Source organism: Ictalurus furcatus, chromosome 12 (genome assembly GCF_023375685.1).
Source record: "Ictalurus furcatus strain D&B chromosome 12, Billie_1.0, whole genome shotgun sequence".
Lineage (NCBI taxonomy): Eukaryota > Metazoa > Chordata > Actinopteri > Siluriformes > Ictaluridae > Ictalurus > Ictalurus furcatus.
The window spans coordinates 26311097-26453439 of NC_071266.1; the positions used below are offsets into that span (position 1 = coordinate 26311097).

General features: G+C 44.3%; 9 protein-coding genes across 19 annotated transcripts in view; 3 read left to right on the top strand and 6 right to left on the bottom strand.

Annotated features, from left to right (window-relative positions):
- Positions 1 to 2094: 2094 nt before the first annotated feature.
- Positions 2095 to 24336, top strand: LOC128615294 (phosphomannomutase 1). Its single transcript, XM_053637243.1, has 8 exons — positions 2095 to 2650; positions 6449 to 6566; positions 8640 to 8716; positions 12776 to 12867; positions 16349 to 16448; positions 17228 to 17303; positions 20645 to 20760; positions 21016 to 24336. Exons 1-8 carry the CDS (start codon positions 2573 to 2575, stop codon positions 21136 to 21138), a joined length of 780 nt encoding a protein of 259 aa, XP_053493218.1. The 5' UTR covers positions 2095 to 2572; the 3' UTR covers positions 21139 to 24336.
- Positions 24337 to 26789: 2453 nt separating this feature from the next.
- On the bottom strand, positions 26790 to 35394 carry csdc2b (cold shock domain containing C2, RNA binding b). Its single transcript, XM_053637248.1, has 4 exons — positions 35233 to 35394; positions 31077 to 31381; positions 30065 to 30187; positions 26790 to 28129 (listed from the first exon to the last, which is right to left on the bottom strand). Exons 2-4 carry the CDS (start codon positions 31232 to 31234, stop codon positions 27967 to 27969), a joined length of 444 nt encoding a protein of 147 aa, XP_053493223.1. The 5' UTR covers positions 31235 to 31381; positions 35233 to 35394; the 3' UTR covers positions 26790 to 27966.
- Positions 35395 to 36298: 904 nt separating this feature from the next.
- On the bottom strand, positions 36299 to 47350 carry polr3h (polymerase (RNA) III (DNA directed) polypeptide H). Of its 3 annotated transcripts, XM_053637246.1 has the most exons (8): positions 43538 to 47350; positions 42974 to 43335; positions 41448 to 41567; positions 40859 to 40955; positions 40411 to 40497; positions 39240 to 39303; positions 38820 to 39054; positions 36299 to 37271 (listed from the first exon to the last, which is right to left on the bottom strand). In XM_053637246.1, exons 3-8 carry the CDS (start codon positions 41556 to 41558, stop codon positions 37221 to 37223), a joined length of 645 nt encoding a protein of 214 aa, XP_053493221.1. In that variant the 5' UTR covers positions 41559 to 41567; positions 42974 to 43335; positions 43538 to 47350; the 3' UTR covers positions 36299 to 37220. The 3 variants fall into 3 exon arrangements, with proteins under 3 accessions (XP_053493221.1, XP_053493220.1, XP_053493219.1); XM_053637245.1 differs by having other exon boundaries at positions 42974 to 47350; XM_053637244.1 differs by lacking the exons at positions 42974 to 43335; positions 43538 to 47350 and adding an exon at positions 42155 to 42321 and having other exon boundaries at positions 36300 to 37271.
- Positions 47351 to 51379: 4029 nt separating this feature from the next.
- On the bottom strand, positions 51380 to 55668 carry LOC128615297 (aconitate hydratase, mitochondrial-like). Its single transcript, XM_053637249.1, has 4 exons — positions 55469 to 55668; positions 54322 to 54768; positions 52058 to 52150; positions 51380 to 51733 (listed from the first exon to the last, which is right to left on the bottom strand). The coding sequence occupies exons 2-4, from the start codon at positions 54460 to 54462 to the stop codon at positions 51728 to 51730; spliced, it is 240 nt and encodes a 79-aa protein (XP_053493224.1). The 5' UTR covers positions 54463 to 54768; positions 55469 to 55668; the 3' UTR covers positions 51380 to 51727.
- A 2478-nt stretch (positions 55669 to 58146) lies between these two features.
- On the top strand, positions 58147 to 64397 carry LOC128616164 (protein Tob2). Of its 3 annotated transcripts, XM_053638704.1 has the most exons (3): positions 58147 to 59010; positions 59819 to 59974; positions 62259 to 64397. In XM_053638704.1, the coding sequence occupies exon 3, from the start codon at positions 62540 to 62542 to the stop codon at positions 63722 to 63724; it is 1185 nt and encodes a 394-aa protein (XP_053494679.1). In that variant the 5' UTR covers positions 58147 to 59010; positions 59819 to 59974; positions 62259 to 62539; the 3' UTR covers positions 63725 to 64397. The 3 variants fall into 3 exon arrangements, with proteins under 3 accessions (XP_053494679.1, XP_053494678.1, XP_053494677.1); XM_053638703.1 differs by lacking the exon at positions 59819 to 59974; XM_053638702.1 differs by lacking the exon at positions 58147 to 59010 and having other exon boundaries at positions 59720 to 59974.
- Positions 64398 to 70745: 6348 nt separating this feature from the next.
- Positions 70746 to 85980, bottom strand: tefb (TEF transcription factor, PAR bZIP family member b). Of its 2 annotated transcripts, none has more exons than XM_053637261.1 (4): positions 85741 to 85980; positions 77867 to 78250; positions 77486 to 77706; positions 70746 to 76190 (listed from the first exon to the last, which is right to left on the bottom strand). In XM_053637261.1, the coding sequence occupies exons 1-4, from the start codon at positions 85814 to 85816 to the stop codon at positions 75975 to 75977; spliced, it is 897 nt and encodes a 298-aa protein (XP_053493236.1). In that variant the 5' UTR covers positions 85817 to 85980; the 3' UTR covers positions 70746 to 75974. The 2 variants fall into 2 exon arrangements, with proteins under 2 accessions (XP_053493236.1, XP_053493235.1); XM_053637260.1 differs by lacking the exon at positions 85741 to 85980 and adding an exon at positions 80529 to 81016.
- An 869-nt stretch (positions 85981 to 86849) lies between these two features.
- zc3h7ba (zinc finger CCCH-type containing 7Ba) lies at positions 86850 to 112198 on the bottom strand. 4 transcript variants are annotated; one of them, XM_053637255.1, is made up of 22 exons: positions 112031 to 112198; positions 111388 to 111462; positions 110844 to 110880; positions 109741 to 109938; positions 104127 to 104285; positions 103048 to 103128; positions 102754 to 102922; positions 102478 to 102659; positions 99964 to 100267; positions 99306 to 99382; positions 98888 to 98987; positions 97676 to 97837; positions 97355 to 97560; positions 96993 to 97093; positions 96376 to 96560; positions 95740 to 95795; positions 95060 to 95304; positions 94850 to 94955; positions 94480 to 94588; positions 93420 to 93553; positions 92584 to 92753; positions 86850 to 91509 (listed from the first exon to the last, which is right to left on the bottom strand). In XM_053637255.1, exons 2-22 carry the CDS (start codon positions 111444 to 111446, stop codon positions 91329 to 91331), a joined length of 3021 nt encoding a protein of 1006 aa, XP_053493230.1. In that variant the 5' UTR covers positions 111447 to 111462; positions 112031 to 112198; the 3' UTR covers positions 86850 to 91328. The 4 variants fall into 4 exon arrangements, with proteins under 4 accessions (XP_053493230.1, XP_053493231.1, XP_053493232.1 ...); XM_053637256.1 differs by lacking the exon at positions 112031 to 112198 and having other exon boundaries at positions 111388 to 112019; XM_053637257.1 differs by lacking the exons at positions 110844 to 110880; positions 111388 to 111462; positions 112031 to 112198 and having other exon boundaries at positions 102754 to 102790; positions 102875 to 102922; positions 109741 to 110629.
- A 1617-nt stretch (positions 112199 to 113815) lies between these two features.
- Positions 113816 to 126513, top strand: rangap1a (RAN GTPase activating protein 1a). Its single transcript, XM_053637258.1, has 16 exons — positions 113816 to 114050; positions 114483 to 114602; positions 117627 to 117754; positions 118594 to 118653; positions 119202 to 119381; positions 120521 to 120655; positions 120764 to 120922; positions 123735 to 123848; positions 124040 to 124139; positions 124223 to 124307; positions 124406 to 124598; positions 125092 to 125208; positions 125332 to 125437; positions 125543 to 125631; positions 125832 to 125953; positions 126162 to 126513. The coding sequence occupies exons 2-16, from the start codon at positions 114491 to 114493 to the stop codon at positions 126241 to 126243; spliced, it is 1782 nt and encodes a 593-aa protein (XP_053493233.1). The 5' UTR covers positions 113816 to 114050; positions 114483 to 114490; the 3' UTR covers positions 126244 to 126513.
- A 9509-nt stretch (positions 126514 to 136022) lies between these two features.
- slc25a38a (solute carrier family 25 member 38a) overlaps positions 136023 to 142343 on the bottom strand; it is a 6722-nt gene continuing 401 nt past the window's right edge. For 2 of the 3 annotated variants that reach the window (XM_053638764.1, XM_053638765.1), the window contains 7 exons: positions 141174 to 141244; positions 140153 to 140277; positions 139639 to 139723; positions 138731 to 138910; positions 138399 to 138567; positions 138062 to 138228; positions 136023 to 136851 (listed from right to left, as the gene is read on the bottom strand). In XM_053638764.1, the coding sequence (XP_053494739.1) occupies positions 136729 to 136851; positions 138062 to 138228; positions 138399 to 138567; positions 138731 to 138910; positions 139639 to 139723; positions 140153 to 140277; positions 141174 to 141188 (864 nt within the window). In that variant the 5' untranslated portion in view covers positions 141189 to 141244 and the 3' untranslated portion in view covers positions 136023 to 136728. Of the gene's footprint in view, positions 136852 to 138061; positions 138229 to 138398; positions 138568 to 138730; positions 138911 to 139638; positions 139724 to 140152; positions 140278 to 141173; positions 141245 to 142055 lie in introns of all 3 variants that reach the window. The other variant, XM_053638763.1, reaches the window with a different exon arrangement.

Genomic DNA, 142343 nt, shown 5'->3' on the forward strand with positions numbered 1-142343 from the left:
TGTATTGTCAGTTAAGTGTGCTCACTATGCAATCACAGCCGCATTTCCTTCAGCTATGTCAGGAGTAAAACACTTGGGGGCGTGCTGTTTAAAGAAAATTATCAACGACTTTTTCTCTCTCTTGAAGTTAATAATATGAAAAAGAATGTAGCTTGTCTAGTTACCTGTCGTGAAAATTATAGCATTTCATCTGACTGTGACAGCGATCTGACACTGGAGACTCCTTCCATAACACAAGTTGTTAAAATGTTTTTAAAAAACAAAAAACACACCTTCTTACAGAAAACATCATCATATTAACGTGTAACATATTACCATAGAAACGATAATGTCTTAGAATAAACAGATTTATATCAACTTTGCTGTCTACGGAAACTATTGCCAGGGCTGCTGTTGTAGAAAATTAATCAACACCTTCTGACCAATCAGAATGGAGAATTCAGCAACGCAGTTAACTGGGATTATTAGATCTACTGCAAGAATTTAAAAGACACGTAAGGTCATATAGAATAACCAAATTCGCTATTTGGCAGTTAAATACACGTTAATAAAAAATCAACGTGATTATGTTATCCATACCGTAATTCACTGTAAATCACAAGCGCAGGATTATCGTAAACATATTACATAATCCGGGTGATAATGTGATTATCCGGTACTCTGATATTACCCAACGAAAGGTATGTTGTGTTCTAGGTGAAATGTCAGACCCATGAACACTCACTCCACGTGAAACTGGCTGTGTTCCAGCTGTGATCTAAATAAGGCAGTTAGCTCATACAGTGGATATAAAAAGTATACACACCCCTGTTTACACGGCAGGTCTTTGCGATGTGAAAAAAGAGAAGAAACTAAGTTAAATCAGGTCAGAGCACTACTAAGAACAGGACGTCCCTCTGATATTGATTACGAGGCATGAGGCCAACAGCAACATTAAAAGGAATTGCAGCCATTTTTGGCAAGTACTGGTTTCTCCCTACATGTGACAACAATCTCCTGGGTGACTGATGAGAACGTGGCCTGGGCTGATGAATCACGTTTTCTTTTACATCATGTGGACGTATGTTTCTTATCTGGGGAAGAGATGGTACCAGGATGCACTATAGGAAGAAGGCAAGCTGGTGGAGGCAGTGTGATGCTCTGGGCAATGTTCTGCTGGGAAACCTCGGATCCTGCATTCATGTGGGTGTTAATTTGACACGTATCACCTACCTAAACATTGTTGCAGACCGAGTACACTCCTTCACGGTGACGGTATTCCCTAATGGCAGTGTTCTCTTTCAGCAGGATAATGCTCCCTGATACACTGAAAAAACTGTTCAGGAACGGTTTGAGGAACATGACAAAGAGTTCAAGGTGTTGACTCGGCCTCTGAATTCCCCAGATCACAATCCGATCGAGCGTCTAATCAAGTCTAATCCATGGTGGCCTTAACTTGCAACTTACCGGACTTAAAGGATCTGCTGCTAACGTCTTGGTGCCAGATACCACAGCACACCTCCAGAGGTCTTGTGGAGTCCATGCCTCGACGAGTCAGAGCTGATCTGGCAGCACAAGGCGGACCTACACAATATTGGGCAGGTGGTTTTAATGTTATGGCTATATACAGTACTGTGCAATAGTTGTAGGCACATGCAAAGAAATGCTGGACAGCAAAGATGCCTTCAAAACATCCGCAAAAAGCACTTATCCTTACTGGGTCACGGCAAACCTGGAGCCTATCACAAGGCGGGGGACACCCTGGATGGGGTGCCAATCTATCACAGGGCACAATCACACCCACATTCACACACCCATTCATACACTACAGACACAGGGGTTTATTTTGGACGTGCCAATCAGCCTACCATGCAGGTCTTTGGACTGGGGGAGGAAACCGGAGTACCCAGAGGAAACCCCTGCAGCACGGGGAGAACATGTGCCATATATATATGCATTTATTTATTTTAATTTTTTTACACACACACACAAATATATATATATATATATATATATATATATATATATATATATATATATATATATATAAAAATTTTTTTTACATATATATGAGTGTATATATATATATATATATATATATACACTCCCTCTGGCCCAGTGAGAGATCTCTCCAAGGTGTAATATCATTGATCCCAGCCACATCCAAAAGAGCGCTGTGACGTCACACAAGGTTTTGGAATTTCAACACACGCTAACGCCCCCTTTCCCACGTGACCCGTTCGTCGCTTTCTTATTGGCTGGCAACGACCCAGGCGTAAAAAAACAAAAAAACAAAAAAAAAAACACAGAGACTCAAGTGTTGACACGCCACCGGAGAGCTGGACAGCTGCGGGGCGGTTTCTCTCCTCCTCTGGGAGAATCACGATTATTTTGAAAAAATAAAATCAATTTTAAAACATTTACACTCACTGTTTTACACTTTTTTTTTATCTTTCGATTTAAAGAAACACGTGTTAATCTGCTTCCGAGTCCCACTCTGACCTCGTTATTCTTCTGATTGGTGCGGTTTATTTGATTGATTGAGTTGTTTGGATTGACTTGAACTCCGACTTGATTCCTGAAGATCTGTGCCATGGAGAGGAGAAATCTCCCGGACAGAGATGTGCTGTGTTTATTCGATGTGGACGGAACACTGACTCTACCGAGAGAGGTAACACACCATGATGGCTCTGTTTATTTTTATTCTAACACTCTTCTCTGCTTTATTGGGGGGAGTGCGCGTGCGTTTGTCATTTAAAAAAAATGTGCACATAATCTTTACTTTTGCTTTCGATTTTTTATTTTTAGCCGCGAAATTCCTGGTGTTTATAAAATATGCAGCTGAAAAACCAGTCTGTCCAAACCTGTGTGTTAGTACTGAGCGGAGAACAGAACAGACCTGTCTGTGGGGTATGAAGTCAGCTCGATGTTGCCTGATGCAGGATAATTAGGCTTTTATCTTCTAGGTGAAAGGTCAAACCCTTTCATACTCACTGACTTCTTCTAGGCTGTTAGTGCTGGTACAAGTCCCACTATATAACCTTTACTTCATGCAGTATAGTGACTACACACAGTGTTATAACCCTTACTTCATGCAGTATAGTGACTACACACAGTGTTATAACCCTTACTTCATGCAGTATAGTGACTACACACAGTGTTATAACCCTTACTTCATGCAGTATAGTGACTACACACAGTGTTATAACCCTTACTTCATGCAGTATAGTGTCTACACACAGTGTTATAACCCTTACTTCATGCAGTATAGTGTCTACACACAGTGTTATAACCTTTACTTCATGCAGTATAGTGACTACACACAGTGTTATAACCCTTACTTCATGCAGTATAGTGACTACACACAGTGTTATAACCCTTACTTCATGCAGTATAGTGACTACACACAGTGTTATAACCCTTACTTCATGCAGTATAGTGACTACACACAGTGTTATAACCCTTACTTCATGCAGTATAGTGTCTACACACAGTGTTATAACCCTTACTTCATGCAGTATAGTGACTACACACAGTGTTATAACCCTTACTTCATGCAGTATAGTGTCTACACACAGTGTTATAACCCTTACTTCATGCAGTATAGTGTCTACACACAGTGTTATAACCCTTACTTCATGCAGTATAGTGACTACACACAGTGTTATAACCCTTACTTCATGCAGTATAGTGTCTACACACAGTGTTATAACCCTTACTTCATGCAGTATAGTGACTACACACAGTGTTATAACCCTTACTTCATGCAGTATAGTGACTACACACAGTGTTATAACCCTTACTTCATGCAGTATAGTGACTACACACAGTGTTATAACCCTTACTTCATGCAGTATAGTGACTACACACAGTGTTATAACCCTTACTTCATGCAGTATAGTGTCTACACACAGTGTTATAACCCTTACTTCATGCAGTATAGTGTCTACACACAGTGTTATAACCCTTACTTCATGCAGTATAGTGACTACACACAGTGTTATAACCCTTACTTCATGCAGTATAGTGACTACACACAGTGTTATAACCCTTACTTCATGCAGTATAGTGACTACACACAGTGTTATAACCCTTACTTCATGCAGTATAGTGACTACACACAGTGTTATAACCCTTACTTCATGCAGTATAGTGACTACACACAGTGTTATAACCCTTACTTCATGCAGTATAGTGACTACACACAGTGTTATAACCCTTACTTCATGCAGTATAGTGACTACACACAGTGTTATAACCCTTACTTCATGCAGTATAGTGACTACACACAGTGTTATAACCCTTACTTCATGCAGTATAGTGTCTACACACAGTGTTATAACCCTTACTTCATGCAGTATAGTGACTACACACAGTGTTATAACCCTTACTTCATGCAGTATAGTGACTACACACAGTGTTATAACCCTTACTTCATGCAATATAGTGACTACATTGAGTGTTTTGACCCTTTATTCCATGCAGTATAGTGACTATATTGAGTGTTATAACCCTTTATTCCATGCAGTGTAGGGACGGAGTCATTTGGGATTCATCCTACATTTAAAAGACTGTTATAACCCGTTATTCCATGCAGTATAGGGGACTATATAGTGTTATAACCCCTTATATCATGCAATATAGTGGGCTTATATAGGGAACAGGAAGCCATTTGTGATTCAGTCTACATTTAAGGACTGTGCTCCACGTAGAATGTTATAAGCCCTTATTTCCTGCAGTATAGTGTGCTTATATAGGAAGCATTAAGTCATTTGTGAGTATACATTTAAAAACTATGTCACTCTAAGTAGACCATTATAACCCCTTATTCCATGCGATACAGGGAGAAGGAAATCATTTGGGATTCAGTCTACATTTAAGGACTGTGTTCCACAACATGGAGTGTTATAACTTATTATTCGATGCAATACAGTGACTGCATAGAACCCCTCATTATAACCCCTCATTTCCTACAATATTGTGATTACACAGAGAGTTATCATGAGCTCATGTAGTCCACATTTAAGGTCAATATTCTACTACATAGAAAGTTATAACCCCTAATTTCCTGTTATAACCCCATTTTAATGCAGTATAGTGTGCTTATATAGGGAGCAGGGAGTGAATTGGGATTTAGTCTACATGTAAAGACTGTGTCACACTACATAAGGTGTTATAACCCCTTATTTCATACAGTATAGTAAGCTTATATAAGGAGCGGGAAGTCATTTGGGATTCAGGCAGTATTTAAAGATGTAATGTCCAACTGAATAGCGTGTTATAACCCCTTATTTCATGTTATATAGAGACTACGTAGAGTGTTATAACCCCTACCTTATAGCAGCATAGAGACTACACGGAGTATTATCACCCCTAACTTACAGCAATGTAGTGGACTTAATAGCGAAGTGCTTTTATTTGGTTGTCTTGTGTTGATCTTGTTGACATGATCGTATTTGCAGCCAAAAAGACACAATTAATTAACTCACAATCGTTTTCTAAAACTCCACTGCTCACTGCTACATACAGCATTCACATAGGTTCTTCAGTGTTCATTACTTTACAGCATGTCGGGGGTGATCGTGACGAGCGTTGTGTTGATGTCGGCTGGGTGTGGTGACCTGCTGCGCTATTTGCGGCTACACGGCAAACACAATGCACAGTAATTATCTCGCAGTCTAACATTAGTGGCTCGTTATCGCAGTATTAACGACTTTTGTGATTTTGTGATACTGAAAAAGCGGACGGATGCAGTATGCAGATGAGCTCTCTGACATCATCACCGGATAATGTGTTGTTGTTATTGTGTGCTGTGCTTAATCACCTGAGCAGTCATCAGAGTGTTATCTGTGTGTGTTTGGATGAATCACTGCTGTTCAAATAAATCAATAGACAAGCTACTACAAAAATCCTTGGTGCAAATTCGGTGCAGAAGTCCCCCCTCTCTCCCTGGCTGGAGAAAGAGAGAGAGGGGGGGGATTGGTTTGGGTGATGTTACATCACTGTCTTATTTTTTTAACTAAAGTGAATGAACTGCCGGGATATGTGGCCTCTCCGTTCACACACACACACACACACACACACACACACCACATGGCCATCTCCCAAAATTAGTTTTCATTTTCAAACCACTGGTATAACCACATCTGGGTTACTGATCATAAGGTCAGGGTTCAAGCCCCAGCACTACCAAGCTGCCACTGTTGGGCCCTTGAGCAAGGCCCTTAACCCTCTCTGCTCCAGGGGGCGCTGTATCACGACTGACCCTGCACTCTGACCCCAACTTCCTAACATGCTGGGGTATGTGAAGAAAAGAATTTAATTGTGCTGTAATGTACACGTGATTAATAAAGGCTTCTCCTTCTAATAACACAGTTCAGACGACTTAAAACTCACTGATTGCCTTCACATTGACACAGGTGATTTATTGTATGTGTGTGTGTGTGTGTGTGTGTGTGTGTGTGTGCAGAAGATCGACCCTCAACTGGATGCATTTTTTCAGTCGCTGCGTTCTAAAGTGAAGATCGGCATAGTGGGCGGGTCTGACTACTCCAAAATCGCAGAGCAGCTCGGAGAAGGAGACGACGGTGAGAAACTTCACCGCTCTATCACTTTAATCACTCTACTGTCTTATCTTACTCTCTTTACAGTCGAATCCCTCTCTCTTTTCTAACGAGCCATCTAACGCAGTAGCTGAACCACGTATGAGAGAGACGACATTATTGTAAAAGGTTATTAACGGAAAACAAAAACGAGTCTGCCTTTTATCGAGGGCATTTTTTTACGTCGCGCTCTGCCAGACGTTTATCTCCTTATCCGATGTTGTATTTAGCGACAGTCAGTCAGTGTGTTTATTATCAGTCAGTCATACGTGTTCTCGATGTACATACAGATGAAATCCGTGACAGTAGAGCTTAAAAAATGTCTTAAAAAATGATGCTCTGATTGGCCGTGATTTTGGGATCCTTCAGAGATTCCAGGGTGGATGGCGTAGATTTTACAGAGACTAGGACACAGCAGCCATGATCACATGATTCACAGTGCAGCGTCCCTTCGAGCCATTTCCGAGCTATTAGGCTTCTTCACACGACTGGCTGTGGCTGTGATGGTGTGTTTGTATGTGCTGGGAATAAGCGTAAACCAACAGCAATAATAATAATAATAATAATAATAATAATAATAATTTCACTTTGCTGATAACATAACTTGGTCGGTGTAATCTGCTTTTATTAGTATTAAAATTTAAAAAACAATTAAAATAAAATTGCCAAGGAAAAATATTAATTAACTAAACAATCAATCAGCCAGCCAATCAATCAATCAATCAATTAATTAGTTACTTAATTAATCAATTGAAGATTTAATTTTCTCTGTGGTAATAAAATGGTAAACGCCCCTGACATTATTTCCTTACACACACACACACACACAAATTATTATTATTATTATTATTATTATTATAGTTGAAGCCTGTATCTTGAATGCGTTTATACCTGCACTCAGAGGGTTAAATCTGGAACCGTTAATTGTCCCTTTGAAAGAACCCTTGATGAAATCTATGCAGAACCCTCACAGTGTTATTTATTTATTTATTTATTTATTTATTTATTTATCAGAAAGCATTTCAAACTAGAACCCTTATATGAAGCTAAGAACCCTTAAACATGTAATGAACCCAGTGCAGTTTGGACAGGAGCAGTCCCTGTCCTGATATAATCCTGATACACAAAGCGTGAAACGGCTCTAGTACCGGGATTGCTTAGTTTCACAGGCTTCGTCGTGCTGAGTCCGTGTGGTTTGACGGAGAGCTGGAGCTGGAGCTGTAGCGGGTCGTGTTCAGCCACATCACTGGCCCGCTAATGGGACACGCTACTGATCTTACAAGTCTGTTAATAGTCCAGCACTCAGCAGCACACGCAGATCGCATGCTTTAAACGCTGTGAAACTCGACTCTTATTACCACATGGAGTTCCTGTCAGGGGGAAGATGCTGTTTACTCTGTACTCTGAAGGAGCGTGGTGTGTGGGGACGGAGGACGAGAACACACAGAGTGCGTTAGGAAAGTCTCCTGGGGTTAACCAGGCTTCAGTCGAGAACGTAGTCTCGTACATGTGTGCCGAACATACGACGAACAGCCCTGATTGTTCAATTACACGTCATTTACAAAGACACGTCATTCCGTTTAAAACCCCAGTGTTGTGCAGCGTAACTAAAAAACTGTTCATCCGATACGAACGGTAGAAAAGTGTGTACGCGGCGTTAACTGTTGCTTTCTTTGAAACACACTGGACAGGAAGGATAGAAGGGATGATTGGAGCAATAAGAGAGGAAAACAAAGAACAAGAGAAAAACCAAACAGAAAGAACAAGCCATGAAAGAAAGGAAGAAAGAAGAAAATGAAATCGATAGGGGAGAAGGACAGACAAACATGATCTCTGAAATAAGAGAGAGAAAGAAAGAAAGAAAATTAAATAGGTAAGGCAGAAAGACAGATAAACAGAGTTATTGAAATAAGAAAATGAAGAAGGGGAGTGAAGGAAATTCGCTTCATTGGAAGAATTAAGGAAAAAGGAAAGAAATTAAGAAGAAGAAAAAATAAAGAAGGAAAGAAATAATCTCTCTTTCTCTCTCTCTCTCTCTCTCTCTCTCTCTCTCTGCAGTTATACACAAGTTTGACTACGTGTTTGCTGAAAACGGCACGGTGCAATACAAAGATGGCCGACTGCTGTCCAAACAGGTGTGTGTGTGTGTGTGTGTGTGAGAGAGAGAGAGATTAACCTTGTTTTTGCGAGTTGTGTATGTGTGTAAGGGTGGGACGTGTGTCTGGAAACACTGCAGGCATGAGCACACATGCGCACACACGCACACACACACACATATGCACACACATACACACACACAATGTTTTGTCTGTATAATCTAATGGCCTGAAGAAGGTGTGTGTGTGCGCGTGTGTGTGCGCGTGTGATAAATGAATTATTTTTCTACCAGGTCAATATTTTCTAGAGTTTCTGTTTTCCTGAAAAAAAAAAATCATGTATCACTTCCTGGAATGTTTCTTTGAAAGCAAGCTGTATGGGGTCTGTATGGGGTCTGTACGGGGTCTTGTACGGGGTCTGTACGGGGTCTTGTACGGGGTCTGTACGGGATCTTGTACGGGATCTTGTACGGGATCTTGTTCGGGGTCTGTACGGGGTCCTGTACGGGATCTGTACGGGATCTGTACGGGGTCTGTACGGGGTCTTGTACGGGGTCTTGTACGGGGTCTGTACGGGGTCTTGTATGGGGTCTGTACGGGGTCTGTACGGGATCTGTACGGGGTCTTGTACGGGGTCTTGTACGGGGTCTGTACGGGATCTTGTTCGGGGTCTGTATGGGGTCCTGTACGGGATCTGTACGAGGTCTTGTACGGGGTCTTGTACGGGGTCTGTACGGGGTCTGTACGGGATCTTGTTCGGGGTCTGTACGGGGTCTTGTACGGGGTCTGTACGGGATCTGTACGGGGTCTTGTACGGGGTCTGTACCGGATCTGTGCGGGGGGTCTGTACGGGATCCTGTACGGGGTCTGTACGGGGTCTTGCACGGGATCTGTACGGGATCCTGTACGGGGTCTGTACGGGGTCTTGCACGGGATCTGTACGGGGTCTTGTACGGGGTCTGTACGGGGTCTGTACGGGGTCTGTACGGGGTCTTGTACGGGGTCTGTACGGGGTCTGTACGGGATCTTGTACGGGGTCTGTACGGGGTCTGTACGGGGTCTTGTACGGGATCTGTACGGGGTCTGTACGGGGTCTGTACGGGGTCTGTACGGGATCTGTACGGGGTCTTGTACGGGATCTGTACGGGATCTGTACGGGATCTGTACGGGATCTGTACGGGGTCTGTACGGGGTCTGTACGGGGTCTTGTACGGGGTCTTGTACGGGATCTGTACGGGGTCTGTACGGGGTCTGTACGGGATCTGTACGGGGTCTTGTACGGGGTCTTGTACGGGGTCTGTACGGGGTCTGTACGGGATCCGTACGGGATCCGTACGGGATCTGTACGGGGTCTGTACGGGGTCTGTACCGGATCTGTGCGGGGGGTCTGTACGGGATGTTGTACGGGGTCTTGTACGGGGTCTTGTACGGGATCTGTACGGGGTCTGTACGGGGTCTTGTACGGGATCTGTACAGGGTCTTGTACGGGGTCTTGTACGGAGTCTTGTACGGGATCTGTACGTGGTCTTGTACGGGGTCTTGTACGGGATCTGTACGGGATCTGTACGGGGTCTGTACGGCGTCTGTATGGGGTCTTGTACGCGGTCTGTACGCGGTCTGTACGGGACCTTGTACGGGATCTTGTACGGTGTCCGTACGGGGTCTGTACGGGGTCTGTACGGGATCTTGTTCGGGGTCTGTACGGGGTCTTGTACGGGGTCTGTACGGGATCTGTACGGGGTCTTGTACGGGGTCTGTACCGGATCTGTGCGGGGGGTCTGTACGGGATCCTGTACGGGATCCTGTACGGGGTCTTTACGGGGTCTTGCACAGGGTCTTGCACGGGATCTGTACGGGGTCTTGTACGGGGTCTTGTACGGGGTCTTGTACGGGGTCTGTACGGGGTCTTGTACGGGGTCTGTACGGGATCTGTACGGGGTCTTGTACGGGGTCTGTACCGGATCTGTGCGGGGGGTCTGTACGGGATCCTGTACGGGGTCTGTACGGGGTCTTGCACGGGGTCTTGCACGGGATCTGTACGGGGTCTTGTACAGGGTCTTGTACGGGGTCTTGTACGGGGTCTGTACGGGGTCTGTACGGGATCTGTACGGGATCTTGTACGGGATCTGTATGGGGTCTGTACGGGGTCTTGTACGGGATCTGTACGGGGTCTGTACGGGGTCTGTACGGGGTCTTGTACGGGATCTGTACAGGGTCTTGTACGGGGTCTGTACGGGGTCTGTACGGGATCTGTACGGGATCTGTACGGGGTCTGTACGGGGTCTGTACCGGATCTGTGCGGGGGGTCTGTACGGGATCCTGTATGGGGTCTTGTACGGGGTCTTGTACGGGATCTGTACGGGGTCTGTACGGGGTCTTGTACGGGATCTGTACGGGATCTGTACAGGGTCTTGTACGGGGTCTTGTACGGGGTCTTGTACGGGATCTGTACGTGGTCTTGTACGGGGTCTTGTACGGGATCTGTACGGGATCTGTACGGGGTCTGTACGGCGTCTGTATGGGGTCTTGTACGCGGTCTGTACGCGGTCTGTACGGGATCTTGTACGGGATCTTGTACGGCGTCCGTACGGGGTCTATACGGGATCTTGTACGCGGTCTGTACGGGGTCTGTACCGGATCTGTACGGGATCTGCTGTAAGTGAGTGGAAAATTGAAATGTGAACTGTGCTCACAAAAAAAAACCCTCAAATGAATTCTCTTATTAATAATAGTTTGAATTCTCATCTCCCCAGTCACTGCCTGTTACTCATCAAATATAAATTACAACTGTACACCATTCCGGTTTTTATCATCGCTGAACTGTCTTACATTAGACACGTTTCTATTGTCATGAATTTCTAAAAATCATTGCAGAATATGCTGGAAAAAAGTGTTGTTTTTTTAACACAGTGGAGGAAAATTAGCAGAAGGAATAAAATTTTGATCGCGTAACAGTTACTTTTAATGTCGTGGAAGATCCGTGAAACAAGTTAGTTCCTGTTCTCGCTTACACTATAGCAGCTACAAACACTCGTTTTCTCTCTCTTCTGAAGGTAATAAGACAAATTCACAGCTTGTCGTGTTACTGAGAAACCAGAAAGCGTAATCTCCTCTGTCCCGAAGATGTCGGAAAACTTAAAGCGCACCTATTATGGTTTTCAGATGTGCCTAATTTTGTTTTAAAAGTCTCATACGATAGATTTACGTGCATCCGAGGTCAAAAAACACTTTAACATGCTCATAATTTATATTACAGCATTACCTTTTCCCCCAGTGTCACAAACGACTCGTTAAAGGATTCGTTCTAAAGGATTCGCTCTAAACTCCTCCTTTCAGAGAGCATACTCTGCTCTGATTGGTCAGATGTCCCAGTCTGTCGTGATTGGTCTACCGCTGTCAGCGTGCCACCGATGAAGACCAGAGGCGGGGCTTTTTGTTACGAACCTACGTAGGTTAGTACAGGAAGTAAAGTCTGGAATCACTAACGACTCGATTCAGCTGTTCAGAATCGATTCCTTCTTTTAGGAGTCGATAACTCCGTTTATCGTGCGCTTTGATATTTGAAACTTTGCAGACGTTTTACATTCACAAACCGCTACGTATATAACACACTACATGGAAGGGAATATTTGAAAAACCGTAACAGGTGCACTTTAAACGCTTGCAGCTTCACCTCTGACACACTTTACAAAGCGCTGACACTGGAGACTCCTTCTGTAAATGTTTAATAAACACCTCCTTACAGGAAACTTCAGCGGTTACCCACGTTTCATTTATCAGACAGTAGCACGCTTTTACGCCGGTTAGGTCGTTACTATAGGAACGATAATGTATTAGAACGAGCGCGTTAATATAAACGTGTGATTTTTCAGCTGCGCCACTGTCAGAGGAAATTAATCAGCGTTTGTTTTCTGACCAATCAGAATCGAGAATTCACAGTGCTGTGGTGTGAAGCTCGATAAAGAAAAGGTATATGTGGAGAGTGTATTAAAAACGTGGAAAGTATAAGGCAGTGAAATGTAATAATTAGGGTTTTCCCGACAAAATGGCATTTTCAGAAATATTACTGACATGTGTGTGTGTGTGTGTGTGTTGCAGGCCATTCAAAACCAGCTTGGTGAAGAGCTGCTACAGGATCTGATTAACTTCTGTCTCAGATACATGGGTCTGATCAAACTCCCTAAGAAACGGTGAGACGTCTGCTTTCTCTCCTCACGTTCACGCTGGTGTTCTGTACTGTTCAGCCGAAGGCCTGTGTGCCATCTCGGAGTAAACGTTACCTCCGTAACAGCGCACCCGCTTCAGACCATTACATCCGTGTGAATTATCGGTTCTGGATCAGTGTCGGTGTTTCTGTGCCATATCCTAGCAGATTAAACTCTAAACTCTACACTGCGTCTCCTGTATAATCGTTACTGTATACAGTGACCTTACAGTGGCCTTATTAATGATAATCTTTGGTACGGCGAAGTTTTCTGCGAAGAGACGTTTACGGAAGGAGTCTCCAGTGTCAGCGGTGTGTAACAGTCAGAGGTAACACTGTAACACGGCAAGCTGAACTTCGAGAGAGTAAACAGAGACGCGGGTGAGGGAACGACTGTTTGTAGCTGCTATAACGTAAGTGAGAACAGGGACCTGTCTCACGGACGTTCCACAACATTAAACGAATACAAAGTACAAAAAAATACAAAAAAATTGCAACAATTGGCAAACCGCTGCGGTGTTTGTGGAATAAAACACTTCAGGGCGTGCTGTTATTGGAACCTTCGAGGTGGTGACAGTAACTCTGTTGTTGATTATCTTGCTTTAACGACGTGTCCTGCCGCGGTTTATGTCGAGATTACGTAATTACTACATGGCAACCCGGACGTTCCACTCGGGGCTGTTCACGTCCTCAGACTTGTTCCTATGCACTTCTACACACCAAAATGAATCCGTGTGCGATGATGTTGTTGGCAACTGCAAAATACATCATTACAACATTAAACTCGCTAACTTGCCATCGGGAGCTACTTGGGGTTCAGTGTCTTGCCCACGGACACTTCGACACGTGGAGTCACGTGGGCCGAGAATCGAACCGCCAACACTACGATTAGTGACCAACCCGCTCTACCACCTGATCCACAGCCGCTCCAATAGCAGTCGTTATTAATAAACGTTAGACATTAGATGTTTATCCAACTCTGCGCTAGCTACATGAGTCTGTATTGTATGTCTTGTCGTTTATTTTCAGATTAATCGTGCATTATTAAGACATTGATAATACTCAATTATATGAAATACTACACTGAAATATTACGAGATAACCGCTTAACTGCTCTGTACTGCTGACGCCACCACCGCTGCCGCCATTCTGAGTGTCTCCGCGTGACGACGCTGCTACAAACAGGACATCAGGACCCCCTGTTGTTCGTAGCAGCGTTGATGATAGTGTGACGTTGGCTCTAATAGACTCATTTGCATGTCAGGAACGTTCAGGATCACACCAGCACGCGTCTGTGAAACATGTGTGTCGTGAATATTCATGGCTTCCTCAAGCCGCTACTCTGCAGACGACCGCTTTTAAACACGACGCGACGCTCGGAGCACAAACTGGACGAGCTGCAGACGAGTGACCTGAACGTGAACCTGGGTGTCTGCTCACTATAACACCCCTCCCCGCTGCTGAACTTCTCCTGGGCTAAAGGAGGAATCGAACGTGCAGCCATAAACCTTGACCCTTGAAGTGTAACACGGACATCGTTAACATTTTGTTTTGTCGTGTTAAATTAGCGCGTACAATGTCAAATTATCTTGAACTTTTATACCGGCTTTAATCGTTGCAGTGTTTCATTACCTGCCGTTAAACAAACTGAACATGAAAGAACTCTTAGTTAATTAGTGTAACATTAAAATCTGTGGTTTTCAATTACAATTTATTTACTAAATTATTTAACGTTATAGAGCGGTTAGTTCCTGTTCTGGCTTACGTTATAGCAGCCGTAACAAGTCGTTCCCTCTCTTGACGTCAATAAGACGAAAGAAACGCAGCTTGTCACGTCACTGGGAAACCGCAACGTGTAAACTCCTTTGTCCTGGAGACGAGACGAGAAGGCTTCACGTCTGACCGTGACAAAGCGCTGAGCCTGGAGACTCCGGCCCTAAATGTTAAATACGTTTGTGCTCATAAATTTACACACCCCTTGCAGGATCTGCAATCTGTTCATTTTTTTTAAAACGAGAGAGATCATAAAATTTGCATGTTGTTGTTTCTTTTTATTTTTTATTTAGTCCCGCCCTGATTAAGCTATTTCACATAACAGATGTTTACATATAATCTACACACAATAATAAGACACAATAATAACTGAATTTATACACATGAACCAGTTCAAAAGTTTAAACACCCTTGATTATTAATACTGCGTGTCGTTACCTGGATGATCCGCGACTGTGTTTATGTTTTGTGAGAGTTGTTGACGAGTCCCTTGTTTGTCCTGAGCAGTTAATCTGCCCACTGTTCTTCAGAAAAATCCTCCAGGTCCTGCACATTCTTTACTTTTCCAGCATCTTCTGCATATTTGAGCCCTTTCCAACAGCGACTATATGACGTTCAGACCCATCTTTTCAGACTGAGGACGACTGAGGGACTCGTACACGACTATTACACAAGGTGTAAACATTCACTGATGCTCGAGAAGGCAACACGATACATTAAGAGCCAGGGGGGTGTAAACTTTTGAACAGGATGATCAGTGTAAATTGTTATCTTGTTTAAATATCTTTTTTTATTTCATTTAGTACCGCCCTTCAGACGCTAATAAGACGTTTCCCAGAAAGTTAAATAATAACAGTTTACACAAAAGTTTACCCCCCCCCCCACTAAATAAACAACATGCACATTTTAACGATCCCTCTTATTTATTCATTTTGCACGTTCTGCAAGGCGCGTGTAAACTTCTGACCTCAACTGTAAACGTCTCCTTGCAGAAAGAAGAGTCCGTTTATGTGGAGCGTCCGCCCTGCGAACGAGCCGTTGCTATGGAAACAATAGCGCATTAGAACGTGCGCATTAATATAAACCTGTGACTCGCAGCTGCACCGCTGTCAGAGCTGCTGTTATAGACACTTAAACGACACCTTCTGACCAATCGATGCACTTTCAACATGGATGTTGAAATTATTATCCACTGAAAAAATTCAGTGGATAATTAGCTTGTGTTTAATTAGCATCTACGTTACAGACTGAACTGTGACAGTGTTGAGTCCGTAAAGCGTTGGATAAATAAACATATCCAGATGAAGATCATTACAGGTTCCTATAACCAGGAATAATTTAGATCCATGGCTATAGGTGTTTATTCCATCAGTGTATTTCGTCTTGTTGTCGCATAGCAGCTCCCAACAGCAGCTACGGTCCCACAGCAGTTTCTTTCCTTTAGCTTTTCTGTCACGCAACATGCTAAGAGGTGGAAGTCCAAAATGCTGAGTTGTTATTTTCCAAATGGGAGCAGGACACGCGCAAACAGTTCTCAGTAGTGCTCGTAATGTAAGGTGGAAAATCCACAGGGACTCGTCATGGAGAAGGAAACACGGTTAGCGCGTGTGTTTATGGAAACATGTAACCCTGCAACAATACCCTACTTTCCTGAATTAAAGGCACATGATGTTAACTCTCCTGTCTCACCGCAGAGGCACCTTCATCGAGTTTCGTAACGGGATGCTGAACATCTCGCCTGTCGGACGGAGCTGCACGCTGGAGGAGCGAATCGAATTTGCAGAAATCGATAAGGTACACACGAAAGAAGAAAAATGTTCGGACCCATCTATATGAGCTAGCGAGCTAGCTATATTTATGGTTATATGAGCTAGCGAGCTAGCTAAACACGGCACTGTGCCGAGTAATTCAATGCCAATGTTACCCCTCCTGCACCAACAGTCTGATTCCCTAGTAGCAATCCATACTAGCTTTATTTCAGAAACTAAATTCAAACACTAGAAAGCTAGCTAGCATGACGCTAACTATTATACTGAGGAAACAATCGACCAAGTTTGAAAGTAAGCTAGCTAACGTTAGGCTGTTATACTGTGTAAACCAGTAGCCAAGGGAGCTTGTGATGTCACCGAGAAAACGTCAACTCCTGTGTCTTGGACACTTTACCGTGTGGGAAAGTTTCAGAGCACTGACACTGGAGACTCCTTCCCTAAATGTTAAACGAACATTTCACTGTTGAAATCCGTTTATTATCCGATAATGATAAATGTAGTGTATCCCTGTGTAAGTTAATCAACACCTTCTGACCAATCATTTCCATTCCGTTTACATGTACGGCATTTGGCAGACGCGCTTATCCATACATTTATCCAAGCAATACGTTATACGTCAATTGAGGGTCGAGGGCCTTGCTCGAGGACCCAACAGTGGCAGCTTCGACAGTGCTAGGGTTAGAACTCACGACCTTTCGAGCAGTCTTAACCACTGAGCTACCGCTGCCCCAATCAGAAGCGAGAATGAAACAGCGCTGTAGTGTGTGAAGGGATTTATACGCTTCTATTCTGCCTCTACTTCAGAAAGAGAAGATCAGGGAGAAGTTTGTTGCTGCTCTGCAGAAGGAGTTTGCTGGAAAAGGGCTCAGGTTCACCCGAGGTGAGCACACGACATGCCACAGAACACACACAAACACACTACACTGGGCTCTCACAGTCGTGATGATACACTGTTCTGTGTGTGTATATATATATATGTGTGTGTGTGTGTGTGTGTTCATGCCAACGAGCATCTTGGAGAATATTACAGTATGGTGCACTTATGAGTTGGTATCTAAACGAGATACACTGGAGGTGTGTTAAGTATCATGGTGTGTTATCATCTCTGCTGTGTTCAGTCAACTGCAACACTCTGTTTTCTTTACTTATATGACGGATGATGAAATCTTGTCAGAGAATGTAATCAGTTCATGGTGGTGGACGTCGACCTCCGGACCTGATATTGTCTTCATTCAGATTAAACAGTGTTCATGGGAGAACTGTTGTAATTATATCTGTAGAGTGGACTAACATTAATGAGGGGGGGGGGGAGTGGTTAGCACTGTTGCCTCGCACCTCCGGGGTTGGGGGTCGGTCGAATCCATCCTCCGCCCCGTGTGCGTGGAGTTTGCACGTTCTCCTTGTGGGTTTCCTCCATGTACTCTGGTTTCCTCCGTCCAAGTCCGAAGATGTGCGTTGTAGTTGTAGGGTGATTGACATTTTCCAAAACGTGTGTGAGATTGTACCCTCTGACGAGTTTGGACCCCGTCCAGGACTTGCCCCGAGCTCCCTGGGATACTCCCCAGGATGTCCGAGCGCAGGCTGTAGCTTCAGTGTCAATGCGGGACAGTAATTCCAGTCTCATCACTTGGACTGCGACTTGGACTTCCTGCTGTCTACCGCAGAAAGAGATCGATAAAAGAAACGGATTAAAACGTTGTATTTTGGTGCTGGTTTGGAAATATGCTCTGGCGAGTGAACTGGAAATAGTATACCGTGCCAGTAACACATAATGCTGTCGTAGTGGTTATTGATGTTCAGACTCTTCTGAGTGTTCTGTCAACTCGGCTTGTAAGACGTTTTTTTTTATATATAATGCAAACTATATCCAAAGTAGATGATTAGTAGATGATAGCATTTCTTTCTCTGGCCAGGAGATATTTCAAACACCGCTACTACAGCACGACTTATCTGATTAGCATGTGCCGTACTCCAGCAATCTGACAAATTTGGTAGAATCGGAATAATCCTAGCTGAAAATCAGTACTTTTCCCAGCAACACGTGCTTGGACCCCTGACAGTGATAATACCAGGGTTATTGAAGTGTACACTATTGCCATGGTGATGAAGAGATCTGAAAAGGTCCTGCTGTGAGTTGTTTCCATGATAACTGCTGGACTGTGATAACTACTGAAGGTTAAGGTGTACTGAAATCTGTCCCTCACGCTGTCTGTTCGTGAAATGTCTGACCTATCTGTACACGGCCGGGTATGAAACGCCTTGGATCGAGGTCTGCGGGGTTGTTTTTCTCTCGTCGAGGTGTAGATCGTTTGTTAGAGTCTTTGTTGAGGGTTCGGGGTTAAAGTTCTCACCGTGTGCTGAGTGTTTATCGTCACTCGCCTGTCTTTCAGCTGTTTTTCTGCTCACTCTGCATTTAGATAGTTAATGATCTGTGAAGAGTTACGCTCCTCACTGAACTCCCTCGGTACCTGGACGAGATAAAACACGCGCACACACACACACACACACACACACACACACACGGAGGTATAAAAACATGTGCACACACAAACACACACTACTGAATGTGTGTTGTAGTCACAGATGCCTTATAACTTGTAAAGCATCACTTAGATCCTGCAGCAGTAAAGATCTCTCTCTCACTGTCTCTCTCTCTCTCTCTCTCTCTCTCTCTCTCTCACTCACTCACTCACTCACTCACTCACTCACTCTCTCTCTCTCTCTCTCTCTCTCTCTCTCTCTCACTCACTCTCTCACTGTCTCTCTCTCTCTCACGCTCTCTCTCTCTCACTCTCTTTCACTCTCTCTCACTCTCTCTCTCACACTCTCTCTCTCTCTTTCACTCTCTCACTCTAACTCTCTCTTTCACTCTCTCACTCTCTCTCAGTCTCTCTTTCTCTCTCTTTCACTCTCACTCTCTCTCTTTCACTCTTTCACTCTCGCTGTCTCTCTCTGTCATTCACTCATCATGTCTCTCACTCTCTCTCTTTCACTCTCACTGTCTCTCTCTCTCTTTCACTCTCGCTGTCTCTCTCACTCACTCATGCTGTCTCCCTCTCACTCTTTCACTCTTTGTCTCACTCTCTCTTTCACTTTTGCCGTCTCTCTCTCACTCTCTCTTTCACTCTCGCTGTCTCACTCTCTCTTTCACTCTCGCTGTCTCTCTCACTCTCACTGTCTCACTCTCGCTGTCTCTCTCTCACTCTCTCACTCTCGTTGTCTCTTGCTCTCTCTGCCTCTCTCTCTCCCTCACACACACATACACAAGCACATTCTTGTGAGGATTTATATTAAAACCTGTAACAATGATTATGAAATGTTTCTTAAACCCAACACTGATATTTACCGTGTGTGTGTGTGTGTGCATGTGTGTGTGTTTATTTATTAGTTACACATATGCACGGTTTAGTGAAATGGATCACCTGAATATTTTTGCTGCCTAAACATTTTATTCATGCACGAGTGTACACACACACACACAGTTTAGTGGGTTTTGGCTCTTCTGGTTCTGTAGACAGGGGTGTGTGCAGAGGCAGAGCGATCTGATTGGCTAAAGCTTTACCAGCTGTCGGCTCCGCACTACAGCACTGATGCAATCAGGTTATTTAATGTGAGACAATTTGTAAGACAGACTGTGTGTGTGTGTGTGTGTGTGTGTGTGTACACTAGGTGGGGTCAGGGTGTGGGGGTTTGTCCTATCTCCATAATGCAGTTCATCTTTAACTAGCACAATGGAGCAACCATATGGAGTGAGGAATGTGTCACGTAGTACACGCACCAGAACGCGAGGGAGGAAGTGTGTGTGTGAGAGAGAGGGGTGGGGGGTGGGGGGAGAGAGAAAGCACATAAAAACTGGAAACAGAGAGAGAGAGAGAGGGGTGGGTGGCAACAGGAACCTCATTCTCTCTCTCTCTCTAAGTGTGTGTGTGAAGGTGAAGAGAAGGTCGCTGCTTTTACATTAAGAACATAAAATAAGAGAGGGAAGCTGGAGGGGAGAAAGACAGAGAAAAGTGGCTTCCTGCTGTTCTGTTGCATGCACAGAATGATGCCAAAACACGTACACACACACACACACACACACACTGAGTTCCTCCAAGTTCAAGAAAGAGCAGAGAGTTCATAAACTAATTAACTCTCAAATGTCCTTATTATTGCGTGTGGTTCTTGTGATTGGAATGTGATAGTAAAAGTGTGTGTGTGTGTGTGTGTGTGTGTGTATAGGGGGACTGATCAGCTTCGACATATTCCCCGAGGGCTGGGATAAGCGTTTGTGTCTGGATGTTCTGGAGCAAGAGGGACTCAGCACCATCTACTTCTTTGGAAATGAAACTTCACTAGTGAGTGTGTGTGTGTGTGTGTGTGTGTGTGTGTGTGTGTGTGTGTGTGTGTGCGCTAAGTGGAGCAGAAAGAGACATGTGGACCCTGTTTGTACTACTAAAGGCTGGTTTAAATTTCTGCGTTGAAACATGTTAGTCTATGTGTGCCATGACACAGACAGACAGGTAGACTGACAGCTAGACAGACAGCTAGACAGACAGACAGATCTCAGTGTGTAACAGTTTTGTGTTTTTTATATCTGTCTCTGTGCACAGGGTGGAAACGATTATGAGATCTTTGAGGATCCTCGCACCATCGGGTTCACCGTGTACTCACCGAAGGATACAGTGAGGCTCTGCCAAGAACTGTTCTTTACCACACCGCCTAATGAAGCTTGATACACTCACACACACACTCACACACACTCACACACACTCACTCGCTCACAGCCTGACTGTGTGTCACTGCCCCCTCTGCTGTTCAGCCTGGGTAACTGCAGTGAGCGCAGGGCCGTGTGGTGTTGAACTGGACCACAGACTCTAATGATTTGGGTGAAAGCTCCTACAGGTACTACTGATAACTCTCTACAGTGTAGCTACATGGACTGTTTAACAATGTGCAATGTGCCAGACGACAGAGCGTCCTAATCTTCAGACTGATCAAACCTTCTAATCTTCACCCTCACTCTTCAAGCTGATCAAACGTCGTGACAGACGACCTTTTTGTGTTTTATGATTTTTTTCGGTGAACTTTCTGCTGCTTGTATTTTTTTTTTCTAGTGCACTTTGACACTCAGTCAGTGCTCTCGCAGTTCCCCCTATACTACAGTACAGACCATATCGCCCCCTACTGGGTAAACGAAGACTCCGCAGTCAGTCTGTTAAACTGTCCGGACGCACGCTGCGCTCTCAGAAGAAGGGTGTGGTCTCTTGGGTGGTCTGTTTATCTTCCGTATCGTTAACACGCATCTTCCACCTAGAATCATGGATGCAGTGTATTTTTAAACAAGGGTTTAAGGAACACTAAACCCAACGTCCTGGGTCAGTGGTGTCCGATCTTATCCGCAGAGGGCCAGTGTGGGCGCGGGTTTTCGTTCTAGTCTAGCAGCACCTGATTCCACTTGTTTAAATCAGTTGATCTTGACTTTCACTTGACTTTCCGGATATGTCTAGACACCCCTGTCTGAGGTGTCCTAGGTGCTGATGGTATGGTTGATCAGAACACCCTAGCAACAAGAAAAGTTTCAGATTGACCCCCTTTTTTTCTGGGAGTGTACTCCGTTTGCACCCTGATTTGATCCTTTTCAAGCAAGCGCATGGATGATCTTTAATATCAGTGGTCACCAACCCGGTTCCTGGAGATCCACCTTCCTGAAGACTTCAGCTCCAACCGTAATGGTGCCCACCTGACAGTTCTTAATCAGCTAAATCAGGCGAGTTAGATTTTGGTTGGGACGAAACCTGCAGGAACGGAGATCTCCAGGAAAGGAAGAGCGTTGGTGACCACTGCTCTTCAGCCTTCTGATCTCGCTTCAGACTAATAGGAGGCCTTGTGATCTTAGACGTTGGATTGGATTTTTAGGACTGAAAACATACACAGGTCATACACGTACGAGATGCGTGTCGGTGTGATAGGAATGGACCGATCACAGGAAACGGTCAGTGACGGCTCCGAGAAGGAACGAGGCAAACGAAGGAACGTCTAAACATTCTGTGGACCATAGAGACAGTGGACGAGGTCCGTGGAGGCACGGAAACATTCACTGAGGCGCTGTTCGTCTTGCACCGTCTTTAATTGCGTCCCGTGATGACCGCGTCGTATTGCTTTCCCAGAGATTCAGGATCCGGAGGATTTTTGCTGTCTTTATGTTGTGAAGAACGTCAGATATTTGCCTGATCAGGACTCGTTACAAGTCGTGTAGAGTACGGTTAGGTTAAAGCGTCTGAGTCTCAGGACTGATTTGGGATCAGATCAAGAGCCAGTAAGCTAAACTGGTCCAGAAAAAGCACTTTAACAGTCATCTCACTGTAAAAAAACACACCCGGACAGTGACTTTCAGGACGAGACGAGTCTTATTTTACCTGCAAGACCGACCCAAAGTGTTCAACGTTCTCCCAGACCATGACACGTCTGACTGAAAAGCAGAACCAACCAGAATGTATTACGTGTTTGTTTGGTTGTAATGTATTTTATTTTCAAAGAGAATCTGGGTATGGCTTCCCGCAGTCTTAAAGCCAGTGAAGGGACTAATATGAAAACAAACAAACAAAAAAAAGACTAATATTTGGTCCACGGTGTATATAATAAGATTTACAATGAATGTATGACTGGAATGAATCCTATTGTAGATTATGAAACTAATTTTAGCGTTCGGAATGAAGCGCACGTAACACGATGACCCTCGTTCAGCAAAGTTTTGACGTACGGACAAATCCAGGTACGATTCGTCACGCCGCTGTAACAGTAACAGCGATTTGAGCGAACGATGGACGGTGACAAGCCCCGCCCACCAGTTCTTTATTTACCCGTCATATTCATAACACACACCCTAAATTACACACGCTTATTATCCATCTAATTGACATGAAACACCATGCAGGTTAAACGACCGAGTCGTGACGGTGCGCCAATAAAAGGAAAGCGTTAAGCATTATATCCAAGATCCCAGGAAAGCAGTGTACGGAACAGAGGGGGGTGGGGGATACATTTCAGTTAAACTGAAACGCTGATAAAGCGTTCGATCATACAGATAGACCAACAGTGAACCTGACGAATAAGGACACAAATCCGTGTGTGTTATTTGTTTTAACACGGTTTGACGATACACAACTTTTGTTGAATAATGGCTGAGGGGTTTAAAGGAGCAGTCTGGGAAAAAGAAATAAGAAAAAAGAAATGTATATACTGTTTATCCTCACCTCAGATGTAGTCGACCAATCAAGGCTAATCATGCTAACAAGTAATGGAAGTTTGTGTTATTTGTTGGAACTTTCCCGTTTAGCTATGTCTACGTTATTATGTCTAGGTATGAGGTAAAGGAAATGATGTCATGTTTCATTTAAGGTGCGTTTTACACATCTGTATAAGACGACATATCGGTGTATGATCTCCCAGAACGGAACTGTTCTCTGTAATAGCTGTGTCGGTTTATGTATGTGGTCAAGCTTTGAGAATAATTTTTTTTTAAACTTTTAATTCTTGTTATTTAAGAAGACTGTAAAGAAATAACGGAGTGCGTGTCGGATACGCGAAAGAGAAAAGAAAATCAGATCTGCATGTGTAGTAGCCTTGCTTTAATGCGTTTTATGTGGGGATTGAGAACGAAGAGATTCTGTACCGTACTGTAATGGAATTCATATCTTTTATCCCAGCAGTCTTAACACTCCTATAGGAGGATGCATGAGGTCAAGCACCTACACCCACTGAGCTGTGATCCGTGTGTGTTTGGAGCTGTACATAGGAAATGAACTGATCTCAGGTCAGCAGTCCAATCCTGAGATAACTATGGGGTAGTGCTTTTGATTTTCATGGTACGTGTTCATTTTTAACATTACTGCAATGCGCCATTGTTGTAATAAATCTTTCAAGTAAATCTGTGTTTTGTATGTGTGTGTGTGTCTGAGTGAGTGAGTCGGGGGGGAGGGGGGGATAGAAAGTGGTGTAAGGCATACCTGTGGGAGGTATTTTGTGGTGAAAGGATAAAATTGAAATTAAAATGCGTAAAACCTCCAGTTGCCCTTTTCTTTTCTCACGTGTGCACAAAGATGGGGACAAAATGAAACAAAAAATAATAATAATAACGTTATTTAAATGTTCTATGTAAGCATCAGTGTCGAAGATGAAAATAAACTCTCATCATTTTTCCATTTCATTTTCTTCAGCATTTCGGGGCTATGATTAAAGTGTAACGTGTGAAGCTTCTTACCGGTCTGCAAAACGAAGACCAAAATGTACATGAAAAGGTGACGTGTACCTTGTCTTTCCCGTACATTAGGCTACATCCCTGACAAAAATCAGACAGCGTGGACGCACTGTTCGTGCCGGGATGAAAAGGAAAATGCAAACGATCACCGTCAATTATTAGTTTTGACTCGTATGAAACAGTGTTTATTTCCTGACAGAACTGCTTTTGGGAAAGGAAAATGCAAACGATCCACTGGCGCCAACTCACGGCCATTTACTTTCCATTTCCCGCTCTGTAGCGATGGGCGTGGCCACGCCCACTCGCATTTCTACTGAGAACGACGTGGAGGACAGGAGTGCAGCTCAGAGCAGCATGCAAGACACGGCTAGCGAATTCATGCATTTAGCAGATTTTATTTTACTGACTATATACATAAACCGATTAAAAAAAAAAAAAAAAAGTTAAAGTCTGTATAAGGCTAACGTTAATGCTACCAAAAACAAACATGCATCTTTCACTCAGCAAATTTTATTTATGTTTGGTTCGATGGCTATTTTAATCTTATTGTGTGTGTGTGCGCGCGCTAACTCACATTTGGGGATTTCCCCCCCTATTTTTCTCCACCAATACATTTTAAACTATTGTGAGGAGTTGTTTTGTTGTTGTTGTTGTTTTAGGTGTTTGAATGCATGTAGGAGTAAAAGCCCACCGGCCTTGGTTGTTGAACTTTCAGGTCTCTCTGGCTGAAACTTAAGGAGAAACATCACAAGACCTTGGAGTCCATTGCTAAGTCTGAGGTGCAACCTGAAGTATCTGGTGTAAACACTGCAAGACAGAGTGCAGAACATGGGCCGTCATCTCTGTGGGACTCGCAGGAAGTGTGATGAGCTAACGAACGTAAGCATGAAAAAGCTTGCGTTAAGCAGTTCCTTAAGAAATAACAGGAGGAAATCATGTGAGGACTGCGATGGGTTGGCCCCTGGTACAGGGTGTCCCCCGCCTCGTGCCCAGAGTCCCCTGGGATAGGCTGCAGGCTTCCCACGACCCTGTGTAGGATAAACAGTACACAAAATGGATGGATGGATAATGCGAGGACTTTTCACGAAGTTCGAGACCTATTTAGTTTATGTTTTGTGAAACGTTGGCCGAGGTGTTCATGAAGCTGAACGGTAGTTTGTGTATAAGTTTTGCTTGGTGCGCTACAACTACAGTTGCAGTAGAACTGCAGTACAACAACAAAATGCCTTTTTAACAGGTGGGCGGGGTCACACACCTGAAAAGACTGAAACCACAGTGGAAAATATGGAAATAAACAGGTTTTTTTTATCATTTTGAAATATTTAAAACAAAGGCAAGTAAACATTCTATATCTTGGATACTTAATATTCAAGATTCTGCACTACAGGGTGTCTCAAAAGTCTCCATGCAGAGGGGAAATGAACACGTTTTAGCAAAAATGTTTTATACTTAGTTTATATATTTTTCAGATAGCCTTTAAGAACGCCTTTGACAAAAGAAGAACGTATTGAAATCATTCTCATGGCCGGATCAGGAAGCCGTCACAAGGTTGCGATGGACTTTAACGGGACACATGGTGAGCACATCACACACACACACACACACAACACTGCTGCCAAACTTATTAACAAATTCAAAAGGACTGGAAGTGTCGCGGACCGACCGAGAAGTGGACGTCCACCAACATCCACTGACGAAGGCACGACCGCCGTGGTGCTGGCGTACGTAGTCCTCTACTGTATGCATGGAGACACCCTGCATTTCTGTGATATTGACCATGTTAGGTCAGATTTTCCTCATGCCTAATCTCTTCTACCGAAGCACGTGTTCAGACGACACTCCCAAGGATTCGATCTAAAATGGATCATGAAATTGTGAAAAACGTTCACCATCAAAGTCAAACGTAAATCGTATGCATTTTCCTTTTCCAAAAACAGTACTGTCGGGAAATAAACTCCGTTTTATATGATTCCAAAGTGATATTACAAAGCAAACCGACACGGGACTCGAACACCTTCGGACCGATCAGACTGTCGCGTAAGAAGCCGAAGTCAGGAAGTTCTCGTTGATGTTAACGTAAAAACGATGAATAAAGCTGGAAAGAGAAAGCACGCGGCGTCACAGGAGGGTGACTAATCAAATGTTTTATTTTTATTAACTCTCGTTTCACACGTAAATGACGCCTACACCAGCCACAGTGATCTGACCGGAGGGGAAAAAAAAAGTGCTCTAAAATTAACAACTTTTTTTTTTATTTTTAATCTTAACTAACCAAGTCGTCAGTTAAGTACAAAAACATGATCGAATCAAATAAATACAAAACAATGAAGCATAGAAAAGATGCATAGAAATTGTGTTGGAGAAACTGACTACACGCAGCAGTAGACTTAATTATAGAGTTTCTAACGTGAGCTACTTTCACCATCGAGGTTCTACCACATGATGAATTCACTACAGTCAGAACGACAGTACCAGACGTTTCAGGACTTTCTGTTGAAGTGTGATGCGAGACCGACTGACTGGTTTTTTTTGTTGTTTTTTTTGTCAAAATAGGACTAGAAAATCCTGAAGGTTCACCCTGAATCGCTCCCGGTGGAATTCTGGGAGTTGTACACTGTTTGGCAGTATGTTATTTTTGGGGTTTCAAGTTTTTGAGTGCAATATGAGTCTCAAATTCCAGCGTAACCTGCAACTGAATTCAGAATGGAAGCTCCTCCCCTACGGACAAAAAAAAAAAAAAATACATATATATATCCAGCTAAGAAATAAATAAATGAAGAAACATTAAAGAAATAAAGGCCAACGCTTATGAGAAGGGGTTCAATCAGAAGACTTTCAGGAAGTCCAGAGTCATTACTTTGTCTTTCACAGTCCGGTAAGTTTTTTTAGTTTGAACATGGTTCCCTTCTCTTCAAGAATTTTATTTTTTTTTTTTATGTCAGGAAGAAATCGAGTTACTTTTCTATTTCCGTAATCTCTGAAAAGCCGTCTGTTCTGCTCTCTCGCGTTCTTTCTGCTTCCTGTTGTTCCCCAGTAACACTTTTAAATAATGACATCACATGACACGCCTTTTTATTTCCGTAATCTCTCTCGCTCTCTGAGCCTGACTTTCCCCGTCGCTTCCTGTTCTCTGACACTCGTTACTGAAGCTCAACTACTTTCTTTCTCCTTCATCACCTCCATCCTTCGTTCACCTGCGGTGTTCCTACTCCGAAAAAAAAATGTAAAAAAAGAAAAAAGGAAAAGAAAGAAACCCCCGATTCCGCCCCAGGCCGGGCCAGACAACAGCAGGCCGAGGTGGAGCCTACGAGCTGATGATCTTGCCGGACCAGGTCTCGTGCTTCGTTCCAGGGTTCAGATGTGTGATGATCACCTCCACTGCCTGCACCTTCTGGTTCTTGGGTGGGATGGGACACACTTTATACGTCACCTCGTCGCCCTCCACAGGAACGTACTCGCCCTCGATGCTGCGTGAAAGAGAAACCGATAGGTTATGCTCTAAGGCGAGCTGCTACAGAGACAGCGACATTCAGCTGCTGATCTTCAGCGGCCGGAAGCGCAGACGTCCTTAGCGACGCAAAGTGGGCGGGGCTAGAAACGCAAATAGGAGCAACGAGATGTTGCGAGTAGGAATGCTTGGGTTTAGAAATCTGTTCGTACTCGTAGCTCCTGAGCCGATCACAAAGAGCTGCTCTCCTACAAGCCTGAAGTGTTTCATTTACCCAAAATAAATCAGAACATTCCCGTCGTTCTATTTAGCTAACCCGAATTCCACATGCGCATGGAATTACATTTGTGCCAAAAGTATTGAACGTCACTTTTCTAGAAACGAACAAAAGTATACGACGAGAAAGAAGAAAAACATTCTGAAACCGCAAACGGTGAACTGGAGTTCTCGTACGTTCGCCATTCTGGAGCAAACCTGTCGTGTGGGCGGGGCTCAACAGCGATTTACTCTCATCAGCTAGTGAGATTTGGAGCGACAATTACGAACTAATATACTGACTAGGTAAGTAAGTGATTTCCACTACAAAGTACAAACACTAGCACTATACAGAGAAGCGCATCCAGAACGCTCTCCGAAATTCACGCCGCCGAAGTCTGTACTTCCTTGTGAGAGAGTCGACGATCCAATGACAGTAAATCGCTGTTAAGCCCCGCCCACACGACTAGTTTGTTCCAGAATGTCGAACGTAAACTTGCGGCGCGTAAACGAAAACTCCGATTGAACCACGATCGGCGGAAAGGAAGCTTAGAAAACAAAGAATCCTGTTTATTTAAAAAGCTGTGTTCCGTTTCAGAGTGTTTTACTCATTTCTTATTGCATCGTTTCTTCGTTTCTTCAAAAGTTACGCTCAATGCTTTACACACAAATTTAATTCCATAGACTCGGCTCGTTATTATGCAGCAGAAATCGTAAAAGCAAAATGTTTTGGGTTTTTTTTTTTTTTTACACAAGTGATTTCCCTCAGGAATTTCTTTTCAGTGTGAAGACACCTGATTTGCGGTCAGGTGGACGGTCTTGGATCTCTCATTAGCCAGGCACTATGGGTGAAACCATGCCAACTGGAGCAAAGCAAGTCATCAGTGCCAGTGTGAGCGCAGCATGAGAAGTACAACATAGAATAGATATAAGAAATACAACCAGTCGCTCTTTGGAATCCATTACGAATATGTTGTACTGGTTCCATACGTGTTGCTGGCCAAGATCAGTGTTTTATTATCCTCCCAAGACCTTCTCCAGCTGCCTAATGCATGACAACACACTGTAATTTCCATGCAATGCCATGCCGTGCTTAGTATTCAGAGTGTAACGGCAGCGAGTCTCTTCCTGTCGAACGAGGTTGGAGACACTTGTAGAGGATCTTGCGGAGTACTCTCTTCATATTCTTAGGTTTGTAAATACAGACATTCTCTTTAATTCAGTTTCACAATGGGATTTTTGTATGAGGGTTTTCTGTGCGTGTGAGTCACTGCGATTTCTGTGTGAATTCAAATGTATGTTCGGGGTCATTATCGCGTCTTAGTTTTTAGTTAAAATTAGTTTAACCCCCTGGCAGAGGCAACCAGGTTTTGGGCTGAAATGATCCCCACAAGAGCTCCTGAGCCACCGGCCACAAACCAGCCCTGAAACATCAATGTTTTGTTTTTTTTTGTCAAGCACGCCAATGGTGATCTTATTTCATCTGAACATAATATCTGATTCCAGTTTTAGTTCAGAACGAAACACCTTTCGAAAACACCTCAGGAACCAACAACAAGAAAAATCTCATGAACGTGATTTTTTTTTTTTGTTAGAAGAAAGGTTTGAAACATTACATCTTTTTTACTGCTTTTTTTTTTTTTAATGAACACTAGCGATAATTCTGACCACATTAATCCCTGGATGATTATCGACTCACTCGGAGATGTGGACGAAGATGTCTTCTCCACCGTTAGCGGGTTTGATGTATCCGTGACCCTGAGACCTCGAGAAGTTCTTACACACGCCCTTAAACACGGGACCCGAGTTCGCCCGCACCGTGCTGGACACAGAGGACAAGAAAACAGAGTTAAAACAGTGTGTACACTGTACACACACACACAGTATTGACACATGCACACAATACTGCACACAAACCACCTAGATCAGATAATATATATATATATATATATATATATATATATATATATATATATATATAGAGAGAGAGAGAGAGAGAGAGAGAGAGAGAGAGAGAGAGAGAGACACATAGAAAGAGGACACGCCCCTTTGTAGTATTGTTTCAAGCTGAACTGGGTCCCTTATAAAAACTGTTTTCAAAACAAACATTAGGGGGATAATTTAATCTTGAATCCTAAGTGCTAAAAGTAACCTTCTGGTAAATGAGCTCTTTGATATAGATTGATAGATGTTTTTTTTTATTATTTAAATCACTACCTCATGCAACAGCCCAGAGTTTGTTCATTTGTATTTATTTGCTTCCATAAATGTAGAAAACCAGCAGCTTCTGAATCAAACTGCTGGCCGCATGGAGTAGATAAAAAGTTTAAATACACCAGAAACATGTTTTACACTCGTCTAAGGTGCAAATTTGGTTCCAGCGCTATACTGAGATATTATCTACGCGTAAACATGCTAAAGAATAAAAAGAAGTTTTTTCTCAGTTTAATTAACAACAGCCAAACTGAAGAGGAACGAGTGCATGAACATCAAATGTTAAATCTCTCCGTTAGGATGCTGTTTTGTGTATTTGGAGGCACTTTGGGTCTTTTCTTTTCTGCGTCGGCTTCAGGATTTGGCCGCAGCTCTGGATAAGAGCATCTGCCAAATACTGTAAAGCTCATGGAAGGACGGATTCGTTCGCAAATTCTTTTGAGGGTGTGTGTGTGTGTGTGTGTGTGTGTGTGTGTGTGTGTGCGCGTGCTCCTTACGCAGAGTAAGTGCGTGTGCGCTTGGTGGGAAGAGGGCTGGGCAGCTCCCCTGCTTTCTCCCACACGTGGCTGCCTTCCCTCATGAAGGGGAACGAGATGGAGTGAGACGCCGAGCGCGGAGAGCGCAGGGACGACTCGTTCAGCTCCGGTTCCGCCATGCTTCAAGTGTGAGTGTGTGTGTGTGTGTGTCCACTGCTTGGCTGGTTAGACCTGGATGAAGCTGAAGACTCTGAGGTTTCTTTTACAACTGGCCAGGTGCGTAGTGATAGCTGAGTTTTAGGCGGAGTTACACACACACATAAATCCTGCAGCAGAGAGAGAGAGAGAAAAAGAGAGAGAGGCACACAAATAGACAGAGATGAGATCCATCCACCCATTCCTCTTCTATACCGCTTATACTTCACGGTCACGGGGAACCTGGAGCCTCTCCCAGGGAGCATGGGGTACAAGGCGGGGTACACCCTGGACAGGGTGCCAATCACATACACATTCACACACCCATTCATACACTATAGACACTTTGTGTCACGCGTGTAGTTTGTCTCCGATACTGTTGTCGTGTGTGGGTGTGGCCTGTCCAGCGTTTTTCCGATCAGAAACAGTAGTAGCTATATACATATATACAGTTCAGCAAAGCAAGCTAACTGTACTCGCTACGTGCAACCATCTCTGCTACGCCCTTTCAAGCTTCGTTTTTCTCCGTATAAAAATGTAACGAGAGGTCGTGTATGATGGGGTAAGTTTTGCACTAAACAGTAAATGGGGACTAATTACAGGTAGGAACTAAAAGACGTGTGTGTGGGGAACTGAAGAAACGTCAAACCGCACGCGCCGTAGGATTCGTCCGAGGAATCACCCGAGACGATCGTTTGGATTTGTCGCTTTATCCCATCGTACCTAATTTGCATAGGATTCTGAAAACCTGAATTTAACTGCCGCTTGACGTGCCATCGCTCTGTTCTCTGTCCGTGTCGTACACGTACAAAGAAAACGAATATTCGTGCAGGGTTCTGGCAAGCGACTAGCGGCAGTTAACGTTGGGCGATGATGAGCGCCGTGTGTGCACCTGCTTCATGAGGTACTGTGTGAATTTTTCTCATGGAGTTTTCATAGTCACGTCCAGACATCGTGTCGTGCGAGGTGAAGAAAGTTCTCTTGCGGGACAGCGTACGCAGCTGAAGCCTGTTGAGCCTCCTTGTCAAACCGCCTGTTCAGTCCATGCAGGCAGCTTGCTTTTGTGCCCAACCGGGAGGGGGGACGGGGAAACGTCGCTGTCGGGAGCATAAACAAAGCGGCAGTGTGTGGCACAGAACGGTGGAGTGTTTACATGCAGGCCGCCTTGCCCCCACGTCAACACATGGGACAGCGCACAACGGTGGCCATTGTGTCCGGGACACAGCGGGCAGCGCTTTCAGCAGCGTGGCAATGAACAACACTGCGGCACTGAGGGATTTCTCCCTCCCTTTATTTTTAGAATTCTCTCAGGAAGGATTAGACATGAGTAAAGGCAGTAAAAACCTGAGAGAGTGGTATGCTAGGCTAGGCTGCATCCCAAACACTAGTCAGTCACATCCAGAACTTTTAAAAGAACATGTGGTTCGGGATAGCGAAACCCATGCTTTCCTAGAAGCCTAACTGCTAATTAGTGGTTAGCATGTGGGCAGTGGCTAACCAGCGGTTGTCTTTGGAGTCAAGAACGCCAACTTCGGCCAGGTGATTCTTATAACGTCGGGGGCGGGACACTTTAAATTCTAGAGCGCGTTTGATTGGACGGAAAATCTGTGGAGAAGCTGAAGTGCAGAATGACGTTATAAGAGCAACACTTATCTCATAGATAACCTTATGGCTGACATATTCATATGAAAAGCCACAAAACTTCCATTTTGATTTCATGGGGAACAAGCGAACAAGTCTGTATGTTGATTGGTCTAAAGCAAACACTTGTGTACGTGGTACACGACTCACTTGAAGGTAAGAAGTGTTGGTAAGAAGGTAAGAAGAATCCCTTATTCGTCACATATGCATTACAGCACAATGAAATCCTTCTCTTCACATTTCCCAGCTTGTTAGGAGGTTGGGGTCAGAGCGCAGGATCAGACATGATACAGCGCCCCTGGAGCAGAGGGAGTTAAAGGACTTGCTCAAGGGCCCAACAGTGGCAGCTTGGCGGTGCTGGGGCTTGAACTCCTGACCTTCTGATCAGTCACCATTGAGCCACCACTTCCCTAGTGCTCCACAAGGTGCTCTCCATGGTGTATTCCCACCTCACGCTCAACGTTCCTGCGATAGACTCCTCCGAATCCACCGTGAGCCTGACAAATCGCTTACTTCAGACGGCTGGATAAATGGATGAAGAACAAAGCAATGTGTGTGTAATTCAGCAGGAGATGCAACCGGCACTCTGACTGGATTTCGCCTCACTCGCAGGTCTCTTCTGATAAGAGCACCCGGAAAAAAACGCTTCCTAGAATGGCGTCAATATCCCCCTTTCCTGCTCTTCTAATCCTTTCATTTTAGTGCACTTCATGCTCGGACACACAAGATCCAAGTCGTCAGCACAACAGCAAAGCAAACAGTCCCCGAGCGCGTGTTTGTTTGAGCAGGAACACGGGTGCAATGTGCAAAGGATCAGGACAGACAGGACGTTTACACGGACGACAATATTCCGATATTAACCTGATTAAGACGATACTCTGATTAAGAAACTAGCATGTAAACAGCGATTTCTGATGACCTTAATCCGATTAAAGTCACACTCGAAGTAAACACAAATCGAATCAAGACACGTGGAGTATTCCTGTTTTAGTCGCATTATCCAAGTGCACTATAGACACGGACAGCAGTGATCTAATTATTGACCTTTTTCTGAATAAGACAATATTGTGATTAAGGTGTTTACATGAGTCGCTTTTAGAATACTCCTTTCATGTTCCCATTTTACGTGTTATAGAACATAGATGGATTAACGTCACACGTCATTACGTCACCACGCCACGCCGTCCCTCCAGATTTTCACGTATCGACATACAGTTGGTCTTCGTTATGGAACCGTATACAGTTTTGGCTGTTTTTATTTTTTTATTTTACGAAAGCTTCGAGTGCAGTTAATTATTTGTCATGCTGTACGTGCAAATAGACGACTGCTTGAACTGTAAAACTTTATACGGTACCATAACGAAGACGAACTCTATGTTAATACGTGGAATTCTGGAGGGAACGTCGGACGGCGCGACGTGGGGGACGTAATGACGTGTGCCGTTAATCCATCTTAATCAGAATATTATACATCCTATTCAGAATAAGGTCAATACTTAGATCGCTTCTGTCCGTGTAAAACCATTAAAGTCCTGTCCAAGGTTACAGCACGCCGGGGTCTGACGTCATTACCAGCTGGTGAAATACTGGCAGCGTTCTGACGTCACTGCAGTGAGGAAAGGCGGAAGTCACGACTTGGCTTGCTGTAGTAAACCCTAATGACCAGAACCACATCATCAGACTGTACGAGTTTCATGATATATAGCGGTGTGTGAATCCACCCTGAGTGAATTATTAAACTGCACCAAACACAAACGTGACGCGAATTTAATCCATAAAACATGGAGTCATGACGTCACCTCAGACAATTATACAGCACAAAAATACATGATAACAAGGGATACATGCGAAATACAAAACAAAACAAAACAAACAAGGATGACGCGGATGTTCAAACACGACAAAACCGCCACACTTTCGCTTCGTTAAAATAACATTAAATAAATAAATAAACATTTTAAGGTGTAGGTTTTCCACACCGTTCAATTTGTTGCTTTATAATGCGAATTAAAAAGCCTATATATATTTTTTATTATTATTATTATTTGTTTTTTGATAAAGGTGTGTGTGTATAAAGTGATATTTGTAGTTTGTAGAAATCCGATGAACGCGTAGCTTAGCAACATCAGCCCTTTCTCGAATGTTCGGACGCGCGTGAGACAAAAAGAAGGAAAAAAAGAGACGACATTTATGTGAATTCGCAAGCTAAAAAACATTTATTTGAGCTTTTAGTCTTCTTCGAGCTCTCCCATCTCTTCAATTCAACCCGAGAAAAGAGAGAAACCGTAAAGGAATATGTTTAAAAACAAGAAAACAAACGAATAAGCATCCCATTACTTACGGTTTATTGTTATTATTGTTTATTATTTTAAAGATGTCCGCTCACTGAGGCGTGAACCGAGCTCCTGGGTTCATACGTCTTCTTACACACACCGTTATGTAACATTAACCCAACTCTGTGTGTGTGTGTGTGTGTATGTGTGTGTGTGTGTGTGTGTGTGTTTGGGTGCGTTCCAAATCGCATACTCGGGCTGGGAGTCGATTCCAAAAAAAAAAAAAAGAAGAAGAAGAAGCAAAAAAGAGTCGATTCTTCCATTTCTTATGTTGGAGCTTGGGAGTCGATTCCACACAGAGATTCTGATTCGGTTCTGATACACAGTATGGCTAAAACTATGTGGACACCTGACCATCACGCCCATATGCGGTTCTTCCCCAAACTGTTGCCACAAAGTTTGAAGCACACAGATGTATAGAATCTCTCAGCATGCCATGGCTTTGCGATTTCCCTTGTAGGCCCAAACCGGTTCCATCTGTTGCACAAAGTGAGCTCCATGAAGACCTGGTGTGCCAAGGTTGGCATGGAAGAAACCCACCTTCTCAGAAGGTGTTATTTATTATAACAGCAAAAGGGCGATGGGATTTTCAGCAAGCACATGTGGGTGTGATGGTCAGGCGTCCACATACATTTGGTAGTATAGTGTATATGGATTAAAGCACAATTATATTAAAGTAAAATGCAATCAAGGATGTACAATTCTGGAAAACCTGGAGGGAATTCATTTATATAGATAACTGATCTAAAATGGAGTGGAGTTTGCATGTTCACACAGCGCTTCGGGGGTTTCCTCCGGGTACTCTGGTTTCCTCCGTTGTACGCTGACTGGCATTTCCAAATTGTCCGTAGTGTGTGAACGTGTGTGTGATTGTGCCCTGCGATGGGTTGGCTCAACATCCAGGGTTTCCCCCAACTTGTGCCCCAAGTCCCCTGGTGTAGGCTCCGGGCTTCCCGAGACCCTGTGTAGGATCAGCAGTATGCAAAATGGATGGATGGATGGAATTCCCAAATAAATTTTATTATTATTATTATTATTATTATTACAAACATAAAAGCATTATTTGAGGCCCAAAAACAGCATCATATCAACATCGGACCAGTCTGTTGGATTGACCAAATTCTGGACAAGTGTGCCCCACTCCACACCAAAGAAAGTTTGCATGATGCTAAACTGGAGGCTATAAGCGTCCATTACTTGTTAGCTACTTTAATTAACCTCGTAGCTCTAGCGCAAAACTAAAGAATCAAACATGAGAAACTGAACATATCTTAGCTGATTATGTCCAAACTATTATAATTCAACACCACTGCCTTTAGCATTATCTCATCCTTTAGCAACAGTAATGTAACTGGCAGTGTGTGGGACGCTAACTGGTGGTCATTGGCATCCGTTCCGAAATCTGGAGCAAAAGTAAAGCAGTGAAATATTTATGAAACGCTAAACATATCTCTCAGACACAGGAATGAACATTCAGAACGTTTAAATACATTTTTGCTTTATTTTATATGATCAGCAACTCGTTGACGCACAGCAACCAATGGACCAAAATGGTCCTGCAACTGAGATAATGTGCATTTTAAATCAGAATAAACGTCTTCTTTCCCTCCCCACACAGTAAGATTAGCACTCGCACCAGGTGAGTGACCGTGACTGAAACAGAATGAGATCGCTGCACTGTTTTGAAGAAGAAGGTCATCTATTTCTGAGACGGAGCAGAAGGACATGCAATTTTGATGAGCGGCGGCTCAGTTCGACACGGTCACTTCTCTCCGATTGGTTCGGCGAGCTTTCGGTCAAAATCCAATACAGGCGTCAAACGTCGATACGAAACGAGGTCGCGGTAGAGGAGCACCAGAGAGACGCCGTGAGGTCGGTCGGTCTACAGCACCAGAAAGGAGTAAATCCCTCTCTCTGGTTCCCGAGGTCAAATGATGCAGAGTTACTGATAACCGGATCGCCACCACGGAGCACGGGCCGTCGTTTCGTGCCGTCGTTAGCCGCTCCACCATGACAGCAAGCCCAGTCCTGGCTCACTGATGGAAGCCTGCGCAAGTGAAGAACAATTATTTACTGTGTGCTTGATTAGAATGCTGTAGTAGGAATCGTACATGATACTGAAAACAAATAAAATCTGCTCTGTGCAACCTCTCGGATCACGAACTTAACTATGATCGTTACGGCACCGTACTTTATGGAGAAAAATACGAGGCGAGACACAGATGGCAGCTTGTTCCACATATACCTTGGGAGGAGGGATCTCAGGAAGTTCAGGAACACTGTGTGTGAGGTGGGAATGCGAGGCCTGGACGAGACGCCTCACATACTCACGCTCGTTCACAACTAGTGGCAATTTAGAGCAGCCAATCCACCTAGTGGCATGTTTTTGGGAGGAAGGAGGAAACCAGAGAACCCAGAGGAAACCCAACAGGGCAGAGCATTCAAATCCCTGTGAATGATCCGTTACTATAGAAACGATAAGGTATTAGAACGAGCATGTTAAAAATAAACCCGTGATTTGTAGCTGCACTATGGTCTGTCTGAATACTCGATTCTGATTGGCTGGAAGGTGTGCATTAAAAGCGTATAATGCACAGGTAGTTCCAGTCAGTTAAAATCAGCGTTCTGAATTAATGCGCTGCCTATAAACAACTGTAACCATAGTAACCATAGTAACATACCGTTACAGTTCACACACTCTCTCACTCACTAACTAATAACTATTTATTATAATTCATCCAAATAAACGTAATCTTATCGCACTACTTTATCTCTGTGTATGATTTAGAGCGGGAGGAATTCGACCCGTTTATAAAATAACCAACGAAAACGAACCGTTATTTTTATCCTTTCACGCAAATTTTGCGCCACAAACATTACAGACAGCTTTAACTCGTCCGTGCTGGCGAGAGACCGTGGTATAAGCGGGATAGACAATCCACGGCGAGGTGTGCGTTACACCTTTTCAACGCACTCCGCTCCACGTCGGGTTTTTCTCTTCCTCCACGTCGTGCAGTAAGATCACGTGACGCGCACCTAGCCGTGGGTTCTCCCTTACTAAATCAGCGCTGTGGCACAAACCCCTTAAATGTAACAACGCAGTGTGTTTTCAAGAAAAATAACATGACACACGCACAAAAGCAATTCAGATCAATATCAGTCTCATGATGAAGATGCTCTTCAGCAGTCTCGGATTGTTTACCTCCGCTTTAACGATCGGCGCGGGAACGACACTGACTGAGAGCTGTACTTTACCCCGAGATGCTGACCTTGCCAATAACAAGTGGAAGCTTAGACGGTAAAATAAGGTGCTTAATTCCCCCAGCGAGCTTATATGCTGTGTGATAGAACGAAGCAGCTCGAGAACACGGCTCCACCACAAGGGAGAAAACTTCAAACCGGACATTTTTACTAACGCAGTTATTTCTTTGAAGGCTGTTCTGGCAACTGAGTGACATTCGATTTCTGATTAGAGATCCTACAAACAGCCAGATGCACTTCAAGTACAGTGTGGAGTGTAAGAATACAGTCTAGTGTGCAGCATCACTCAAATTTGAACCCGTGTGTGTGTGTGTGTGTGTGTGGTTTCTCTCACCACCAGTGTGTAAGGAGACTCTTTCTTCTGCGTCCCGTCGTCCGTAGCGGTCGCAGACGCCGCGCTGGCGGTTTGAGCGGGTGCCTCGGGCTCTTTGGTGGGCCCGGTGGGAGACGTATCCAAGAAGAACTCGTCCACGACCCGGAAGCGGATGTCCTCACCCTGGTCCATGTAGAGGTCGTGAGCGCCTTCGTCCGTCTCGTATTCCCACACCCACACCTGCTCGGCTTCGTCACTACGGCCAGGTGTCAAGGAGCAAACACCATTCGGCCATCGATAACAGCGACACAGTCATCGCTGATTATTTATTCTTTACCCATAATGCACCACACACTAGTATTGCGTTAACATTCATTCATTCATTCCCACCACACACTACTCATTATGCCAGGCATCGTCAGCGTTACTCATGCAGGATACAACTTAGCAGGCTGCTGTAGGGACTCGGGTGGGATAAGGATGTCATCGAAGAATCCGAGGCTGACTGTCAAACACACACACACACACACACACACTGTTAATTTTTATATCCCTGAGGAATAACAGCTTCACAGAAATCCAGAATACCCACAGTAAGCCGCCTACAAATGATCAGCAGCAGGATCGAGGACACAGGGTGCCAAAACTTTATTCGCATGCACTTTCCAAAAAAAAAAAAGCCACACTAATCAGATGAACCGCTGTATGAGATGCAGCATCAAGTCCCTCACCTTGTACAAGCATGAGAGAGAAACTACATTAAAAAGTGGTGAGGATTAGATTTTAAAATACGATACAGACTTATTACAGGTTTAGTTTGTGGAGTGTGGGGGGGGGGTTGTTTTTTTTCTTGAATAACAACAGAAACCGAAAGCGGGAAACATGCAAGAAAACCAACACAAGCCAGACCACATTTCAAATGACATGAACGCCTACAGAACACAACAAATCTGCTGCCATGTAACTGTTGGAGGAAGGGGACGCAAACTTCGGACCGTTGTGCTTATTTATTTATTTTACGAGGACTTCACTTCATTAAAACATTTCTTTTTCTTCTCAAGCTGTCAGACTGACACCATACCAGCAAGCCATCTCTGAAAACACGGGGAAGCAGTAGCTTTCCAATCCCCCGATATGACGACATCTAGCAAAACTCCAGTCACGAGATCTCAACCTTGTGCCTGCCTGATCTACAGCGTTAAACGAAGCGTGAAAACATCCAGGCGGTCTTGGTGTAAGTCTGGAACTTTCTAATCGCTCAGAATGTCCACGTGAGTTATTGAATTCAAGCATATAGTTGATGCGTGTCTCACTGAGACTCTTGAAACCAAGTTCTTCCTTTTTTTTTTTTACGATTTCCTGAAGGGACTGAAATCTGTACAAAACAAAATAACGCCACTAAAGGACCAGCGCGCTCCCATCGGCGTCATCCACTAACAAAGGAGAAGTGAAACTTATTACGGTGTCACCCAATCAGAGGGGAGCAACTGCTTGAGGCAACGTGGGAAAGACATGTATAACACAAGCAAAGGCACAAAAATCACTCCTAAGTAAAGAGAAAAGGAAGAGACTGTGGTGGTTATATATATATATATATAAAATAAAATCTTACCATACACTCCTTCCTGACTGCAGTATTTGATCTTCCCGACCATCACCTCGTCCAGAAACGGGTGAAACACTACATACCTGAAGTGCACTGTGGGGGGAAAGACGTATATTTACGTTATTTAACGGCAAAACAAAGGCCTTGAGGATGAATCAACATTAAAATGCCAGATGCACACTGGGTTGTGTGTGTTTAATGACTAAACGTTATGAGCTCCCTTTGTTCATCACCGTTTCTCCAGTTCCTGTCTGTGCCTGTAGATAGCAGAGAGGGGAAAGAAAAAAAAGCCAACGCCAACACTTCCCTTTCTGCAAAAACCGAGAGCCCTAATACCTAAAACAGTGGTTTCTTTGAGCTTCCTTCTCACATCCAAACTCGGAGACCTGGAATAGTGTTCGTTACGGTTCATATAAGCTCACGTCAACCAAAAACAGCTGTGACGTGGGAGTACCTTTAGTATGAGAGGCTCCGTCCCCGGGAAATATGTACGAGTCCTCCAGTTTAGTGATGTCATACAGGCAGATACACAAGCCTACGTTATACACGACCTGGTTAAAGAGGAGACACGTTAATTACGAAACAGCAGAAAAGCAACAGCTGGAGTGATAGTAATAATAATAACGCCTCAGACAGAGGCTGCTTCTGAGCGCTTGTTCTACTTCCACTAATCTGCATTGTTGAATTCTCGATTCTGATTGGTCCGAAGGTGTGGATTAGTCTTCTATAACAGCAGCTCTGAGAGTAGCGCAGTAGTCCAAATCACAGGGTTCGTATTTATCCAATCGTCCTATCATGTAAGAACCAGCATTGATCTGCATAATCTAAGGCTGATCAAATAAACAGTTTAAAAGGGTGTGTTATTTAGTAACGAAACGGTGTGAAATCTCTGATTACGGTCAGAGGTAAAGAACAGAGATCTCTGCGGTTTGAATCAGCCATCTCAGAGCAGAGGAATGGCCGAATTCCCGAGCCGTGCAGGAGCCTTCTGTGCGACCGTTCTGGATTAGACTAGCGTTGTTCTGATGATAAGCAGGACTTGCCTTGTTGGCCAGTTTCTTGTTGAGCTCCTCAGCGATGGCATCGTTCAGCTGCCGGTGGAAATTCCACGGAGGAATCCGTACGGTGTCGATCATCTCAACCACCACAAACATCCTGCGGGGCTGCACACACATTCACACACATTCGATAGATTAGACAGATTAGACAGATCTTTACTGTCATTACACAGTACATGTGTTCAGCAATGAAATGTAGTTTAGCATCAACCAGAAGTGCAAATAGTGCACTATGAATGGTATATACACTATGTTATAATAGAAAACCTCTAATATGTATTTTAAAAATAAAGATATATGCATACACACACACACACACACACACACACATACATACATACATACATATATAGATTAATAAATTCCCAGCTGATGTACTTAAAATCAGCCTTCAGAAGAAGAAATCGTTAATAAAATCACATTTATTTATAAATAAAAATGACATTGTGATTCACAAACCGCTTCATAATCCCTCCAGGAGTTACCCAAACATTTCTACACCCTGTGTACAGCACTAGATATCAAATAGGAAACCTTTTCGACTTCTCAAACGATGTTACAAACTCAAAGCTACTTTAAATAATAATAATAATAACATCATTACTTAGAGAGAACAGGTGGCATGTCATGTTAAGACGGCTAACGGCTAACGGCTAACAAAGTTAGCTAACAAGTTAAACACTTTCTCCCACCTTTTATCTCCTTATGTAGAAGACAGCTATCACTCTAGTCGAAACTGCATTTGATCTACATTGCGTTGTAATTGTGTGTTTATTGTGTTAAACTGAAATCACATTACAACGCTTCCATAAAGAGCTGTTTAAAAAGATATATCAATCCCCGGAAAGCCGCACGTGTCGTGTGTTGTAGTGGAGGTACGACAGTAATCCGCGCTTTACGGCAATACGTGGGCCAATCACACGCATGGTTGTTTTACGATGGGGTGGATACAAAGACCGGGGTCGTTATGGCAACTGCAATGATCAATATGTTTGAATGATCCTTAAAACAAGAATTAGCAATGAGTATTATTTTAATGAAAATGTCACGTTTACACTCTTTATGAGGAATTGAGAGATAAAAATAGTCGTTTATATTATTAATAGGTCTGTAATTGTGTAATTGTGTATTTAACTTCACATGAACCATTAAAAAAAAAAAACTTTTATAAATATATATGTGTACATATAGAATACTTATTGAATATTGATCTTTTTTTCCCCCTTCAGCATGTCTCCAGTGATGTATTCCTTATTTATGGTACATAATTTTGACCTTAAAGATAATTCTTGTATCTTTGATAAAATGTACTTTATCATTTCAGACAATGTGCTGACTGCTTTGCCTTTTTACATTCTCAGTGCTATGAGCTTTAATTTCAGCGCTCCAGGCTATAAAATAAGGCTAATTATTTATTTAAGTATCGACCTACATGCTCTATTTCACATTTATCTGATCAGATGGAACCTAATGATGTGAGAAAGACTGTGAGACCAACATCACACACGTACGTGCTTGTTGAACGTCCCGTTCCAGATTGATTCCGTCTTTACTGTTATAATGCGCTCCACTCTCTCTTCTGGGAAGGCTTTCCACTAGATTTGGGGGCATGGCTGTGGGGATTTGGGGGGGTGGTTGTGGGGATTTGTGATCATTCAGCTACAAGAGCGTTAGTGAGGATGAGGACAGGTGCTGATGTTGGGATGTCGAGGAGGCTCCAGTTCCAGTTCATCCCAAAGGTGTTCAGTGGGGTTGAGGTCAGGGCTTCATGCAGGACCGTGTCTTCATGGAGATGGCTTTGTGTACAGGTGCATCGTCATGCTGGAGCAGTGTTTGGGTCTCTTCTTTGTTCCAGTGAAGGGAAACTGTAACGCTACAGCACACAGAGACTTTCTATATAAATCTGGGCTTCAAATTTCACATCGACAGGAACACATACAGGTGCGACAGTCAGGTGTCCACATACTTTTGGTCACACTATCTATATTAAAATACCGCCTGTATATAACTGATTCGTCGTTATTTACCATAAACCCACATATAACTATGTTAGTGCTTTAATAAATGTCCCTTACCTTGTGTATAGACACGTCAGTTACACACACACATCACGTATGAAACGTAAACCCCTTCTGCGTGTGTTTGTGTTTCTACATGAAACAATCACATCACAACTTACGTGAGATTTTATTTAGCATTCATGAAGGATATTAAAACACTTTTTAATCCACATCTGTACCTGTGATAAATCCCATCTTACAAACAAACAAATAAACAAGTGTTAAAAATACATCATCAAGGTTATAATCAGAACAGAAAGACAGATGTTCACAGATGAAACCAGCGTGATGTATAATTAACACGCCCGTGCAGAACCGTGGAGTCATATGCACTTGAACATTTCAGTCACGATTACAGCTACTGCGCCCCGTCGCTGGCAAATCGTTCACACCGCAGAGACGCTAAGCGGTTTCCACAGGTACTGAAACGCGTACGATCAGGGCACAGGAGGTTCGGTACCGGTAACACGCTTTAAAACAAGCTTCCTACGAGGACCCGAGAGAAAAGATCACAACGTCAGACACGGGAACGGTGACGTAACGACGACGTTCGACCAGAACGACTGTAACACTTTGCAGAACGTCTCAAAATGTAGACAATAGTGGAAATTAATGCCGAAAGCTTAGAGGAGAAGCAGTATTCAACGATGCAACCTCTCTACGAGTCTACTCAAAGATCTGGGTGCAAACGTCGACGCCGCCAATGACTCAAAGCAGCGTAGACTTCGTATTCGGACACATTTCGCAAGTAAAAGTCCTCGGTTTCGATCTCCGTCTTCCGTCCGAGAGAATCCACGTACGCTTGGTAGTTAGTGGAGAAATAGTTCTGTATTTTTGAAACAGGAAGTCAAGGAGCGAGTGATTTCCACGACAAGCCACTGGAGATACAGTACACATACTGCGTTGTGGATTTCACGTGGATTTGAAGATCTTTTTTTTGGAGTGTCTGTGGTAAATCCCACGTACTGTACACTACAGACCACGGACACGGTGGAGAGACGCTAAGGAGCACGTATTCCTTTAACATGGGAGTTTAATATCCTGAGCTCAGCTCCAGGAAGCTACACCACCCAGAAACCAATTCACAGAAGCCAAGTCGGAACTACTTTAAGTGCGCAGGCCGTTACAATCCGGCAGCGTCGGATCGATCGATCGATCAGCTCGAGACTATTCGATAAGCACAATGCTCTCGGGGCTTTAGACCAGGGTAACAACCCTGTCTTTCAGTTTAAAAAAAGACACGGCGAGCGCTGAACTTTAACCGAGCCGTGAGAAAGGAGTGACGTGTCGAAGAGGTACACTCTAAGAGCGTGTTTGTGCGTGTGTGTGTGTGGGTGGGTGTTCAGACACCGCTCTCAAACCCATATCACGTGTTCGGTTTTTCCATGAGGAAGGAAGCGGGTCACACAGAGCGAGTGATTGATATGAGGGAAGATTTAGGAAGGCAAAAACACACACACACACACACACACACACACACACACGTTGGTCTTGTTATTCTTGTCAGGACCTTCCATTGACATATTAACGAATGCGGGTAATTGATGCAACGCTAAACCTAAACCTGACCCTAACCGTAACCTTAGTAACCAGAATGGGGGGACCCAAACATTTTGGATCTTTAAGTTTTGTTTTTTTTTTTTTAAATAAAAGCTACAGTTTTCCTCTTAAGAACCAGATAAATGTCCCCACAAGGTCAACACTGCACTGTGAGATCTTCCAATCCCTGTGAGGAGATTTGGTCCCCACTAAGATATTAAACACACACTTCTGACACACACTGTGAAGAGACTGGGAGCGTTCACATGGCAGTGAGCAGGAGAGGAAACACGACCGATCATCGCAGGCTATGGGACTCGATCGGCGGTGTTTATTATGTTTATTATTATTATTATTGAATTCCTCCTCGGAACAGTTCGTCCACACTCAGAACTCAAAAGCGTATCAGAGACGAAACCCTTTAAAGCGTCTTCATGGAGCGGGAGTGATCTACAGGGCTTCTGATTTAAAACAAAACAAAACAAAAAAACACACACAACTGACTTATACATGAGGCAATCCAATCAAATCCCAGGTTTAGATTAACGCACTCGTTCAAACACGTTACCGTTTCCATAGTAACGCCTTACACAGGGACGATCCACACTGGGACACGACACGACAGCACTGGGATGTGACCCCACAGAATCTTTCCTGTGAAGCCATGACTACAGCAGATCATATAACTGAGTCCTATAGGAGAGAGCACGTGTGTGTGTGTGTGTGTGTGGAGCAACACAATGGCTACAGTAACACAATGGCGACAGTGTTTTCACTACGGAGTGCTGAACACAGGGTTTGGATGAGGTACAATATGTTAATGCAAGGTCTGTGTGTGTGTGTGTGTGTGTGACAGAGAGACTGCTTACTTGTTTCTCCTATTTGGAGATGATGTTATGATAAATTTCTGAGGATTGTCTGTGTCTAGTGTGCGTGTTCAATTGTACAGCGACATGTTATATGCGCGCGTGTGTGTGTGTGTGTGTGTGTCACGATTCCCCCTTTAAGCAGCGTGCTCTAAGCGCGAATGCGTGAGCACCTGCTTTTCCGTTGTTGACCGTAATGACATCTGGACACGTGTGTTTTGTTTATGTTTCTGTCAGGTCTCCTCCCTGTTCTGTCATTGGCTGGGATTTCACGTGGGTCTGTATTGCTCTCAGCTGCTAGCAGTTTAGACGCTGATTATGTCCGCATATATACCGCACGCCTCCCAGCACACAGCGCGGAAGATTAATACTTTAGAGTTAGTTAAGTTCGTAGCGTATTCATAGTCACGGTCCATGTTTAGAGTTAGTTTAGTTTGGGTCATAGTCATAGTCATAGTCATAGTCATAGTCCATGTTTAGAGTTAGTTTAGTTTGGGTCATAGTCATAGTCATAGTCACGGTCACGGTCCATGTTTAGAGATAGTTTAGTTTGGATCATAGTCATAGTCACGGTCCATGTTTAGAGTTAGTTTAGTTTGGATCATAGTCATAGTCACGGTCCATGTTTAGAGTTAGTTCGCGCTGGATTATCCGCTTCCAGTCCCTCGTCATAGTTCGTTTCTTGTTTTGTTTATCGACCTAGATTCCTGCCTTGCCCCGTGTATGCCTGTTTGCCAATCGCCTGACCTCTTGCATGTTTGTGGATTACGTTTTGGATCACGTTTTGGATTTGTCTCCCTGTCTCTCTTTCTAATAAACAACTGTTCATCCGGCACTTGCATCCGTCCTATCTCTGCACCGTCACGATTCGTGACAGAATCTTCCGCCCAAACATGGATGCAGCAGGAGAACGGAGGAGACGCAGAACCCGGAAGTCGACGCCAACCGTCCCCGCTATGGACTCCGTCCACTTCCCACAATGGACATTTATGGAGCTTCCTGATCCATTTGACGGATTTTTCGGTGCCCCTGAATATTTTCTGGTAGACTGTCAATACTATTTCGCCAGCCTGTTAGACCCTAAGCCAGAGGAGAAGCAATGGCTCCGATTCATGTGGTCCCGGTTCTTTGGACCGGCCCGTCAATGGGTGCAGCTCAAACTGGATAAGCACTGTAGGAACCTGGACGGTGTAGAACAGTTTGTGGGGGAATTCATGGTGCGATTCGGGAGTCCGGAGGCGAAGGACGAGCTAGAACAACTTCTCAGGGGGGTAAGTCTGGCAGGCGAACCTGCCCTGCCGTTTACCTACTACTACAGGCAACTTCATGCAGAGCTCAACTCTGAAATCCAAGTCAAGTCTCAAGTCCCTGAGATCCAAGTCAAGTCTCAAGTCCCTGAGATCCAGGTCAAGCCTCCAGTCCCTGAGATCCAGGTCATGCCTCCAGTCCCTGAGATCCAGGTCAAGCCTCCAGTCCCTGAGATCCAGGTCAAGCCTCCAGTCCCTGAGATCCAGGTCAAGCCTCCAGTCCCTGAGATCCAGGTCAAGTCTCAAGTCCCTGAGATCCAGGTCAAGCCTCCAGTCCCTGAGATCCAGGTCATGCCTCCAGTCCCTGAGATCCAGGTCAAGCCTCCAGTCCCTGAGATCCAGGTCAAGCCTCCAGTCCCTGAGGTCCAAGTCACGCCCCCAGGCTCTGAAGTCCAAGTCACGCCCCCAGGCTCTGAAGTCCAAGTCAAGTCTCAAGTCCCTGAGGTCCAAGTCAAATCTCCAGTCCTTGAAATCCAAGTCAAGCCTCACGTCCCTGAGGTCCAAGTCAAGCCTCACGTCCCTGAGGTCCAAGTCAAGCCTCACGTCCCTGAGGTCCAAGTCAAGCCTCACGTCCCTGAGGTCCAAGTCAAGCCTCACGTCCCTGAGGTCCAAGTCAAGCCTCACGTCCCTGAGGTCCAAGTCAAGTCTCACGTCCCTGAGCTCACGTTCAAGCCTGCTGATCCAGTTGACCAAGCTCTGCTAATATCTCAGCCTAATGACCAAATGCTGCTCACGCCCAAGTCTACCAACCCGGTCGCCCAAGTTCAGCCCACGCCCAAGACTACTGACACGCACAGCCAAGTTCTGCTCACGCCCCAGTCTGCTGACACGCACAGCCAAGTTCTGCTCGCGCCCCAGTCTGCTGACATGCACAGCCAAGTTCCGCTCGCGCCCCAGTCTGCTGACATGCACAGCCAAGTTCCGCTCGCGCCCCAGTCTGCTGACACGGCCAGCCAAGCTCCGCCCGCGCCCCAGTCTGCTGACACGGCCAGCCAAGCTCCGCCCGCGCCCGAGTCTGCTGACACGGCCAGCCAAGCTCCGCCTGTGCCTGAGTCTGCTGACACGGCCAGCCAAGCTCCGCCGAGGACGTCGCTCCGCTTCCCTGCGCCGCCAAGAACACCGTGCAGTTTCCTGGCTCTGCCAGGAAACTGGACATTCAGTCCAGGGGGCCGGGTCCGCCAATGAAAGGGGATGACTCATGGCACTCCGGGAGGAGTGCCTTTGGGGGGGGGGTTCTGTCACGATTCCCCCTTTAAGCAGCGTGCTCTAAGCGCGAATGCACGAGCACCTGCTTTTCCGTTGTTGACCGTAATGACATCTGGACACGTGTGTTTTGTTTATGTTTCTGTCATGTCTCCTCCCTGTTCTGTCACTGGCTGGGATTTCACGTGGGTCTGTATTGCTCTCAGCTGCTAGCAGTTTAGACGCTGATTATGTCCGCATATATACTGCACGCCTCCCAGCACACAGCGCGGAAGATTAATACTTTAGAGTTAGTTAAGTTCGTAGCGTATTCATAGTCACGGTCCATGTTTAGAGTTAGTTTAGTTTGGATCATAGTCATAGTCACGGTCACGGTCCATGTTTAGAGTTAGTTTAGTTTGGATCATAGTCATAGTCACGGTCCATGTTTAGAGTTAGTTCGCGCTGGATTATCCGCTTCCAGTCCCTCGTCATAGTTCGTTTCTTGTTTTGTTTATCGACCTAGATTCCTGCCTTGCCCCGTGTATGCCTGTTTGCCAATCGCCTGACCTCTTGCATGTTTGTGGATTACGTTTTGGATCACGTTTTGGATTTGTCTGCCTGTCTCTCTTTCTAATAAACAACTGTTCATCCGGCACTTGCATCCGTCCTATCTCTGCACCGTCACGATTCGTGACAGTGTGTATCTACTGGTGTGCTTGAAATGATCTTTCTTCCCTTTAAACTCCTCCACATTATTAAAGTGGAACTTCAGCCAAAAAAAAAAATATATATATATATATATATACATATATATATATATTATTTTTCCAGTTTTCACTGTTACCTGGCTAGGTGTAGCGAACAGCGCACCCTGGCTGTGTGAACTGTGTGTGGCCAAATCTACATCATTTCCCTATTTACCCAAAATATTCCTATAATACCTTGCCCTTTGCACCCCCCCCAACCACCCCCGTTTTGTAGACTCCGCCTCCTGTTCAGCGCTGTAGCTCCTTCATTCGGTTAAGGGCGGAGCCAGCCTGGAACCACTCGATCTGTGTCTCGTTGAAGGTGTGGTTCAGCTGGATGCTCTCTGAACGGCCGTCCGAGTGCTTCAACATGCCGGTCAGAGGCTACAGAGAGAGAGAGAGAGAGAGAGAGAGAGAGAACATTTTATTAAGTGACATTTTACACATAAATCATGTCAAATATGCAAATGAGCACTTGTTCTAGATATACAGTGTGTTTAACTGATTATGTACATTAATTAAAATACATAAATACTATTCTTTGGACATGGTACACTACAGAAGAGTTATATAAAGGTCTGACAGGTCACCGAACGCTTATTTAACATAACATGTCACACCTGATATACAAGCGTGTTTAAAACACCTGTAACGGGACGTAACAACGTGGCGTTTTCATCCCAACACACACCATCAGAACATCTGTAACAGCTGTTACACAGTCAGAGGAGCAGATGTGGAGAGGAAGAAGGTGACTGACCTTGCCGGGGGCGAAAGACTGCAGTCCGACGATGGAGATCTGATCATCAGGGCGGATCTTGTCATAGTCCCGAGGGTCAGAGAACATCAGGGGCAATAAGCCCTGCTTCTTCAGATTAGTCTCTAAAGAGAGAGAGAGAGAGAGAGAGAGAGCATGAGTGAGAGGGAGTGAGAGAGAGAGAGAGAGAGCATGAGTGAGAGAGAGAGAGAGAGAGAGAGAGAGAGAGAGAGCATGAGTGAGAGAGAGAGAGAGAGAGAGAGAGCATGAGTGAGAGAGAGAGAGAGAGCACATGAGTGAGAGGGAGTGAGAAAGAGAGAGAAAGAGAGAGAGAAAGACAGTTACACTCAAAGAGAGACAAAGAAAAAGGAGTTTGTTGTGTACTGACAGCATCTGATATCTCTTGTACACTTTTCTGGCCACGAGCTTCAGGATCTTGTTGGTTTTCTTTCACTCTCTCTCACTCTCGCTGTTTCTTTCTCTCCCTCTCTCTCTCCCTCTCTCTCTCTCTCTCTCTCTCTCTCTCTCTCCCTCTCTCTCTCCCTCACCCTCTCTCCATCTCCCTCTCTCTCTCTCTGCCTGTATTCAGGTGAAGGGTAAATGTACTACGGACCACATCAGCGCCGCAGGTCCGTGGCTGAAGTTCCGCGGCCACCTCGACAACATCAACAACCTCCTGATCGGAGCGGTGAACATCGAGAACGACGCCATCAATAAGATCAAAAACCAGCTGAGTTGCGAGTACGGGTCCGTGCCTGACGTCGGTCCACATGTACAACTGATCACACTGCCCGGGTTTACTCTGCTAGCAGGCTAAAGGATCGGTTGCATCTACCTTGGTCAGTTCATTGTGTGTGTGTGTGTGTGTGTGTGCGCGTGCAGGCGAACGGCGTGCAGTGGGTGGTTGTGGGAGATGAGAATTACGGTGAAGGCTCCAGCAGAGAGCATGCGGCTCTGGAACCCCGACACCTCGGAGGACGAGCCATCATCGTCAAGAGCTTCGCCAGGATCCACAGTGTGTAGTTATGAGTGTGTGTGTGTACATTATCGTTTCTATAGTAACAGCCCACTTGTATAGCGGACACTTCCCATAATCTAAGACTAACAACGAATGGGTTAAAGCCCGTGTTGTTAAAAGGAATCGTTGATGTGGTGAAGTTTCCTGTAAGGAGACGTTTATGTAACAGTTATGCTCACTCATGCTCTCTCTCTCTGGTAGGTGTCCTCACCCTGGTCAAAGTCTCGCACTGGCAGCTCGTCTCCTGTAGGGGGCAGCAGCTTAAACTTCTCTCCATTAGCAGCAGTTAGGTAGTCTGTCTCAGGGTTGAAGTTTAGAGTGCCAGCTATCGCCAGAGCTGGGGGGGGGTTTTACCATGTAACCATGGTAACTAGCAGCAAACACACTAGCGACCAAAAAACTGCAACCTGAGCAACAAAATGAGGAAAATTTGTATTGATGTCTGATTAACTGACTGATTAAATGAGTTAGTTTTACTCATAAAACAGGATTGTGTGTGTGTGTGTATGTGTGTGTGTGTGTGTGAATACAAGATGTGATCCTTACGTAATGAAAGCAGGTGTATGTCTGTGTTCCAGCTGTGGGAGCACACCTTAAGTGAAGTAAAAGGTGTGCTTATGTGCGTCATTTGTGTGTGTGTGTGTGTGTGTATACGCGTGTGGTCGTTTTGCATGGGAGTACCTCAGGTGACGTGACGAAGGCGTGTGTGGCCGGGTCTGCGTCGTTTCTAGCTGTGAAGTTTCTGTTGAAGGACGTAACGATGGTGTTCTTCTCCCCTTTCTTCACATCACGCCTGACACACACACACACACACACACGTTTTTCCATGTAGACCACAGATCAAACATGATTTTAAAGAAACAGTCCTGTGAAAAAATTCACCTAAAGAAGATTCATTTGCTGTCAAAGAAGAAAGTCTGTAACTGTTATTATTGAATAGAACTGCTTCTTTAATCGTTCGTCCATTTTAATGAGCGAGTTATTGAAGCTCATTAAAACGGTCCCACTGCCCAATACACGGCCCACACGCGTTAGCCAGAACCACACCCCCTGTGTCTGAATCTGAACGTGTAGTCAAACAGGTTAAAGTGTGAGCTCCAGTTAAAGCTCCGTGTACCTGATGAATGATTCCTGATCCTGGTTTCCAGAAGCCGACACCGTACTTGGCTGCAGCTGTAGACAGGAAGGTATAGACTTCCTGATTCACTTCCTGCATCCACAAAGAAAACATTTCACTTTTAACCTATGCTCTAAATAATACTGCAAACGTGCTGAATAAAATGACCTCCAAAATGGCCTTTCAACCTAATCGGTGTCTACGGCATCTAGAGAGTGTGTGTGTGTGTGTGTGTGTGTGTGTGTGTGTGTGAGTACTACACACAGGAATGATGCCACATTTCTTTGTACTGACAGAAAAGGCCAGAAAATGTTCTCCCTTCAAATTCACTTATTATGGATGTGTAATGACAGTTGTTGAATGTTACGCAATTGACTCCAATTATACCAAAGTGCAATGTAAATGGTAAATGGTGCACCTATATAGCGCTTTTATCCAAAGCGCTTTACACTGTCTCTCATTCACCCATTCACACACACACACTCACACACCAATGGTAGCAGAGCTGCCATGCAAGGCGCTAACTTGCCATCGGGAGCAACTTGGGGTTCAGTGTCTTGCCCAAGGACACTTCAGTACGTGGAGTCACGTGAGCCGGCAATCGAACCTCCAACCCTACGATTAGCGGACAACCCGCGCCACCACCTGAGCCCCAGCCGCCCCTACTCAGAATTCTTGATTCTGACTAGTACCTATAGTTCACATTTAATATTATCTACATACAGCATTACCTACAGTATTACATATTATTTCTATCAGCTGCCATCAGGCTCTACATCATCTCTTCCCAGCAGGACACACAAATGACTTCTCACAATGACTGAACAACTGGACAAAATCGATTCATATACACACTTACACTGCATACATGGATCACCACCACTTGGTTGTTGTGAATGAATGAATGAATGAATGAATGAATGAATGTCTGCTACACCTTGTGCACTTTATTAAATGACACGGTGTTCTTGCATATAATTACAATTATGTTGAATGTTATACATGTGTCATTAGTACTTCAATGTCCTTTGCTGCTGTAGCACCCAAATTTCCCCTTGGGGATCAGTAAAGTACTTCCAACCATCCATCCATCCATCTATCCATCATTACTGTACAGATTTAAAGCCTAAGACTGTCTCAGACGGAAGAACTGGCATTAATAGGAATGTTACGGGTTACACGCGTTGCTATAAAATCTGAACAAACAGCGTGGATTAACAGAATGGAAAATAAATCAAGGGTTGAGTATTGAGAGGAGCTAGACCTTAAATCCCAGCTCCAGTTTGTAAAAACTAAAAAAGAGTTACTGTTACCATGCTGAACTTTGGTCCTGAAGTGTTTCGCTCCTCACTAACAATTTTAACTAACAATATTAATGAATTACAGTTTAACAAACAGACATTCACACACTCAACTGTATTTCCGGAACATTCTCATCTTATCAGAGGAGTGTATTACGTGTCCTGAGACGTCACTATCTCTGCTCTGAGTGTGTCAGCTTTACTGATCAGTAAACTCTGTTCTTTAATCCCTGTTCATCCCCCTGCCGTTTCTGTTCTTGCGTCCTCAGCAGCTCTGTACTGTTAACTTTACTTCTCGGTGCTTTGTTGTTTTATCGAGCAGGTCTTACATCTCATTGCATCAGTGGAGTTAAAGCTCCGCCCCTCCCTCCTCTGTAAAAAAAAAAAAAAAACACTGAATATTCCCTCGGAGACTCCTGAACCGCTTCGGATTCAGCAGCTGAAACCCTAATGCACTCCGTGACCCCAGAGAAACTCCAGGCACTCATCTGCATCGCCATAATGACGAATTATACTGCTATCAAATGAAACTGAATTCCACATGACAGCTACATACAGAAAAAAAACAGTGAAGGTGGAGCGTGAGCTGAATCTTAGACAGATGAAAATAAATGGGAAGTTATCACGTGTCAGCTCTGTAATCGTGGCTCGCTGTGAACTGTGGAAATGGTGGTCATGTGGCGTAAGGGCTACCTGACACGGGATGGTAATATAGCGCACCTGAAAACAAAGGTTTTTTACAAAAAGGTTGTGATCGCATTCAAGTGTGCGACCTGTGAAGGGGGTGAATACTTATGCAAAAGATCTTTCTGGCGAGTAATTTTCCTCCAGAAGGTTAACGTTTAGCAGTATCTGGGAACACAGTAAGGAACTCCGCGATGTGAGAGACATAAAGAGGAATAAAGTAATAAGTGCTGTGTAAATATAAATGTGCTGCAGGAGTACAACACTACACCAGCACACCTTGGCCCTCTGCAGGTCCTGGGCTCCGCCGATCTGTGCCTCGATCAGGTGGTCGCAGCGGATGGTGGAGGGCACGGCCACTCTGGGCAGGCCGCTGCTGATGAACTGCAGTATGGCCATCTGCGCCGTGGCGTCCTGCATGACCACGCGGTCCGGACGCAAACGCAGGTATGTACGGCCTCTCGCGATCTCCTGACCCGCCGGAGGAGGACCACAAGGCGTAGGACACGATGTGAGAGTGTGTGTGTGTGTGTGTGTGTGTGTGTGTGAGTGTGCAGTGTTGCTGTATCTCTGGGGTTCTTCACCTCTTCCGGACGATGGTGATGTTACTCAGCAGCGTGTCGTAGCTGACGGAGGAGCCGGGCTCCAATCGGCTCGTCACACTTTTGATTTGGAGCCGAGGGCCGAGGAGACATGAAGCTGCCTGGCCGTGTCACCCAGGACAAGCTACACACACACACACACACACACAAAAAGAGGGGTTTTTGTTTGTTTGGTTTTTTTTACGCATTTATAACCCGACTCTCCAGAAATTAGTCAATTAGGGCAATTTTCTCTACATGCAATAAACTATACAACTATTTGAATGTCATTTGAGATTTTATTCAAAGAAGGACATCTGATTATGTAATTAACAGGTAATACGTATTTCCTCACATCACTTTCACAACAAAGACATGTAGAGATTCTTACAATTTAATAATCACTCATAAGCGTTTAAACTTCTACATAACCCTGAACCTGTTTCAGAGAAACACTCAGACATGTTGTACGCCATCACATTCAGCAACTGACTTCACCGCTACACTGTTGCTAACGGCAACGGACTAAAAATCCCGCCTCCTGCGCTGAGATTGGCTCTCTGCTTTCCGGTCAAGACTGTTAGCCAATCACTAGATAGAAATGTAATATAACTAGCCAATCCTAGCGCGGAAAAAAAGGATTTACAGGAATACGGGTGGAAAGAGTATACAACAGAGTGACCCGAGAAAATTAGCAGGCAGTCTCTGAGGAAAAAAAAAAATTCCTACTCCCTTAAATCTTTTAAGTGAATTCCAACAGCAGCTGTTAGAAACACAGATTCTGCTTTGCGCTGCTAGTTCACGTCAAAGTGTGAGACGGAGTTATTAAACAGTACTTAACTTACCCGTAATCGACTAACAGTCATACAGTAGGACGCCATTTTGTTTTCTGATAAATATGTCGCTGAATTATGGCGTCATTCCTGCGACTTTTTTTAAAACCCCATAGACGCTGTCGGTTGATCGAAATATTTCAATTATTTATCAACGATACGTATTTATCTTTAGTTTATTCATTATATTATTTATGTTACACATTTAAATCAAGACGATTGAAATGAAGTTAAACCCCATGTTTATTTTTTTTAAAGCAATAGAAACCATCACAGAAATTCAAATGGTTTCCACTACAACTTATATCACAAACCATCAGCTGTTAGCCATTAAAAGCGTTACCGAATGGTTTCCATTACGTAGTAGGATGTAATAAGGATGTCCTTAATGGTATCCACTAGACATAACACGCCACCGATAGAAAGCAACAAATTACCAGTAGAGACCAACAGGGACCATTACAATTTCCATTAAAAAAAAACAACCAATACAATTCCCATTACAACCATTAAAACCATTACAAATTCTATGAGAGTTTCTATTTTTATTCTTTTATTTCATTTTTTTAGGGGGTAGGGGGTCAGCAGGGGTCTGAAATGCCTACATTAACTCATTACATTGGGTATGGAGCTACCATATACTGCGGTGGATTCAAATCAAACACGCAACACTCATACATTGTACTTTTAATGAAATGAAAAACAATTCCATGTTTTCTTTTTTTTTTTAAAAAAAAAAAAAAAAGGTTGCATTCTCAGGTTTCTAGAAAAAGGCAGTTTCTTTACTCTCCTTCCCTAGAAAGAAGCTGATTATGTGTAAATGTCAGCTTCACAATTGGAATTAACCTCTAGAAACTCCACTAAATAAAGAGCTGAATGATTATTCAGTGTTATTAATGAAAGATGTAAATTACAATAATTATAAAACCATCCTAGAAAGTGATATGTCAGTAGAGGATATTAAACTTCATTTATATCTTGTTGTTGTTGTTGTTGTTGTTGTTGTTGTGTTGAAATGCTGCATCTGGTGGGTAATGTTAAGTACAACAGCATGTTCAATAAACCAGAATAAACAGCTGTACGTGTATTAAATTGTACTCGACAGCAAAAGTGTGTTGATTTCATCACAGAAATACCAGGACAGATGATTTAACTTCACAAGTGTGATGTGATGATGAAGGAAAAGGTTTTGGGGGTTTTTTTTAGACCAATTGTTCTCAAAAGCAGTGTCTGGAGTTCTGTGATATTTTTTTCTTCTTCTTTTTAGTAAAGCAGTGGAAATCACAAACTACCTTTATTAAAGTTGTGCTTATTATTGTGGGTTTTTTTTTTTTTTTTTTTTTTTTGACTGATCACTTCATCAAAACCTTAGCAAATTTTAAAATGTCATTTATAAATAATGTCAACTTGGACCTGATGTGATGTCAGTGAAAAGTTCAGGAATAAAAATAAATAGCCAGAATATTAGTTTACACGTTTAAGCCTAATATTTGAATATTGAATTTTTAAAAATCTGTCTGTGGATTTTTACAATTTTTAATTTTTTTTTTTTTTTGCAAATAAAGTGATCTCTGGCTGCAAAAAGAGCCCGGTTTAGATTACTAGCACAAACTACACTACCCATAATGCACTTTTCCATGCAGGCTATTACTCTCCAGTCTGACTGCTCCCACTTGTCCAATTAAAGTTGGCTCGTCCTTTTTATTGTCCAATAGAAGTTCTGTTGCTATCACAGCTCATATTTTTAGCGTTGGACACCACAGCACAGCCTCTCATAAGATCAGCTCGCAGAATAAAGTAGGAGCAACTATTGACTGTAAAATATAATATAATATAATATAATAATTTGTTGCCCTGATTAACTGATTAACTATAAACCATGTGCCTGTGAAGGTAGCTGAGTGATGATTTAAGCAAAATATTTATTTATTTATTTATTTTTTATCAGTCTTTATTTAAAGATTAATCCATCCATTTTCTATACCGCGTATCCTTTAAGGTCACGGGGAACCTATCCCAAGGAGCATCGGGCACAAGGCGGGGTACACCCTGGACAGGGTGCCAATCCATCGCAGGGCACAATCACATACACACTCACACACCCATTCATACACTTTGGACATTCCAATCAGCCTACCATGCATGTCTTTGGACTGAGGGAGGAAACCGGAGTACCCGGAGGAAACCCCCGCAGCATGGGGAGAACATGCAAACTCCGCACACACAGGGCAGTGGTGGGAATCGAACCCTGGCGGTGCGAGGTGAACACGCTAACCACTAAGCCACCGTGCGCCCTTAAAGATTCATTTTCGATTACATTTTTAAAAAAAATCTTATCAATCACAATCAAGTATTATTAATATACAATATAAACCCAGAGATCATATTGATCTTCGATAGCTATTTTCTAACATAATTTTTATTGGCATTTAAATATTGTCATCATTTTAAATTCTTTTTATTTTTATAGTTTTTTTTTTTTTAGTTCCCCCACCCCACCCCTCACCCGGTAACCAAAATCAGCTGGCTTATAATTAATGAAAATAATGTACATTATTCAGTAGCGTTTACCTGTATATTACTGTGATTTAAAAATTAAAAAAATGAACACACGAATGAACAGATGAATGAATAATAAATGAAACATAAACACTGATATAATAATAATAATAATAATAATAATAATAATAATAATAATAATAATGAAGACATTGGGGTCGGGGGTTCGATAACCACCGTGGCCCTGTGTGTGTGGAGTCTGCATGTTCTCCCTGTGCTGCGGGGTTCCCTCCGGGTACTCCGGTTTCCTCCCCCAGTCCAAAGACACGCATGGTAGGCTGATTGGCGTGTCCAAAGTGTCCGTAGTGTATGAATGGGTGTGTGAGTGTGTGTGTGATTGTGCCCTGCGATGGATTGGTGCCCTGTCCAGGGTGTACCCCGCCTCGTGCCCGATGCTTCCTGGTATAGACTCCAGGTTCCCCGTGACCCTGAAATGGAGTAAGCGGTAGAAGATGGATGGATGGATGGATGAAGACATTGGTTTTTATTTTTTTCCTCTTCTTGTAAATGTACTTTTGATCTTGTATTTCAGTATTTCTGTTCATTCTTGGTGTTAAAGCTAACACGCGCTATTAAAATACATGCTCATCATTAACGCCAGGGTTATAGTCTGTAAACTTTACAGTCTGTGACAAAAGAGACTATAAACGGCTGGAAAGTAGTTCCGGCTTGCCGACGTCACAGAAAGTGGGCGTGTTCCGGAACGTGCTGAGTATAAAAGCGCGAGGTTGCCTGACAGTAAAGTTTCCGCGAGCCGCTCGAGGGATGCGCGCGCCGTAGACAGCGCGCTTTCTAACACCACTTCATGTACACTTTTATAATTTTATATACTCAGTGTCTTATCCGTTGAATCCGGTTACAGAAACAAACACCCGGCGTCGCGTTTTCAGCTCGTGACTCACAGGAAATGTAGGGCTGACAATAACAATAATAATAATAATAATAATAATAATCCATCATCATCCTCATAATTATAACAATGATAACAATCACTGGTAAGTAGGCTCCAGAGCTCAGCTCTTAATTCTAATATATGAATATGCATGAGTGTGGGATTACTGTCTGCTGATTGCAGGATTCATCTGTGAACTTTATGGTCTATGTTCACTGAATGTGTGTGTGTGTGTGTGTGTGTGTGTGTGTGTGTGTGTTTATCTCTGGGGTTTTTATTACTGAATGAGTGGATTCAGCTCTGTCGTCCATTTTAGTATTTTACAGGTCTGTATTTAATCCCAAGATGATTTTATATTCACCAGAAATGTCCTGAGATTGTCTACAGGATGCATTTTTCTCTTCAATCTCTTGATTTTTAATGAATCACTACCATGCTATGTATGACTTTCTTTGGAAGCACATTTCCTGGATTGCAGATTATTATTATTATTATTATTATTATTATTATTATTATTATTATTATTATTATTATTATGTGCCAGTTTATTGTTGATTATGATCTGAGTTTAGACCACATGGAGCTTATTTTTTTTGCTGGATTTACTTATGCACCTGTGTGACACTTGATATAATAATAATAATAATAATAATAATAATAATAATAATAATAATAAATGGTGGTTTTTATTTCTATTATTTATTTATTTAAAGAAAATCTCCTGCATTTGAAATCCACCTCTTATTGGAAAGATCATGATATAATCTGCTTATACAGTGAAATTTAAAACGCTTGTGGGGGGGTTTGTTTTGTTTTTTTCCTTATGCTTGCATTTTAAATTGACATTATTATTTGTAGCTGTGTGTGTGTGTGTGTGTGTGTGTGTGTGTGTGTGTGTGTTTTCTTCCCAGCTGGATAAACAAAGCTAATGTAAACCAAACACCTGCTGATGGACATTCAATAAGCCTGGTCCACAGTTTGCATTCATTTTGCATTAATCTCCGGGAGAATGTGTGCAGGATCATGTGTGGTATTAAACATCTCAAGAGGTGTGAAGGCTCTCTGAGGTGAAGTTTGCTGGTGAAGTTTAAGAGATTAGGAAAACACACTGATTGATTGATTGAACATTTTAACGTGTGTATGCGTTTGTGTACATTTTTGCTCAGTTTATACTGTCAGGACAATTTTGCATCGCATGACATTGAGTGACATTGAATATAAGAACGGAGTGTTTGGGAGTAAAGCGATCACTTATGAATTGCTTTGAGTAAACAGAACAGATTGACACTCTTTACAGTAATCCGAACACACTGCTTTAGATTAGTGTGCTAATCTAGATTATGGTCAGTTAGACGGATGTTTTTTTCTCTCTCTCTTTATTAATACATTCGACGAGGTAAACCGTGTTAAGACGATATTTCAACACTTTATTTTATTTATAAACGTTGAAATGAAGGACAACAGAGCCAGTCCTCCACCCAGGGAAAATGAATGATAATGTCCTCCTTAACTCCCGCATTAAAACCAATTAGTCAACACATCAACCTGCGGCATTAGCCTGCTAGCTCTCGGGAAGTCTCCATGACCTTATCTTCGCGTATTTCGGGTATTAGAAAGTTTAAACGCGTCTTTTAGATAAATAGCGACGCAACACGCAGAATTTGAATCATTTTAAACCCGTTTAAAACTGCCTAGTTTAAGGACATTAGCAGAATTCGCCCTGTGTGTTTTGATAACGCGGAGGCGGATACGCACGGTTGTGACGTCACCGCGCAGGGGGTGTTGGGAGTCGTAGTTTCAACAAGAGTCGGCCATCTTGATCAGGCGACAAAGTGTTGAGAAAAAGGGAAAATTCCAACGGATGTCATTGATGTAACCCAGAAACCGTTTTACAGCGTTTCATTCCCATCCCTGTGGTTTGTAACTGTAAACAAGTCTGTTACGTGTGTTTTACTAAAAAATAAATAAACAATCTAACCAGCTGCTACATCAGTCCGAGCTGGCCAAACTGGTACAGTCTTTGATGGCTCCTAGTTTACTCTCCAGCTCTCGTGTTACTTTATTAAACGTTCGAATTGTTCTCTTTAACGTGGTTTATCTAGGGTGAATTGCTGTAAAGATGGCCGACGGGTTTGACCAGCTCTGCCTGCGTTTTGGCGTCTGGTCAGATTAAAGATGGATTTTCCAGCAGGGTTACGCAAGTCGATAACGGTCAGCTCGTTCAGGAAACGTGGCTTATTCATTTTCAGCGCCATGGAAACGCATCTCTTTGCCGAACTTAGCACGTGAAAAACGTGTACTTTCAGAGTTTGAGGTTTTCTGGTCACCACAATAGAGAAACCAGTGAAATATATAACTTCTTTCAAACGTGCGTTGCACACACATCTATGACCTTCCAAACGTTTTAAAGCTGATTTTATTCGCTTTTTCGTATTCCTTTCGTAGTTTTCCTGTAGGTTTATTTTGTTTTCCTGAATGTAATGTGCAGAACCTGAACATAGCTTCAGCACTGATTGTCGATTTAAACTCCTAAAATCACATTTGACATTTTTGCTGAACTTGAGCAACAAAAATCCGGAAACTGAACCATCGTTAACTACTGTGCATGTTCGATTCATTGTTTACACTGGCGTTCATTTGTGCTTTCTCACTATAAGTGATTGAATATGTTGTGCAAAGTGGCTGTACTGGACTGTCAGATTATTATAAACACCATTACCACTGCATGTAATCATATAAACTTTATTACAGTGATGAGATGAGCGCTGTGTGTGTGCGTGACTGTTAAATGAATGTTATGCATCACGTTTGATATTTTAATTTTGTTCATTTGTTCTATTTATGCACCACGTTGGCCGGGTTTCTGTCAAAGGGTAAATTTCAGTTTAACTTTGAAAGATTGTCTTAATTGTTGACACGACTAAGTATTGACTAGCTTGCTAACTCTTCTATGGCCCTAGTTAACAAACAGTCTCGGTAATGAACTCTCCCAGAACCTACCTTTATTTGTACCCATCCTTCACTGGGATTTTTTTTTTTTAACATTATGTGAATAAAATAAATAAACCCTTTGTTTACCTGGATTAAAGATTTTCAGGTTGACGTGCGCTTCTAGAAGTTTGTTTTAGCAATGTACACACTAATTTCTATATTTCTTTTAGTGTTGCACTTTCCTGTGTTGCTTACAGTGTGCTCTCCCTGCTGCCAGCAGGACTAGATGAGGGATTTGATGGATTGCATAGATTGCTGCCTCAGCCATAGCACCTGCTAAAATGCACACCCAGTCCTATACCCTTTTATCCCCAGTGTCTGGATTCTGAATGGTAACTTCTCTTCTTGCATCCTTTTCAGATTGGAGAAAGTGGGTCTTGTGAGACGTCCAGGCTTTCAGTAAGCCCAGTGTGGTGTAGCAGGTCAGAGCCTTGTGTGTGGGACCAATCGCATCTGGAACAAAAGGTTTTTAAGCTGCGCACTCTACTTTCTACCGCCTTCTACAAGGATTTTTACCCTACCCACCCCCACCCCCTCTGCATCTTTTACAAGAGATGTGGAAACTGTTGTAGGCCTGTTCTGGCCAGAGAGATTTGGGACGTGGGCATTGTGTTCTGGACCCTTTAATACTCTCTTCAGCCATGCATTTAGAGGTGAAAGTTGCACTGAACTTCATAGTGTCCTACTTGTACAACAAGCTCCCACGGCGAAGAGCGGATCTGTTCGGAGAGGAGCTGGAACGAATCTTGGTGTCACGTTTTGAAGGTCATTGGTACCCGGAGGCTCCGTTACGTGGTTCTGCCTTCCGCTGCCTTCATCTTGGAGTCCCTGGGGACCCCGTGGTGGACTTGGCAGCCAGACGGAGTGGGTTGGACATGGAGGAAGTCCGTGCCAATGTCCCTCCAGAGCTTAGCATCTGGATCGACCCTTATGAAGTGTCCTATCAGATTGGCGAGAAAGGGGCTGTGAAAGTTCTCTACATGGAGGATCCGCCAGGTTTGGGTGGTGAACCTGAAGTATCAGAATGCTTAGGAGGGCTTTGTAAAGGAGATGCAGAGCTGGAAGATGGGAAGAATTTGGGCTTCAACCCTGACGCTCAGGTCTTTGTGCCCATAGGTGGCCAAGCATCACCAGTCATGCTTCCATCACTCTCTAATTCACCAACACCGCTCTGTCAAGGTCTGTTCAGCTACGCAGGTTCCAGTACTCCAACGGATCCCACTGTGCACTCCAACGCCTCCTCTCCATCTCCACCAAGTACAGGGATGCCCTACCCTCACCCAGCTGCCCAACCCAGCTCCCGTCCGACTCCGCAACAAATCACCTTCACCACCGCCAGCTTTGCCGCCACCAAGTTTGGCTCCACCAAGATGAAGAAATGCATGGGGAACGGGGTGGTAGGTGGATCTGGCAGTGTCAGTGCTCCTCAGCAGCGAATGCTGAGCCATTCCCCCACCGCAATGTCCTCCATTTCACCACCTGGACTGGTGAAGCACAAACCCCTATCACTCTCCATGCACTCCCTGGCTGGTCCAGTCTCCAGCCAACTCTCACCCAATGCCAAAGAGTTTGTGTACCCTGCCTCCCAGGGGCCCCTCTATTTTGAAGCTGAGGCTCCACACCTGACCCACACTGGCCCATTCCAGACCCCGCTTCCAGGCCCTGCTCACCCACATGCCACCTTTGATCCATTCTCCAGCCAGCCACCAGGCCATGCTATGGGTGTCATGGGAAGTGGCAGTGGAATTTCTTTCATGGAGGGTCTGGGGGGCTACAACCTGCAGTACTCCAGCCAAGCTTTCCAACCTGTAGTATTGGCTAATTAAGTGTTCAAGAAAGCTTGAAAGATGTCTTCTGGGAGTTTTTTAAAAAAAATTATTATTTTTCCCAACAGTTGTTACTAATACATAAAGTTAAGATGGTGTTATGACTACTAAAACCACTTGTGATGTTTGTTTGGGGTTTTTTTTTTTTTCCTCCATATTGTTCGTATTCAAGGGTTATTATTTTCCTTTCTCCAAAGTCAATGGGAAATAACCAGCCTCCTGCCGCACAGATGTTTTGCATTGAATGCTAATTGGATCTGGGTGTTCCTCACCAAGGTATACTTGTCTCTAGCCTGGCTGAGCAGCATGAGCTTGTTCCAACACTGCTCTTTCATGCTGTGAAGAGCTTCATGCTTCAATTTAATCACGTTGAGAGCAAATATTTTGTCGGAAGGTTCAGGAAAGCAGAGAGGTTGGGACTTTGCTATAAGCGGTCTAGTCAAGCCTCACTGTGGAGGGGGGTGATTTTGTGTTGACACAAATCTTGCACGGTTTTGTTTTTTTTATTTTTCGTTCTGTGGTTTGCATAGTTGGGACACAATGCGCACTATTGGTACAGGGCCTAGTTTATGAGCAGTCAAAGGGGATAATGCTTTAAAGCTGTGAAACTGTTCAGGAAGACTGTGTTTTTCATATTCAAAAGCCATAAATATGGTCCAAAGGGGGGGGGGGGGTAGACTAGACTAGATAAAGGCAGTGGCGAGATGACTGTTAACGTGGTAGCGTCTGTCTCCTGTAGGAATACAGAGCCAGTGGTGTGTGAAGGTAAGAGGGCAGGACTTGGGTGGAGCAGAAAGCTCATGATGATGGATGGAATGATGGGAGTGTGTGTATGGGCAGCAAGAACCTTTTGGCTGTAGCTCAAAACATGGCACTTGGATTGCTAATCTTGGTGTGCTTCAGAGTTGGAGTTGATTTTTGAATGTGAATCTAATTTCTAACTAAATGGGTGTTGAAGTCGGATGCTATGATTCTAGGTTTGGACGATTTACATATTAGACGCAAATATCCCGTAACATCTTAAGTGAACGGATGTTTGTTCTTTAGGACCCTTTATAATAGCCGACTTGGTAAAGTCCACTGATTCACAATCAGATTCATCATGGAGACGGCTGATAGAATCTGCCTCCACTGTCGATTTGAAAGTGTCCCAAGCGTTCTCGATAGATATCTGCTTAAGCTGCAACTCCCGAACCGTCCTTACCAGGTTCCTCATGTTACAAGGTCAGTCCATTTCACGACTACCATCTCGAGTGGATTACTTTATTTCTGGTGGTAAGGGTCCAGAGGTTTGTCATTTATGGCTGGTTTAAACTGGATGTATTTTTTTACATTCATTTGTAATTTATTTACGATTTTTCTATTTTTTTTTTCCTGTGCGTTTTTTCAAGAGAGAATCTAAAGGCATTTGTAAAAGATATTCTATACGGTATATACTATGACATGTATATATTTCTTATGTTAAGATATCCTTTATTTAGTTTCTTATGTGCTGAGGTTATTTTTCCAGAAATAACTTAAATATATTAAATATATATAATTATATTATATCGAATTAAAAAAAAATATGCAAGTTGAAACAAATAAAGTGTGTTTAACAAAGTATTGTGTATTGTACATGTTGTATGGAAATTGAATTGAAGGTGGGTAACAAGGTGTGTGTGTAATGTGTTTCTCTTTCCAGGATTTTAATGACAGCTGGCTGGTTTAAGAGTGGGTTATTGACCAGTTTGTGTACTTGAATTCATTCATTAGTGCTCGTTTGCATAAACCATAGCAGTACAAATCTCTAGACTCCAAAATAAAAAATGCTTGGGCTGGTGCCTGGTCCCTTATTGCTCCCAGCTGGCTGGAGTATGACTGCCAAATGCAATCAGCTATTCCAATAAAGTGTCCCACCCCCCCCCCCCCCCCCCCCCCACAATCTCCACACTTATAACGTTAAGCCTCGCTGAGCAGAGGTCTCGCGTTCTGGTTACTTCGATGTTCAGGACAGCTGTTGGCTGTGATTTGATGTGAGGCTGAGCGTCATTAGCGCGGCTAAATCCTTTTACACTAGCTTCCGCTCTCATTACATCACCCAAAGCTGTTTTTTTTTTTTTTTTTTTTTTTTTTTTTTTTTTTTTTCAAATCCCCAGTGCACAGCTCCTACCACCCACCCAACACATCCAACAGTATCTAATGACTACCTTTACTAAGCTGGAATTGTAATATGGTCTGCCTCGACTAAAGCCGGTTTTACACAGCGAGATCTCGGCAGTCTTTCTAAGATTATCATTGGTCACACTTACCTTAAATCCCAATAAAACCTTGGCAGAATTCTTCAACAGACTGTCTGCTGTCCATGTCCGAGTGTACGATGAAGATCCTCTAGCGTTAGACCTGCGAGTAGTTTCCGCTTACGTGATCAGTCAGTGCTATCTGGGCTGGAGTTTGAGGTAATTAGGAACTCTTACTGTCTGTTTGCATGTTTTGTTTATGCCATGGCCATTACTGTATTTGTAGCTGCCCGGTAAGCTTTGAATGTCCTCCTATTGATGGCCTTTAGAGGAGTATCCTATCAGATTTCAGTGAAACTTCCTCACACCGCCAGAACTTTCGTTCTTGACTGGCTTTGGTCTCTGTGACATTAGACCACTCAACACAACTCACGAACCAAGGTTTAAATCATTATTTTAACAGTATGTGGCTTTCGTGTGTGACAGAAAAATCATGTGTAGAGCTGGCTAAAACGTGTCCCATGTGGTCGTGTTGATCGATTTCACGTCGACCAGTTTGGGTTGTTGAACTGGGCTCATCTTTCCAAAAAAATAAAGAATTGCAGCAAAAGGTAGAGCGAGCATCCTCTCTCTCTCTCAGCTGAGATCTAATGGTTTTGGGAATCTGGTCCTGATTCAATTATGTACATTCTCAGAAATAACGGTACCCACCTGTACTTTTCCCGGTTGCTAAGGTAGCTTGTAGCTTTTTTCCCTGGTAGCTTTTTAGAGTAAAGCTTTTAAAGGTGGTCCTTAAGCTCTAATTATATACTTTTAAATTCTTTTTAAAGGTACAATAATATTCACGTTTTTACACATAAACACGTCCCCTTGATGGTACCACCCCAGCAACAAGGGGAAACAAGGGAGTGTAGGGTGATGAGGGTCAGGTTTTCAGCACCATCGTGACCGGTTGAAACTGGACGTATTTCACACGTGTAGTTTCGTTAACATTTATTCCGGCTGAACCTGACCAGTTTTTCAAATTTCGCTCGTCATAGTTCATCAGGACTGGGATCTCGCAAGTGTTTTATTTATTTTTCCTTTCGTATAGTCCGTAATGAAGCTCCCGGTATGAAATAAAGTCACGGCTTTATCCTGGTTACCATTGCTGTGGTTGAAATGAATTTTCGTTTATTTTGTGAAACAGAACTAAGTAATAAATTCATTAGAGAATCTCACAGGCAGCTACAAACAAGTAAATGTGGGAGAGGGAATTAAAAAAAAAAAAAAAAAAAAAAAGGTCCTGTACACATCTCCATAGTTAGTCTTGTTTAAATGAGAAATATATATTTTCAGCAGTCATGGAGTTCCTCAGGAAGAGGGGTTAACATAGGGTAAAGAACTGGTGAAGATCTGAGTAGAGGATGCTACTAAAGCGAGTGGTGCTGGCCTGGGATCTGATTCCTGGCCAAGAGCAGCAGTAGATCGCTGCTTCTCCATAGTACGGGATTGTAATCCCTGCTGTCTTTCCACCTGCCACTTCCTGTAGACCAGGTGTGTGGAGAGAAAGCAGGATGCCGTGTTGATTTTTGCCGTAAATGTCTCTGTAAGGGTGAGCTGCAGATGACGAAAGGATCGACCGAACGTACTGTGAGCGTCCCGAACCGAGCGCGCATCCGTCACGGGCCGAGGGCGCAGCCGTCTTTTGGCGCCGTCTAGTCAAATATTTGCATTCAAGCACTATTTATGTTCAGAGGTTTATGCAAATCTTTCGTTCCAACTCGCCTAAGTGTGGGAACTAGCGCTTGTTTGGCCTTTTTAGCGGCCGAGCAACGAAGAAACCGAGCCATAAATGGAGGATGTTACGATTCTCAATGCTACCGAGTGGAATTTTTAAAAATTTTTTTTTAAAGCAGCTTGCTGTTGGGGGTTTAAATCCCTGACTCACAAATGCTAATAAAATCAACAACGAAGACCGGCCTCAACAAAGAATGCAAAGTTGCTGAGAAGTCATTTGCATAATGCTAACAGACTGAATAAATTTGCATTCATTATGAACGTTTGCATGTTTTGGGTATTAGTTTTATTGAGATTTAATTCTGTGTGATGAATTTGAAGGATAAAGATCATTTTAGGATGAAATTTCCGTTACCAACCTTGCTTCAAGGACGTATTGGACCATGTCTGAGGTTTGTTTTTTTTTTTTTCTATCTGAGACGTCGGTCTTTTCTTTAAAAACGTCCTGTATCTGTATGTTTGGTTTTTTTTTCCCCCACTTTGAATTAAAAAGAAAAGATTGTTTATTTTATATGTAAAGTTTCTCGATGATGAATAAATGGCTCTAAATGATGACATATGATTTATACTGACACTTTGTCTGATGTCCTGAAACGCTGTGACCAGTTCCCTGTGCGTCTCCCACACTGGGAGCTTACTACAACAATTTCTTAGTTTAAAAAAAAAAAAAAAAAAAAAAAAAATACTTCAATAAAATAAGACGGAAATAAAATTCAAGAAAGCATGAGAAATAAAGTGACCTGGTTGTACTTTCACTGCTGTGGGGTAAGCATCGTCATTTTAGCAAGGTTATAACACACGAAACAAATTCCTCTGCTCTCTTACGTTATAGCAGCTACAAACAGTCCTTCCCTCACCCGCCTCTCTTTTATTCTCTCGCTTTTATTCTCTCACTTTTATTCTCTCTCTCTTGAAGTTAATGAGATGAAAATTTGCAGCGTTTGTCACGTTTACAGAGAATTCTCCACCCTGAAGACCTTCCTGACACTGGAGACTCCTTCCATGAATGTTAAAGAAGCCTTTCTGTAAGTCTCCTGGTGTGAATGAGCGGTTGCTATAGAAACGCTAACGAATGCATTAATATAAACCTGCGCTACTGTCAGAGCTGCTGTTAAAAAACTAATCAACACCTCCTGACCGATCAGGATCCAGAACGCAACAGCGCTGTGATGTAAATTTAGCGTGACGGTTTAGAACTCTGACTAGCCAGCTAGCCAGCGGAGTTTATCAAGCTATGCAGTAGCTAGGACACTGGCTTAGCAGATGTTTTTACCTGACGAATCTCGTGAGCTGTAGGGTGCAGTATCGGATTCGTGTCGTAGCATTCGCCGTGCTAACGCACACGCGCTACACGTGATCGTTTCAGTTGTGAAAAAGACACGAGTGGGAGGTTAGACACAGAAAGGGCCTACGTTAAGGTGGACATTTTGAGTTTTAAAATGGTTCCACTGTTCCTGTATCTAGCGTGAGATGGGTTAGAGTAATGTCTCTGTTTGGGACGTTAGCACACTACAGAACACATACTGAGGCACTAGATAGTGAAGTACATAGTGTACAGTGAGGCAATTTGAGACGGAACCACAGAGTAAAGGAGTTCCTTAATCTGCAGAACAAAATGGAGGTCAGTGGAGAGAGAGAAAATGCGTAAGGAAGCACTGTGTTTTATGGTCTATAGAAGCTGCCATGTGTATGTGTTAGCTGCACATATGGATGGCTGGTTTTGTCCTTCACCCCTCTCCATCATACTCCTCCTCCTCCTCCTCATGTCCCATAAACCTTTACTGCACTTTCATCTTCCACTATTCATCTCTCTCTCTCTCTCTCTCTCTCTCTCTCCCTCTCTCTGAGTCCAGTTTATGCTGCAGATCATTTGTTTCTTCTTTTCCATGCTCTGTGTAATAATCCTTTACTTCCCTCTGTGTAATAATATCCTTCTCTTCCTGGTGTTCCTCACAGCCCATATCTCACGTTTCAGCACATGCCTTCCTCTCATCTTTTCCTCCTTCCATAACTCTCTCTCTCTCCTCCCAACCTTTCATCCATGCAACCATCCTGCCATCCTTCTGTCTTTCTTCCATCCCTCCTTTCATTTCTCTCAATCTTTCCACTTTCCCTGTCTCCCTTCTCCCCTCACTTTCATTCTTCCATCTCACCTTCTCGTTCTCCCCTCACCCCTCGATCTCTCCTCTCATTCTCCCCAAACCTCCAGCTCCCCTCTCATCAATCTATATCCTATCATTCTCTCCTCACCCCTCCATTCCTCATTTCATTCTCCTTCACCCCTCCCTCAACTCTCCAATCGTTCTCTGCTCATCCCTCTACTTCCCCCCTCTCATTTTACCATCACCCCTCCATCTCTTCTCTTCCCCCTTACCCCTCTATCTCTCCTCACCTCAATCTCACCTCTCCTTGAAGCCGTCTTCACTGATTCCCATTGTCCCTCTCTTTCCTCCCGGTGTTCCCCTCATCTCTCTGTACTTTGCTTTCTTTATTCCTATCTCTTCACTGTTTCAACTTCGTTCTCTTATCTGCTCTTCATCCATTTTCTCTCTCTCTCACTCTCTCTCACTCTGGCAGGTATTATGTAACCCTGCTTTTGGGGGCGAGGCTGTTTGTTATGTAACCCGTCTCACTCGTGGAATACTAATGAAACAGACAATAGAGAAATGTGCATTCTCGGTAAGTGCTGTGTGTGTGTGTGTGTGTGTGTGTGTGTGTGTGTGTGTGTGTGTGTAACTGGGTCTGAAGTGAGAAATAAAATAACAGTGTGGTGTGATGAAGCTGAGTTACTGTTACCAGCCTGAAATGGATTACTTTCTTATAATGTCACGTCCCAAAATGTTTTATTCCTCTTACACTACAGAAATTTGCAAATAATTCCAATTAATTTTTTAAAAAAAATTAAAGAACGACCCTCTGTGCATGTGTATGAACTTTGTCCTTCTTATATTGAGAGTTGCAGATCACATATCCCCACGCCCTCTGAGTGTGATGTCATCAAGAACGGCCAATCACAAAGCAAGGTCAATGAATGTAAGGTCCACTTTATTGTACAGGACAACGTCTGATGTTATGCAACACTTTTTTTTTTCATTTTTTTTTTTTTTTTTTACTACAAACACATAAAATCTAAAATCGTTACGTGACACTACAACAAAAGAGCAAAAGAATTCTTTCTTTAAAAAATAAAAAATAAAGATTGTATTTGGGTGAAGCGATGCATTAGTGCTACATGTCACGGGGTTTAGTGGAAGAGATTCGTCGTCACACGTTTAAAACCTAAAACTTGACCACAAAACTAAACTATTCTTTTTTCCACACTGTTGTGTCTACGTACCGATGAATATAAAGTAAATCTCAGGACTGTAGAACACAGGAAAGGAGAAACAGTTGGAAGAAAAGAAAGAAAGAAAAACATCACCATTTTTAAAAAGAGGATTTCATTAGCACGTCGTTACACATCAAAGGAACACGAAGCACACAGCGTTTGCGTTATGTGGGTGTATATATAATTTTTTTTTTTTAATGTCACCTGGGATTGTAGTGATATCGAGTGGACGCTATCGATAGCGAGAGTCAAGAGCGTCAAAATGAACAGACTCGGTTGCTCAGTCCTCACTCGCTCGTATGTGAGAATTTCCCACCGGTCTATCCTCCGTGTCTACCCGAGATCACGCCGTGGCGTTCACCAAACGTCGCGGATCCGTGATGATCGTCGCTTTCTTACACCCCGACGGGTTCCCTCGCTCTCGTAAACTCGCTCGCCTGGAAAATATCTCGGGCTGTGTTGGGTGGGAAGTGTTTCAAATCACATACGAGGATAAAACCATGTAGTGTGCACGCTGCGTTAAACGACCCTGTTTACCAAAAAACAACAACGACGACAACAACAAAAACACCGTAGTGTGCTACTCTTTTAAGGTACGAGACGGAATAAGCATACATCTTGTCCAGCGTAAACCAGATGAAATATCCCGTATCAGTCATTAAGATTGAGAAGTGGAAGCCCGTCATCGTTCTCCTTCTGTTATTTCTAACCTTCTTTTGAAGATCGTTATAAAAGATCGTTGATAAATAAATAAATAAATAATGCAATCACATTGCAAATTTGATAAGATTAGAGATAATCCTTTAGTCTGTGTTTTTATATATATTATACACACACCACATAAAACTCTAGTGCCAGATCACTTCCTGTTGGACATCAAGTACACTACAGGGAATGTCCAGGATGTTCTTCTCCATCTTGGTAGTGCACTTTTACAAGGTGTATGAAGCTGAATTCTAAATTAACACTCATTAGATACACTACATGGACAAAAGTTTGTGGACATCTGACCATCAGACCCATACGTCCTTTATCAAACGTCCCGTTCCAGATTGATTCCGTCTTTACTGTTATAACGCGCTCCACTCTCTCTTCTGGGAAGGCTTTCCACTAGATTTTGGGGGTGTGGCTGTGGGGATTTTGGGGCGTGGCTGTGGGGATCTTGAGGCGTGGTTGTGGGGATTTGGGGGCATGGCTGTGGGGATCTTGGGGCGTGGCGGTGGGGATTGTGATCATTCAGCTACAAGAGCGTTAGCGAGGATGAGGACAGGTGCTGATGTTGGGATGTCGAGGAGGCTCCAGTTCCAGTTCATCCCAAAGGTGTTCAGTGGGGTTGAGGTCAGGGATCTGTGCAGGACACTCCAGATCTTCCACCTTCTTCTAACCTTCACACACACACACCGTGTCTTCATGGAGCTGGCTTTGTGTACAGGTGCATCGTCACGCTGGAACAGTGTTTGGGTCATTTAGTTCCAGTGAAGGGAAACTGTAACGCTACAGCACACAGAGACGTTCTGTACAATTGTTTGCGTCAAACTTTAGCAAGAACCACATATGGGTGTGATGGTCAGGTGTCCACAAACCTTTGGCCATGTGTGCAGTGCTCCATGTATCGGTCCCTTCAGGACTCTGCAAGCGCAGAAATGGACGCAGAATCAAGGAAACTCCGCGACATTCGCAGGAGCTTGCAATTTTTCAAAATTACCGCAGATTTTCCGACGACTTAGGCCGAGACTCCTCATGTGATGTCGTCACGACGCGCGTTCAGTCACAGCCCTCTTCAATTCACGTGCGTTGAACATGTGTACGGCTACAAGGTCTCGCTTACCAACAAACACCACTGTGAAAGGCCACGCAAGACAGTTCAGTGAAACTGCGATTCCGCCAATTCAAGTAGTTTTCCGTAGTTTGTTCTTTTCTGAAAACGATCTGAATTGTTGAAACGGCCTTTCACTGTGACGTTTGCTGCTAAACGAGACCTTTTAGCTGTACTCGTGTTCGTGTCTTGGCCCAAACCTGCGGTTTCAGCTGCAAGCTCCTCCGAATATTGCGGCGTTTGCTTGACCTCGTGTTCATTACCCGCGATCGCAAAATCCTGACGGGACTGATCGGGACGCGTCGCTCCACACCTTACAGGGCGCACGCGCTGTATACAGCGAGTAGAAAACCGCCTGGGATCCAGCCTCACAAGACAAAAGACTTGATTTGACCTAATCAGTGATCTTTTTTTATAGACTCACGTGATATCGCTCACTCTCACATACACACACACACACAACGTGCTCTCCCTCTCTCCTGTCCTGTCCTGTCCTGTGTGGTCAGTCTATCCACACAGCGCCCCCTGTTGGAGAATCTATTTATCCCCCCGTTTAAAAAGCAGAATTCTTCCTAACTCGTAGCCTGGAAGTAAACATGAATCACACTGTATTGCCCTGGGTTTTTTTTTTTTGGGGGGGGGGACAAAAGTCCACTGATCACAGTTTATGATTAAAAATCCCTGCACAACAACTCCATTATATTCGTCATTACATATCATCTATCTTTTTTTATTTTATTTTAAATATAGCTCATAGAATCTTTTTTTTGATCAGATATAGTGTACACGTCACTGACGCACGAGACGCGGAACAGTAGGCATCGCTTAAGAGTCACTCATCACTACGGCGAAGGGGGCTCCACTTAGTAAAGGTAAATGGAAGAAGAGGATTTTCGAAGGACTGGCGTATTTACGAAGATTTCATGCGAAAACGTCTCTTAAAAAGAAGTCCAGCGTCTTCCTCGTTTCTGTTTAGTAGTAAATATACGGAGTGAGCGGAAAAGGTGGCGTCGTATAAAGATTGCGCTCGTCGCTGAGAATAACAGTCCCTGCCTTACTCTGATAATGTGCTGCTGCCTGTGAAGCTGCCCGTGTGTGTGTGTGTGTGTGTGTGTGTGTGGAGAAATGATAGCAGTGCTCCATAACAGAAAACTAACTGATTATTACTGTATTATTTAAATAATAATAATAATGATAATAATAATAATAATAAACCACAAGCACACTGCTTATTCTTTTCTTACAGAGCCAAAACCACACAAACACATGATTGGGACAAAAAGGGAAGAAGTTGTACGCGCACACACACACACACACACACACACACACACACACACACTCACTCACACTCTCTCTCTCTCTCTCTCTCTCTCTCTCTCTCTCTCTCTCACTGGGAGAGCGAATAAATAAATCAATCTGCTCCTCACTCGCCACACTCGGGTCATGCTGGAGCACGAGCTTCCCTCCAGAGGAGAAAGTGGGACAGGGCGTGTAGTTCGTCCTCGCGTTCGCGATCGTAACCGGTTTCTCACGAACGAGACGGAAATGAAACCGAATCTCTGACACAACACGGCGACGGAGAATCCCCGGTTAGGTGTTCAGTTCCGTCTTTTAACTGAGGGTTCGTACTTCTCATTCGCTTCAAGCGGTTCCTCGTGATAGGAATGATCCGAGTCGAAAGCTATTACGGTTTGGGTTCACGTCACGAGTATATACAGGGTGTCCCGACGGTCTCCGGAGATCGGCCACATCAACACTTTTCAGCAAAACGGAACTTTATTTACAGAAAAAAACAAACAAAAAAACCATCCTGTACATGACTGCTCTCGCATTTCACTGCGGGAACACACGCACGGTGTCGTCTCGCCCAAGCCTCCTGATCCAGCCGTGAGAGATTTCAATACGTTCTTCTTCTCTCAAAGGCCGTCTGGAAAAATATATATATAATATAAACCAAGTATGAAATATTTTGGAAGACATTCTGCTAAAAAAGTGTTCCTGTCCCCCGTGCATGGAGAGTGTAGGGACGCCCTGTATAAATATATACACACACTACCGGTCAAAAGTTTGTGGACACTCGACTGAACCCTTTCTCGTGATCGTTAAAAAGCTTTTGATCTGAAGGTGTGTGATTAAACGCGCGAAATCTCATCTAGCAAAAATATAAATTCCGTTTCTTTTCATTAGAAAATTAACACTTTATTTACGAATAAATCTTTAATTAAACGGACGACTCGGGGTGAAATATTTCCGAAAAGCAGGTGATAAGAGTCCGCCTTCATCTCGGGGAAATTCCTCAAGAAATCGCTCGAGAAAACGCCAAGGATACATTTCTGGGAATTCTAGGCGAAAAGCGCGTCTAAAAGGCGAATGATATGAAATTATTTCGATTTATTTTGGATTTTTTTTACAATCAGGACGTAATTCCCGTCGTTCCGTTTGTGTTATTTGTGACCGGCGTGAAATGGCCAGGAAGAGCCCAGTGCTGTTCCTCTACGGGGCGTAACTCTTCATTAGCAAGATGAAAACCCGACGCTGTAACCGTCGGTTACGCTTCTTTCCAAAAAAAAAAAAACACCGCTTGAAAAGAACTTCAGTATTGTTTATGATCTAAAATCTCCATTCATTTCATTTCTGTTATAAGCGTGCTGTAACCTGTGGTATAAATGCTCCACCGACCCCCCTCCGATAAAACAAACAAACAAACAAACAATAAATGATATAATATAAGTATGATCTAATAAAAGTATAAGTTTCTGATCTTATGAGACGTCAGGTGACGAGTAGGATGTTGTACATTATTAAAGCATGTAATAATATTATAGCTGATGTTTTTGTGTGTGTAGATCCCTTTAATAAAGAGAAATGAGAAGTACCCCGGGGTGATCCTGTAAAGATCCTTAACCTGTGTAATTCATATTGAGAAAAATATCCGGAACAATTCCAGTGTAAGCTCTTTTCTATTCGATACTTCCTCACCTTACGGTCTACAAGCGTACACTTCCACTTACACTGCCACTTCTGCTGAATTTACCCATGATCCCTGTGTGAATATTTGACGGATAGTTGATCGTGACGGTTGTTGATGACCCTGCCGTGTGTCTGTCCTTACAGAGGGCCGTACTTGGCCTCGTAGAGAGCCATGATCTTCTTGCAGCGGCTGCAGGTCTTCCTGAGCTCGGCCACTTCCTGACGCAGTGCCGCGTTTTCCCGCTCCAGGAAATTGGCGCGCACGGCGATCTGGTTCTCCTTTACACGCCGCGCGTCCCGCGAACGCTTCGCCGCCAGGTTGTTCTTCTTCCTCCTCGACCAGTACCTCTCGTCCTGAAGGGAAAAAAAATATATATATATTTATATAAAAATACACGAATGGGGGGTTACACAGCTGAAAAGAGAGGCGGGAACTCTCTCTGTCTCTCTCGCACGCTACGAGAGACACGGAAAACACGGAAGAGAGATGCCGCAGTGAGCGGGAACGACCTCAGGGCGTGTTGTTTCATTTACGAGTCAGGTTCACATCAGCGTCGGGTTTGTACGAGTACGAGGCTCGACTGAAAACAGAGCCCGATCTTTGCTCCGTGAATAAACACAGATACGGACGACTTTCGACCTCGACTCCGTCCCGACCGTCCGGAAAATTTAGGACCACCGGGAAGCTGAAAAACAGCTCGCGTCGTTCTCCAGGGAACGAGAGCCAAACACAACAACCACCATCTGTCTGATGCTCAGCGTAAACAGTTCCACATCACCGTCCAAATATGGTCCAAAAACTAGCTGAAATCCAAAACTGAGGAAACTGGGGCGTAGAAGTCAAGAGAACACACACACACACACACACACACACACACACACACACCCATGCCGATTATTATCTAGAAAGAACTTTGGTGGTATTCTCCTACAGCTCCAAAGCGAGAGCAAACCAGAAGTTAAAACAGACGTTCGTAGTACAACAGATCTCTAACTGTCCTGCCGAGACGTGCGTTAAGATGATAAATCAGGGAATCGGGAGCTGAAATGGTGTACGGCCCCTTCCAAAAGTATTGGAACGGCAAGGCCGGCTCTATTGTTTTTGATACACGTCGAAGACATTCGGGTTTGGGATCAAAAGACGAACATGAGATGACAGAGCGGAATTTCAGCTTTCGTTTCCTCGTGTTTACATGTAGGCGTGTTAAACAACTTCAAACACGGCACCTTTTTGTTTGAACCCACCCAGTTTTTTTTTCCAAGTGATTACATGTGACCAGAAACACGTGACTGGCAGGTGTTTCTTGCTGCTGGGGCGTGTCCTGTTAAACTCACTGTTTAAAGAATGAACAGCTCTGAATGTCTACTAGTCCTAGGTTTGGCCCGTGAAGAACGCATTTGTTGTTAAAAAAGGACAAACCAACATGAAGACCAGAGAGCTGTCTACGGGAGAAAAGCAAGGCATTCGCTGTACGTTTCGGAGCTTGGTGTTAGCCTTAATAAACCGGTTATTAACGTCCAGAGCGGTCATTCTCCATTTTAAAGCGTGCGTCGTGACACTGACCGGCATGTACATCCGTGCTCAGGACGCGTTTAGGAAGTCAGACCCGTGTTGGGAAAGAAACAGCAGGAAACACGCAGAGTCTGACCTTGGCATCTTCGGGAATGAACACCTTCTTGGCCTTCTTGATCATGGGCTGCGGTTTGAGCTCGTCCTCGGTGAAGCGGTGTTTGCGCGGGTTGAACAGCTCTCCTCCCGGAATGCTGGACAGCACCAGGTCCGCTGGGTCTGGCTGGAAATTCACACTCACCTCGATCTCCTCTGGGTTGACTGGAGACGGAGTGGTGCGCTCTGGCTTATCTTCGGGCTCTGGAGGGGGAGAACCATTTGAATTATTATTATAAAACCAGTTTAATTATCCCATCCTGGACATCACGGTGTATAAAAAGGGGTTTACCTTTGTGAAATAAGTCTTGAGTTCTCTTTTGTGTGTGTGTGTGTGTGTGTGTGTGTGTGTGTGTGTGTTCACCTGTGGCATTCTCCATCACCTGCGCCTCAGCTATTTCACTCTCGTCCTCCCCTTTTATCTTCTGCACTTCTGCAGCTTTTTCTGTTTCCCCGGGCACCTGTGGGACGGCCGCCGAGACTTCCGGGACTGCGGGGGAACCCTGGGCCTCCTGCTCCAGGCTCTTGTGCAGCTCCTCCTCCAGAGCTGCAGGAATTTGGTTCTCCAGCAGGAACTCGTCCAGGTCCATGTACTCCAGGTGGAAGTTCTCGCCGTCGTACGGGATGGTCTTGTCCCAAATCGTGGGAGTGAGCGAGGCCGAAACGCCGCCCGCCCCGGATCCTCCGCCGCCTCCATCTCCGCAAGACTCCCCGTCTCCGATGGAGCTCAGCTTCTCCTTCTCTATCTCTGCCATGGACACAGAGCGAGGAAGTCCCACAATGACTAGGCTTATAATAATTAAAACTACAAAATTTACAAAATTCACACGATAACGTACTACGTAAAGAATAACACACTCTGTGATGCACCGTTACAGGAAAACCATCAGCTACTAGGACGTGTGATGAAGCGGAGTTACTCTGACCACTCCGTAACAGCGTGTTGTTTTATAGCGTTTTATTCCTCTTATACCACAAGCAACTTACAAAGAATTGCAATTTTTTTTTTTTCATGAACAAACAACCGATACCTCGTACTTTTTATCCGTTAATAGTTACACTTAATGCTGTGGAACGTCTACGACGCGAGGTCGTTCGAGTTAAAACGGCTATAACCGTTGGATCTCTCACCAGCTTTCTCTTGAAGTCAATACGACGTTGTCAAAGTTGCAGCTTTTCCTCTGATTCCTCCGTTTGTTACAAAGCGCTGACACTGAAGACTCCTTACCAAAATGCAAAAGAAACGTCTACTTACTCCTGTATTCCTGGGAAAAACCTAAAACACCTAATACAAAAGCAACACTGAAAGGTATCTAAACATATCCACTGTGTCCCAAACATCACTCTTCACATTGGATTCATGTTCCTCATGGTGCATTAAAGAGAGACTAGTCTTTTATTTATTTATTTATTTATTTTGAAAGATTAAGTAGGTTTGACATTTGAATATTTAATATACACTGACTATAATTCTGAAAAGACATCGTAACTGTTATTTTCAGAGGTGCGTACAGTGTCGTCTCGCTGGCCAACCGATTGTGAATTTCACCCATAATGCACTGAACATGAAACAGCAGCATGTCGGTTAACAAGAACATCAGCTTCAGTACAGATTCGACAAGTCTGTGGAGCCGTACGTCCTGCCGGACGGGTAGTGCACTACACCGCGCCATTACAGCGTCCTGAACAACATGGACGCCATTATTATTATTATTATTATTATTATTATTATTACATACAGACTAAATTATACAAGGACATTATTGAATGCAGTGACTGTTCATGGATCATACACCCCCCCCAAGGTGCTAAAAGCACGACCGTGGATTTCGTTGTTTTATCTGGGGCTAATTTAAAAACCACGATCTCGTTTTTAAAGCAAATTTTTTTAAAAAAGTAAACATAATCACGTTCCACAAGCAGACGCAATGGCAAACAAAGGGAAAGTGTAGGTGAAGGTGAAGTGAAGGTGCAGACTACACCGTCTGTGGTAGAAACTGTACCGATATTACAGTGATTCCAGTCAAAATGCTTCTTTCTTTTTTTTTTGGCGTAGGCAGGCTAGCGACACCGTCACCTTCCGAGAGTGTGTTCGGACGGACCAACGAGACTCGAGACCGTCCATTCGATGTGTTTTTTTCCCCCCTGATGTACCATCGTAACACCAGGCAAACTTGGAAGAAACTGGGAGAGGGAAAAAGTGGATGAATAAGGAATTACACCGTGCTGAATATTTTGGTATACGAGAGCGCGGTCCGGAGTGTGTTGTCCCCCTTACATCACAGCGATTCGCCAACTATTACAGTGTTAATTATTTATTAATGAACAGCAGCACATGGCTCAAATCAGAAATGCGTGCGCACCACAGTCGACCTGTTCCCCATGCTTCGGGTGCATTATTCATTTGTATTATTATTATTATTATTATTTTTATTAGATGTAGTTGAGAGAGACCTGGCAACCCTGGGAACAATGTTCAAAGCATTGGATGTAATGAGATACATGGAGTTTATTTCTTGCCCCATGTATAATGTAATATTTCTACAGACCGATGGAAGTTTAACACAACACACACGGTGCACGTGTACAGATACAGAGCTCGAGGAATGGGGAAAACAGCATTTAAGTTCAAATCTTGGTGGGTTTTATGAGGGAGAGGAGGGGGTCATGCTAGATGGAGTATATTTTACTGTAAGGCTGTCTGTTTAAAACGAAAGCAAAACTGGAGAACATTTTGTTGTTGGGGTTATTTTATGGAAAGAGGTGCTCTCTCTGTCTCTCTCTCTCTCTGGTTGTTTCTAACACCTTTTCCCAGCTTGTTTCTTATCTAGTATATTGAAGTTGTTTGAGGGTTAACGCATGGATCAAACCCAGACATAAACACTACCAGGCTTCTTCACTTCTCTGTTTATCTTCTGAGACCACATGCTATATGACTAGCCTGTAGCCTGCTACTGGACACTCCACAGTTCATTCACAGACCTGCGTTTCGATACATAAATAAATAATAAATAAACAACCCTCACCATCATCCCCGTCGTCGAGTATGTTAGGCGGTAGGATCTCCATTATCTTCTTCAAAACTAAAGGCAAAGGCTTTTGCGGGCTGCTGTTGCTAGGAGCAACGGAGAGAGTAACCGTCGTCTGTCCGGGCATAACTCAACACCGCAGGCGATATTGTGAGGAAAATACGGAAAACAATTAAGACGACGACGGGGAAAGGTGGTGTACTGAATTACCCTTAAAGCCCCTGCTCGAAACGTTGAGGCTGGAACAAAACAAAACAATACGATAGAACAGCGTGCTGGTTGGCTAGCTCTTTCACCGCGGCGTGAAATTTACATCTTTTCACATATTCATAATACGTGCGCGCTGTTAAAGCAAGTCAAACGCCTATTGGTCCAATAACTTATGAATAATAATGAGTTCTCGCACGCCTATTGGTCAGCGTAAAGGCAGCGCGCGAGCTTCTTTGAGCACAGGAGTGAAAAAGCGCGGGCGCGTCGCCTCTCAGCTTAGCACGCGCACTGTCAGGGAACCGTTTCGTTAATTATGTGAGGAAAGGAGTAATATATATATATATATATATATATATATATATATATATATATTATTCATAACGAACTCGTTAGTTTGTTTTGAAATGTGTCGGGGGTTTTTGTGTGTGTGTTTGTTTGAGCACCTCTCGTTTCACAAACACGTGCCGCGCGAGTCTCGTGGGATCACGTGACCGAAGGTTGACGTCATGCATCGAGCGCGTGGACTTGAACGTGCGTCTGCTGCATCACTGTCACCGCAGTGCAATACATTGTTATATTATTTCTGTTCCACGTTCCAACACACACACACACACACACACACACACATACACACTCCAGTAGCAAGCATAAACGTATGCACGCTCACACTGCATATGCATTCACGCAGATATGTGAATGAGCAAACACACACACACACACACACGCAAGTTGCAAGCATAAACGTATGCACGCTCACACTGCATACGCATTCACGCAGATATGTGAATGAGTGAATGAGCAAACGCTCACATACATACACACACTCCAGTAGCAAGCATCAACTTATGCACGCTCACATGGTCACACTGCACTTGCATTCACGCAGATATGTGAATGAGCACACAGACACAGGGCTTTCTTTACTGCTGTGTGAGCAGGAACAGCGTTTTCTCTTGCATCCCTCCTTGTCTACACTGTGCTTCAAAACATGCAGTCACTGTTAACTGTACAGCGGAAAAGACTCAGTGCATGAGCCTTCACGTGTCCACACACAGCAGTAATGAGTAGCAGGTCTACACAGAACTGCTGAGGCACCTGCCCTCTCTGTCTGCTATAATCACAACCGCACGTGCACACCACCGTTTTGCAGAATTCGCTTTGGTCTAGCCCTTCTTCTCTGAACTGTGCAGAATGTCACCAAAAAAGGTCCAGTTGTATGGGGATGACACTGACTTTAAAGCCCCCACTGTATCATATCTTCGTTTTATTTCTAAACAACACTGATGCAACTATAGAGGAATCTTCCTGATGGAGGGTGTGTCACTAATATGAACTTTTTGTTTGAGATTTACATTTATGGCATTTGGCAGACGCCCTTATCCAGAGCAATTTCTCTCATTTATACAACTGAGCAGTTGAGGGTTAAGGGCCTTGCACAAGGGCCCAGCCGTGGTAGATTAGTGGTGCTGGGATTGAACTCATGACCCACTGAGCTATCACCACCCCACATTTGCAACACTTGAGATGAACACAGGATATACAGTCCCCTTCGAAAGCACTGGAAAGGCAAGGCCGATTCTTTTGTTTTTGCTACGCCCAGTGCTTGTGCAATGGCTCTGATCGATTTCCCCTCTTTTCTCAGCTTCAAAATGGCTTGCTTTTCTCCCTTAGACAGCTCTCTGGTCGTCGTGTTGGTTTGTCCTTTTTAAACAACAAATGCAGTCTTCCCAAGCGAAACCCAGGGCTCAAACCAAGAGCAGACATTCAGAGCTGTTCATTCTTTAAACAATCAGTTTAACATGGCACGCCTGGGCAGCAAGAAACACCTGCCAGTCACGTGTTCCAATATTTTTGAAAAACGAGTGGGTTCAAACAAAAGGTGCCATGTTCGGAGCTGTTTAATACGTCTAGATGTAAAATATGAGGAAATGAAAGCTGAAATTCAGACTAATCGTCTCATGTTCATCTTTTGATCTCAAACCCAAATATCTTCAGTGTGTAGCGAAAACAAAAGAGCTGACCTTGCTGTTCCGATATTTTCGGAGGGGACTGTAAATACAACCACTAACACGACATAACATGACTAATTACAAAGAAAAGGTAGACACGGGTACTAACATTCATTGTGGGTGTGGCCAAGGCAATTTAGTCAACAAAGAAAACCAGGAAGTAAACACTGAATTTTTCTCCCATTCCCACGAAGCTCAATCATGTTCTCCATTTTCTCATTGAAATTCAGATCAGTGTAAGTTACATACTCTGATCATGTCACCTGATCTACATGCCAAAACACACTCCATCTGAGATTGTACTCAGGCCACATGTCTGTGTAAATATCGACACCCACCCATCAGCCTCACTTTGATCAATTATCCACCGTAAGTCATTATTTTATACTAGCCATTGTGGACTTATTTTACATTTTGCTAGAATAAAACACTAGTTAATAAAGTTAGTTCATTATTATTTATTGATATTTCGACTGCTTTTTTCAGGCTTAAACGCAAGATTAAAGGCGGCGGTCTAGACGCTATTTAAAAACACCGTCTTGGACGTTTCTACTCAAAAAATTAATAATCTGGCAACCTTGGATGCATGAATTACAGGTATCACGAAAATCGACTTCAGCAGCTGTGTAACCTGACTCTGAATACACATAAGAGTATACACGTTCCTCCACATAAATACTGAGGTAACTTTTGGACTCAAGTTGCAGACTCTGGATACAATCCATAAGCATTAATGACTTACCATTAATGCATACAGTGTATTAATGCACAAGTTCACTGTTTGGTCATGTCGATTAACGCTGTAAATACTGTTAGTTAGGGAATCTTCTAAAAAAACAACAACAACAAAAAAAACGTGTATGTAAGTGTAACCTGTAAGTGTATTATGGGTATTTTATTTCTTTTGGGGGAACAAGATTTGGACTCCGTCCCACAGAGTGCACAGGGTATGCTCAACTATGCTTTCAGACACGGGTATAATAATGGAAAATCCTCTGAAGATCTAGTGAATGATGTGCAGTTTGGATGCGATTGCTGTTTTAGCGCTTCGCTACCCATTTAAGTGACTCGCGTGTTGACGTAGTGGCCGAAATCTCTGAAAGGCATGCTTATGATCATCCATATGAAACATTAAAGCCTAGTAGAGATGTTAGGAGTCAAATGTTCATGAGCAGACGGGAGGAGAATGATCCGATCCTGACGCGCTGCACTTTCACACTTCTGCTGCCTGCCGAACCTGAACAGGCGGTGTGTCAACTTTCTGACTGGGCCGAGGGAAGTCCGGTTCTACCGGTTCTGCACTTCTCAGCCAATGACACGCATAATGACTATAATAATATAACCAATTTTCTTCTTACGTTTCCTTTCGGAAAACAACCACTTGTCCTTTTAACATGTTTACACACAACTGTGCAAGCAGAGGTGGAACGTACTTACTGGAAATAACTACTTTTTTATATATATATATATATATATATATATATATATATATATATATATATATATTCAAGTATCATTGAGTATAATTGAAAATATTTGTAGCGGTACTCAATTACTCAATTTTATTTAAAAGTCCATTCTAAGTGCACAAAAGTGTTCCTCAAAAGTTCTTTAGACGGTTAATGGTTCTCGCGCCACTCTTCTGAAAGGAAAACCCTCATTTTATAGTTTGACGTAAAATCTTTAAGGGTTTTAAGATCCATTTACAGTTCAAGATAACATTTTATGAGACATTAATCATTTGCCACCAATCGAGTCAGTGAGTCTCTGTTCGGGTGACCTTTATTCACACCGTATCTCTGTGGAATTCGGGATTCTGGCTGTGAATGTTCCACGTAAACAAATCTGAGAAACGTACGTGTGTCTGTTGACACGTTTTCTGTAAGGACACGTTTCTGGAACATTCACGGAAGGAGTCTCCAGTGTCAGCGTAACAGTCCGGAGTTTACGCGTTACAGTTTCTCGGTAACCCGACAAGCTGCGTTTTTCATTTTTATTTTCTTATTAAGTCATTAACGAGAGAATAAAACAGAGAGGCTGGAGAGGAGACGAGTGTTTTTATAGCTACTATAACGCAGCACAGAACACGAACTAACTCGTTTGACGGACTCTCCACATTAAAAATGAAACGTAACTAAAAACAATTTTTAAATTTTTTTTTTTTAGAAAAAGTGTGATGTTTCGCTCGTTAATAAACGAACACTACTACTGCTGTAGTTTATGAGGAATAAAACACTTCAGGATGTGCTGTTATTGTAAAACAATCAACTTCTGATTGGTAACGTCACACTTTCCTGTTGATTACTTTCCTATAACTGCATGACACGGATCGGATTATTTTAAACAAGAAACTAATCTTGTCAAAAGAAAACAAACTGGAATATTTGAAGACAAAAATACAAATTCCGAATACAAAAATATCATGTAAAAATATATATTTTTAAAACCCCAGCGGCACAAGCCCCAAGTCTATTTGTGACCTAATTTTTTTTTTGTTGATTGTTTACATCGCGCTGTGCAAATAGTTACGCACATACTGACCAGGGTGAGACCATTTAAAAATAAAAATTAAAAAAAACTCCTGACTTCTAATACGAGATAACTGTAGTTATCGTGTACTTACAGAGTTTGTTTGTTTGAATATTTCAGTACATTTAAGTAGATACTTTCAAAACTGTACTCAATTTTCAAAGTGTGTAAACTTATGTGTCATTTTTGTGCATTTTTTTTATTATTATTATATTTTTTGACCCCATTGTGTGTGAGACTCCTCAAGAGTCAGATGTCTCGGAGTAAACTAGGATCATTTCTCCTTCTTCCTCATGTTCATGTCCCAGGTCAGATTTTATTATAGTAAGCAAGTTCTTTCTGAAAATATCTTTCTACAAGTTATAATATCACCATATATATATATATATATATATATATATATATATATATATATATATATATATATGGATAGATAGATATATGGAAAGAAAGTTTCTTACCCCCTTCATCACTCCGGTGCTGCAGGAAAGTTCGATAAACCTGCTCGATGTCTCCCAGATCCCCGAGAGCAAACATTTCAACACAAAACTAGAACTCAACTGGTTGTGCGTCAGAAAAACAACCAACCGCCTGAAGTACCAACGCAGCGGAACATATTAAACACTGTCCATCGTCACTGCGTAGCGAGGAGACACCGCCTACCTCATTAATATTCATATTCACTAACACCACTCTTTATGAATATCTATCATATAATTAGACTTTTTTTTTTTAAGTCCAGCCTTTCGCCGAGTAATTCAGTACACTGGTTTTTGTTCGGTCGGACTCTGAGATGTATTTTAAACCAAAATATACTCACTTTTAAAGTTCAATCAAACAGGAAGCGACTCTCGCTGCGTCATGAATATTCAAATTAACGCAGGAGGTACACGCCCATCAGTACCGTGCGTAATTAATTATTCGTAGCCGGCGCTGATGATTGGCCGTAAAGGACAACTCTGGAAAAGCCTACTTTTGTAGTGTACTTCTCCTCAGCGTTTCTAGATTCTTGTATATACTTCTATATTTAGCATTTAGACAGGTCATTCAACAAGACAACGCTACACAAAGTGATTAAAAGTTATCAAATTATAGCTGACTAATGAAATAAGGGTAATGTAGCTAGGCTAACAAGTGATGAAAGCTTATAGCTTCTTGTTTAGCATTGTGCAGATTACAGCCTTAAGCCATTTTTCTTCATTTCTTTATTTTTTACCTCACACATTACAGGTAGCCTGTTGTGACTTTGATTCGAGTTCTAATGAGGTATTAAGGAATTAAACCCTCAGTGTCACGCTGTTATAAAAATAATCAACAGCATGGTGGAGCGATGAAGCCACTGTAGATACCGATTATGTTTTATTCCTTACCTATATCCGTTTGACACTGGAGACGCCTTCATTAAAGGATGATGACGTTTTTGTCTAAAACATCCTGTTTCTGTACTTGTTTAACTTTGTACTACATTAATCTCCCTATCAATCTATCATATCATATCATACATTCATACCTTCCTATCTATCTATCTATCTATCTAAATAAATAAATAAATACTTTCAAGGACAGTCCATTCTTTTATAAAAATATTTATTGGCATATTATTTGGTCCATTGCTTGCGGTGGTTTACATAAAACCCAAATACACAGTTTCACAATAATGGCAATGTTAAGAAAAATAAAGAGAATTTGTAAAAGAAAAAAAAAAAACCCCTCAAGCCATAGACAGGAAATGTAGACATGTCAAAGGCTGTGCTGTGGGAGGTTTCAGTATAGTGGAGGTTTCACACCAAAGACTACAACATGGTTATAATCACTCAGAGCAGGGTAGTGGTGGCGTGGCGGTTAAGGCTCTGGGTTACTGGTCAGAAGGTCAGGGGTTCAAGCTGCCACTGTTGGGCCCTTGACCCTCTCTGCTCTGTCCCAAACCTCCTAACAAGCTGGAATATATACGAAGAAATGTATACGTGACAGATAAAGGCTTCATCTTCATCAGACAATGGACAGTGAGTACTTCCTGTGATGAAGACGAACGAAAACGTTTCCCTTTGACAAAACATGATTTTAAACGAAATCTTCTAACCTGCACTAAACTGCCATTTTATCAACTCCACCTGTTTGTAATCAAGTTACGACCACGCTTTTGTCACCGTGGTGTATCTGAATTCAATCAAAATACCGTATCAATGTCAAACTGAATTCCGTCGATTCCTCAGACGAACAGGCAAAAACAAAAACGCGACCCGACGTGTTCCCGTTTACTGAGAAACTCGACTGAAAAAACACGTGAACTCGAACTTGTCGCGATGGAAAACTTTACTTAATACTGTTACAAAAAAACCTGACACTGGAGACTCCTTCCAAAAAAACCGTCCGATAAACGTTACCTCACAGAAAACGTCACCATTTCAGTCACTTACTATTAACTCTGATTAGGTGGAGCGTCCACCGTACACGTCTCTCTGAACGTGTCATTACTATAGAAATGAGAAGGCGCTCGAATGCGAGCGTTAACATAGACCTGCGATTTGAAGCTGCACCTTCGGATCAAACAGAACCAAGAACTTGGCAGGGCAGCGGTGCGACGAGCCTGTATAGGATGTTTTCTCTTGCGAGACCGATTCTTTCTTGTTCGATTGGAGTAATTATTTCTATAAAGGAAACAGACGCATTTATCTGATCGTTCCTGTCTTTAAAACATGAAGGAATGAACAGAAGTTTCACTTCCGAGTCAAATACCGCTTCAGGTAAACAGGTAATTCTTTTAATCTCATCATACTGCGATTCCCGCTTTAATCTCCAACGAGCCGCCGTGTCGGACATTTTCGAAAGACGAGGACGTCGTCCTCCTCGGCTTTTACGGGTTTCCCCTCAGAGAACAGACTGCTGAGAAACTGGAAGTGTACTGAACGTTCAATCTCTTCATGAAGCAATGGACACAAGACTCGAACCAACGAGCGCCTCGGTTTACTTATCTGTGAAGCGCTGGGACAAACATGATAACACTTTAAACATCACAGTCGCGCGTCAGCAGAAAACGGCAGAATGACTCGTTTCCACAGGATCGTGGAGTGGACGTTTAGAAAGGGCGAATTCGTCGAACGGATTTCGTTGACGCAGTTTGGTTAACGCCGAACACCGGGTGAGGTCTATCAGGAGAACACTGATCTCAAAGGCACTGTGATCGTTACTGAAGGCACGCCGACGCCCAAGCGAAGGAAGGAGTGAGCAAAAACGACGACGATTAAACACCGTACCGTACAACGCGCGCTGGTCACCGTGTGGAAGAGATCGAGAAATAAACGCAGTCCCAGGCCGTGTGGGAATCTTGATATCTATCTGGAAAAAAAAAAAAGCGTAAGAGTGAACGGTCTTTAATATCAGTTCAGCAAATAATCAAATCGCATCAAACCCAAAAAGCCCAACGGATTTTTATCCCCCACACGATTTCTCTGTAGACGCTCCTGTAGCTAAAGAGTACCAAGAGGCAATAGCTAGTACGTACGTAAAACAGCAGATACGTCTGTATTTAGTCAAGAATGAAAGACTGTGTGGTCACGGTGTGGTGTTGTAGCAAAATAACCAACAACGTTACGAAGTGTCCCGTTCCTCTTATCTGAGAGCAGTTCGTCGACGATTACACAGTTTAATTGATTTAAGAACGGAACGTTGCAGTTTTATCCGCTCACTGTTACAGTTTGTCCTTTCGCCGCGACAATCCCACGTCATTTGAATCGGTTGGCACGTGTGGAACGTTCACCGTGTGAGCGGGCCGTTACTATAGAAACGAGAACGTACGAGAACGCGCAGCTGCGCTCCTCAAAGACTTGCTGTTCTAGGAGATGAATCTTCCGACCAATCAGAATGGAGAATTCAACGTTTTTACAGAGAAGCGTGCGAGTGTTTGACGATGCTAACCCGGTAGCTCTAGCGACATACGGGTACGCTCCAGGTAAGAGAGGAATCTGCTCCGTACTCAATCGGGCCACAGTGTGTGTGTTGCTGCATTACTCAGGCGCTTCGCGGTTCTTCTGGATTTGGCTCTGCTCCGATAAGAGCGAGACCACCTGCTTCTGCTCAAACCAAGCTGGAGCTGAAAATCAGCTCTGAGAATAAACAGGTCAGGGACGGCGCGACGCGAGCACGGAAACGCACGACCGGATCCGTCTCCTTCTGCGCACCGCATCACAGCAGACAGGACCTCCTGTTTATTTGGGTTTAGAGAAGACGGCTCTTATCCTCATGATCTTATCAGCGCGGACACGTCATCGTCTCTGCTGTGTGTCTAATATATGGCATCCTGGAATTCCCTTCGCACGAACACCACACACACGCCAGATTGATCAGAAATGTTACCAGATGTTTTTCTTTTCCTGAGAAAATCTGTGGGGTTTTTTCCCGTTCATGTTTCCTATCACGCATCGCTCAAACACACTAATAATATATACACGTGTGTTATATAGATTTTTTATGTGGGTTTATTGGCACAGAGTCATCGTCGCCCCCCCCACCCAAACGCAAAATCAAACAAACTCGGCAATATGCGCACATCACCGCAGATCCGGGACGAGACGAGACGAAACGCGTGACGTCGAAGCCCCTCTTCGGTTCACGTGCGTCGGACATGAGTACAGCTAAACGGTCTCGTTTACCAACAGACACCGCTGCGAAAGACCGCGCCAAACCATTTCAGAAAAAAACGTAAAAATTTAATATTGCAATTTCAAGTAGTTTTCCGTTAAAAGAAAAAGCACAACAAAAAAACTTCACAAAGTCGCAGCGCAAATTTTGGGGAAGAAAAAAAAAAGCAGCAAAATGCAAGCAATCAGAAAACAGCTCGGACTGAATAATATCTAGAAACAGGCTTTAATAATGTTCCATTTGATTTAAAACAACGTGTTCGAGATATTTCTACGCGCTCCAGTGGTGTAAAGCTAATTCCACAGACTTTAAAGTTGATGAATCTAGCTACACGGATCGGTGCAGTAAAGTCCAGGCTATCGATCACCGCCCTAGAGCTGTTTACTCACGACCGAACACGTCACGCCCCAGGTGACGTCACTTCACTCGGTTTTCCGTTATCGAGTTCCGGATGAAACCAAGCTCAAGCTTTAGAACTACGTGAACGTTAAGTTTTCCACTTAAAATCCCGAACTCCGCTCCGAGACCCGCGAGCAGGTTAATCCCGCCCGAAACGAGTAACCGAACGGCGCCTGGGGTTTTATTAAGTTTATTGGTTTATTTAAACCTAACTGATCGGGCAGCCATGATGTTGTTGTTGTTTTTCACTGTTATGTGCCATAAGCTCCTCCCCTTCTGTTCTGATGGTGCATGATGGGACGGTTTAATTCAGATTACATGTAAATCTGTGGCACTGGAGGATGAGAAAATAACCGGCGAGTGTGTGTTTTTTTTTGCTTTTGTTTTTTTTACAATGAGAATTAAGATTTAGGCTCAATGAAGCTTTAGGATCAGCCAGTAAACAAAACAAAACAAAATACACCAGTATGATCATAAGACTCATCATCATCATCATCATCATCATCATCATCGTGGTTGTTTCTGTTAACCTGCTAATCCTTCTGCATTGTAATAAGAGCAGGAGAGCATTTTTATAAGGGTTATCTGCTAGTTAGTGCACGTCGTACAGAACGTTACGGACGACAGAGCTGGTCCCTGACCGCGGCGCTGGCGGTGTAAGCCGGGCAGTGCATAGACGTGATGTGCTGTACCGCTGGGGTGCGGTTTAAAACGAGGCTTTAAGAACACGAGCGGGTGTGTCCTGATTAAAAGGAAAGGATTGTAGACACTAGAGGCACTCGACTGTTCAAAACAAATCTGCCACCGATAGTGGGACAGCACTGGGGACTCGACGAGCCGTCTGTGAGCGCGCTGGAAGGAAAATGTGAATATACGTTTATTTAAAAATAATAATAAAATTCAAAGAATGAAAATCTACTAAAGAGAATACATGCATGGCACTTCAGTGTGTGGTGGTTCGAATGAATGCAGAAGTGTGTGTGCGCGTGTGTGTGGGTGCGTGTGGGTCTTCTCAGTCCAGCAGGAGGAAGTTGTACTTCCCGAAGTCGTAGTCGTTGGGGGCGATGAGCATCTCAGCCCGCGCGCTCTCCAGCCTCCTGTGCAGGAAGTCCCGCCTCTTGCGCCACTCCTGGAGCTCCTCCTCGCTGTGGGCGTAGTCGCAGCTCATGCCCTCGGCACATCCGCTTTCCAACCTGTCAAACGTTCACATCACTCGCGTTAAAATGAAGAGGCCACGTCGTCCCGTCCCCGGACTTCCGACCTTATTTCAGTATGCGCTCAGAAACGTTTTCATTCTGACGGTACGATTACAGCGTGAGGAATAACCACAGATTTTACAATTATTACACACCGAAGAGTACAAGACTAAATATTTATTTACTTTAATGCCAGGGTAGATGCTAGCAAGATCTCCAACGCATGTAATTCCAGGAAACGAGCACGCTGTTTGTTTGTTTTTACCTAATTATCATAAAACCACCAGGTGTCTGCAGATTAGTCGTTTATCTGGACGGGGACGAGGGAGGATTAACGGTATTAACTGCACTTTAGGCCCGATCTGTGTGCGTAATCCATGCTGTGTGCCAACAAAGCCTTTCAAACGCCACACGACCGGATCCTAATCGCAACTCTTTCTCTTGCGCCGCGTCGGCCGTTTGCTTTGTTAGAGCTGTTCTCAGGTTACACGGATAAATCCGGTGTGCGTCCCCACCGTCTCGTCTGCTCTCCTACAGCCTCGGTTAAAGTTATCGGAAGAGTAGAATTATAAACGACTGCATAACGGATCGTTCTGAGCGCTCGGGTTAACATACGATGACCAAAAAAATTAATGAAAATAAAAAGCACGGAGATCTCGAACAAGCCTGATGGAAGATTCATCTGAGATGAAATACAGTTCCGAGACCAAGAGATCTCACCAATCTCCAGAACGGTCTCAATCTCAATGGGCGTGGCCTAATATTCTAATGAGCGGTGCTTGATTGACACGTCTCCATCTTACCAATATACCCCTCGTTCACTTTCAGTACTCGTCGTGGATCCTGGGAACGCTGAGGCACGAATACACGCTGGACTGGAGCGCCTTGCAATAGGATGGCACTCGCGCGCACACTCGCACACGCTCGCACACACTTCCTCAATTTAGCGTAATCAATCCATGTTTTTGGGGAGGTGGGAGGAACCCCACACAGACCCTAACCCGAGCTGGGGATCGAACTGGCGGTGCCGGAGCTGTGAGGTCACAACCTGTTATACCGTTAGGCGTGTACCTGGGGCAGAGGGAGAAGTAGGGTCCGGGGAAGCGGTGTATCCAGGTGAGACTCTCCTCCTCGCCCACTCCGCTGAGCACGCGCTCTTTGTGCCTCTCGGACGAGATGTGCTGCTGCCACTGGCGCTCGCTGTTACTGTGTTTCCCACACAGGCTGCAGTGGAAACCGTCCTGACACACAAACACACAAATGAACACCTACAGCCATCAAACACACTGTGTAACGTTACCATGGTTACATGTACACTGGTCATGGAGTACATTTTTAATGTAGTGGGGGGGATCGAAAACATGGCCAAATGAAGAGGTTTTTGTTTTTTAATCCGTTTTGTGGTTCCAGAACCTTCTTCTTCTGGTCAACCAAATAATGTCTAAATAATAATGTTCGAGAATTGACGGAAGCTGTTTTTAGACAACAGAGTAATACAGTATTCACCTTTAGAGTAAACAAAAATACTAACAAGGTGTTTACTTTAACACCGAAATAGAAAAGACCGACTCCACCGTGAGCCGTTCCAGCGACTCGAACCGATCTAAACTTTATCCAGCGATGGTTGTATTAGTGAACTCATTTCACCCTGACGTCTGTACAGAGCACGTGATCGCGACGGTGGAGACGCTGAAGCAGACTGAAAGCGTCTGAACTTCGATCATAAATCATCGTGGAAAAACATTTATCTGAGATCCAAAATGCAGCCACACTGCCGACTGAAGACGTTTCTCACAGTAACTCTGCTCTCCTGGACTTTATCAAAAATAAATAAATAAATAAATAAATAAATAAATAAATAATCTGTGAAAGCGTCTCTAGTCGTAAGGTTTCACACGCAAACTCACAGCAGCTTCTGCGAAGTCTGTCGGCATGGTGATCTGCTTCTCCTCTCCGAACTGGGACGCCGAAGCGCCGTCGAGTCGCTTGTTCTGATTGGCTGTCGTCAACCACACGTCGTAGACCTGCTGCAGGTCCCGCACTACAAAGCAAACACACACACACACACACACACACACACACGACGCATTCAGAGACCGTCATGTCCGTAACACCGCTGAGACGCTGAGAGGCGTACTCCTACGAAACACTGATTAAGGTTTTAAAACGGATACTGAATGAAAACGTAATGCTCGATAAACAGTACTGACTGTACCATGAAAATGTGCTGTACTTTTTATAATGAAATAAATATATAAATATTAATAATTAATTGATAAATAAAAGATACACATCCAAACTGAACCAAACAGTAACGTTTCAAATAACAAATAAAAACAGAGACATCCAATACGAATCACAAAACACTTCAAATAACGCGACAAAATTAGTCAGAGAGGTTTGTTATTTCGCCTCTAGAGGCCGCTCTCGTCCTGTATAATGACAGCGGAACTTTCTCGGCCGCTCTCGCAACCGGGAAGAACTATCGGTTACAGCAACCGGTTATCGGTGTTGATTAATCAGCAAAACCGATCAATCGTCCGACCTCTACTAATAAGTAGAATAACTGAAATCAGCTTCTGGGACGAATAAACATTCGATTTCAACAAATTACCGTCAACTTCCACCGAGTTTCCTTACCGACACGCCCACGACTCAAAGGAAATCCCGAGTTTCGCCCGCTCGTAATTTCGACCTTGTGGCGGCGTTCGTGTGCGCTCGACTGGTAAACACGATCTTTCCGACATGACTCGAACGCACCACCTGACCCTGACCGCTTTCTCCAGTTATGCTAATCGTCACATGGGCAGCATTTTAGAGAGATACACTACTGATGAAAAGTAGTTTTCTTAGGTGCAGCAGTGTGGAGCTCGAGCTATTTTGGAAAAACTTTTTTTTTTTAACAGTTAACGCGCGTGTACTGTAGATGTATGTACGTAAGGGACAGAAAGAGGTGTGAGGTCTCACAGCCGGTGTTCTTCATGTAGGTCCACAGCTCCTTCTCCTCCAGGCTGTGGGCGAACGAGCAGTTCCCGATGTAGTGGCACTTCTTCTCCTTCAGCACGTGGACACAGATCTGCAGGGATGTACCGGTACGGAAAGTCAGGAAGAGATGAAACGTAATCTCAGATTAATAATATGGTCCCGATCGGTCACGATGGCATATTATCTGTTTTCTGATTGGTTAAAGTGGCACAGGAGGCGGGACGTTAGAGTTTACAGAGACTACACCGAGGACTAAAAGCCCCCCGGGATCTTCGACATGAGCTAGGTGACGTTATGACGTCATGACGACGGAGACGTAGCGGGATGAAAGCCCAGACAGAACGAGACTCACGTCGTACTGCTGAGGGTACGTCTTCGCAAAGGGCAAAGGTCGCACGGCCACCCACTTCTCCCTGTCCAAGGACTTCACCAAAAGCACCCTCCGTTCTTTAATCCAGCTACAGAGAGATACCAAAAGAGAGAAAAATCAAAAGGTACAATATATAACGTGACGTTTCTCAGTGTGTGTGTGTGTGTGTGTGTGTGTGTGTGGTGTGTGTACCTGTGTCGCGCTTTAGCGCTGCAGTACTTGAGCGCTTTGTCCGGTTCGCTCGGCAGCCCGACGCTCCAGCACTGACCACACACGAACTTCATCGTCAGACGCAGATCGTGACCTTTCACCGGCGACAAGCTTCCTGCTCCGGAGCCTCGGGCAGGCCCCGCCTTCCCGTTTGACTCCGCCCCTTTGATCTGCCACTCCCCCCTGGATGCAGTGCCGTTGGTTTGGGATGCAGAAATGTTTACTGGCTGCAAGAAAGAAAATATATATATATATATATATATATATATATATATATATATATATATATATATATATATGAATATAAAAATAAATATAGTAGATTTTATTGAAATTATGAATAAGTATAAACATCATTATTATTAGAATAATATTAATAACAGCAATAAAATCTAATTATATAATAATAATAATAAGAAGAAGAAAAATAAGAAGAAGTATAAAAGATATTTGTTTTATTATAACAATTAATTTAACATTAATTTATTACCAAGTTTATAAAGTATTAATAGAATGACCTGTAACTAGACTAAAATACTTTATTTTATTACTGAATACTTTAAGGAACAAAGGTGACTGTGTGTGTGTGTGTGTGTGTGTGTGTGGGGTGTGTGTGTGGTCATTGCTCTATCAGTGTGTGTGCAGTGAAAGCAAGTACTCACCCTCTGCTTGTGCCAGTGCTTCTTAGATTCTTGCACAATCTCCTCATGAGTGGTGCCTACACACACACACACACACACACACACACACACACACATCAGCAGAAGAACAGCATCCCCACAGTGAAGCACGGTGGTGGCAGCATCAAGCACTGCAGCTGTTTTTCTTCAGCTGGAACAGGGGCTGTAATCAGGGTGGAGGTGAATCATGAACAGCTCCGAATCCCAGTCAGTTCTGGCGCTAAAGCACTTAAGATGAAGAGGAAGTTCATCTCTCAGAACGACGACGAGCCGAAGCAAACCTCCAGATCAACGGAGGAACGGCTTCACCGAAACAAGTTCAAGGTTTAGGAACGGCCCAGCCAGAGTCCAGACCTAAACCCAGTCAAAGATCTGTGAGGTGTCCTGAAGAGGGCTGTGTGCAGGAGATGCCCAGACCATCTGACGCAGTTACAACACTTTTCCAAGTCGAACTGACGGACTCTCACCCTGAAAGACTGAACGCTGCGATAAAATCTAAAGCTGCTTCGGATAAGTATTAGTTCAGGGGGGTGCACACTTATGCAACCAGGTTACTGTACATTTTTTATGTACAATAACCTGTGTTATACGTGTGTGTGTGTGTGTGTGTGTGTGTACCGTGGTCTTTCTGCAGGATCCAGCACTTGAGCTCGATGACTGAATGAGCGAAGCTGCAGTTTTTGTCGCGCTGGCAGCCGTAACGCACCTCATGACGACACACATCAAGCTGACGGTGTGGGCTGAGGGGCCTGATCTTACTGTAACACACACTGCTGCTTTTCTTCACCACGTGCACCAGACACCTGACACACACACAAACACAGGAAGAGAGGACAGAATATTAAACCACCTGATCATATGATAAAGCTGAGTAACAAAATATAAAAACTACTGCACTGTGTGAGCTGAGAGAAAGAGAGAGAGAGAGAGAGAGAGAGAGAGACAAGGAATAGAAAGAAAGTATAAAGTAAGAAAGAAAGTATGAAGAAAGAAAGAAAGAATGAAGAAAGTAAAAAAAGAAAAAGAAGGAAGAAAGAAAGAATAAAGAAAAAGAAAGAATAAATAAAGAACGAAAGAATAAAGAAAGAAAGATGTGGGGTAATAGATGAGGATGTTGATATGATGGTCATGTGACCCAGCCCTCAGAGAGAGAGAGAGCGAGCAAGAGAGAGCGAGAGCGAGAGCGAGAGAGAGAGAGAGAGAGCGAGAGAGATGAAGTGATGTGAGGAACAAACTTGTTTCTGTCGAACTGATGGCGCGAGTCCATGTTGGAGCACCAGGAGGGATTCTCCTTACAGCGCTTACTGATGGTCCTGGGTCTACCGTCAAAACAGCCCTACACACACACACACACACACACACACACACACACGCACGCACGCACACACACACACACGCAGTTATGTCCCTGTGACGTGGTTATAATAATAATAATGATAGTAATAATAATATAAACCTGTGATCTGCACTACTGTCAGAGATGCTCCTATAGAAAACTAATCAACACCTTCTGACCAATCAGATTTGAGAGTTCAGCAGCACTAAGAATTCATCACTACCACATGGTGTGTGTGTGGGTGTGTGTGTGGGTGTGTACCTCACAGAGGAACATGAACATGCCGCCGTGTATGGTCAGTAGTCTGATGACGCTCAGTGCTTGTCTCTGATTGGAGGAGAGCGGGTTGAAGAGCAGCTCCCGGGCCAGTAAGCCCCGCCTCTCCTGCATCCACACATCAATCTCCTCCTGACAATACGCAAAAGTGCAGGCCTCACCGTATTTACAGTCCTGCCGCTCTAGAACCTCTACATACACACACACACACACACACACACACACACACACACACACAAATATATAAGATGTGTCTATAAAGTATGGGTATAAGGTACAGGTTTATGAACAAGGCCACTAGTTCACCTTTACAGAGCACATAAGGACCCTGGAAGTTGCTTCGAGCTGGGCGTGGCCGGACACGCCTCCAAGGCTGATTGAGTCCACCTTTTCTCCTGCACAGCAGGATGTCTTTCTTACAGCCGTGAGACAAATCGGACCTGTACTCACAGTCTAGCACACCTGCACCTGAGACAGGGGACAAGACAGGGGACGAGACAGGGAACGAGACAGGAAACAAGACAGGGGACGAGATGAGACAGGAGACAAGACAGGAAACGAGACAGGGCACGAGACAGGAAACGAGACGAGACAGGAGACGAGACAGGGCACGAGACAGGAAATGAGACAGGGGACGAGACGAGACAGGAGACGAGACAGGGCACGAGACAGGAAACGAGACAGGGGACGAGACGAGACAGGAGACGAGACAGGGCACGAGACAGGAAATGAAACGGGACGAGACGAGACAGGGGACGAGACAGGGGAAGGGACAGGGCACGAGACAGGGGACGAGATGAGACAGGAGACAAGACAGGAAACGAGACAGGGGACGAGACAGGAAATGAGACAGGAAATGAGACAGGGGACGAGACAGGGCACGAGACAGGAAACGAGACAGGGGACGAGACGAGACAGGGGACGAGACAGGGGAAGTGACAGGGCACGAGACAGGAAACGAGATGGGGACGACACAGGGGACGAGATGAGGCAGGAGACAAGACAGGAAACAAGACAGGGGACGAGACAGGAAATGAGACAGGGGACGAGACAGGGCACGAGACAGGAAACGAGACAGGGGACGAGACGAGACAGGGGACGAGACAGGGGAAGTGACAGGGCACGAGACAGGAAACGAGATGGGGACGACACAGGGGACGAGATGAGGCAGAAGACAAGACAGGAAACAAGACAGGGGACGAGACAGGAAACGAGACAGGGGACGAGACGAGACAGGGCACGAGACAGGGGACGAGACAGGAGACGAAACACGAGATGAGACAGGGGGCGAGACAGGGGACGAGACAGGAAGAAGAACAGATGTTACAGGAAGTGGGTTTAATCATCAGGTGGAGCTGAAGCTGATTTCTGTGACGTCTATGAAACAACTTCTGTTATCTCGGGACAACAAAGAGCTCCCTGACAAATACAACAACAGGAAAACAACAACAATGAAGACGGAAGTCCTCTCTCCTCACTCTGTGTGCGTGTGTGTGTGTGTGTGTGTGTGTTAGTTACCTGTACGTATAAAACAGGCTGAACAGGCTTGAGTGAAGTCGTGAGTGTGTTCAAGAGGATTCCTGGTGAGCTGGGATAAAGTGGAGGCCACATGACCGTTCTGCTCAAACACACACACACACACACACACACACACACACACACACACACACACACACAAACACACACACACACACGTGTCTAGATGATCATGACAACTTCTAAGATCGTAGGAACTGAATGTAGGAACAGAAAGGAATGGACAGATTGAAGGAAAGGGACAGAGGAGGAATGGAGGGAAGGGAATGTGAGTGTGATGGAGGGAGAAACTGTAGAGACAGAGAGAAAGGGAACTTAAAGAAAGAAAGTAAAAAAGGGAGATGGGAGAAGGAAGAAAAAGGAAGATAAAAAGAAAAGGAAGCGAGGAATGAAGACTCACCGTGTAAACAGCGTCCACACAGTTTGATGAGTCTCTGATCTTCACTGGAGGGAGAAAACTGTGAGAGACTTTCCCACCTGGAGATAAAGAGAGAGAGAGAGAGACAGACAGAAAGAGAGAGAGACAGAGGGAGAGAGAGAGAGAGAGGGAGAGAGAGAGAGAGGGAGAGAGAGAGAGGGAGAGACAGAGAGAGGGAGGGGGGGAGAGGGAGAGAGAGAGAGAGGGAGAGAGAGGGAGAGAGGGAGACAGCGAGAGAGGGAGACAGACCGAGAGAGAGGGAGAGAGACAGAGAGAGAGGGAGAGACGGAGAGAGGGAGAGACAGAGAGAGAGAGGGAGAGGGAGAGAGAGAGGGAGAGACAGAGAGAGAGGGGGATTAATGCTGTGAACATTTATAATTTATTCCAGATAAACACACACGTGCGCGCGCCTCCATGTCTGTCAGTCTCAGTGAAGGAGGCGTGGCCTCTGCGTCCGCCAGTCTCAGGGAAGGAGGCATGGCCTCTGCTTCCGTCAGTCTCAGGGAAGGAGGCATGGCCTCTGCGTCCGTCAGTCTCAGGGAAGGAGGCGTGGCCTCTGTGTCCGTCAGTCTCAGGGAAGGAGGCGTGGCCTCTGAGTCCGTCAGTGCTGAGTGTGTGAAGCAATGGTAAACACACTCACCAGGCAGTGTGAACTCTGAGAGCGAGTCGAGCCCCTCTCCTCCTACCACTAGAGGGGGTCGCTGAGGCACTGAGCCCTGAGATAAGGCCTGAGAGAAGGAGTCGAGCGAATCCAGGGGTCTGACTGAGAGAGACGGGTCACGAGCTGTCTCACAGAACGAGTCCAGCGTGTTCAGGTGCGTGACGGCCGAGGGGAAGAATGCAGGAGGAAGACACGGGGAGGGAGCAGGGAGGAGCGGAGGGAACGACGGACCCAGACCCATCACAGGGACATGAGTGGGGACAACGCTGCCTTTAGAGGGAGTCTGAGAGAGAGAGAGAGAAAGAAAAGTGAAAGAAACAGAGAGAGACAAAGAAAAGGAAAGGGATAATTGTGAAAGTGGAGCGAGACAATGAGAGAGACATAGAGAGACAGACAGAGACGGTGAGAGAGACAGAGTGAGACAGAGAGAGAGACAGAGACGGTGAGAGAGACAGAGAGAGAGAGACAGACAGAGACGATGAGAGAGACAGAGAGAGAGAGACAGACAGAGACGGTGAGAGAGACAGAGTGAGACAGAGAGACAGACAGAGATGGTGAGAGAGACAGAGAGAGAGAGACAGACAGAGACGATGAGAGAGACAGAGTGAGACAGAGAGACAGACAGAGATGGTGAGAGAGACAGAGAGAGAGAGACAGACAGAGACGGTGAGAGAGACAGAGAGAGAGAGACAGACAGAGATGGTGAGAGAGACAGACAGAGACGGTGAGAGAGACAGAGTGAGACAGAGAGAGAGAGACAGAGACGGTGAGAGAGACAGAGTGAGACAGAGAGAGAGAGAGAGACAGACAGAGATGGCGAGAGAGACAGAGAGAGAGAGACAGACAGAGACAGTGAGAGAGACAGAGAGAGATAGACAGACAGAGACGGTGAGAGAGACAGAGACGGTGAGAGAGACAGAGAGACAGACAGAGACGGTGAGAGAGACAGAGTGAGACAGAGAAAGAGAGACGTGAGACAGAGAGAGACAGACAGAGACGGTGAGAGAGACAGAGTGAGACAGAGAGAGAGACAGACAGAGACAGTGAGAGAGAGAGACAGACAGACGGTGAGAGAGACAGAGTGAGACAGAGAGAGAGACAGACAGAGACAGTGAGAGAGAGAGAGACAGACAGACGGTGAGAGAGACAGAGTGAGACAGAGAGAGAGACAGACAGAGACAGTGAGAGAGACAGAGAGAGAGAGACAGACAGAGACGGTGAGAGAGACAGAGAGAGAGAGACAGACAGAGACGGTGAGAGAGACAGAGTGAGACAGAGAGAGAGAGACAGACAGAGACGGTGAGAGACAGAGAGAGAGAGAGACAGACAGAGACGGTGAGAGAGACAGAGTGAGACAGAGAGAGAGAGACAGACAGAGACGGTGAGAGAGACAGAGAGAGAGAGAGAGACAGACAGAGACGGTGAGAGAGACAGAGTGAGACAGAGAGAGAGACAGACAGAGACAGTGAGAGAGAGAGACAGACAGACGGTGAGAGAGACAGAGTGAGACAGAGAGGGAGACAGACAGAGACAGTGAGAGAGAGAGACAGACAGACGGTGAGAGAGACAGAGTGAGACAGAGAGAGACAGTGAGAGAGACAGAGAGAGAGACAGACAGAGACGGTGAGAGAGACAGAGAGAGAGAGAGAGAGACAGACAGAGACGGTGAGAGACAGAGTGAGACAGAGAGAGAGAGAGAGACAGAGAGAGAGAGAGAGAGACAGAGAGACATTGAGAGAGACAGACAGAGACGGTGAGAGAGACAGAGAGAGAGAGAGAGAGAGAGAGAGAGACAGAGAGACATTGAGAGAGACAGAAAGCATTGTGGTTACTATTACACAGAAAATGGCATTGTTTCCTTCTACAGTTTTGCTGTAAAGTTACTGTCACTAACAGGGTTGTCATGAGAACCGATACTTCGGTACCAAGTCGGTACCAATATTCTTACAACGTGACGGTGCCTGTTTTTCTGCAGTTCCGTTACTACCAATCGTAACGAAAGTTCCGAGGTTGCGATTCTTCCGGACCTGAAGGGGGCAGCAAATACGCGTAAGTGTTTACGTCGGTCCACAAGCAGTGGAGAAGAGGAGGAACGCCTACAAGCACAGACTACAGAAGAACAGCAGAAGATTAGCTTAGCTTTAAGTTTAGCTCCGCCCCCACTCGTTGAGAGGAAAAGAGAGGAAAGCTAGTATCGGTTTCCGGTGTGCAGCCGATGCTATCGTTCATTTCAAACAAAGCGAGGAAACACCTGCAATTTGGCGGGGCTCCTGAAAGACTGTCCTATAACATGTTTGCTCGAGGCAGCTGCACTGTATCGTGCACTTTTGGTGGTATCGGTACCGACTACTAGATTTGTGGTATCGTGACCTCCCTTGTCACTAACAAATAACGGAAGCTTCTAACATTCTAACATGGTCTTATTTAACAAGTCCTTCCAGCACAGAGCTTTGGTTCTGTTTGTTTACGCTGCGCTGGAAGTCAGCGGCTCACATGCGGGAGCTGTTCCTGCTTGGAGACGCAGTCCAGCAGTGTGTCCAGCTCGTCCCCCACCAGCTCGCACTCCCCCAGCTGCTCAGACACGGGCACCGACAGACACACGGCCGGCTCCTCGGCTGCGTCGCTCACAGGGACCGGGGCGGGCAGGACAGGGGACTCGCTCACAGACGCGCTCGCTGAGAGAGAGAGAGAGAGAGAGAGAGAGAGAGAGCAGAGCTCAGAGTGCGAATAACACACGATGACCTGGAGAGCAAAAATATTCACACCCACCTGTGATGTCACACGAGCTATCCAGACCATTAGAGATCTGTAAGAGAGAAAAACCCCAGGAGATTAAACTGTAGCGTCGAGGAATTAATAAAGGTAAAGACAGGAAAATAAACAGTCTCACCTGCTCCAAAGGAGGCATGTTTTCTCCGTTAGTCTCACTTACACCCTGCTGCAGAGCAGAGGAACAGACATCACACACACACACACACACACACACACTACATCTGTACCTGTCTCACAGTTCACTACCTTCACCTAACATCACGTGACTCCACGAGCGCTAACGTTACTGACCTGTACACCCGCGTAGGCTTTACACGTCTTCAGATCCAGTCTCTCGGCCAAATCCTGAGCCAGTTCCTTCACCCTCTCATCCTGATCCACACACACACACACACACACACACACACACACACACACACACCGATCATTCAGACAGAAACATCAGCGTATTACAAAGAACGAAAAAAAAACCCCGTAACACTACATCAGAATTCTCAGGAGCACCGTATACTCGGGCTACGAGCTCCAGAATTATTGGCACCCTTTGTGAAGTTGGCTGTGTGTAAAGTGCTTAATATCACACTGAAAATCTGAGAGAATCCAAACCTTCAGAATGTTGAAACTGAAGTTAGAATAAACAAACAAACAAACAAACAAACAAACAAACAACCTTCCTTCCTTCTTTAAAGCACATTTTTAGCAAGGGCCAGTAATTTTGGCGCTGGTATGACATTGGAGGGGGGGGGAAACAAGACCGCATGCGCACGTCCAAAAAGTTTTACCAGGTGCACGGCCAAAAGGTCAAAAGTACACGGTAAAAGAAAGAAAGGACGGCACAGTGCGATAACGCTCTCAGAAACATTCCATTTTTAAAAAGCCACGCTCCAAAATCTAGTGGGAAGCCCTGTCGTGGAAAACACATCTTTCCAGCCTCAGTCAAAAAACTCCGGAGACGGAGGGTTTGTAGATGTGAAAAAGTAAATGAACTTTATTGAAAGAATAAAGGGAGACAGTCTGCAGAGGGTCTGAATTACACGTACACAAACAGGTCTTCATACACCTCTCTGGAGCAGGTCGATCATCCCTAGGCGGGGTTTTCCCCTTTTTGTTCTAGAAACAAACGAATCGGGAACCGGACGACCAACGACCACGTACGGGTCTGATGGTCAGGGGTGCACAAACTTTTGTCCCTGTAGTGTATATACAAACTTTAAAATAGTCACATTTATTTAAAATTTTAAAAAAGTTGCCATGATGTACGACTCATGAGATCACGTCTTCATCGACTGAAACAGAATTAAATAAGAGGTGTGAGTGAGAGTGTGTGAGAGTGTGTGAGTGAGAGTGCGTGTGTGTGAGAGTGCGTGTACCTGTGGAGAGGTGAGCAGGCAGGCGGAGCTGCACTCGTACGCTTCGTTCAGTCGCCCGAGCTCCTTCAGACACACGGCCTTCCTGTACAGAGCCCTGCCGCTGTCCGCACACACGCTCAGAGCGCTGTCACAGTCCCTTACACTCGCCTCCAGCTCCCCCTGACGGACACACAGACCCGGGTACGGCGGTTACACACACACACACACACACACACACACTCACACACACACACTCACAACAAGTAATGGAAGCTTATAGCCTCTGGTTTAGCACCGTGCACACAGCACGTCCGAATCATCACACGTTCGCTTCAGAAGACAGTCTCAGGAAACCGCATTTTAAAAAAAAGCTTCAATATTGTCACCCTTTATGAAAATTCACAACACACACACGTCAATTAAAAAAATAATGTTTACTTATTTATTTATTTTTCCAAAAACAAACATTTTCTCATGTAGTGCAGTTACCCCCCCCCCAAAACAACATATAAAAATGACCAACACGCTTAAAATGAATATTGTGTGAGTTGAACACACACACACACACACACACACACACACACACACTCTCGGCCTCTTCCTTCTTGTTTCTAACTTCTTTATAAGATTTTATTCTTAGATTCGTGCATGTGCACTTCCTCCTCAGTTCATACCACAAGTTTAAATAGGTTTCAAATCCCTTCTTCTCCTGCGGTCGCAAACCGCAGCAGCGCGTCTATCCGAGTCGCCGAACCAACGCCGCGGAGCCTCCTGCGACCACGCGAGCGCGGTACAGCAGTGACGCTTCCGCTCTTACACGTTTTTCTCCAGAGTCGTTAATCCTATTGTCTCCCACACGAGCACGGAGCTAAACCAGAGGCGATAAACCTCCCTGAACCGCTAACGACATCGTCCTCACATGACAGACTTCACACGCCGAGCGCGTCCTGCGTAACGTACGCCTCCGGGTTCGCGCTCGGGGGAGTGGGACGCTTTACGCTCCAGCGAGCGCCTGAAGGTCACGAGAGAACTTGGACGGTGTGTTTGCATTCCTCGCGCTGATAAGAAGAGAGAGTTAGTTGGCTGCTCGGTTTTGAACTCCACGCCAGCATCAAGAGATTCGTGGCAGGCGCAAGGTTATAAATAAATAAACAAAAACAAACAAGCGACTAATTATTAAATAGTCAAAACAATTAAAAGTATAAAACATTCCGTAGCGAGCAAGTAAACCGTCTATAATGAGAGATTTGTGATTAAAAAAATTCTACAATCCTTCCCTGGTGTTGATTTTATCAAATAACGGTGACTCATCACCCATCAGTACGATGATGTGTCTACGCGGTCTGATCCAAGGACATTTAAAGTGCACCTATTACGGTTTTCAAATATTCCCTCTCATGTAGTGTGTTATATACGGAGCTGTTTGTGAATGTAAAACGTTTCAAAAATCAAAGCGCACGACAAACGGAGTTATCGACTCCCAAAAGAAGGAACCGATTCTGAACAGCTGAATCGAGTCGTTAGTGATTCCAGACTTTACTTCCTGTATTAACCTACGTAGGTTCATCACAAAAAGCCCCGCCTCTGGTCTTTATCGGCTGCACACTGACAGCGGTACACCAATCACGACAGACTGGGACGTCTGACCAATCAGAGCAGAGTACGCTCTCTGAAAGGAGGAGTTTAGAATGAATCATTTAACGAGTCGTTTCTGACACTGGGGGGGAAAAGGTAGTACAGCAGATACGTGACGATTCTCCACTGTCGATCCATTGGTGTATATACACGTGTGTGACGACAAAATCTGATTCTTACATTTATGGCATTTGGCCGATGCCCTTATCCAGAGCGACTTACAATTATCTCTCTTTTATTTTATATATATATATATATATATATATATATATATATATATATACACACACACACACACACAACTGAACAACTGAGGGTTTAGGGCCTTGCTCAGGGGCTTGGAGGTGCTGGGATTTGATCTCCCGACCTTCCAATCAGAAGTCCAACGACCGGGTGAGTCTTTGACTTTTTAATTATAAGATAAATGACCAAGTTTATTTTATTTATTTATTTATTTATTTATTAATCCCACGGAGGAACGGAGCAGATATGCGTCTGGGTTAAGAGGTCAAGATTCGTGTCCAAGACTTCTCGGGGTCTTACACACGAGGAGACAGAAGGAGACACAGCGAGAGGGATTCTCAGGGATTCTCCTGATACTCCCAGATCAGGAGCAGGTATGATGCGATTTATTCAGTCAAACTGTGCTTCATAGTCGCGTACTCCGACAAGAAATCCGTAAAAAATAAACATTTTAATGAAGAAAACGTGTCGGAGGAATTCTTCTTCTGAGAATGAATCTCTGTTAGACAGGAGTCTTCACGTGGCGTTTTTCTTTAAATCAGATTAAAACCAGCCCCACGCTCACAACTGAAGGAGCGGCGTGTTCTTCCTATTAAGCCATTCGCAAAGCTTGGAAATTCAAAATGAAAAAAAAATTCGATCGGTTAGAAAAATACGGGCCATAATGAGGAATAACAGAACCTCATAACAGTATAAATAATGTAAATATTAGAGTATCCCAGGTTAGAGGACCGGTCCAGACGAGACCAGCATGTCCATCCCTGATACTAGTTCAGATTTGGATTTTCGCCTAAGGAAAAAATCAAATACACGTGATAGAAGGGGTTAATGTTTAGAAAAACATTATTCTTCACTGCAGGAACGATACGGATCCGTTTCGAGAACAGCTCTCGCGTCAGTGAGAGCGCTAGGGAGGCGGGTTTTTGTTTGTTTGTGGACATTTTTATTTGTTCGACTAATCCGTCAGTAAAGATTACATATTCGTTCTCAGTTGTGTGTGTAAATAAGTAAACAAGGAAAGTAAATAAGCAAGTAAATGTTATTTCTAGAGCACATTTAAACACAGCTTACACTCAACCAAGTGCTGTACGAAGGATATAAAAAATGTATTATAAATAATAATAATAATGATAAATATTCTAAAAATACACGTACCAACAGCAGCGACTGATAAACAGCAGGGACAAGGGACAAGGACGGAGGAGAATAATTATGAGCAGAAATGGAAAGAGCACTTTAAATGTCAAGAGGAAACTGCTTCCAGAGGCGCGGAGCAGCTTTGCATTCGCGGTACGATTTTTCAACAAACTCTGACGTAATCCGACCTGGGCACGAACCGTCGCCACGACGACGAGGCAAGCGTCCCTGCAAACTGTACGGAAACGAGCGTACGGATGCGTTCTTTCTGTAAAACCGTTTATTCATTTTCTCACTGGGGAGGGGAGATCATCCGCTAGCCGTGTGCCGTTTTGCGTATCCTGTTTCGTGACGTAAGAAGCGAAGTCGCGAAACAAAGGTTTACAGCTCGAATTCGCGTAAAAACCGTTCTTCATAACGGACGGCCTAATATAACAGTCAACTTGCCACGTCGCCTGACTTGAGATGTCTTTCTCGGAGCCGTTGAAACTGCTTGGGGGTGGGGGGGGGAACACTGGGAAAGCTCCGCACGTCGTCCGTCTGCGGTCCTCCGGGTAAATGCGAGTAAGCGCCCGGTCTCTCACCCACAACCGCTTCCGTCTTTTCAGGCGAAGGACGTCACGTAAAGACGCCGGTAATAGTAAACTGTTGATCCGGGTAAACGAGTCATCTGTTTTTATAGCAGCCTGACTCTCCATTACAAAAAATAAATTAATCAAAAGTTTATTGGCGTCTGTCGGGGCCATGTGACCACGACAGCTGTGTTTCCCAACATTCTGAATCCAACGGCCAACTTTTAAAGGTTGCTGATTGCTGGCGTGTGTCGGGGCCGTGTGAACTAGGCTTACGAGACGTGTGAGCGGAATGCAAACGGATAAGGTCTGTGATACAAGATGGGGCCTGGCCGTTAAGAGCATTAAAAACGATCAGCGGGATCTTAAAGCGAACTCTAAAACGGACAGGGGGGCCAGCGGGATCAGGCGGTAGAGCGGGTCGTCCGCTAATCGTAGTGTTGGCGGTTTGATTCCCGGCCCACGTGACTCCACGTGCCGAAGTGTCCTTGGGCGAGACGCTGAACCCCAAGTGCTGCTACCGTTTTTGTGCGGGTGTGAATGAGAACCAGTGTGAAGCGCTTTGTAGAACCGCTGAGGTTAAAAAGGCGCTCTATAAGTGCAGGCCATCTAGCAGAACCGGGGTAACGTGACCACGCTTTTTATTACCAGTCAACAGTCTCGCAGCGGCATTCTGGACCATCTGCAAGCGTGTTAGTTCAGGACTGGGGAAAGCCTACAGGAGGTACAGGGAATTACAACAGTCCAGTCGTGATCGCGAGAAAACAGAAACGATCCGAGTTCGGAAAGAATTCTTAACTGGTAGAAGCTCTTTTTTAACGACAGGACTGCTTTGTTTGTCAAGGCAGAGCTCAGAATCAAGGATAGCACCAGGGTTTTTTTTGCATGTGACTTTACATATGGGGTGAGGTGGCCTAACTTGCTGGCGAGGCAACTTCCGGACTTCAGTTTTGTCGCTGTTAAGCTTGAGGAAACGATATACCATCCAGCCTTTAAAGTGCACCTATTATGGATTTGAAACGTGCCTGATTATGTTTTAAAGCTCTCATACGATAGATTTACGTGCATCCGAGGTCAAAAAACACTTTAACGCGCTCATAATTTAAACTGCAGCGATACCTTTTTCCCCCCAGTGTCACAAACGGCTCGTTAAATGATCCGTTCTAAACTCCTCCTTTCAAAGAGCATACTCTGCTCTGATTGGTCAGACGTCCCAGTCTGTCGTGATTGGTCTACCGCTGTCAGCGAGCAGCCGATGAAGACCAGAGGCGGGGCTTTTTGTTACGAACCTACGTAGGTTAGTACAGGAAGTAAAGTCTGGAATCTCGAATGACTCGATTCAGCTGTTCAGAATCGATTCCTTCTTTTGGGAGTCGATAACTTTGATTTTTTTTAAACTTTGCAGACGTTTTTACATTCGCAAACCGCTCCGTATATAACACACTACATGAAAGGGAATATTTGAAAAACCGTAATAGGTGCACTTTAAATGTCCTCGAGAGCGTCCAGGAGACGCTGTAGGGAATCGCTAGATCTCATTGGGAGATACAGCTGTGAATCAGCAGCATAGAAGTGAAAGGAGACGTTATAAATATTTCCTAAGCGGGAGCACGTGCAAACAGAGGAGAACCGAGAACCCAGGATGGACCCCTGAGGGACCCCATAGGTGACCGGAGCAGAGGAAGAGTGAAAACTGAGAACGTCCTATGTTTAAGATACGAGTTGAACCGAGTAGTGCTGTAACCTTTATGCCAACCCGCTAAGGTCTCCACCGCGAGCAACACACGGTCCGTCACCTTTAACGAAGGCGTTTCGGTGCTGCGAAACCCGACTGGAAGGGTTCAAGTATCTCGGTCGAATTCAGGAATGGTAGCAACAGCGACCGGACAACTTTCTCCATTGTTTTCAAAGAGAAGAAATGAACCTCATCCTGATCAATTCCTGCCGAGAGAATTCACGCTTACAGTTCTACAAGTTCTCTGCACATACAAGAGCGGGAAGATAGGAATACAGGTGATAAAGATAGAGGTGAATCCCACGCAGCTCACCATGTTGTGCTGCGCCGCAGCTCTGTTCACGTAAAGGCTCTCGAGCAGCGCCGCGGGAACCGTCACTCCTTCGCCCTGAGCGTATCTCGCCACGCTCACTCCCTCGCTGAAGTGGCCCCGCGCCAGCGTCCAGTCGCCCTCCCGAAACGCCGCGTTACCTTCGTCCAACAGGTTACACACCAGCTGCACGAGGAAGCCCTGGGTTCGGAAGAAGACAGGACGAACAAAATCAGGCGGAGAACAAGCCAATGGGGCGACACAGAGATATTCATATTCATCAGCTAGAAACCGCCTCCAGTTCATTAGAACACATTACAGCACTGACTGGCCTCTCTAAACACCAGTAGATTTAAATAACCAGCTTGGTAAATGAATGCATTTACAGTTTTACGTTCAAACTGGAACTCTATCATCATCATCATGTAAAAAACCTTCCAGCCCTCCAGCACAACTCAACAGAACGTAGGCGGTGGAGTGATTCAGGTTGTTCAAAATGGCCGCCCCCGTAACGCTCCACCGTCCTGCTCGCGTTTGTACACCACAGGAAGTCCTATTGAGTCATGAGCCACATCAGCATTGTGTCGGCGTAACATCACTGAACAGCTGGATGCTCATATACGCTCCGAGGGAAACAGACGTCAGCTTTGGCTAGTCGATAAAATGAAAAATAAAAAATTAACATTCCTCCAAACTATTCCTTTTCGGGAACTTTCCTTTTATTGACTACAATATTCCCTCGGCTGGGATTCGAACTCACGAGCTTCTGGTCTCTGTTAATCATTGAGCTACCGCTCAGCGGGTCATAAGTGCTGGATGTAGGACAGGTACAGAGCACACGGGTTAATAAATAACCTGCTGATAAACATGAGGAGTCGGTCTTGTTAGGAAATCAGCGGCTTCTCGACGAACCGGACATGGGTCATAGAAGAAGAACTGACCCGGTAACAGTACACATCATATTGCGATACAGTGACAGGCTGGGTGGGCGGAGCTTTCCGCTCTCAGAATGCAATGTAAGGCAAGGTGAGGCGAGCCAACGGGACAATCCCCAATTAAACTAAACCACAGCATCCTTAAGCAGATAGAGCAGAAAGAAACTGCACCTCATAGCCGTCCGGGTCGGGGTACGGCAGTGACGACCTGGGAAAAACAACACAAAGCACTAATTAAATTCGAGAACAATCAGGGTTAGTTCAAATAAAAACAATACTAAAAAGACTCTCTCGATACACAGTACGGATCAGGATACCTAAATAAGCAGCGCTGCATTTAAAGGGGCCGTCTGTAATCTTTAGAAGCAAATTAAAACACTGACAAGTCTTTCTCTTTCCCAAAAGCGATCCTAACCCCAGTGCTGAAACTACGAATATCTAAAGCAGTCGCTTTCTGGTTGGGGGGGAAGCTGATTTCTGGGCCAGAAAGAAAAAAAGCAAACAGAAGCTTTAATCAAAAAAAATCAAAACAAATCATTTGCGTGAAAGTAGTGCAAATGTCGGGTTTGTTTACAAAACATGCTTTATCGCGTCGTTTTATTTTAACCAGAGAGTCAACAGCGTATAAAAACGCTCCAAAACGTCGACCTTGACTTCACGGCGAGTTTAAGATCTCCGTTTTAACAGGTCTGATCACGGTTAAGCTGCTTCTTACTGAATAAAAGCCAGAGCTTTCTGGATCTCCTCCTTGCGCTTCTGCCGGTCCTGGTTCATGGCCGTTCATGAGGTCCTGGATGGGGAGGGGGGCGTGAAAGACACAAAAAACTGAGATGGCGTGAAAACGAAACTGAACAGACCTGAGGGTGGGAGAGCTCTCTCCAGGTTCTGCTTTAGAAATGAAATGTAAAAGTCCATCAGGGTTTAATAGAGAGCTTCATGAGACGTGCAGAGGTGTCGAGTCCTGGGTTTCGGTGAAGGATAATCAATAATAATAATAATAATAATAATAATAATAATGTGTGCACAGGCACCAGAGAGGAGACTGAAGTTATTTCCTCTCCGGAAGAAGGAGGATTTCAACAACACACCCACACACACCAAAGTAGCTTTGTACAAACAAAACAAGTAAACAACACTCATTATTACACTACGTGTACAATGAAACATTTATATCATATATGTATACATATACATTTATTTATATACCAGAAACACACAAACACACAAACACACACACACACACACACACACACACACATGCTGTAAATAATAATAACTAATGCACAGAAAAGGAAAGCAAGAGTGTACAGCTAGCTGAGAGATGAAACACACACTCCACAGCCTGACTCCAAACTTACCTGGAGCTCCGAATGATTCTATTTGGGATGAAAGTGAACACTTTCGGTTTGGACTTTTCGGTCGTCTGATAGTTAATTCTCTGCAGAAATGACTCTTTTTTTTTCAGGGCGCTAACTACACGGAACATGTGATGACTCCCTGCACAGTCTCGGCTGCACCGCGCGGTCCTACACACCGCCGGGTTACAGCGCTTACAGAGCTTACCGCGCATGCGTCTTTAAAGCGCACCTATTATGGTTTTGAAACGTGTCTAATTTTGTTTTAAAGCTCTCATACGATAGATTTACATGCATCCGAGGTCAAAAAACACTTTAACGTGCTCATAATTTAAATGGTCACAAACGACTCGTTCAATGATCCGTTCTAAAGGATTCGCTCTAAACTCCTCCTTTCAGAGACCATACTCTGCTCTGATTGGTCAGATGTCCCAGTCTGTCGTGATTGGTCTACTGCTGTCAGTAAGCAGGCGATGAAGACCAGAGGTGGGGCTTTTTGTTACGAACCTACGCAGGTTAGTACAGGAAGTAAAGTCTGGAATCACTAACGAGTCGATTCAGCTGTTCAGAATCGGTTCCTTCTTTTGGGAGTCGATAACTCCGTTTGTCGTGCGCTTTGATTTTTGAAACTTTGCAGACGTTTTACATTCACAAACAGCTGTATAGCATGCTGCATGGAAGGTGATATTTGAAAAAGCATAATGGGTGCACTTTAAAAAAAAAAAAATTACGATAGCGGTAGTAGCCGTATCATTTTTACTGACTCGAATCTTTGAATCTCGTTCAGCAAAACGAACGAATCTCGATTCAAATCGTTTCGTTCATTTGAGCAAATTCAATTCAATTGTTATATTTTCTTTCACACCGCGTGTAACTTGCGCAAACTTTCATCACGTTCTGAATAAGGAAAAATAAAAATGACAATGCAGTCGAGGACAAATCATGAGAAACAGGAATGATGAATTCGCCACTCGACTGGGTCTTCCGGTCCGGGCTGTCACGTGACAGCCGCATACGCTGAGTATCTCGTGGCCTCTTTTCTCACACCTTTTCTAGCAGACGCTGAACACAATCTGCATGTACGTAACGTTTATGGAAGGAGTCTCCAGTGTCGGTGCTTCGTAACCATTTGAGGTAAAGCTGTAACGTTGACTTTCCCGGCATCTTCAGGATGGAGAAGTTTGGAGGTTTCTCTGTAACATGACACGCTGTGTTGTTGTTGTTGTTTGTCGTATTAACTTTGAGATAAAAAACGAGAGGCTGGTGAGAGAGCGACTGTTTACAGCTGCTACAACAGAAGTGAGAACAAGAACTTGCTTGTTTTGTTTTGCGGTTTTCGCAGGAAATTAGGAGAGATTGGTTCGAGGACTTCCTTCTTTGCAGCGCTAAATAGCTATGCTAGTTAGCTAAAATAGACGCCATAAGAATCTTCGAGAGATTCTTCACTTTGAACGTGTTCATTTAGCTGAATAGCGCTAATCCGTAATAACGCGTGGATACCATTTTAGCTATCATCAATAACATTCTTGACAGACTCTTGATGGAGTCAGATTATAACCAAGTAGCATCGGGTTGCTAGGCGACTCGGTCTTTATGCAAAACGGGTCACACCCATGACCTCCTTTTCTGTTTACAAACACCAGAAGTGGTTTAATGGGTTGAATAATCGATTCCGGGATGGTAGTGGTGAGTCACACCATCACACCACCTCATCGTTTATTACTGCGCTATCACAGCACCTTTCTTAAACAGAGTTTTATTCCTTACTGACACTGTATGCAATAAATAAAAGTAAAAAATACAACTCCCGCACCAAAAATTAATGAAATAAATAAATAAATAAATCACGGACTACAGGCTTAACCTGATAAAGGACTACAACTCCCGTTAGCCATCCACGGCGCGCAGCTTTCAAACGCCGTGACGTCATCCGAATGAGCGGGACGACTCCACCGATGTATTTGCGCGTGTGCATGTTGTTTACCTTTCACGACCAACAAACCGGATTAAAAGCGTTAAAGAGGTGAATATAAGCGCGCGGTTTATGAAATGATGTACCACACTGATCCATAACACGCGGATAAACCCGATCTGCCGAGCGCGCGCGTGTAAATATCCGTCCTTTAGCTAAATGCTAGCTAAGTGAGGATTCGGCGTCGCTTTTAATTCAGAGCAGGGCAGCGGTTATAATATCAGGAGGAAGAGACGCAAAGAATGCAGTAGTGTGTCTATTTTTTTTTAATTATGAATACAGATTTCATCCACAAAATATCTCATTTGCTCCTTGAGCCGCAGAAAGTAACGTCTTCATGATGATAGCACTGTTGTGGTGCATGATTCACTTCCGGGGCATGGGGAAGGTGCAATCGCATGCGCACTGGCCTCTAATACAGATGTTGCTAGAAAACTCCACCCTGGTACACAGAGACTCTCTCTTTCTGTGTGTGTTTTGTAGGTGTGAGGATGGCGTCGGACGTGGTGGCCCAGCTGGCCGACTCTCTGGCCCGGACTCAGGTGGGAGAGGGAGAGCTGAGCTATAAGGGACAGGGCCTGAAGTTGGACAACGCAGAGTCTGGTGTGTTCATCATCACACACTGTTCATCATCACACACACTGTTCATCATCATCACGCTGTTCATCATCATCACGCTGTTCATCATCACACGCGCTGTTCATCATCATCACGCTGTTCATCATCACACACGCTGTTCATCACACACGCTGTTCATCATCACACACACTGTTCATCATCACACACACTGTTCATCATCACACACGCTGTTCATCATCATCATCACGCTGTTCATCATCACACACGCTGTTCATCATCACACACGCTGTTCATCATCACACACGCTGTTCATCATCACACGCGCTGTTCATCATCACACACGCTGTTCATCATCACACACGCTGTTCATCATCACACACGCTGTTCATCATCACACACACTGTTCATCATCATCACACACGCTGTTCATCATCACACACGCTGTTCATCATCATCACACACGCTGTTCATCATCACACACGCTGTTCATCATCACACACGCTGTTCATCATCATCACACACGCTGTTCATCATCACACACGCTGTTCATCATCATCGCGCTGTTCATCATCATCACGCTGTTCATCATCACACGCGCTGTTCATCACACGCGCTGTTCATCACACGCGCTGTTCATCATCACACACGCTGTTCATCATCATCACACACACTGTTCATCATCATCACACACGCTGTTCATCATCACACACGCTGTTCATCATCACACACGCTGTTCATCATCACACACACTGTTCATCATCATCACACACACTGTTCATCATCACACGCTGTTCATCATCACACACGCTGTTCATCATCACACACGCTGTTCATCATCACACACGCTGTTCATCATCACACACGCTGTTCATCATCACACACACTGTTCATCATCACACACACTGTTCATCATCACACACGCTGTTCATCATCACACACGCTGTTCATCATCACACACGCTGTTCATCATCATCACACACGCTGTTCATCATCACACACGCTGTTCATCATCACACACGCTGTTCATCATCACACACGCTGTTCATCATCACACACGCTGTTCATCATCATCACACACGCTGTTCATCATCACACACGCTGTTCATCATCACACACGCTGTTCATCATCACACACGCTGTTCATCATCATCACACACGCTGTTCATCATCACACACGCTGTTCATCATCACACACGCTGTTCATCATCACACACGCTGTTCATCATCACACACGCTGTTCATCATCACACACGCTGTTCATCATCACACACGCTGTTCATCATCATCACACACGCTGTTCATCATCATCACACACGCTGTTCATCATCACACACGCTGTTCATCATCACACACGCTGTTCATCATCACACACGCTGTTCATCATCACACACACTGTTCATCATCATCACACACGCTGTTCATCATCACACACGCTGTTCATCATCACACGCGCTGTTCATCATCACACGCGCTGTTCATCATCATCACACACGCTGTTCATCATCACACGCGCTGTTCATCATCACACGCGCTGTTCATCATCACACGCGCTGTTCATCATCATCGCGCTGTTCATCATCATCACGCTGTTGTTCATCACACGCGCTGTTCATCATCACACACGCTGTTCATCATCATCACACACGCTGTTCATCATCACACACGCTGTTCATCATCACACACGCTGTTCATCATCACACACGCTGTTCATCATCACACACGCTGTTCATCATCATCACACACGCTGTTCATCATCATCACACACGCTGTTCATCATCACACACGCTGTTCATCATCACACACGCTGTTCATCATCACACACGCTGTTCATCATCATCACACACGCTGTTCATCATCACACACGCTGTTCATCATCACACACGCTGTTCATCATCACACACGCTGTTCATCATCACACACGCTGTTCATCATCACACACGCTGTTCATCATCATCACACACGCTGTTCATCATCACACACACTGTTCATCATCATCACACACGCTGTTCATCATCACACGCGCTGTTCATCATCACACGCGCTGTTCATCATCACACGCGCTGTTCATCATCATCACACACGCTGTTCATCATCACACGCGCTGTTCATCATCACACGCGCTGTTCATCATCACACGCGCTGTTCATCATCACACGCGCTGTTCATCATCATCGCGCTGTTCATCATCATCACGCTGTTGTTCATCACACGCGCTGTTCATCATCACACACGCTGTTCATCATCATCACACACGCTGTTCATCATCACACACGCTGTTCATCATCACACACACTGTTCATCATCATCACACACACTGTTCATCATCATCACACACGCTGTTCATCATCACACACGCTGTTCATCATCATCGCGCTGTTCATCATCATCACGCTGTTCATCATCACACGCGCTGTTCATCACACGCGCTGTTCATCATCACACACACTGTTCATCATCATCACACACACTGTTCATCATCATCACACACACTGTTCATCATCACACACGCTGTTCATCATCACACACGCTGTTCATCATCACACGCGCTGTTCATCATCACACACGCTGTTCATCACACACGCTGTTCATCATCACACACGCTGTTCATCATCATCACGCTGTTCATCATCACACGCTGTTCATCACACACACGCTGTTCATCACACACACTGTTCATCATCACACGCGTTGTTCTTCATCACACACGCTGTTCATCATCACGCTGTTCATCATCATCACGCTGTTCATCATCACACGCGCTGTTCATCATCACACGCGCTGTTCATCATCACACGCGCTGTTCATCATCACACGCGCTGTTCATCACACCCGCTGTTCATCACACACGCTGTTCATCACACACACTGTTCATCATCACACACGCTGTTCATCATCACACACACTGTTCATCATCACACACACTGTTCATCATCATCATCACGCTGTTCATCATCACACACGCTGTTCATCATCACACACGCTGTTCATCATCACACATACCTTCTTTAACCTCTCGTTCTTTGTCCTCCGTCCTCCTCCGGTGTGCAGTGGAGGACATTGTGAAGGCGATTCGGAAGTTTGAGGGTCTGCGTGCTCTGCGTTTGGAGGGAAACACGTTCGGAGTGGAAGCTGCACAGGCCATCGCTAGAGCACTGGAGGACAAGCACGACTTTCAGGTACTCACAATGTCTCGCATGTCTCTACACAGTCTCATAATGTCTCGCACTGTGCAACAATGTCTCACACGGTCTGAAAAATGTCTCACAATGTCCAAGACTGTCCCACAGTGCCTCACAATGTCCAAGACTGTCCCACGGTGCCTCACAATGTCCCAGACTGTCCCACAGTGCCTCACAATGTCCAAGACTGTCCCACAGTGCCTCATAATGTCCCAGACTGTCCCACGGTGCCTCACAATGTCCCAGACTGTCCCACAGTGCCTCGCAATGTCCCAGACTGTCCCACAGTGCCTCACATTGTCCAAGACTGTCCCACAGTGCCTCGCAATGTCCCAGACTGTCCCACAGTGCCTCGCAATGTCCCAGACTGTCCCACAGTGCCTCGCAATGTCCCAGACTGTCCCACAGTGCCTCACATTGTCCAAGACTGTCCCACAGTGCCTCACAATGTCCCAGACTGTCCCACAGTGCCTCACAATGTCCAAGACTGTCCCACAGTGCCTCGCAATGTCCCAGACTGTCCCACAGTGCCTCGCAATGTCCCAGACTGTCCCACAGTGCCTCGCAGTGTCCAAGACTGTCCCACAGTGCCTCACATTGTCCAAGACTGTGCCTCACAATGTCCCAGACTGTCTCACAGTGTCTCGCAATGTCCAAGACTGTCCCACAGGGTCTCACACTGTTGCACACTGTATTCCATTGTCTCACACAATCTCACACTGACACCCCCCACCTTACAGTTCTGACACCCCAATGTCCCTGCACTCCACTGGAATATTTATTACTGTGTGTGTGTGTGTTAATAATGATAGAACATCTGTCTGTGTTTACTGCAGTGTTGTTACTGGAGCGACATGTTCACGGGCCGCCTGCGTTCGGAGATCCCACCTGCTCTGGTAAGACCTGCTGGAGCAGAACACCCACCCCAACCCACACACACCCACTCACTCAGTCTGAGTATAAAACATGGAAAGGGTCCTGTTTATCCCTATCAAGCTAATCTTTTAAGCATGCAGTGTGCACAGTCGGGCGGCTGTGGCTCAGGTGGCAGAGCGGGTTGTCCGGTGGTAGAGCGGGAGGTCCACTAATCGTAGGGTTGGTGGCTCGATTCCCAGCCCACGTGTCCTTGAGAACCCAAGGTGCTCCCGATGGCAAGTTAGCGCCTTGCATGGCAGCTCTGCTACCGTTGGTGTGTGAGTGTGTGAATGGGTGAATGAGACAGAGTGTAAAGCGCTTTGTAGGACTGCTAAGGTTAAGTGCAGACCATTTAGAGAATCTTTTCTTTTCTTTAAACTCTTTCAAATGAAATGAAAGTGTGTAAAAACAAATAAGACTCGTGTTTCTCTCCTTTTTTGTTCTGTTTTATGAACATGATAGAACCAGTAGTTTGTGTTCATAGTGTTTGTTTATCTCTCTCTCTCTCTCTCTGTTTGTGTGTGTCCAGACATCTCTGGGTGCAGCTCTAATATCTGCCGGCGCTCAGTTAAAGGTGCTGGATCTGAGCGATAACGCGTTCGGACCCGATGGCGTGCAAGGCATCGAGACACTGCTGAAGAGCTCGTCGTGCCACACGCTGCAGGAGCTGCGCCTTAACAACTGCGGGATGGGCATCGGGGGAGGAAAGGTGAGAAACTTCTCCACGTGTACCTGCGTGCACGCGGGATTGTTCACGCACTCGCTTGCTTATCTTGTGTACACCTGGAGGATTAAATACACCGTCCGCTACAGACCAAACACCAAACCATAAGCTCAGCTTCTTTTAAAACTTTCTGCCGTCGTCGTGATTGCCGTCATGATCTCGAATCAGAAAACCCCAGACCGTACCTTCACAAATATCGACCAATCTAGAAGATCCACATTACCGGATGAACCGTAATAAGAAAACAGTTAGTGTTACTGAATAACGGAGCGTCCGCCGTACAAGTCCATGTGAATGAGCTGTTGCTATGGAAACGACACCGTATCAGAACGCGCGCGTCAGTATACGCTACCCGGCAAAAGTTTAGACACGCTCATTCTTTATTTTTCTCCAGATTTTAGAATAATAAAGTCATCAAAACTCTGGAGTAACAGAGTATTTTATCATCTTCAAAGCCGACGCCCTTTTCGCCTAGAATTTCCAGAAATGCGTTCTTGGCGTTTTCTCGAGCGACGTCTTGAGGAATTTCCCCGAGATGATTTTTAAACAGTATTAAAGGAGTCCACGCCGACGCCGGACTCTTATCGCCTGCTTTTCGGAATATTTCCCTCCGAGTCGTCCGTTTAAATAAAGATTTATTTTGTAAATAAAACGTTAGTTTTCTAATGAAGGAAACGAATACGTCGGGACGATTATATTTCTGTCTACGACACGGATTTCACACGTTTAATCACACAGATCAAAAAGGTTTTGACTTCGTGAGAAACGTTTCAGTCGCGTGTCCACAAACTTTTGACCGGTAGCGTATATCCGCACTACTGTCCGTGCTGCTTGTTTGTAGAAAATGAACCAGCACCTCCTGACCAATCAGGATGCAGGATTGAACAGCGCTGTGGATAACGTGTAATATGCTGATCAGGATGTCTGAATGTGAATTTGCGCATAAATCGCTCACGCGGTGTGGTTTTATTTACAGAGAGACATCTTTGACCAGGTGTTTATTGTTACCATGGTTAGTACATCAGTAGCGGTTTCGCAGCCCTTCTCAGTATTCGCTTCAAAACTGATTTTTTGTACGCGTTCACGGCTCACTGTGGCTTCATCGTGTCCTCCGCACACTTCAGATCCTGGCGGCGGCCCTGACGCAGTGCCATAAAGAGTCGAGCAAGCTCGGCGCCCCTCTGAGGCTGAAGATCTTCATCGCAGGACGGAACAGGCTGGAGAACGACGGAGCCACGGCGCTGGCTCATGCCTTTCAGGTGACATGTGAACTAACGCCACCACGGCAGCAAAATAAAAAGGCTTTATAGTGAGATGAGCTGCTCATACGTTGCTTTTAGAAAAGTACTAACTCTGCATGTCCACAGCTGATGGGCAGTCTGGAGGAAGTCCACATGCCTCAGAACGGCATCAACCACCCCGGAGTGACGGCTCTGGCCAACGCCGTGCAGCACAACCCCCAGCTCCGAGTGCTCAACCTCAACGACAACACCTTCACCAAGAAAGGAGCCATCGCCATGGCGCAGGTGTGAACACGCAGCACGCTACGGCATCACCGGCATCGTCGTTATTCTTATCATCAACAACACACCATTCTGCATGTCTCACAGCCTTCATTTGATCAAATATAATTGAACAAAAGAGCTAAACAGGAATATAGGAACAGTGTAGAGAATGGGGGGGGGGGGGGTTGCATTTTCTGTGTGTTATCATCGGAGTACATTGCTACGAGTTATCGCTGAAAAATGTGCCTCTTCTTGGTTCCTGGATTAAAGAGGAGCCAAACGACATGACTCTGGAACGATGTCAATGTTTTTCGAGCTCTCCTATCAGCTGACACTCTCTGGAAGCCCCGCCCCCTTCTCTCATCTAACGTTACTAACGTTAATATTTCGGCCACTCTCTCTCGCCTCGTCTCCATCAATTCCGTCTGTATACGTTCAACTGAGATAACGTTAGACAAGTATATATTCTTCATCCGTTAATTATGTTTATTAGAGATTAGTTTAAATAATTAGAAGGTAATAGAAGTCATCCAAAAGGCTTTTAAAGGCTGTTCAAATGTTGCTGGTTATAACGCTCTTTCTCTGCTGACGCAGTCTGTATCTAATCATGTTGGGTGTAGTTTCCGGGTGTGATTATATTGGGTGTAGTTTCTGGGTGTGACCATGTTGGGTGTAGTTTCTGGGTGTGATTATGTTGGGTGTAGTTTCTGGGTGTGACCATGTTGGGTGTAGTTTCTGGGTGTAGTTTCTTGGTGTAGTTTCTGGGTGTGACCATGTTGGGTGTAGTTTCTGGGTGTGATCATGTTAGGTGTAGTTTCTGGGTGTAGTTTCTGGGTGTGATCATGTTGGGTGTAGTTTCAGGGTGTGATCATGTTGGGTGTAGATTCTTGGTGTAGTTTCTGGGTGTGATCATGTTGGGTGTAGTTTCTTGATGTGATCATGTTGGGTGTAGTTTCAGGGTGTAGTTTCTTGGTGTGATCATGTTGGGTGTAGTTTCTTGGTGTGATCATGTTGGGTGTAGTTTCAGGGTGTGATCATGTTGGGTGTAGTTTCTGGGTGTGATCATGTTGGGTGTAGTTTCTTGGTGTGATCATGTTGGGTGTAGTTTCAGGGTGTAGTTTCTTGGTGTGATCATGTTGGGTGTAGTTTCTTGGTGTGATCATGTTGGGTGTAGTTTCAGGGTGTAGTTTCTTGGTGTGATCATGTTGGGTGTAGTTTCAGGGTGTAGTTTCTTGGTGTGATCATGTTGGGTGTAGTTTCTTGGTGTGATCATGTTGGGTGTAGTTTCAGGGTGTAGTTTCTTGGTGTGATCATGTTGGGTGTAGTTTCTTGGTGTGATCATGTTGGGTGTAGTTTCAGGGTGTAGTTTCTTGGTGTGATCATGTTGGGTGTAGTTTCTTGGTGTGATCATGTTGGGTGTAGTTTCAGGGTGTGATCATGTTGGGTGTAGTTTCAGGGTGTGATCATGTTGGGTGTAGTTTCTGGGTGTGATCATGTTGGGTGTAGTTTCTGGGTGTGATCATGTTGGGTGTAGTTTCTTGGTGTGATCATGTTGGGTGTAGTTTCTTGGTGTAGTTTCTGGGTGTGATCATGTTGGGTGTAGTTTCTTGGTGTGATCATGTTGGGTGTAGTTTCAGGGTGTAGTTTCTTGGTGTGATCATGTTGGGTGTAGTTTCTTGGTGTGATCATGTTGGGTGTAGTTTCTGGGTGTGATCATGTTGGGTGTAGTTTCTGGGTGTGATCATGTTGGGTGTAGTTTCTGGGTGTGATCATGTTGGGTGTAGTTTCTGGGTGTGATCATGTTGGGTGTAGTTTCTGGGTGTGATCATGTTGGGTGTAGTTTCTGGGTGTGATCATGTTGGGTGTAGTTTCTGGGTGTGATCATGTTGGGTGTAGTTTCTGGGTGTGATCATGTTCGTTGTGCTGGTGTGTGTAGTGCAGTTGTTGCCTCAGCCCGTTTTGCTCAGGGACACTGAGGTAGCAGCTTGCCCAGCAATAATAACGGTAAATGAGACCTGGATAGCACAGGAGAAGGCAGTGTTCCTCAACCTAATCCAGTTCTTATGAAAGTATTTAAATCTCATTTTCAGAGACAAAACATACAGTTCCGTGCAAAAGTTTTTGTGTTTTTAACTTTGTTATAGATTTTTATTTGATGATTTCTTCATTATCGAATCAGTACAGGAACATTTTAGATTCACAAACATCAGTTTTCCAGCACAAAATGAAATAAAGTAAAGAAAGCAGGCAGATGTTAAGCTGCACTCACCGTAAAGAAAATACTCTCTTCCTCCTAAATCAGGACGAGAAAGTATTTAAAGTCCCCATGAATAAAAAACGGGAGTTTTGTTTAGCTTTTAGTATGAATAATGTTTAATAAGCCTTGAGGTTATCTATGAGCTAGTGCGCTCCAATACAACGACAAAATTCGCATTTACAAGATATATGCGTTCAAAATGTACACGTTCTCTCTCTACCACCGATACGGATCAACAACTCCGATGACATCATTCTGCACTTCAGCGTCTCGTCAGATTTTCTGACCAATCAAACGGTCTCTAGAATCTGAAGTGCCCCGCCCACAATGTTATACAAATCCACCGTACTAACTGTCGAGTACGGCTTAGCCCGGGCTGTGAGGTAAATAAACGCTATTGGCTGTTTTAAAAGGGGGAGGAGCCTCTCGATATGTCCCTCCCTGACATCCTGTTTCAGTGGAAATTACATCAAGGGGCACTATAAAACTAAAGGAATGATTCAGTTGTAATGTGTGTGTGTGTGTGTGTGTGTGTGTGTGTGTGTGTGTGTGTGTGTGTGTGTGTGTTTATACCAGGCTCTGAAGCACCTCCGCAGCGTGCAGGTGATAAACTTCGGCGACTGTTTGGTTCGCTCTGAGGGAGCCTTCGCCATAGCCGAGACTCTGAAAGATGGCCTTCCCATCCTCAAGGTACCGAAACACAAACTCCTTCAGATCAGGAAGTACTCAACCCCAGCTTTACCAGAAACGCTCATGAGTGATACCAGTGGAATGTAGACTGGTTTATAGAGACCAGGAGTAGCTGGAAACTCTCTACTGGTGTGCGTGAACATGTACGTAGTGATCCGTTGCTGTGTATTTCTCCTTTCCTGTTGTTTTAGGAGTTGAATCTGTCGTTCGGGGAGATCGCAGAAGAGGCTGCTCTGGCTGTTGCAAAAGCAGTGAAGCACAAAGACCAGCTAGAGAAACTCGACCTCAATGGTAACACCCACCCTTCCTCTCTCAGAGATCTGAGCATCCTTTTAAATATTGTTTGTGTGTGAATAATAATAGTGTTTTTGTAGGTAACTGCATCGGCGAGGAAGGGTGTGAGAACCTCCGGGAGCTCATGCAGAGCATGAACATGGGAGACCTGCTGGCCTCTCTGAGGTACACGACATTTACAATAAAACAGTTATTATAATGCACTGAAGAAAACCATGACCTCACTTCCTGTGCGCCGTAACATTCTCTGACTCCGTATACAGTGATGATGAAGGAGAGCCAGATGATGACGAAGATGATGGTGAAGATGACGAAGAAGAAGAGGAGGAGGAGGATGAGGACGACGAGGAGAAGGGGGAGGATGAGGAAGATGATGATGATGAGGAAGATGATGATGAGGATGAAGAGGAGGAAAATGAGGAAGAGGGAGAAGACAAACCCAGAACAAACAAACAGGTCATTTGTTCTTATTTAACACCATCTAGATGCACAGGACACGCCTCCTTTTGTGAGACTGACAAACAGATAGGCCACGCCTCCTTCAAGAAGACTAGCAGACACATAGGCCACGCCTCCGTCACAGAGACTGGCAGACACATAGGCCACTCCTCCTTCACGGAGACTGGCAGACACATAGGCCACGCCTCCTTCATAGAGACTAGCAGACACATAGGCCACGCCTCCTTCACGGAGACTGGCAGACACATAGGCCACTCCTCCTTCATAGAGACTAGCAGACACAGAGGCCACGCCTCCTTCATGGAGACTGGCAGACACATAGGCCACTCCTCCTTCATAGAGACTAGCAGACACAGAGGCCACGCCTCCTTCATGGAGACTGGCAGACACATAGGCCACTCCTCCATCACTGGAATTTTTACATGCACTTACCCCTCACTCCCTTTAGGTAAGCGTGTGTGTGTGTGTGTGTGTGTGTGTGTGCGCGCAGATCTTGACTCCACTTTCAGCCCCTCGCCCTCCAGACGTCTCGTCCTTCCTCTGCTTCCCGTCTCCTGACAAACTGCTGCGTCTTGGTGACCAGAGAGTCCAACTGATCCAGAACCAGGTCAGAGACATGAACCTGTTCATTCTTCTCTCACACTGCTTCAAGAAATAGACTCTGAAATACACCACCATGAGGCATCTTTATACAGGATGTGTGTGTGTGTGTGTGTGTGTGAGAATGCAGGTGGACGTGACAGACATGAGTAAGACTGTAGAGGCCTTCCTGAAGATCTCGTCAGTGTATAAGGAGGAGGATGGCGAGGTGAAGGCAGCGGTGCTGGAAAGTGTTGGTACTGAACACAGCTTCTCTCCATCCTGCTTTTTAGAGCTACTGCAGTGTGTGTAGTTCTAAAGTAAAAGTGTGTGTGCGCGCGCGTGTGTGTGATCATTTCCAGACGCTGTTTTGAGTAAAGCCTTTTCCACACCATCAGTCCAGACGTTTAGTTTCATCTCTGCTTTACTGGTGAAGCTTGGTCTGATAAAGGTACAACACACACACACACACACACACACACACCACTGGACATCATTACATAAATATACACAGATGTTTTGTATATTTTTAATGATATTTTTGGTGGAAAACCTATTTGTAATATACCCGTGTTATCCTCTTCGTATTGTGTGTGTGTGTGTGTGTGTGTGTGTGTGTGTGTGTGTGTGTGTGTGTGTGTGTGTGTGTAGAGTGAGGATAAATTAAAGCCCGTGGCAGTCGTACCAGGTCACCTGCAGTGTTTGGAGCATGTGGTGAAGCAGAAGTATTTCCCTAGAGAGCACATCGCTGTGCTTCATGCCTTTTTGGCCAGGTACACACACACACACACACACACACACACACACACACGTACATACACACACAGGTCTAAAAAAAACCCTCACAGCTACTGCAGTAAATGGTTTAGCATACTCGACAATGAATGTGGTGATTAGGAACAAGAAGTTTACACACTTGCTTGTGTGTGTGTGTGTGTGTGTGTGTGTGTGTGTGTGTGTGTGTGTGTGTGTGTATTCTAGACAAAACAAGTCCTTGGACTCCTGCATCAGTGCTCGAGACAGCCTTCGCACCACCCTGCAGAGACTACTGCCTGAGAGCTAAAGACACACACACACACACACACACACACATACACAAACACAGTGGACGTTTCTCTGCTCCTGGCTGCTCATCTCTCTGTGTTGGAGGATTTTGGGACTAAAAGGAAATCGTAGGACGAGACAGGACTCATGGGCTAAAGACACACACACACACACACACTGTTCAGACTTCACACTCTGCCATGTTTCACTGAATGAGCTCATCTCGGTCTGAAAACTAAAAGCAGTCAGTATAAAAGTAGAACACAATAATAAAAGCTGTGTGTGCTCCTGTGGGGAATCTTTTCACTGATTCATGGCCGAGCTCGTGACTATAAACGCTTTAAAGGCTACAGGAGCAGAAACCTGGAGTCGTGTCCTAAATCCCATCCTGCAGTACGACATACACTGCATACTGCATTCTGATTGGTCAGAAGGTGTCACGCATGCGAATGCACCGGTTCTAACACGTCATCGTGTCTATCACAGCGGACGATCCGCGTAAACTAAGGGTAATGATATACAGATTGTTTTGTTATTTAACAGAAACGGTTTAGATGTTCGGTCCCTCCGGGATTTAATGATTAACGCAGCGTGCAATTTTTCGAAGTTTTCCGCAGAATTGTCATAACGACGCACGTTTAGCTGTACTCATGCGTCGAACGTGAGTACAGCTGAAGGGTCTCGTTTACCAACAGACACCGCTGTAAGACGGCGCAAAACAATTTCATGCGATTAAGAAAAAAAAAAGCACAAAAAAAAACAGCAAGTTGCATCACAACCTTAATAAATAAAAAAAAATTTTTTTAAAAAGCTGCTGTGAAATCGAGCATTTTTGGCCGCAGCGATCGCAATAAACCCCTCCCTGAAATCCTGTACGGACTGATTAACACGAGGAAGGATAATTGTTAACATGATGATTTATGGAAGGAGTCTCCAGTGTCAGCGCCTTGTCCGAGGAAGTCCTCAGGACGAAGGGGAAGAGATGAAGAGACGAAGGAGGAGAGGCTGGTGAAGGAGCGTCTGTATAGCTGCTCTAACGTAAGGTGGAACAGGAACGAACCTGTTTAATGGGCGTTCCATAACGTCCTGTTACAGGAAACTAACCAGCAGCGAGGAGTTAACAGTGACTCTGCTATATAATTATTTTCCTGGGAATTTGTTTTAATTCCTCTTGAAATCTGACATTACTTCCTGCGAATGTGGAATTTGAAAGGCGATGCGTGCTTTTGCTTTTGTAGAGCGGTGGTCACCGAAACTGTTCCTGGAGATCCACCTTCCTGAAGACATCATGCTGTCCACCTGACCATCTAATATCTGCCTTGAGAAGTCCTTGATCAGCTGAAACAGGTGTGATGTGAAACAGGATTCGGGTTGGAGATGAAACCTGCAGCTAGGGAGGTCTCGAGGAAGAGCGCTGGTTGTCGTAGAGGATCTGGAAGTTTCGAGAGACGCACCTTTATGGCCGATAGGATTCGTCTAGTCTGATCACGCGATTCAGCTCGCTTTGCTTAATCGCGATGAATCGTTCGTACCACTGAGAACATCAGCATGGAGCTCCAGAGGAAGAACGGCACACTCCGAAGCTCCGTCTGGGGCACCACGCTCAGGCTGGTAAGCGCTGGACGATCATAACCAGCTTAGCGAAATGAATGCACCTGCTGATTAGGTAACAGCTTCAGTTTATGATGTAGGGGTTTTCCGTGCTGTTATACGTTATACAGTCCTCAGTGTCGATGTGAGGTTTCTGTAAGGAGATGTTTATGGAAGGAGTCTCCAGTGTCGGCGCTTTGTAACAGTCAGAGAAGAGCGGCTGGTGAGAGAACGACTGTTTATACTGTAGCTGCTGTGAGGTAAGTGAGAACAGGTCAGTCAACTCGTTTTGCAGACATCACGTGCAGCTACGTATGGTTATCGTAATAGTCGCAGTAAACAACGCTGTCGTATAAGAGGAATAAAACGCCTCGGGACGTGCTGGTCAACTTCATGGTGGTAACGGTAATCCTGAATCGTCATGACATCGCATTGTTGATGATCTTCCTATCACAGCACGACACAGGGGTTTATTTCCTGTTCCAGCATCAAAATAACGAGTGTGTGTGAAGGACTATCATAAGTTTCTGCGCCACGATGGAGTCGGATGTTGAGCAGCAAGGTGAGGTTGAGGCGTTTGCTCAGGCGCCCAGCAGTGGCAGGTTGGGAGTGCTGGCGTTGATATGAGTAGGACTCTACTAAATGTAGTTGTCCCACTGGCTGAACCACTAGATGTCCCTGTAACGCTACTACACACACACACTGACACACCGACGGACGCTGGCCCATATTAAGACACGGGATGGAGTGTCCATATTAAGACAAAGACCATATTAAGACAATGGGAGACGGCGGGTCTTCTGCGAAACGCTGTGAACTTTGTCACGTCTGTTTGCTGAGTGATGGAATGTTCTGGATGCAATGTGTGCTCAGTGACGCAGTACACTTCAGCTCCAAACATCACCGCAGGAGATAAATATAACCATGTGTGTGTGTTAGTGAGAAGATGAAAGACATGGGTGTATAAGATCAGTGTGATCTGGGGAGGGGGTGGACGTGGACGGGTCAGGACGGGTAAACAGGGTTATACAGTGTTTGGAGATAAATGTTTAATCCTAACAAAGCCTCTAGTAGCAGCTCTGTAAACACGACCAGAACCAGTCTCTGAACATCATATCAGTTAAAACAACAACAAAAAAAAGACTCAAGGTTGTTTTTTTTTTGGTGCACGAATTAGCTAAAAAAAAAAAAAATCTAGCTTATAGTTTATAGTACAGTGTCGGGGAAGTCGCCGGTCTCCAAAGATCTCGACTTTTCAGTGCTGTATTTGTACGTGAACGGTTCGACACAGCAGAATGAGTTTGTATTGAAGTTTATATTCTACACGAGCGGTGCAGAGTCAGGGCCGGTGAAGTGTTGTTATAGTATAATAGTTCTTCTCTTCTTTCATTTCAATTTCTTTGACCTTTTGTGTGAAACCGATTACGTGTACACACACACACACACACACACACACACACACACACCCACCTTTCGCATGTTCAGTAGATTAGTAGCTAAACGAACGAACTTTGGGCAGCTAGAGAGTTGAGTGATCTTGTGTTCTTTTAAGCTGAAGCTGGAATTAACCAACACTAGCTGATCTCACGGCCGTAAAAAATAAATAAATAAATAAATAAATAAATGCATGCACGGCGTTTTGTGTACTGGTAAAGTTGTCGATGAATCCCTGTGTTGTAAGAGGAATTAAGAACACTCGGGGATGTGAAGTCGCTGGGAAATCATCGATGTCGGCACGGTAACGGTGACTCCGCTCGATCGCGCCACGCGGTTATTCCGTTATCCCCCGTGGATGAGGATTTAATAAAGACCTCAGCTGTGAGATTGTTACGGATTTGCAGCAGCGCGGACCAGCGTAAACCCCGCGAGAAACCTTTCATTTATTGATCTATTTTTACGAAAAATAGATTTAAAAAAAAACTTCGTCCCTGGGACATTTCTCAACATGAAAATAGCCATAGACGCTGGCACGGCGTTAAAAAACAAACAAAGAAATGAATAAACGAACACAGACGAGTGACGTGAAACCCCAGGCCACGCAGAAGAATAATTTGATGTTAAAATGAAGGTGTTGTGCTGTAGATCTGTCAGCATTAGCTAACACACACGTTGAAGGACTGATTTAGCTCAGCCTACTGTCTTACAAGTTAAATATGAAATAATTTCCCAAATTCGGTCCCACTTCTACCTGTCGTGAGGCTTCCTTCCTGGACTGAGGCGTTCAACGCGATCGTTAAATTCCTTGAGCTCGCGCTTGAGCTGAATTGATGAACGTTCCTCCACTCGCATGGGGCGTGCAAGCCGAGTTACAGTCTTCTTGTGACATTGCTATACCACTAGATGTCCCTCACGTGTTCCAAAACACCCCCACACACTCGGTCGGTGCCTCGGTGTGCGACGGACGCTGGCCCATATTAAGACAAAGACCATATTAAGACAATGGGAGAAGGCGAGTCTTCCGCGGAACACTGAACTTTGTCTGTTTGCTGAGTGATAGAATGTTCTGAAAACAGTGTGTGTTCAGTGACCGAGCATGTTTCACCTCCAAACATCGTTTCAGAGGCTGGATCTGGGGGAAAAGTAGACGCAGGATAAGTGAAAGATTAGGACTGTTCTGGACGGGTTGAACAGAACAGGAACGTGTCAATAATCCTACAAGTAAAAGCAGTCCTAACGTGATTGTGTAGTGTGTGTGTGTGTGTGTGGGATCTAAAAGTAATTGCTCCTCAGGACAGAGGATCTTATTAGAAGGTATATACAGTTAGGTCCATATATATTTGGACACCGCTACAAGGTTACCAAAACATATTCAGGTTAGAGTTAAATAAGGAATATGGGATTAAAGTGCAGTCTCTGGATCTCTAATTTAAACGTGTTCACATCCACGTTGGCGGAAGGGTTTAGGAATTACAGCTCTTTAAGTTGTAGCACCTTCTTTTTCAAGGGACCAGAAGTAATTGGACATTTGACTCAAACGCTGTTTTCGTGGACCGGTGTGGGCTATTCCTTTGTTATTTCCTCATCGATTAAGCAGGTAAAAGCTGAGGAGTTGATTCCAGGTGTGGCGTTCGCATGTGGAAGCTGTCGCTGGGAACCCAGTTCTGGAAAGCCTGAGCATTCTTTGGAGAGATGAAACGAAGATCAACCTGTACCAGAATGACGGGAAGAAAAAAGTATGGAGAAGGCTTGGAACGGCTCACCCGTACCACATCGTACTGCTGTAAAATATGGTGGAGGCAGAGTGATGGCACGGGCATGCATGGCTTCCAGTGGCACTGGGTCACTGATGATGTGACAGAAGACCGAAGCAATCAGATGAATTCTGAAGTGTATAGGAATATAATGTCTGCTCAGATTCAGCCAAATTCAGTGAAGATAATTGGACGGTGCTTCACTTTACAGACGGACGATGACCCAAAACATACTGCGAAAGCAACCCAGGAGGTTTTTTTTTTAAAGCAAAGAAGTGGAATATTCAGCAACGTCCAAGTCAGTCACCTGATCTCAACCTGATCGAGCGTGCGTTTCACATGCTGAAAGGCAGAAAGACTCGCGAACATATAACACCTGAACACAGCTGCTCTAAAGGTCTGGCAAAGCGTCACGAAGAAGGAAACCCGGCGTCCGGTGGGGTCCGTGCGTTCCGGACATCGAGAGGTCGTCGCCTGCAAAGGATTCTCCACAAAGTGTTCAAAATGAACATTTTATTGATGATCATGTTCATCTGTCCAATTACATTTGAGCCTCTGAAATGTGTATGAAAAATGGTTCGTTTCCTATGATATATATTTTCATTCAACCTCTTGAATTAAAGCTGAACGTCTGGAGCTCAACTGCATCTCAGTTGTTTCATTTCAAATCCATTGTGGTGGCGTACAGAGCCAAAAGGATGAAAATAGTGTCACTGTCCAAATATTTGCGGACCTAACTGTGTGTGTGTGTGTATATATGTATGTATATGTATGTATGTATGTATATATATATATATATATATATATATATATATATATATATATATATATATATATAATGTATGTATATATATATATATATATATATATGTATATATATATATATAGAGAGAGAGAGAGAGAGATGATATATAGATGAGATATATATATATATATATATATATATATATATATAGAGAGAGAGAGAGAGAGAGAGAGAGAGAGAGAGAGAGAGAGAGAGATGATATATAGATGAGGCAAATGTGCTACCCACTATTTATTTTACTTTTGCCCAGAAGTGTATGCTCTATACACAACATTACAGGATATACTGTTTATATTTACACCATACCGCTGTTAGATCCTGATGTTATTGTGCTACATAAATGATTCTAAATGCAGGACTCTTTCTCTTTGGGGAAATATCTCTTAATTTTCATAAGTGTGTTTAAGGTGATGCTGAAACCTTTCTGATTAAAGTAAATAACTTTCAATGCAGCCTGTTACAGAAAGGAGCAGACTGACGTCAAATCCAGCAGAACTATTGCTGTGTCGTGTTCCCTGTGTGTGTGTGTGTGTGTGTGTGAGAGAGAGAGAGAGGAGCGTGTTCCGTCTTCTCCTCTTATCAGAGCTGTAAAAACCCTGAACGCATGATAACGCTGAGGCCTTTGCGCATGCCGATGGTCCGATACAGGAACTCAGCTAGACGTCATTTACATGATTCACATTTACATCACATGACTGTTGCAATTTGAAGTCGTAACCTATTGATCAATAGCGCTGAACCTTAACCCTTGACCTCTTAGTAATGGAGCCTCAATTTCAAAACAGTTACTCCTCCAGCGTTAAACTGTCTCTGTTGCTGAGCAAATTGAAGTTGTGTAACATGGAGTACTGTTCACTTATCTGTGTCATGTATTGGAACGTCACTGGATTGTCTCTGATGCAACACACACCGATAATACGCCAGTTTCGACGGTCAAAAATCTTCCGTATGTATTTTTATGTCTGTTGAATTATTGGAAATGTATCGATGTAAAATTCCTAGCTGTAAACGGAAAACCCTTTCAAATACGTTCCGATTGTACTCCTCTGATTGGTTAATGAACTGCTATAATCCACCTCCGGATGACAGTTGAAAGGTTTTTAAGGTTTCTGCCTTGCTATAGGATGTGCTACTGAAGTAATGCTCGCAGTGAACATCAAGCTTTACAACTAAAAGTAATCCTAAACTAAATCATCCTAATGTGTGCTGTAGAAGAAACTAGATTTTATTTTTATTTAAATAAATAAATAAATACATAAATAAATAAAGGTTCCAAAAAGAACATTCCTGTAATGTTTTAAAAACGTTTCCTCTAATAATGGTTTGTGTCGTTACATTTATTAGAATGTTGGACAAAAGAGAGCCAAACAAGGTATTATGGAAACCTTCATGTTAATGTTTACTAAATCTATTACTAGTACCACTACTATTAGAACTGCTACTACCATTACTAGTACTACTACTAACACTTCTGTTTGTAAAACTACTACTAAATCTATTACTAGTACCACTACTATTAAAACTGCCACTACTGAAATTGTTACTACTACCACTAAACAAATACGAACACTTCTGCAATTAAAAGTACTAATCATACTATAAACAAACCTACTACTATTAAAACTACAACTAAACAACTACTAAACACTGCTACTACTAGTAACAACTAGTTAATACCAACAATACTGCTAGAAAAACTACTACTCGTACCAAAAACCTACTGCAACTACTACTAAAACTTGCTTCTGATAATGTAATAACTACTACACCACTACTATACAATAGTAAAACTATTACTTGTACAAAAGAAACCTACTGCTACTGAAACTATTACTACTGCTAGTAAAACTAATACGAACCCCAAATAAGTACTGCTACTAAAACTGACTACTGCAACTACTACTGAATCTACTAGTACAGCTGCTCTTACTACTAAAACTAGGACTAGTATCAACTACTAACACTACTGCTAGTAAAACTACTACGAGAACTATTACTATTAAACAACTACTACTAAAACGTACTACTACTAAAACTGACTACTGCAACTACTACTGAATCTACTAGTACAGCTGCTCTTACTACTAAAACTAGGACTAGTATCAACTACTAACACTACTGCTAGTAAAACTACTACTGAATCTACTAGTACAGCTGCTCTTACTACTAAAACTACTACTAGTAACAACTACTAACAATACTGCTAGTAAAACTACTACTGAATCTACTAGTACAGCTGCTATTAGTACTAAAACTAGAACTAGTATCAACTACTAACACTACTGCTAGTAAAACTACTACTGAATCTACTAGTACAGCTGCTATTAGTACTAAAACTACTACTAGTAACAACTACTAACAATACTGCTAGTAAAACTACTACTGAATCTACTAGTACAGCTGCTATTAGTACTAAAACTACTACTAGTAACAACTACTAACAATACTGCTAGTAAAACTACTACTGAATCTACTAGTACAGCTGCTATTAGTACTAAAACTACTACTAGTAACAACTACTAACAATACTGCTAGTAAAACTACTACTGAATCTACTAGTACAGCTGCTATTAGTACTAAAACTAGAACTAGTATCAACTACTAACACTACTGCTAGTAAAACTACTACTGAATCTACTAGTACAGCTGCTATTAGTACTAAAACTACTACTAGTAACAACTACTAACAATACTGCTAGTAAAACTACTACTGAATCTACTAGTACAGCTGCTATTAGTACTAAAACTACTACTAGTAACAACTACTAACACTACTGCTAGTAAAACTACTACTGAATCTACTAGTACAGCTGCTATTACTACTAAAACTACTACTAGTAACAACTACTAACACTACTGCTAGTAAAACTACTACTGAATCTACTAGTACAGCTGCTATTAGTACTAAAACTACTACTAGTAACAACTACTAACAATACTGCTAGTAAAACTACTACTGATACTAAAGAAACCTAATACTAAGCTACTAAAACTATTACTAAACAACTACTAAACACCAGTAGTAAACTACAAACCCCCCAAAAAACATACTTCTACTAAAACTGACTGCAACTACTACTAGTAACAACTACTAACACTACTGCTAGTAAAACTACTACTAAAATTGACTTCTAATAAAGTAATAATTACTAAACCACTGCTACACAATAAAACTACTATTAAATTACTACTACAAAAACTTCTACTAACCAAAACTACAGCTAGTTAAACTAATATTATTGCTGAGAATGCTTGTAAACCTATTACCACTACTGATATGTAAAACTACCACTGCTGTATTTCTACATTTATAACAACACTAAAACTACTACATACACCTAAAACCACTGCTACTAAAATCACTTCTACGAACGGACAAGTCACAGAAATGGTGTAAACGATGTAACCGTCCTCAGACGGTCCGGACGGCGTGACCTATTGAACATTCCTGGAAGTAAAAAGATCCTAAAATTCACCATTTCTAGCTGCTCTGCAGAACAGAAATTGCGAGCCGGATGTTTTTGCAGTTTGTTTTGCGTTTAACGTAATGCCACTGCACGGCGCGTGCTGCGTGTGTTACTGCGGTTTGTGACAAACCGTATGAGACAACAACATTATCCTACAGCCTATCTAGAGCCAAGCTGACTCGTTCTCTGTGTGTGCGTGTGTGTGTGTGTGTGTGTGTGTGTGTGTGTTAGAAAGAGCCAGCTAATCAAAAACCACACTGATAAGATCACAGCTCCTGTTGAATAACGCTTCTGTAACTACACTGGTTTATGTGCAGGTCAGATCGACATGTCTGGGGCTGTCAATAACCACAAGGACGATACATTTGATTTTATTTCATTGTATTAGCAAGTTAGCAACCACACACACACACACTAATATATATATATATATATATATATAAAAATACACACACTGTTGCAATAATTATTAAAGAAAGAAAGACATGATCACGGTCCTGAGACGTTTTCCGGCGCCGTGTCGCAGGTTATTAGTCCCCAGTGATGAGGCTGAAATATTGCATCGCCACTCGGCTCGAAGTGAAGATCACACTGACTATGCGAGCGGTGATGCTGTGCTCGTATTTATTACTCAACATCTGAAGCAAAGACAAAATAAAAAAACGCAGCATCGTTGAATCCTCAAAGCCGATTGGCTGGAAGCTGTCGAGTCGAATTTTCCGTAGTCTTGAACAGAGGCTTGAACGGTGGAACGTTTCACGTGTTCTGGTGACGTTTAACATTTAAGGCTGCCGAGGGAGGGACCGCTCGTAGCTGTCGGGGGAGGGACCGCTCGTAGCTGTCGGGGGAGGGACCGCTCGTAGCTGTCGGGGGAGGGACCGCTTGTAGCTGTCGGGGGAGGGACCGCTCGTAGCTGCCGGGGGAGGGACCGCTCGCAGCTGCTGGAATGTTCCTATGCTATCACGCGTTTCTAGATTTATAGCTGTACAAAGCTGAAGTCCCAGACGGTTTGTTCATACGATGCGGTTACGCACGTGTGTGTTCACGCAGCGGAGAAGGTTTAGCAAGGATGGAGATCTTATTACTGCTCCTTTAGCATCCTGATATCAGAGGAAGAACACTTTCCTTCCACCGCCTGGGTTGTGTTTGGAGATCAGGGCACTTTTGATTACATCTTCTCCAGAGCACGGGCTGAATTTCCTCTCGCTTCTATTCCTTTTCGTTCTCGGCCGTTTTGTACGATAAAGAGCTCTTGGGCACAGCGCCGAAAGTAAACCGTGCACTGTAGATGTCTGGGATTCGGAGGAAAAGATTGTTCGAACGCGCCGTCTCGGAAGCAGAAACGTTCGCTCCGACTCCAAAACTTCCGCCCTCTCGGAGACTTGAGCAAAATCTCTCACATCACCACCTCTCGTTCGTTCGTTCGTTCTCTCTCTCTCTCTCTCTCTCTCTCAGGACTTGAGGCCCATTCGCGCCATTAGCTGCTCGTACACGGTCCACGCCATCGCCGCCATCATCGTCCTGCGCAGACACCGAGGCACGGCTCCACGGAAAAACCCAGCCAAGCCGTGCTCCTAAAACATACACACACACACTTTAATACGAGTTGAGCTCCATGTCTTTAACCTGAAAGGATTTGGAAATCAGATCATAAATGTATGACGAATGAAGGTGTGTAACTGCGAGAGCGAGCGAGCGAGCAAGCGTTAATACGTGAACCATTTCCAGTCTGTGTACTAAAGTAACCCGCAGTGGTAAGATCTCAAGATCAGAGTGAATGGCGTTAACCTTTGTCCTGGCTTCAGACCGAACAGGAGACAGATAGAACGTTCCAGTACGCAGTCACACGATGGAGAATGTCTGAGCGAGTCGTCACAAACTGTCAAACATTATTAAACTAAATCACTCGTTCGACCGGACACTACGTTTTTTTCTGTTTGTTTTTGTTTGTGGTTAGTATGTGTACAGCTATAGCGCTCATGATTTGATATACGCCTTGCAGAGTCTGCAATACTGTTCATGCTGATAATCATTTTTATAAAGGGATCATAATAATGGCCTTGTTTTTTATTTAGTGTCCGGAATACGCTATTTCACATAACATGTTTACATATAGTCCACAAAACTACATATATATATATATATATATAACTGAATATAATTTACACAAACGAACCAGTTCAAAAGTTTACACACCCTCGATTATTAACACTGTGTCGTTACCTGGATGATCCACGACTGTGTTTATGTTTTGTGAGAGTTCTTCATGAGTCCATTGTTTGTCCTCCTGCACATTCTTTATTTTTCCAGCATCTTCTGCATATTTGAGTCCTTTCCAACAGCGGCTATATGATACGGAGATCCGTCTTTTCACGCTGAGGACGACCGAGGGACTCGTACACGACTATTACAAAAGGTGCACACGTTCACTGATGCTCGAGAAGGCAGCACGATACATTAAGAGCTGGTGGGGAAGGGGGGCGTAAACTTTTGAACAGGGTGATCATAAATTGTTATTTCGTTTACAGATCCTATTCAGTACCGCCCTTCAGAAGCTACACAAGATATTCACATGTTTCCCAGAAGACAACAGAACAACAGGTTACGTGTTGCAGATCCTGCAGGGCGTCTGTAAACTCCTGACCTCAAGCTGTGAGTGCAGAAGATCCTGACTCTTCAGTGTCGCGGATTTCCCGATCGTGTTTCTCCTGATAGCAGCACTCACGCAAGCGAGAGAGACCGAGATATGACTGTAGGGTGGAGGTGGAGATGAGGAGAGCTTACCGTGTAGACGTACGCGAGAGCGTCTGCGCTCCTCCTGAACCGATGAGGATTCACCTGCATGTGCGTCTTCACCACGTCTGCAGGCTGCGTGAGCAGAGATGCAAACACGCCGGCTCCGACGCCGCAGCTGAAGTTCGCTAGAGGAGCATACGCTGACTCGCTTATCTCTACACACACACACACACACACACACACACACACACTTGTGAGGTGCTGTGTCTAAACATCTTCCAAAACTTATATATTTCTGTCACTATGGAGACATGTGATCCTCACACAGGTGTAAAATCTGTGCTCACACACACACACACACACACACACACACACAGGTGCTGACCGTGAGGCAGTGTGTTCTTGGCCTGGCTGTAGAACATGACGTAGATGCCGGAGAAGGGAGCGTCTCGGAGCAGCGTGGCTGTGAGACCGGAGAACAGCGCTCTCGGCCCCTCTGTCCGACACACACTGCGCAGAGCTCCTACTACACCGCTGTAGTTATAACGCCCGCTCTGTACAACACACACACACACACACACACACACACACACACACACTACTGATCTACATTCATCACAAACACAATACAGTAAAAACCAGAAGCATGCGCGCGCACACACACACACACACACACACACACACACACACTCTCCACGCCGTGTTTCACAGTCTCACCTCGAAGCGTGTTTTGATGACGGTGACCGGCAGCATGCAGACTCCCGCTACACACCGGGCTCCGGCGCCCAGCAGCACGGCCTCCACGGGACGCGGCGCTCTGTCGCTGAAGAACCGCTGCTTCACACTGTAATATGTGCTGAAGTAGATTCCAACACCGGGGATACACCGTACAAATGACTACACATACACACACACACACACACACACACACACAGAGACAGAGGGAGAGGAGGATTAAAGCAATGAGGTGGAATGCAAAATGTACAGGTCCTTAATGTTCAAGTGTAAACGGAAATGTACACAATACAGCCAAAAGTTTGTACACCCCTGACCGTCACACCCGTATGTGCTTGTTGAACAGCTCATTCCAGACTTTACTGTTATAACGCGCTCCACTCTCTCTTCTGGGAAGGCTTTCCACTAGATTTTGGGGCGTGGCTGTGGGGATTTTGGGGGCGTGGCTGTGGGGATTTTGGGGCGTGGCTGTGGGGATTTTGGGGCGTGGCTGTGGGGATTTGTGATCATTCCGCTACAAGAGTGTTAGTGAGGATGAGGTCAGGTGCTGATGTTGGGATGGCGAGGAGGCTCCAGATCCAGTTCATCCCAAAGGTGTTCAGTGGGGTTGAGGTCAGGGATCTGTGCAGGACACTCCAGATCTTCCACTTTTCCAACCTTCACACTTAACACACCGTGTCTTCATGGAGCTGGCTTTGTGTACAGGTGCATCGTCACGCTGGAACAGTGTGTGGGTCTCTTAGTTCCAGTGAAGGGAAACTGTAACGCTACAGCACACAGAGACTTTCTCTACAAATGTGTGCGTCAAACTTTGTAGCAACAGTTGTGTGTGCCAGTCAGGTGTCCACATACTTTTGACCATATAGGGTATATACAGAATATACACTCACAGGTGAGACTCCCTTCCAAAGTCCTAGCAGCTTCTCCGTCCTCACAACGGTGAGAAAGACGGTTACCATGCCAACCCTTCCTGAACTAAAACAGAAAGGAGCCAATCACAATCCGGGTTACACACCACACCCCCACTACCAGAACCACTGCAACCAATAGGATAGCAGTTCCACCCAAAAGCACACTGTAACCAATCAGAGCACAGTTCCCACCCCTAATACCACGGTAACCAATCAGAGCACAGTTCCCACCCCTAATGTCACTGTAACCAATCAGAGCACAGTTCCCACCCCCTAATGTCACGGTAACCAATCAGGGCACAGTTCCTGCCCCCAGTGCCACTGTATGCAATTACAAATTGTTAGGTAAAGGTTACAGATCTTTTTTTCTGAAAGTATTACAATTTTGTAGTTTGGACTTGATTACATGTTTATTTACACATTGCAATGAATTCTCCTGCCAATCTCTAGTGCGTGCAGTGTGTGTGTGTGTGTGTGTGTGTGTGTGTCTTACCCGGGCTGTACATTGTTCTGTACAGTCTGTAGACGGGTCTTCACCAGATCCAGTGGCTGGAAGAGCAGAGTGGAGCAGGTTCCGCTCAGAGAACCACACATGAAGGCTTTAAACACAGGATGAACCTACACACACACACACACACACACACACACACGACCAAAATATAAAGACTGTGGTTTGAAAGCCGTATTTATAGAGGTCATACAAGGACAAGTATTTATAAAGCAAAATACAAGCCATTAGGAGACTCTCCAGTGTATGTTGCTCTGTGTGTGTGTGTGTGTGTGTGTGGGTGGGTGCGCGTACAGTCAGGGTTAAACATTCAAAGAACTCAGAGTGAGTGGAACTTCTGCCCCTGTAGCGCAAAGTGTCATGAGCAAAGAGTGACGCACATTAGTGAACAAACACACACACACTACAATCACAACATCCTCCTCACACACTGCGCCCCACACACACACACACACACACACGCACACACACACACACACACGGTCACATGAGAAGCAGAGGGCCTTCCCAACAGTGACTGACCCCCCGGCTGCGTCTCTGTGTGGTGTTTACAGCGGGACACACACTTCCTGTACAGCATCATCCATCAAGTGCTGGAACATAAGAATCCTCCTGATCTCTCGCTGGACACACCCCAGCGCGTCTGAGGAGAAAACACTGCTATAGTGTGTGTGTGTGTGTGTGTGTGTGTACGCGTGTGTGTTTAGTAGGTTAACTGGAGTCCTACATGTCCAGCTGTAAACATTAGATACCGTCAAGAATAAAAGTGTTTGTTTTTTTTTTTAAATAATATGTAAAAGTATGAAATGAAAGCGTTGCATCACCTTGTGTTGTTTATGTGTTTGAGAAGAGACATGTGACTTTATATATATTGCAAAATTCCTCATCCTCAAAAAACAACAACAACAACAACAACAACAAAAAGGGAGGAGTAGTCAGAAACATAAACAGTATTATTACGTTTACTGTTGTGATTGTGATAAAATAATAAAAGGCGTGCGCTTACCAGAGAAAACTCCATGACGTCAGAGGAGCAGCGAACTCTCGGTTTCTCCCGATTCAGGCTTGTGGATCCTCCTAAATCAAGCAAACATCATATGGAGGTCACCTGAGGTCACGTGTCCTGCACAGGTACACTATGAGCACGTGCACGGCCACCTGGAAGCAGCTCACGTGACTTTTTACACTATATAACATTATAGATCTTATATATATATATATATAAAAAACATAACACTATGTGACTGTGGGCTGGTGGATGAAACACACAGCGCCGCTTCTCATTAACCAATCAGTGAGCAGGAAGACGTTCATCATGTGACGGACAGCTGGTCACCGAGCGCGTGCTTTCTCTAATAAACGCCGCATGATTTCTATCACACTGATCAAGTGATATAAAAATAAGAAAGGAGCACGTCTGGCCCCTCGATTCGTGTCTGTTTAATTTTTTTTTTTAACACAGACTGTTAGGAGCCACACACACATTCACACACTTACACACCCCTATGGCGCATGTAGCACTCCCAAGACTGTGTTGTCGGAGGTAGGGAGGAAACCGGAGAACCCAGAGGAACCCGAAAAGTTATACTGTACGAGGAAACCCGTGCATAAAGACGATAAAGATCTTAAATCTTCGGTTTTAGAAACCGTGGGCGTGTCCTTTCACACGTCGACTTATCTATCCGACACTGCTGTGCAAACTTTTATATATTTACGGCGTACATTTCCATCAGAGGTTCGGATAACGAGCTAGCTTTCACACAAGGAGTTCTCGTCCCATTTCAATAGATTTATCCCACGTGTGGGAATATGATATTATAGCAACATGCATCACATATAAAACCTTTAAATACAAAACAGACGGGGAAACATGAGTATAATAACAAACCTATATGAAGCATTTTAGGTTAGGTGTTCGGTTGTTGCTGTTTGTTTTTTAACACCGTGACGGCCTCGAGCGCTATATTCGTGGCAGGAGCAGGATTATAAATAGTAAAGGAGTAATAATGTATAAATGAATCCATGGGTAGATGTACATAAGAACAGGCACACAAAAATGAAACACAATTAATCAGCTATTATGAAACATTCTACAACATTCTGTGTGATATAACATTTCCTTACTGCGAGATGTTTAGTCTTATTAGAATTATTACTATTTATTACATTTTATTTT

Bases quoted from the DNA above. Each gene is read 5' to 3' on its own strand.
- LOC128615294 (XM_053637243.1), top strand. From the start codon at position 2,573: ATGGAGAGGAGAAATCTCCCGGACAGAGATGTGCTGTGTTTATTCGAT. The intron at 2,651-6,448 runs GTAACACACCAT...GTGTGTGTGCAG, and splicing joins CACTGACTCTACCGAGAGAG to AAGATCGACCCTCAACTGGA. The intron at 16,449-17,227 runs GTACACACGAAA...CCTCTACTTCAG, and splicing joins AATTTGCAGAAATCGATAAG to AAAGAGAAGATCAGGGAGAA.
- csdc2b (XM_053637248.1), bottom strand. From the start codon at position 31,234: ATGGCGGAACCGGAGCTGAACGAGTCGTCCCTGCGCTCTCCGCGCTCG. The intron at 30,188-31,076 runs GTAAGGAGCACG...CTCTGTGTCCAG, and splicing joins CGCACACGCACTTACTCTGC to CACGGTGCGGGCGAACTCGG. The intron at 28,130-30,064 runs GTGAGTCGATAA...TCTTTCACGCAG, and splicing joins ATCTTCGTCCACATCTCCGA to CATCGAGGGCGAGTACGTTC.
- polr3h (XM_053637246.1), bottom strand. From the start codon at position 41,558: ATGTTTGTGGTGGTTGAGATGATCGACACCGTACGGATTCCTCCGTGG. The intron at 39,304-40,410 runs GTAAGATTTTAT...TGTGTTTGACAG, and splicing joins CAGTCAGGAAGGAGTGTATG to TCAGCCTCGGATTCTTCGAT. The intron at 37,272-38,819 runs GTGAGAGAAACC...TCACTTGCGCAG, and splicing joins AGTCTCCTTACACACTGGTG to GCTTCCATCAGTGAGCCAGG.
- LOC128615297 (XM_053637249.1), bottom strand. From the start codon at position 54,462: ATGCAGGACGCCACGGCGCAGATGGCCATACTGCAGTTCATCAGCAGC. The intron at 52,151-54,321 runs GTGTGCTGGTGT...TTGTGGATGCAG, and splicing joins AGGACCTGCAGAGGGCCAAG to GAAGTGAATCAGGAAGTCTA.
- LOC128616164 (XM_053638704.1), top strand. From the start codon at position 62,540: ATGCATTTAGAGGTGAAAGTTGCACTGAACTTCATAGTGTCCTACTTG.
- tefb (XM_053637260.1), bottom strand. From the start codon at position 80,658: ATGCCCGGACAGACGACGGTTACTCTCTCCGTTGCTCCTAGCAACAGC. The intron at 78,251-80,528 runs GTGAGGGTTGTT...TGTCCATGGCAG, and splicing joins ACTCGACGACGGGGATGATG to AGATAGAGAAGGAGAAGCTG. The intron at 77,707-77,866 runs GTGAACACACAC...CTCCCCCTCCAG, and splicing joins GGTGATGGAGAATGCCACAG to AGCCCGAAGATAAGCCAGAG.
- zc3h7ba (XM_053637254.1), bottom strand. From the start codon at position 110,043: ATGAACTGGAGGCGGTTTCTAGCTGATGAATATGAATATCTCTGTGTC. The intron at 96,561-96,992 runs GTTTGTTCCTCA...TGTGTGTGTCAG, and splicing joins CATCAGTTCGACAGAAACAA to GTGTCTGGTGCACGTGGTGA. The intron at 94,589-94,849 runs GTGAGTCTCGTT...ACATCCCTGCAG, and splicing joins CGTACCCTCAGCAGTACGAC to ATCTGTGTCCACGTGCTGAA.
- rangap1a (XM_053637258.1), top strand. From the start codon at position 114,491: ATGGCGTCGGACGTGGTGGCCCAGCTGGCCGACTCTCTGGCCCGGACT. The intron at 124,599-125,091 runs GTCATTTGTTCT...GTGTGCGCGCAG, and splicing joins AACCCAGAACAAACAAACAG to ATCTTGACTCCACTTTCAGC. The intron at 125,632-125,831 runs GTACAACACACA...GTGTGTGTGTAG, and splicing joins TGAAGCTTGGTCTGATAAAG to AGTGAGGATAAATTAAAGCC.